The 122,561-nt window shown below is 45.2% G+C and overlaps 7 protein-coding genes and 4 non-coding genes across 15 annotated transcripts; 6 read left to right on the top strand and 5 right to left on the bottom strand.

Annotated features, from left to right (window-relative positions):
- Window positions 1-1,580: 1,580 nt before the first annotated feature.
- On the bottom strand, window positions 1,581-44,508 carry phf21b (PHD finger protein 21B). The gene is made up of 13 exons (XM_076159703.1): window positions 44,337-44,508; window positions 16,809-17,063; window positions 10,594-10,686; window positions 9,571-9,936; window positions 9,220-9,357; window positions 8,405-8,456; window positions 8,132-8,208; window positions 7,883-7,937; window positions 7,302-7,324; window positions 6,128-6,286; window positions 5,813-5,879; window positions 5,624-5,727; window positions 1,581-5,374 (listed from the first exon to the last, which is right to left on the bottom strand). The coding sequence occupies exons 1-13, from the start codon at window positions 44,388-44,390 to the stop codon at window positions 5,153-5,155; spliced, it is 1,665 nt and encodes a 554-aa protein (XP_076015818.1). The 5' UTR covers window positions 44,391-44,508; the 3' UTR covers window positions 1,581-5,152.
- On the top strand, window positions 28,457-28,528 carry trnam-cau (transfer RNA methionine (anticodon CAU)). The gene has a single exon. It is a non-coding gene; the product is annotated as a tRNA-Met (tRNA).
- Window positions 44,509-52,261: 7,753 nt separating the features above from the next.
- nup50 (nucleoporin 50) lies at window positions 52,262-58,192 on the top strand. Of its 2 annotated transcripts, none has more exons than XM_076159912.1 (8): window positions 52,262-52,397; window positions 53,306-53,379; window positions 53,457-53,537; window positions 53,636-53,819; window positions 55,267-55,896; window positions 56,415-56,499; window positions 56,616-56,734; window positions 57,132-58,192. In XM_076159912.1, exons 2-8 carry the CDS (start codon window positions 53,311-53,313, stop codon window positions 57,329-57,331), a joined length of 1,368 nt encoding a protein of 455 aa, XP_076016027.1. In that variant the 5' UTR covers window positions 52,262-52,397; window positions 53,306-53,310; the 3' UTR covers window positions 57,332-58,192. The 2 variants fall into 2 exon arrangements, with proteins under 2 accessions (XP_076016027.1, XP_076016026.1); XM_076159911.1 differs by having other exon boundaries at window positions 53,303-53,379.
- A 1-nt stretch (window position 58,193) lies between these two features.
- Window positions 58,194-68,755, bottom strand: kiaa0930. The gene is made up of 11 exons (XM_076159913.1): window positions 68,412-68,755; window positions 67,050-67,427; window positions 64,095-64,243; window positions 62,801-62,905; window positions 62,529-62,606; window positions 62,334-62,435; window positions 61,857-61,997; window positions 61,589-61,777; window positions 61,108-61,267; window positions 60,777-60,932; window positions 58,194-60,659 (listed from the first exon to the last, which is right to left on the bottom strand). Exons 2-11 carry the CDS (start codon window positions 67,192-67,194, stop codon window positions 60,619-60,621), a joined length of 1,266 nt encoding a protein of 421 aa, XP_076016028.1. The 5' UTR covers window positions 67,195-67,427; window positions 68,412-68,755; the 3' UTR covers window positions 58,194-60,618.
- Window positions 68,756-68,861: 106 nt separating this feature from the next.
- Window positions 68,862-73,388, bottom strand: fbxo7 (F-box protein 7). Of its 2 annotated transcripts, none has more exons than XM_076159910.1 (10): window positions 73,297-73,388; window positions 72,485-72,607; window positions 72,063-72,282; window positions 71,472-71,696; window positions 71,239-71,383; window positions 71,041-71,124; window positions 70,854-70,949; window positions 70,601-70,777; window positions 70,055-70,095; window positions 68,862-69,623 (listed from the first exon to the last, which is right to left on the bottom strand). In XM_076159910.1, the coding sequence occupies exons 2-10, from the start codon at window positions 72,604-72,606 to the stop codon at window positions 69,315-69,317; spliced, it is 1,419 nt and encodes a 472-aa protein (XP_076016025.1). In that variant the 5' UTR covers window position 72,607; window positions 73,297-73,388; the 3' UTR covers window positions 68,862-69,314. The 2 variants fall into 2 exon arrangements, with proteins under 2 accessions (XP_076016025.1, XP_076016024.1); XM_076159909.1 differs by having other exon boundaries at window positions 73,060-73,387.
- Window positions 73,389-73,917: 529 nt separating this feature from the next.
- Window positions 73,918-78,966, top strand: rtcb (RNA 2',3'-cyclic phosphate and 5'-OH ligase). 2 transcript variants are annotated; one of them, XR_012964551.1, is made up of 13 exons: window positions 73,918-74,232; window positions 74,541-74,619; window positions 74,749-74,816; window positions 75,047-75,146; window positions 75,319-75,475; window positions 75,762-75,918; window positions 76,030-76,189; window positions 76,743-76,918; window positions 76,999-77,187; window positions 77,259-77,369; window positions 77,449-77,568; window positions 78,560-78,726; window positions 78,827-78,966. XR_012964551.1 is itself a non-coding variant. In XM_076159711.1 (12 exons), the coding sequence occupies exons 1-12, from the start codon at window positions 74,140-74,142 to the stop codon at window positions 78,665-78,667; spliced, it is 1,518 nt and encodes a 505-aa protein (XP_076015826.1). In that variant the 5' UTR covers window positions 73,918-74,139; the 3' UTR covers window positions 78,668-78,966. The 2 variants fall into 2 exon arrangements, 1 of the variants encoding a protein (XP_076015826.1); XM_076159711.1 differs by having other exon boundaries at window positions 78,560-78,966.
- A 354-nt stretch (window positions 78,967-79,320) lies between these two features.
- Window positions 79,321-89,546, bottom strand: xpot (exportin, tRNA (nuclear export receptor for tRNAs)). Of its 2 annotated transcripts, none has more exons than XM_076159709.1 (25): window positions 89,376-89,546; window positions 87,369-87,522; window positions 86,959-87,041; window positions 86,810-86,866; window positions 86,654-86,723; window positions 86,329-86,547; window positions 86,012-86,217; window positions 85,706-85,874; window positions 85,206-85,442; window positions 85,044-85,082; window positions 84,892-84,954; window positions 84,688-84,812; window positions 84,457-84,601; window positions 84,227-84,346; window positions 84,046-84,140; window positions 83,876-83,945; window positions 83,494-83,732; window positions 83,095-83,380; window positions 82,795-82,984; window positions 82,590-82,706; window positions 82,363-82,478; window positions 82,230-82,277; window positions 82,068-82,139; window positions 81,861-81,917; window positions 79,321-81,772 (listed from the first exon to the last, which is right to left on the bottom strand). In XM_076159709.1, exons 2-25 carry the CDS (start codon window positions 87,453-87,455, stop codon window positions 81,746-81,748), a joined length of 2,937 nt encoding a protein of 978 aa, XP_076015824.1. In that variant the 5' UTR covers window positions 87,456-87,522; window positions 89,376-89,546; the 3' UTR covers window positions 79,321-81,745. The 2 variants fall into 2 exon arrangements, with proteins under 2 accessions (XP_076015824.1, XP_076015825.1); XM_076159710.1 differs by having other exon boundaries at window positions 86,012-86,196; window positions 89,376-89,545.
- Window positions 89,547-90,497: 951 nt separating this feature from the next.
- rpl18a (ribosomal protein L18a) lies at window positions 90,498-93,428 on the top strand. Its single transcript, XM_076159875.1, has 5 exons — window positions 90,498-90,577; window positions 91,737-91,916; window positions 92,454-92,583; window positions 92,679-92,788; window positions 93,280-93,428. Exons 1-5 carry the CDS (start codon window positions 90,560-90,562, stop codon window positions 93,370-93,372), a joined length of 531 nt encoding a protein of 176 aa, XP_076015990.1. The 5' UTR covers window positions 90,498-90,559; the 3' UTR covers window positions 93,373-93,428.
- On the top strand, window positions 91,541-91,668 carry LOC143008246 (small nucleolar RNA SNORA68). Its single transcript, XR_012964572.1, has one exon. It is a non-coding gene; the product is annotated as a small nucleolar RNA SNORA68 (small nucleolar RNA).
- On the top strand, window positions 92,218-92,345 carry LOC143008247 (small nucleolar RNA SNORA68). Its single transcript, XR_012964573.1, has one exon. It is a non-coding gene; the product is annotated as a small nucleolar RNA SNORA68 (small nucleolar RNA).
- Window positions 93,429-94,542: 1,114 nt separating the features above from the next.
- Window positions 94,543-94,661, bottom strand: LOC143008245 (5S ribosomal RNA). The gene has a single exon (XR_012964571.1). It is a non-coding gene; the product is annotated as a 5S ribosomal RNA (ribosomal RNA).
- Window positions 94,662-122,561: the final 27,900 nt, after the last annotated feature.

Below are 122,561 nucleotides of genomic sequence, written 5' to 3'. Positions count from 1 at the left end.
GATGAGATGTTCCGTGCTGGAGCTAATCCATTTACCACCACATAATCCACATGTGGCTCTGACTAATCATACACGTTTACAATTAAAAAAATCTATAATTGTGATCAAAGTAAAATCAGGTTTATTTGTTTGCAGCACTCACGCTGCCATGGAGACCAGCAGGAAACACTCGGTCGATTGATAGAATTTAACGTCATTAAAATGAATTAACTCTACATATGTATCTAATGCAGTTTAATTCCAAAGACTGAAAGGATGGAGATCAGTCACGGAGCAGGATCCAGTGTGTCCAACAGAGGGCGGTGTTTCCTCATAAATCTGATGTGTTCAACATGCTGAACACAAACTGAAGGTCTGAAGAAGTGACGTCATAAAAAAGAAAGAAAAGTAAGCAACAGGCTTTGATTTGATATTATATCTTATTTATGATATTTGATTGAATTTGCTTCTTTCTCTCTTTTTCTCGCTCTCTCTCTCCCTCTGTGTCTCTCTCACTCTCTCTGTGTGTGTCTCTGTCTCTCTCTCTGTCTCTCTCTCTCTCTCTCTCTCTCTTTCTGTCTCTCTCTCTCTCTCTCTTTCTTTCTCTCTCTCTCTGTCTCTCTCTCTCTCTCTCTGTGTCTCTCTCTCTCTCTCTTTCTTTCTCTCTCTCTCTGTCTCTCCGTGCTCCCTCCTTTGCAGGAGTATTGCTTTACAGATTGAGACATTCACTGGAACGCTGCTCAGAAAGTGAGATATTCCTTGCGTCTCTTCTGTTTTCCTAATCTTCTTGATGTCATGTTTCTTCTCTTAATGTCATGAGTGTTATGTTTGTTAACAAAATACACTGTGATGTAACTGAACTGATTCAAGATGTTCCTTTTATTTCGATCAAATCCTTGTATAGCGAAAATGTTGCATTAAGTCGCTGATAAATGGAGAAATACAACACAGCCCTAATTTCAAAGTGCAACTCCAACAACGAAGAGTAAAAATCCCTGAGAGTCTATCTGTTTGTGCTCTAATGTGTCAGTGAAGGGCCGCCAGTTCGAGTATGAACACAGATTGTCATGACTCGTGAAGGTTATCAGTTCAATCCTTTTCATACCTCTTGGAGTCAGAGTGGCACTGTCCTGTCTACTTCCTGAACAGAGCTGTAGCACCATTAGCACACACACACAAACAACTTGGAGCAGCTGAGTCGTGGTCTGGCCCCACAAGCTGCACCCAGAGTTAGGCACAGATCTGGGCTGAGCCTGGAGCCCAACCAGGAACATTAGGCACTCTGCACCCCTCTCTTAGCCCAATGGACTTACACTCTTTGCTTCTGAAAGTACAATGGGGAGAGTCCCGGTTTGAGAGACGCTGTAGTGGGACAGGGGACCTGCACTGTGATCCAGGTCTACTCCTACTCTGGAGGGCTGAGGGACTGAGAGGTCAGTGTGATGACTTTAACCAAACCAGCTCACATTCCCTCATCTGCTACCAACAAGTCCATGTAACTCCAGTTTTGTCAGTCTGGTAAAGAAACTAGAAAATGAAAACACAAAGTTTCTGTTGTTGATTTTTGTTTATTAATGATTCAGTTTTTCATAAGAACTTGGTACAAAAAGTGAGACTACTTTACTCTTCACCGTTTACCGACTTCCATCGATCCACTTTTATAATGCATCATAAAGAAGAAAAAACTACGTTGGCATATTTAAGACGAACACTTTCCTATACACGCTATCCACTGGACAGTCCCCTTAGCAATGACAAACAGAAACTCTACCAACACACACGTTCACTTCCATCTAAACTCCTCCTCTTCCTCACGGCCAAAAGAAGAACATTGAACATTGCAGGCTAGAAGTAAGAATGCAGAACTGGCAAACAATAGAAAACTTCCAATGTTCTTTTTTGTTTTTTTTGCTCCTTGATAAAAGAATATAAAATGTTTTCATCATTTCGTCGTGTCGTGTATTAAAATAGATTTGTGTTTCAGCACTGCACAGTTTCTCCCGGAGAAGAGTTTTCTAGAAACGGATGAAGAGAGGTTCTGGACAGACGGATGGACGGACGGGATTCCTATCTGGATATGAAGTAGCGAGTGACATTGATGCCTGTTTCCGCCTCGTCGCGGTCGATATGGTCACGAAAGGTGAGACATTCCCACGATACCGTCATCCTTTATCTCACTGATATGCTGAAGAAACTTTGATCATGTTACTTCATCGCAGCTTTTCTTACCCCAATTCCCAACTTTGTCTTAACCAAATTTGTTTCCAGTAATCAATTTGTCCCTTTACTTTTTATTTGCTTACTAAATGAGTTTTGTTGTTTCGTGGCACCAGAACGCCACCAAACACTACATTTGTAATGTAACGGGACGATTTATCCAAATTTGATCTCCTCAAGCCTTTTGGATGTTTGCAGCGATAAAGCGCAAAGTTAGTGCACAAAGTGTTTGTTGCTTTGTCTGGGGGTATTTTATATGTATTTAAGTTTTCACACGTTTCTTATTCCTGCTGGCGGAGCTCCAAACAGTGCCACCTGCTGGGGGAAGGGGCGGAGCCTCAATTTACTGTCACCTTTAAATCCCACATCAGGGCGCGAATATGATTTTACCAGTAAGTGCAACTTGGAATAAAACACGTCATCGCTCACAGCTGCAACAAAAACAAACCTGATGCTCCGAAAAACATTTTGCAGCTTCAGAGTCGGTTTGATCGTCGCTGCGTCTCTTTGTGCTGCAGACGAAGCAGCTCAGATACTTTGGACACCAAACAGGTGATATGACGTTGCGTCGTGTCGGATCAGTTTAAAGGCTTTTGAATCAGGATCATTTTGTTGGTGTTTGTGCATGAACAGGTTTCATCCTGCGACTCGTCCACGTTAAAGGTGAGGAAAGTAAAAACACGTTTAAAAAACCTCTCTGGACCAGCAGGAAGACTCGTGAGACAGATGGACGGAGGACGAGGCCGTGCCCACACATGGAAGACGAGATCCCGCCCAAGCCTTGAGGACGAGGCCGCGCCCAAAACTGGAGGACGAGGCCACGCCTAAGCCCAGAGGACGAGACTGCGCCCACACCTGGAGGGCGGGGCCACGCCCAAGCCCGGAGGACAAGACCGTGCCCAAGCCAGGAGGATGAGGCCACGCCCACACCCGGACAATGCAGTCACACCCACACTCGGAGGACGAGGCCACGCCCAAACCTGGAGGACGCCGCGTCCGTCCCGCCCCCCACCGACAGTCACAACTGTTGTTGCAGATGATGACGTTTTTTTGTTTTTTCAATATAAAATGATGCAACAAAGAACAAAACCCTGGATAAATGTTTGTACTTGAGGCAGTGTTTAACGTTAAATTAACGTTGAGTCATAAAACAAACGTAAAAACACCAAGAATAAAAAAATATAAAACAGGCAGCAAGAAAAAAAGCGCTAAGACGTCATTAATGAATGTTCAGTAAAAATACAAATAAAGTTTTTGGCATATTTTCTATTCTGTTTAAGGGGAATCGCACATCCGCTTGGACACCCCTTCAAAGTAAAAGTCCTTTCATATAAATGAATACCTTCACTTGATGTATTTAACTGTTTCCTGCTTTAAAATAAACAAAAAGACCCAAAATGTGTTTAAGTAAATAATTAAAATGTCAGAAGTGAGATGAGGTTTGGATATTTCTCTTTCAAAATAAAAGTGCAAAAGTTTAGAATTGCTTGTATGTATGTATTAAGTATGACATCATCACCTTGTCGATTGAAGTGGCTGCAGTCTGACACTGTGCTGAGCAACGCGGGAAGAGACGGAACGTTTGACTTTGTAACGACACATTTAAAGCAAAGTTTCCTCAGGTCGTCATAGATACAGATGCACCCAGCGGCACAGACAGACCGAAGTGCTTTGAAGTAAAGAAGTGGAACGTTGTGGCCCTGCTGACCAGCGACATCCTGTTGGACGTCCTGTCTGAAAGGCGTTTTTCACTAAATGATAAAGAACCATTTGTAAATATTTGTGCTTGTATATTGAAGCAGCGGAGTAAAACTTAATTTAAAGTGCATAATAGTAAATCATATGTTAAATTTACAGAAATGATAAATGTTGCTATTATTCAAAATATCATGTTTTTGTGTCTACAAATGGAAGTGGAGTTTTTATGCTTTCAAATGTTTGTTGAAACGTTTGCACTTTTATTTTCTTTCAACCACATCAGTTAGATTTTGGTTATGAGGTCATTTGATTTGATTTGTTGTGTTGCTGCTGTTCTAATGCAGGAAACGGTTAAAGACACACACAGCGCCTCCCTCAGTTCAATGTGTGAATCCAGTAAAGGTTGAAGAAAGAAAAACCTGTGATAATCAATAATAATATAACATATGTACATTGATCGGCTTGAATACTTCAAACTTACATTTATCAACAGGCATCAGCATGAAAATACTAAAATCTGCACTAGAAACGCTAATTTCTGTAGTTTAATCTTAAATACTTTTTTCTTTGACTCTATTAATACTGAAAAAGTTCTTTATTCTCTGTTTTTGTTTGAAGGCTCGTATGTTTTTAACGTACATACACGATGAAAACGTCGGTTCACCTGAATTCTTATGGCAAAACTTTGTTCTTAAGAACGAGAACAAACACGTACAGTCTGTTTAGTTTCTACGTCTACGCTAACGTTCTCTCTCACTATACGCAGAACAATAATTACTCCTGTTCTTTAAAAAAATGAAGTTTAACATTTGGACCGCACAGACAAACTCCCCCTGCTGCAGCAATCTAACGCTTTGTCATAAATACATTAAGGCCAAGAACATTAATAAATAACAAAGTAAATCTGGTTAAGCACTGGAGGTGTCGCCTTGGAAAATACTTAAATGGACTGAAGGATATTTTCATTATTCGGCTTTTTTGTTGCTTGTTTTTCCCACAAACGGCTGTTTGGAAAAGTTGTTTCTTAATGGAAGCACACTAGACATAAAAAAGAAAAGATGAAAAGTCAAACGGGATAAAAATTAAATTCCTGAAAGTCACAAACTTCACTCCAGTTTCTTCCCACAGACCTCAGGCTGCTGTTAGTCACCTGGGATCATTTTCACTTAGAGAGGAATTTGACTTTTATCGTTTGTACGTTTCCATCTGTTGGCGTTTCTGTGCTTCCTCAGAATGAAAAGTCGAGTCGTCTGGTCGACTAGTCGTGGGTTTGGTTGTGGCTCGGGGGCGGGGCGGGGAGGGCGCTGGTGGGTTTGATCCACGGCTGGGACAGCAGGGAGACGGAGCCCGCGGTGGTTGTCACGGTGACCTGGGTGCCGCGGTCCCGCTGAATGAGCTTGATGAGCGTTTTCAGGCGGTCGAGCGACGTCTGTGTGTCCCTCTGCTCGCCCAGCAGCCGCTCCCTCACGTCCATACATTGCTGAGGGACAAGAGGACAAGTCAGTGTTTGAGTGAGGCTTCCTGTCACTGGAGGATGGGTCTCAAACTACTGCTGCATATAAATGAAGCACAGCTACTGCCATCTGGTGGTCACAAAGTCAAATTACAATTTTGATTTGATTGTTAAAGCGTGTGAAACATATTGATCATCAACAATCCATACAGTAACAGGTCTTAAACATTTTCATCTTATATTACAATAAATTGTTGATCAGTACTGATTGATTACTTTGAGGGTCTTGCTGAGCTTCTCGTCCTCTTCCTCCAGGTGAGCGCACTCCTTCTTTAGCTCGTTGTTTCGCCTCAGCAGCCGCCGCTTCTCTTCCTGTCTCACTGCTCGACCAGAGAAAAACAAACTTCAGGTCATCAGAACAAAGTGGCCGAACACAGGACGACCTTCCAGCGCGACTGTCCTCACCTGTTTTGTGTGTGACGTAGGACTGAACAAAGTTCTGCGGCCACATCATGTTCTCCTTGTTCAGAACCTGCAGACGAGGTGAGAAAACAAAGTGACTCATCTGCATGTCACTCTTTTCATGTTTCTCAAGACTTTGGTGTTTAAACAGCGCCCTCTAGTGGACATGTCAGGATGTGCTTACCCTCACACAAGGAGCAAAAAGGCTGCCAACAATTGATCAGTCACCTTTGACCACATTGTCTCAAGCTACAGAGTAAGATGTTTAATAACTGAGCTGTACTGATTTCCTTGTAGAACCTTGTGCTGAGTCAGTACCTTTTTCTGGCACTTGGGGCAGTACCACGCCCCTCTGGGAGGGGTTTTGAGTGGGGGGTGGAGGCAGTTGGGGTGGTAGGCTCGAGGGCAGTTGTGGCAGGGCTGCAGCTCTCCGTCCTCCTTGCAGACGGCACAGTGCTCATCATGCTCCAAGTCCTCCTAAACCACAAAACCTCCTGGTTAAATCTCCTCAAGTCACATTTGGGTTGAGTGTTTGCAGCTGTGTGGCCTTCGCAGTAACAGCAGGGAGCCAGAAATGAACCATCGCTACTAAATGTGTACATTTATTTACAGATTATGGCAACTCAGTTTGGTACCTTTATTATTTGTTGACCACTTGGTGGTTAGAAACAATAATTACTAAATCAATTTTGAGCGGAACAATCTAATGTAGCAGGAGAGTAAGGTATTTTGACCTCTGTGACCTTTACTCATTCCACATTAATTTCTGATGTGAGACAGTAACTTAACAAATTACTCTGATTTATTAATGTGGTTTAATTTAGCAAGTAGGATTAAAGTAGAATTAAAAGTAAGAATAAGTTGTGATTCCCTGCTTTTAAGGTGAAGGAATAAATGTTGCGTCAGATCCAAATAATTAATGCACCTGTTCAAATGATCACACATGAAATAACAAACCTCTTGGGCAAATAACAAACCTCCACACCAACTAAATGTTTTTGAAGTGACGGTGTAAGTGTAGGTTTGAATCCCAGGTGCCCTGACTTGCTGTGCAGCTGTGAGGTGAGGTGGCTGTGAGTGTGCTGCTGCAGGTGTGTTACTGTGTGTGATGCAAAAGACCAGGAGATTGTGTTTCATATGGACTCAAATCATCCAGCTGCTGCTCCATCCTGGACTTGGTTCAATCAAATAAGCTGTTGAATCATCACAGGACTCCATGATGCAAGTTGGTGGGACTAACACACCTCCAATTAAAACTTACACTGACATCTTCAAATGAACAACATATCATTTGTGTGGTTTGTTATTTAATGCGTGGTCATTTGGCGAATGAGCAACCATAGTTTGGGTCTGGCATATACATACAACATATACGACATAAAGGTGAGATGTTGATGACACAAAGAAGACACGTTGGAGCTGTGACATTATGTTTGCATTGACTGTTGTTACAGGTGGGACACAGCAGGGGGCGACAGCAGCAGAAACGTACCTTCCAACAGAAACCATCACAGTCTGAGAGCAGGAGGACGGAAGCAGAGGACATGTTAGTGAGACACAGTGTCTGTCTTTCTGTCTGTCTGTCTATCTGTCTGTCCCCATGTCTGTCTGTCTGTCTGCCTGTCTGTCTCCTTGTCTGTCTGTCTGCCTGTCTGTCCCCATGTCTGTCTGTCGGTCATGGTGAGATGAACACACACACACACACACTCCAGGTTAACGTCACATAAAACTTGTTACTTGTAAATTCTTCTTCTACATGTTTCATAATCCATAAATCATTAGACTCAATGGCTGTGATTTATTTATTAAGCATTTAATTCCACTCTGGAATTCCACTGTGTTTGTAAAGTCTTCATCAAATGACGATCAGGTCATTGATTTTAGAATTTTACAAACACCACACATAAGTTAACTGTGCAATTTTAAAAGATATTATTCAACCTGTTGTATTGTTATATGTAAAGATAAAATGTTTGGACTATTTTACAACATGTGTTGTATTAATGTACTATGCATAAACATGAGTAAAGTTTTAGTATGTTCCCTGCTGAATCAGTGTTTTTGTGGTCTTACCTCGTGCTGACAGATAGAGGGCGCTGTTCAGGTAATGTGACGCAAACCGTTTTCGCTGTGAGGAAGAAACAATAACATTGAACAGGGATCCAGTCATATTTCAATTATTGCCTGGATAGTGAATCTAAATACATGAGTGACTCTGTACTTCAGTCACACACCATTATTCACAGTTTGTACTTATGACTTTACAGATCAGCTATGGAATATGAATAAAGGACACATGAGTGATTGATCTGCTGATCTGACCTCAGGTTCAAACAGGCCGCTGTACGCTGGGTTGGCTGTGCTTCTCCTCTTCCTCTCCTGCCTCTTCGTCTGGATCTCTGTTCAAAATAAAAACACATTAAAACTGTGTAGAAGAAGCTACATGGCCACATTCAGTGTGTGTGCAGTGTAACTCAAAATGTCTCCATGAATATGAAGATGAATATGAACATCCAGCAAATAAAGAAATCACACTAACTCTGCATGTTAGAGACATCAAATAACAGATTGATAGATTGGTTCTCACAAACTCACCTTCCAGATGTTCTGTAGTGACGAGACCCAAAGCCACCATGAAGGCGATTTTCTGTTGGAGACAGAGAGACGTAACCATGGAGACCTCTTGCAGGTGGCGCTACAGCAGCATTATCACTGTAAAGTTCATCGCTCAGTGGACATTTTTCGTCCAAATATTGAAATGTTCAGTATTCTGTATTATAGCAAATTAGGATTGTGATCTTTAAGAGAGAAACTGATGTATAAACTTTATTTATTTTTGTACCATAATGCAGTTAAAGCAACATTCATTAAAGCCAAATTTTCCTAAATAATTTCTACATTCCTGGACTCAGTCTAAGTCCCCATGATCATTTTTATCATTTGACTTCTCACTGAAAATGTCTCTGCTGGCACTTAGAACTCAGCTGCTCACACTCAAAACGTTTCAGTCAGAGACATTTTGAGCGTCTGAGATGTTTTGAGTGCGAGCAGCTGGTAGATAAATTAATTCTACTCTTGGGTTAAAACGGGAATCTCTCCCCGTAAAAAAGATGCACTGTAAACTTTTTTGCACATTTGTGGTTTTCTGCTTGATTTTTGGAAAAAATCAAGTGATTATGAAATGATTATCAAATATTACAGATTCTGCAAAATAAAACATAAACCATTTACTCCATAAATAATAGATCAGAAGCCTTATTGGTGCTTACAGGTTTGTCCCAAATGTTAACACGACCAAAGTCATGAGTCATCTTCTACAGTGCAGATGTAGGTGGTAAAATGTTCCAATATAAAAAAAGCAGCAGGTTGATGAAGTTTCTGTGTGTTGTTTCCTGTGTGGAATGTCTCACCTCTGGGTCCTCGTCCTTCTTCTGGGACGGGGAGGACGGGGCAGGCGGGGCCTCCTGGGCCTCCTGGGACGGGACGTCAGCCTGGGACCCTGGGGACCCCTCGGTGCTGCTGGGGGCCTGAGGCTGGATTATTATCACCTGGCAACACATACAACAAACTCATTAATCAACTAGATGTGACATTTGTTCAGTGTTTCATTATTCTTTTGTAATTGCTGTTTGTTGACACAGCAGCTTTAGCAGGATTAAAATTCAGTATTTTATTTTGAAAATCAAGTTCACTCCATTGACAGCAGCTTGTTGTTGCAGTGAAGTTTGCTAAATAGGTCTGATTTTGTTGTGTTTGTATGCGCTGTTGACAGTGTGAAGCAGTGGCTGCACCTTAACAGCCTCGCCGACTGCAGACACCCCGTTAGTGGCGGCGGGCGAGGCAGCGATGATGGCGTAGGCCACACCGGCCCCCGCTGAGGCATGCTGGGCGCTGGACTCCGCCCCCGTGGACGAGCATTGTGGGGGTGGCGGCAAAGGGTCGGGCTGGCCGTTGGGCAGGTGGTCGGGGCTGAAGGTGCTGTTGGCGGCTGGCAGGGCGGGACCCTGCAGGACGAGGCCTTGGCTCTTAGGACTGACCACAGCCGTGGCCCTCTGCAGGCTGAGCGGCTGGGGGTCCTGGCAGGGGCTGTGGGGGAGGCTGTCTGGGATCTGGGTCTTTGGCCTGACCTGAAACACACAAATGCCAACAAAGTTCAGGAGTGTCCTGGAAAGAAAAAAAACAATCATTGTTCTGGAGAGTGTGTGTGTTTTAGTTTGGTGTGGGGATCAAAAGACAGTGGTTTCAAAGTTTGGTTACAGTGATTCTCTCCTGCATTCCAGTCAGTTTCATTCAGAGAGAGAGAGAGAGGGAGAGGGAGAGGGGGAGGGAGGGAGAGAGGGAGGGCAGAGGCAGAGCGAGCAGAGCTAGAGGTGCTGATGCGTGTCAGGACGTGCTCAGGCTCTTAACTCGTTGTGTCGTCCAATAGGAGCACAGAAAGACAGACAGACAGACGGACGGACAGACGTGTGTGATGTGTGATCTGACTCATTACACGGATGTTTGTCTTCATGTATCAGGAATCACTGACACATGTAGAAAGCCCAGAAACATGTGACACGTTTCATCATATCTGCTGCATCCTTCACATTGAGGTATCAGACACCACTCGGTGGTCAGCTGATGGTACTGTAGCCAAACTTTCAAATACTGACAAATAGTGAGCATTAATATTTCAACGATTTAATCGAAAACAATAGTTTGATTTGGTTTGGAAGGAGCCATGTTTCCTGTGTGTGTGTGTGTGTGTGTGTGTGTGTGTGTGTGTGTGTGTGTGTGTGTGTTACCTGAGGTAGCACAGTCGCTGCTTGTCCTGCCAGGCGGTGCAGTGAGCTGACTTGAGGCACCTTGATGGGCACTGCAGTGAGCGTTCCCAACATCTGAAACACACAACGACACACACAGCCATTACAACACAATACACACACACACACACACACACAAAGCAGATCAACTCCAGAGATTCATGATGTTATTTTGGATATATTGTGGAATTTCTGTGACGCTTTAATGTGCAAAAAAGTACAAATCTGGCAGCAAAGGTCAGTTTTTCTCAATTTTCTAGATACATTTTTTTAAATTATCTAGAACATATTTTTAATTATTATATTGTTATCAATCATTGACTCATTCAATCAATCAAAAAGCAGAAACTCATCAGGTTTAAAGTTATTCAATATATATCGTGAAAAGTAAAGCATATCTAAATTCAGACGTCAGAACATTAAAACTTAGATGTAAGTCAAACTGTTTACTGTAGTTAAATGTCTGGCATCTGCAGATCTGATCATTAATGTAATTATCCACTCTTGTGGATTGATGCAAGCAGCAGTAATAAGGACGACGTCTCTGTTCTATGACTCCACTCGTGAAGTCCAGAGCTGCTGCTTCATTAACCCTTTGGTGGAATGAGTCGTGAGACGCTGTGGGCCCTCTGCTCCTTCATAAGCTCGTTAGCTGCAGCACAATATTCCTCTACACAATAGTGTGTTTCTAAAACTTTTCCTTGTCTACATTCAAACAACAGGAAAGGCAGGAGTAGTGTCAGGTGGAGGTGAAGGTTTATCATGACGATCCCGAGTGCAAACAATGAGGAAACACTCCACACTTTGATTGAATTATTTTGAAAACTTTATGAACTCTTTTGGTGGTTTATGATTTGTGATACATGTCAATTAATTTTAATGTCAGCAGCTTCCAATCACTTGGTTTGATATTTGGTGGTGGGCGGGGCTATGCAGCTCACAGATTGTAGTCAAATGTAACTACAAGGCTTTGACCTGTCGATTTCCATTGTGATATTCCTTTTTGGGACTTTTGTGAACCTTTTTGCATAATATCAGGATAAATAAAGAAGGTGAACATTGTATTTTGCCTGATTGGTCAGAATGACCCTCAGGTATCGATGCAAACTAGTCGATATGCAGCGTTTCTCACAGCTTAGTGTTCACAGGATTAAAACACGCCGATGGCCGTTCCGCTGCTCCAGTTTGAGCCGTAAATCAACCTCTGGCCAAGGTCAGAGCATCGACGCTGGGATATTAACAGCACCGTACACAGGATAATCCAGGAGCGTCAAACTGCAAGACAGCAGCAGCGGACAAAACACCAATCACCAAAACCATTATCATTATTTTGTATTTATTGACATTTTGTGACTTAACTTAAAATGCCAGTCAGTAAATGAGTCATTAATAAACAAGCCAAACTGATGGTGGATGTCAAGGAGACAAATCTGCTAAAGTTACATAAAATAAATGCACCCTGAAAATACTAAATCATAATCTGAAATGGATGAATTCATTCTTTCACACTAACAGCTTCAAATAACACGCCTACCACTTCAGGACCCTAGCAACCACCTTGCACAACACCATAGCAACAACCAAGTGACATTGTATCATAAATAGCCCTACCTGTAAGACTAAACTGAGTCACAGTGCTGCACACAAACCTCTCAGAACCCAACAGCTGCCGTAGAAGATGCTAAACATCTGGAGACACCCCAGGGTCCATCTGAACAATGACATACATACTTAACAACCACCTAGTAAAATACACTATTACAAACACACCAAACAATACCAACTGTTTATGAACTACCTTGTGTGTCCAGTGTGAACAGTAGTGATGATGCCAAACTACATGCAAACCACCCACATAAATCATCAACCACAAAAAACACTTCGACCTCGGGACACCCAGCTACCTTCATTCAGTATGGTTCATTTTCTGTCCAGTTTCTGACCTATCTATTTTAGTTTTATTCTTGAGTGAGTTTTTCTTTTATTCTGTTTTGTTTGTTTATTCTGAAAACAATAAACCTTCATGAAAACACTGAAGCCTGAAACCATAAACATGCATGCATGCATGCAACGTCTAACTCCTGACCCGTCATTCAAAATATGTTTTTGTAAAGTGAAAGACATCATATCTCTTCAGAGAACAGGCTGAGGGCCTCAAACAGGCTGAGTGCAGCCCTGTTGGCTCTCACACTCAGCTCCTCTCACACAGAAAAGTGAAGCGAGAAAAGGAGAAGAAAGGCGTAAAGTTTTATCCTCTTCCTCCTTTGGAAACATGAAAATCTCCCCCTCCCCTCTCCTTCTTCTCCTCTGTGAAAATACCTCCGTTCCATTATTTGTACTGCAGAAGAGGAGGAGGAGGGGGGAGGTGGCCGAGGCCTGTTCCCATGGCAACTGCCGAGATGAAAATTCTTGCAGTGCAAGGGCTTTCATTTTCGTAATTGCTGCCTCTTTTCTCCAAAGCTAAGCGCCTTCGCTTTAGGGGCCTCCTCCTCCTCCTCCTCCTCCTCCTCCTCTGGAGTGTGAGCGCCGCATGCAACCTTGGACAAACTGTTTCCTCTTTTTTCCCTCTTTCAAATGAATTTTCTTCTTTTTTTTACTAAACTCAGTGCTGACCATGAAGACGGATGAAAGCGCTGCAGCACACAATGAGAGCCCTCCTCTTCCTCCCCCCGCAGATCTGAAACCTGCTGTGATGCATCTAAAAGGGTTAGGGGTCACACTTACGACATGGTGTCAAATGCTTCACAGTAAATGGAGATGTGCTCACTCCTTTATAGCCAAAAACATCCCAGAACATGATTTTGCCTGCAGATCTTTGGAAGGACAACAAACAAGCCTGTCTTCACTCACACTGCACAATGTGTTCAGCTCTGTGTCACTGGTTGATAACAACGTACAAAGTCATTTACATGGAAGTGAAATAACCTTTCAGAATACAGGAAGAGAGGAATTTCATTCATATGAGGTGAATATTGATTTTGAGTAGATGAAGCACACGCTGCAGTAAGAATGTAGTTTTCTCTGGGACTGTTGGGGCTCAGGGCAGACGTGAAAATGAATCCGTCTGGCTCAGATTAGGTTCAGAATGAAAATGATTATGATTGTAACATGCAAATCAATGGTATCAAAGGTATGATAACTTCTATAGTTTTCATGCTTGAAATATGTGTGTCACCTGCATTATGGACTGTACTTATATGCGCCCTAACTGTACATTCACCACTGTCACTGTGGTAGAAGGTACCAGCTAAGTCTGAACGCTTGTTGAAAATACTAATGAAAATTGTGAAAATATGTCTCGAAAGTTATAAAATATGGAGCTGAGTTGGTGAAGAGAGAGAATAAGAGTGGACAGACTCCACAGTGGATGGACTCATCATTTGTTCTGCCATCAACTGCTTCTCACAGCAGGAAGAAAGATGCAAACGCTGCAAGAGAGAGACGCAGAGAGCAGAGAGAGAGAGAGACACACACACACACACACACACAGAGAGACAGAGAGAGAGAGAGAGAGAGAGAGAGAGAGAGAGAGAGAGAAAGACAGACAGAGAGAGAGAGGGATAGAAAAAGAGACAGAGAGAAAGAGATACATGAAGGACTCCTTGGTGGAAAGTGCAACAAAGCACCTGTAGAGCTGCTGAGGAAATTTTGGACTCTCCACAGAACGTGAAACCTCCTCCAGGACGTCCAGATGCTCTTCAAGACTTAATGAACTGTTTCAACGAGCGATGGAATCATATCAAGGACGTTTTACAAAACCATCAGTGCCGTACAAGCGTCCTTAAACACCACTGAGACAAAACCAGGGACTAATGGAATCTCCTCAAAACTGCCAGAACCTCCTATACTCCACTAAACTCACTCTCTCTTACACACACACACACATGTCCCACAGCCCACACTTGTTTAATGTGACTGTTTTTCATTCAGAACAGGAAGAGGAGCAGCCGGCGGCCTTCCTGCGCTGTGATTGGATGGTGAGGGTGATGTCAGGAGTGACCTTGGCTGTTGTTTAAGGATAAAGACGTTCGGAGCTGCAGAGCCATAGAGGAGAGGCAGGACCCCAAAGCTTCACCTCCTGCACCTCTATCTGCTCCTTCACACTCACATTCCTTCATTTCTTCTATTCTATTTCTTCCCTCAATGATTTACTTTGAGACTTTCTTTTTTCGGAAAGATTTTGGTGAATAATTAGAAAATCTGGACCTGCCTGACACGTTTGAAGCCTCATTTGTGCTTCACTGAAAGTGACATGAACATACACACAAATAAGAATCTAATTTGGGGGGAAATAATGTGTGTGTGAGTGTGTGTTTGAGAGAGAGAGAGAGAGAGAGAGAGAGAGATAATGTGAGCACTCATCCAAAGCCACAATCCAATTAAACCTCATTATTGATCTCCAAATTAGTGCCCAGGTGGTCTGGGGGACCTGTTACCCCCCCTCCCCACTACCACCCATCTCCTCTGTCCATACAGGAAGGAAGGTGGCCTGTGATTGGTCCGTCCTTATAACTGTGGTGGTGGAATGATGGCAGAAAGGGAAGTGTTGAACGAGGCAGGCAGGCAGGCAGGCAGCTGGTTGAGGAGCACCCACTCCCACATCACAATACAGCCACCATGACCCCTCACCCCCACAGTCTGACAGCCACAGCAGTGGGTGAGAAAAGAGCCAGTCAGTCCAGATGACGATGGAGGAGGAGGAGGAGGAGGAGTCTGGCACATTGATGGAACATGATGGTTTTATCTTCATCAAACCTGCTCTGTATCCCAGACACCAAACACCACGTCTCACTTTGGACTAAACACATCCACATCCTGGCCAATCACAGGGCAGGGTGAGGCAATTACATAACCATACACTCAAACTCTCCTTTCACTTAATGTCACTGTCAATCCTTTAATGCTTCCTATTGGTCCAACAGGGAAGATCGTTCAGTCCGTCTTGATTAATCAGCAGAAACTAAAGTATCCAAACGTGTATTTGTGTGCTAACTTCAGCTCAGGTGTGTGTGTGTGTCTGTGGTTACAGGAAGATTCCTTTAGGTGTTAAGTTCTTTCATGTCAGTGTTTGTGTACATGTGACCTTTCCTGGGAAAGTTCTGCTGGGTTCTAGCAGCCTGGTCCAGAGGAGAGCTGACCTGCAGCTCTGTTTCCGCTCTGCCTCTCTGTCAAGCTCTATTTCTAGGTACAAGGAGCTTGATGCTCTGCTGGAGGCTCTACAGAGCTCCTCCACCAGGGCGCAGCATTCATGCCCAGGGCCAGGGACTCTCTGCATCCTGATGATTTGTTGAGCTATCAAAACCTTGGATGAAAAACCCTGAGTGTCTGCTTAGGCTTAAGTTACTTACTGTATGTTTTATGCCAATAAAGCAGGAGGAATAAAATAGTGAAAGGCAGATTTGAAGTTGTATTATTTTGAATATTAAGCTGTCATTGATCATCCTTTGAGTCAGTCTGTCGTGCTTTCAGTATTTTACAGATTGGAAAGAGAATCTCTCTCCTGGTCAATAAGAAGTGTTGTATTTGTATCCTTCCTTCTCCACTTCAATGTAACGTGTGTGTGTGTGTGTGTGTGTGTGTGTGTGTGTGTGTGTGTGTGTGTGTGTGTGTGTGTGTGTGTGTGTGTGTGTTTGTGTGTGTGTGTGTGTGTGTGTGTGTGTATGGTGTGTGTGTGTGTGTGTGTGTGTGTGTGTGTGTGTGTGTGTGTGTGTGTGTGTGTGTGTGTGTGGAGGCCCTGAGGCTCTGCCCACCTCTCTGCGAGGGGCCAAGCAATTAGAGCAAGTGTGTGAGGGAGGGAACACACATACATCACATCTCACACACACAGTGGGGAGCTAACATGGTCACTTACCTGGCTGCAGGAAAAAAGATAGTTAGTTAACTAGTTACTAGTTGGGATAACTTGTTACAGAGTTTAGGCTGGTTAGCTGACTGAATAATTTACAGCTTTGTTCTTAAGATGGTTATAAATGTGTCAGTAGACTGAAAGATTTACTGGCTAGTAACCTAGTTGCAGTGGTTAAGATGGTTAGTTTACTGGTTAGCCGTTGAGCATAGTTAGCTGGATAGTTAACCGATTGTTGGAGCCCCAAAGAGTTAATAACCAATTGTCCCCATGCTGCATGTTAGGCAGCTTGGCTAACTAGTCGCTGTGAGGAGTTAACAGTCTGGTTAGCTGGTGAGGAGGAGTGTGGTACCTGGGAGGAAGGCAGCTCTCTCCTGCTGTTGAAGGAGTGGACTCCTGCGGTCGCCACCCTGCCGGCAGTCTGGAGGTTGATGGGGGACGTCTGCAGGGGCTCCGAGCTCGCCGCCTTTTGTCCATTAATGTGTGCGGTCACCATGGAAACGGGAGCCTTGGCCGGCACCACAGAGATGGCGATGCCCTGACTGGGAGGCTTGATGATGGACAGAGGCTTCGTGGTCCCCACAGGACAACTTCTGACCGCCAGCTTCTGACAGAGACGCAGAGACACAGAGCACACAGAGGACACACGGTTACTACAGCTCCAATAAAGTACTGTGGACTACAGGAGACATGTTGTATCTCCTGTAGTACTAGAACAGATGTTACTCGCTATATTAATAACTACTGTCAATGGTAATGTCCCCACCTCTAGGACTGTGTTACTGTTAATACAAACACTATATGTTACTGCAGTTCCTAACACTATTACTACTACAATAGTTAATACAGTTACAATACTACAGTTATTACTCCAACTCTGTTATTACTAATATTACATCTACATTTATGTTCTACCACTGCTACTTGTATTACTACTTCAAACTGTAAGTACTGCATATTGTGCTATTATTTTGCTACTAGTACAGCTACCACCAGCGCCCCTGGTTACTACTCTTAGTACTGCTGTTCCTCTTGTTGCTATAAATACAACTATTACTGTTACTGCTACTTTGGTGGGTATAACTTCACTTCCAATGAGGCTTCAGATGATGTGGAGTACAAACACAATGTGGCAGTAGTTCAGTATGGAAGTGGGCTACATCCACACAGTGTGTCTGACATACTGAGGCTGTCCTACACACACCAGACTGTCCTCAACACACACACACACACACACACACACACACACACACAAACACACATACCCCTCCCCCCTCTGCTCAGAGAAGAAAAATACATCTTCTAAGTACATCACAGCGCTGAAAGAGGCTCTCTAAATATTTTATATTCAGTTTCTTACTCCACCGCTGACGGTTTATCCTTTACTGTGTAACACATGGAGGGATGAAGGACGAGGAGGAGGAGGAGGAGGATGAGGAGGGGGAATAAGGTTTGTGTGTTGGTTGGTCTCCAGTCCGAGAGCTTGTGTCCTCACTCCGTCTGCTTAATTACACAGCAGATACATCACAGAGTAGAAGCTTTAGCTGCCTTCGCTTGTCACAAACTCTCAGAAACACTGTGGCACTTAAATACTGTGAATGTGCAGCTCTGCTGTGTTTCCTTCAAACATCGTTCTTTACTCTAATGAACAGTTACACAGCAAAAACAACTTTTTTTTTATCATCAGTCGATTGCTTTCACCTCGGGAGACGCCACACATTTGGTGACAGGAAATGTTGCAACTATACGCCGTGACTGCAATTAAGAGTAAACAACAGCAGGAAACTCTCCCATCCATCCATCTGAGCCTGAACATGAAACCTCCCCGACAGGCTCAGTGATGATGATGAAGTGATGAAGACGCAGGGAGGAGGAGGAGGGTGGGAGGTGTACTGGTTAATGTGGGGCCTGCTGCTTCAGACGCTGCCTGTGACATCACAGAGCACAAACATTTGAAGGACCAAACGTTAGGAAGGAGGTGTGGACGGTTTGGTGGTCTGTGGAGGCTGTTGGGGGGTTGTAGTGGGCGGAGCTACAAGATGCATTCTTACTGCTTCTGTGTGAGTGTGTGTGTGTGTGTGTGTGTGTGTGTCCATCCTCACTTACAGTTTCTGTGCATGCATTTCTGTCCAATCACAAGAAGCCCAGCCTCATGCTGCATTCAAGTGCCATTGGAAATTGTAAAATAACAATTTTACAACTTGGAAAATGGAATATTCAGTGTATTACGTTACAAGTTATACCACCTGCTGTAAAATGTACAAGTGAAAAAGACTACCCCTTTTTTGAGTACTGTCAGTATGTATGTGTATGTGACTGAAGCTGTATAGATAAAGAAATAGAATCAGGAATGAGAAAAATAGATCCAATAGCGACACTATAGTTTGATACTCATTATCACGATCATTGGTGTGTAACACTAGGGGGAGCTGTTGCTGTCAGGCTTTTTATTCTGTTGTTACTTCATTAAAGCGTACAGCGTGTAACTCCTCCACACGGCACATTTACTCACATGTTGTTATTTATTAATCCTGTAAACAATGAGCGACAGGGGGCCTATTGTTTCAGGGGATCAATGTGAGCCACAGGCAGCCTGCAGCAGGACCTAGGGGCCGCGGCGCTCCATTCAGACCGGGGCCCCTCTGATTGTCTGAAAGGTCACTCATTTGAAGCGTGTGGCGTTGGAGAACAGAGGCCGGGGCCTCCTACAGGGGCGGGAGCAGTGAATGAAGGGGAAACACAGAGCCTGATGACAGCAGGGGCCACAGAAACACATTCAAGAGCCACTCGGAGCTTTAATGTCACCTGGAGGGACACCAGCACCCGTCACATGGCCCAGCTACCCCCTCACTGCAACTACAACTACTACTACGACAGCAAATACATACTCTGAAACAACTTCTACTGCTGAAACTGTTACTACTAGTAGCACTGCTATTAACGTGACTGCACTGACAACTGTCAAGGCAACTACTACAATTACTGCAACAACGACCACTGCTTCTACGACTACTTTCAATGTTACTACAACAGTTTCTACTACTGTTACTACAATGACTTTTTAGGCAACAACAACTTCTACTACTAATATTACAGCTACTATGACAATTACTAAAACTGGTATACAATCAATTATCCAGACGCCGGCAGTATTTGTGCCTTCCCCTGCCAGTCTGAGACGATTCCCAATGCTCCTTGGTCTACTTTCCCAGTGTTTAGTAACAGGGGGTCGGTGTCGGCGGCTCACTGACGAGCGTTAACGCGACGACTTAAGTACACAAATCACACCGTGGCAGGGCGTCAGTATGGATTTCCAGACAGGAGCAGGCTTTGCTAATGCACCCGGGGTGCCAGAGAGAACACCGCAGAGGGCACACGGCGGCTCAAACGGCCCCATTGTTACACTGGTTTATCTTGTCCTACAACAAATCGGTTAAAAGCCACTTCTCCGCGCGTCACAAATATCAAACTATTAAATAAATAAGACTCCTCTGAGAGCGCCAGATGCTTTTAGAAGAAATCACTCAAAAAACATTCTGCCTGTGCTACAATGTCTACAGTCAAAGTCTCCACAGGTACTGCAGTAAAACTACTAACACCAAAGAGGAACATAATTTTTTAGAATACAGGTTGTTATTTAGGTTTTGAGTGTAACTAAGTAGCAAGGTAACAAAGTGGTTGCCATGGTATATCTGGGGAGGTAACTCCATTACTTCCTATAGTGAGGAAACAGATCAATTCCACAATCAATAATGAATATGAAAATGAAGCTGACATCTGTGTGATATGTGAGTGAATCAGTGGACCGTTAGGCTGGTTTGGTTCAAACTGAGGGTTTTCAGATTCCTCCTGATACTGTGCTGATCAGTTTTGTGTCCCAATATAAAATTATTGACCACTGTTACTTCTGCTCCTTGGGTCCTGTCTAATAACTGATAGCAATCACATGAAAAGTTCATTTCCCAGCCTGCACTGGAAACAAATGCACAAAGGCATCGGGCCAAACTTTGATCTGACGGTAATAAACACACGGAGCTGAATTAAATCCCAGCTCCACATTTCCTCCCAGAGAGAAAGAAGTAATTTGATCATGTGGTCAGACTCCAACCGTCATACCGACAGCGGACAATAAATCCATTTAAATGCAAATCAAACACACCCAGAGTGCAATTGACTTCATCTGAAACAGGGCTCATTGGAATGTGACGCACGACTCATCAGCTTGATTCAGCTTCACTGAAACAACAGGACAAGATGAACCCGTCAGCCCATCGACCAATCAGCTGAATGATGACAAATTTGATTTAAAAACTAATCATTTAGCTCGCAGCCAAACGAACCAAAGCATTGCTATTTAAAGCTTCACAAAAGTGGAGATGTGTCGGATTTTGGCTATGAGATTGTTTATGACTTATTCCCATTTCCATTATGTTGAGAAATAACTAGAGATGATGGTTTTAAAACTTTCAGGAGTCAAGAAGAAGTACGTACAACTATTACTGTAGACTGTGTAGTACTATGGACTATGAATTACAAAATTTATTACCGCTCCACCACCAGGCTGAGCAGAACCAGAACCTACTGGCCCACCAAGCTTCACTTCTTTCTTCTTCCTCTCCACATTATTACATGAAGTCCTCACAGCAAACAAACCAGCAGGCTGAAGTGAAGCATCAGGAGGCTTCCAGCTCTGAATTTTGCTTCTGCGACATCAGCAGCAGAGAGGAGACGTTGCTATAGAGACATGTGACAGTCAGACAGCAGCGGCTCTCCCCCAACAGGAGCAGAAAACACACACTGACTCTGACAACAAACAAACAAACAACAGACACACACTTCATTTGTGGTTCAGCTCTGCTTTCATAAACACACCCTCAAAGTACACTGGAATATGTACTAATATTTGACATAGTACACAAGTTAAAGTGTCAGCACAGGACTGTGATTGTAACTGAGTTCTTCTCTGCTGTGGGATTCATACTTGATCAGTACTAATGTGGAGAGAAGTTGGAGGTTTTCCAGTGAACCACAACGCAACCTGCTCTCTCTCGGGCCTGGTGGCCATGAAAGGAACTGCAGCTTCAAACATTTCAGATTTGGCTTCATCACTGGTGTTTGGATTTCTGTGTGTGTGTGTGTGTGTGTGTGTGTGTGTGTGTGCTCTTTGTGGCTGCATCTGTCTGCCACTATTGTTTGCTGGAGTCCATCTGCTGGCCTGTAGCTCCACCCCTCCCCCCGACACTGTCCCCTCAACAGCCAAAAATCTCTCTCGCTCTCTCTCTCTCTACCCCCTCCGCCCCCTCCCCCATGGCTCAGTTCTGAAGTCTCGTTGGCTGTAAAAGAGGAAAATACAGCTGATTATGGCCTCAAACGAGTTTTACCAAAAGGGTAAAACTAACTGACACTAACTGTGACACCTCAGTGACTGTACAAACTTCATGAGGTCGCCGTTAAACACTCCTTTTCAACCTCACGTCTCACCAGATGTCTGTAATCCCTGATAATCCAACATGTTAAACGCTCGCCGGCCCTGCAGTCACAGTGAGCAGGGACCCTCACGCCAGTTGGACTCCTCAGACCCCCTCAGGTCCTGGACTTACTTGGATATCTCAGACCCCCTCAGGTCCTGGTCAAAGTGCTCTCAGGCACCCTCAGGTAATAGTCTCAGTGCTCCCAGACCCCCTCAGGTCCTGGACTTAGTTGTACTTCTCAGACCGCTCAGGTCCTGGTCTTACTGCTCTCAGACGCCCTCAGGTCCTGGTGTCAGTTAGACTCCTCAGACCCCCTCAGGTCCTGGTCTCAATTGGACTCCTCAGACTACCCCCCCCCCCCCCCCCCCCCCCCCCACCCCAGGTCCTGGTCTAAGTGCTCTCAGACCCCTGCAGAGTAATGGCAGCTTCTCGTTCCCTGCCCTCTTACTTTTCCTTCTTTCAGTCTGATTTTGGAACTTCAGCCTGGAATGTGAACGTAACTTCAAGGAATAATCGATTGACTGAACTGACTAAATTAATGGTTGGCTGTCTTCCTAAATATGTTCTTGCTCACACACAGAGAGGCTTTTCTTGCCGTGTTTCACTCCTCATTATGGTCGATTAGGTGATGAGATGATCCGTGGAGGCAGCGGCCGCTCCGATGTTCCTCGGCTTAATAAAGACTTTGACCTTTGTGCGGTTTGTGACTGTTAGCACGCTTGGTCAATAATCTCTGCGTGAGACACTTGGCTCAGCAAATAAATGTCTTCATCACGGCAGAGAACCACGTTTTTCCTGCACAGAGGTTCTCATCACTTGTGCTGCAGCTTTGATTTGGTTAAGCTTCAGATACATACTGACAGATATTTCGACCACGGCCAAAAGATTAAAGGTCTCCTACAAATCACCAAACACGGGAGGAAAGAGGAAATAGGGTGAAATTCATACAGATAGTTGCAAAGCTCAGGACATTAGTGACTGATCCCTTCCTGTTTACATCTGAAAACAAACGTGAAAATTTTGATGGGCCCTCTTCATCAACACAAAACCTTCCAGGGTACTTTGGCAAGTTCCACAGTGATCCTACAATCCTACAACTCTAGAATCCCAATCAAGAACAACGGCCAGGATCTTTTCAACATGAAGACACCAGAGGCCGACGTTCATGTCCACATTCACGTTACGGAAACAAACATTAAATATTTATGATCTATAACTTCTTCAAGTGACCCTAGAAGCTCCCCGAAGACCTATAAAAGCTGTTTAGTAATCATTAGAAGCTATTAAAGACCATCACAACCTTTTACGTGACCCTTTGAACCTCCTCTAGGATCCGACGAGCACAGACCTGAAAGATGCTCCAACTTATAAACAAACAACCTAAATTTTCCTGAAAATCATAACATTTGGTGAAATGCTGGCATATCACTAAAACCAAGACATGTGATTTGTGTGTCTGCATGTAAACAAAGAGGTCTGATGGACGATCAGTCGGGGAGAAGCAGTGGAACATCTGCTGTCTCTCTGCAGACATTTGAGAACTTCCTGTAGTCGCCCAGGGGGCTTTAGAGGGACAAAGGGAGGTTCTAAACCACCCCACCCCCCCTTGCCACCGCTCCGGGCAAACACATGAAGGACACACACGCGCAAGTGTCATCAGGAGAACCGTAACGTCCAGGTCACGCCTGCATGCATTAGAGGAACTCTTCAGTCTTTACATCTCTTCCCTCATTCTGTCTCATCTCCTTTGTTACCTTCTTTCTTTCTACCTCATACCTTCTTATCAGCATTCTCAACTTTCCTCTTTCTAGTTCATCCTGTTGTCTCTCTTGATTTCTTTCCATCTCTCTGTTTTCTTGAGTAATTCCTGTTTTTCATTTGGCTTTAAATGAACTTTTCTCCTCTTGCATCCTTCTTTCATCTCTTATTCACCCTTTCCTCCTCCCTTGCTTTCTTCCATGATGAGAATGTGAAAACATTTGAGTCTAGTACTTTAACTCTAAATACTTAACTTTCACTTTCACTTTTAGAGGTACTTTTCCACTCAGGTACTTGACTTAGATGTAATGAAAGTACTGTGTGTACCGCTAACCTAGTTTGTCGTGATTGGTCCACTTTAATCACCGCGGCCTTAACGAGAGGCCTTAACGAGCCCGTTATAACGAGCTCGGCTCTTCTCTCCGCTCCATTATTGCTCCAGCAATCACTTCAAATTAGATCCACCAGTCGATATGATGAGTCGATATTTAATTTGCTCATAGCAGGTGGTGATTCAGTCCGAGACGTGTTGGGTCCACACATCACGCCGAGGCCTTCACACACACACACACACACACGCCCACCGGCACGTGCACACACCAACACACACACCCAAACACAGAGTCAGTTTGATCCATTTACTCTTCACTCAATGTGACAAAACTAAACAGCTGCATCATCTTTCTGGGTTTTGATTCCCTATTTGATTCTTGCCTTCTGCAAAATTGAGTGGATTGGGTGGATTTTTAAACATGAATCCAATCTTAATTTTGATCCATTGTGTCTAAGTGAAGGTGTGGCCTCATGTTGGAGTTAAAAGAAAGATCAGGAGGTCAGCGGGTCATGAAGGGCCAGTGTAAATATTACTTATTAAATCTGCCTTTCAAGTGACAGGTGAATCTATGAGTTTAAAGTTTATATTTCATAATTTTCAAAACTTTTTTATAATTTGGGCAGTTTTGTTCTGTGTATTATGAAAATAACTTGTTTTGGTCTTTGCAGACTTCTTGTTCCAGTCATTTCCAGGCCCTGGTGGATGCTGGGACGGGCTGTGAGACAGATATGGGCGGGGGAGGGATAAGCGACGAGGGGCAGCAAGCTGGTTAACAGTCACTTTTTTGGGTATTAGGACACTCGCTGGGAAAATCCTCCTGAGGATCATTTAACAGCTTGGCTCTGCGTGTTAGGATGTTCCGGATTGATCTGGCTCTTTGGTGGAGTCTAATCACGCCTCAGGGAGGAACAGAGACGCCTCCTCTTCATCACTCGCTCAGAGGAAGACCTCAGCAACAGCTCAGAGACGTCTACTCCAACACACAGAGAAGAGGTCTGCTGCCGACAGGCAACGACGATGTCAATAACTCAAACTCTGATACTGACACGGGCACAAATACTCAATATGTACTGAACAAACACGGAGCATTATAACTTTATACAGGACACAGCAGGACAAAGTCTCCTATCTTTGTTGTTACCTCTCGGGTTCCAACTTTCTTCCTTCTGGAAGGTGACTGGACACCGTTCAAAGTGTCCGAATCACTGCCGTGCCAATGAAACTCAACTGTGTCCATTTACAAGTTCAACCGACATCAGCCTGGATTACTCGACACAATCACACACCATCATAGCACCCAGAGGTCATTTGAGTTTCTGCTGGGGGGAAACGTCTGCAAAAAGAAGACCGACTTCCTGTGTGTCAATAACTTGCAGCTCAGAACATAAAGAGGAGAAGTTAGCAGTTAGCTAGTCTTTAGCCTCTTCCTGTTGTCACTAACACTTCCTTTCACCACGGCATGAATGAGTCTATAAAACACCAGCATTGTGTGTGTGTGTTGGTTTTATACATTAGTCCATGTCTTTATTGGGACAAACATGCCCATAATTCTAATATCTAACAGCACAGAGAGAGCTACATCAACTTTAACTTCACACAACTTCAAGAGTTCCCAAAAGCGTCCCAGAGTTCCTGCAACATTCCCAGAGTTCCTGTGGAGCTGAGCTGAACTGAATCTGAGGCCTCAGCATCAGCAGCTGATTCTCATGGTTTCAGATCCACGTCACGCTGCAGTAAATCCGTCGTCTTCATCCAGCCGAAGCTTTAACAAATGCTAACAAACAACAGGAAGCCTCGGGGGGAGCAACGCTGGCGTGCTATCACAGCTGGACTCATCCCAGCCGGCACGGGAATATCGCCGTCTATTTGTCATCTGTAATCTAATGGATACGAGCAGGAACGTCTCGGGAAACTCAAGCATCCAGGTGGTTGTGTGTGTGTGTGCGTGCATGTGTGTGCATGTGTGTGTGTGTGTGTGTGTGTGTGCTTCATTCTGTATGCATTGCTTTTCACACTGGGGAAATGTCTAAGCAGAGTGCTGTTAGTTTCAGAGAAACAGATTACTTCACTGCAGTATTCACTGTCAACTCATTCAAAAATACTTTTACACCAACACTGACTGTTTAGTTTCTAAATCGTCATGGTAACAGATGTATTTACAGGTGAAGAATATGCTCTCCAACTCAAGCAGAAAAGCTGTTTAATTTGACTGTTTTTCCTCACTGCCATAAAATTAAAACATACACTGAAGCTCATATTTGTCTTCATTATTAACTTAGTTAATTTAGTTAGTTTCCTTCACTTTGTGAGTTTGTGAAACTTTTTGACCAAACCCCCCCCCAGGTTGCAGGTGAGGCTGAACTCTGATTGGTCGTCTCTGATTTGTTGAGTTGGAATTTTCCTGTTAACGTAATTTTCTTAAATTTCCAGGATCTTGGGAGTAAAATGTGGAACTACACTGTGGACAGTCACAAGTAAACTATGACATCACCTCCACAGACCAACCTGATTGGCTAGTGCAGCCTCGCGGCCTTCAGGTTACAGAGATAGGCAGAATAATCTACGCAGATCTGTTCTGTGGAGAGTTCCTCTATCTATTGGCGCCTGTGTGTTGGACCGTGAGTTTGTGAGTGTGAGTGAGTGTGTGTGTGTGTGTGTGTGTGTGTCTGCTGGGTTTATTTGTGTATTCCTGCTGCTCGCCGCCGGCTGTTGTTCTCACTGACAAATGCCTAAAATGCAAATATTAGTCTTTTGAGTCCCCAGGATAGAGATCAGCTCGCTCACAGCAATTCTGACGGCATGTGAATGAGTGTTTTCGCTTCCCACCTCCTGAAAGCAGCTAAATGAAAACAAATGGAGTCTGTGTCCTTATTTACAGCCCCAGCATCTGTTCACCACACACACAAGCGCCTGTCTGCCGCTCCCTTGTTAGCCTTCGGACCAAGCTTTCCTTCAAGAGCTGCGTTTGTTTGGAAAACTGCTGGAATTAGATCTGCCAGAGGCTCACGGGAGCCACAGCGCCACCTGGCTGCCATCCTGCTGCTCTGACCTGAACCCTCAACACCAACTCACACTGACACAAACAAGCCATACAGGACCCACCAGATATGTTTATCTTTCATTGTAGATAGAAAATATGACTTCATCATTGTGTCACTATGAAGCACTACAGCTCTCTGGGAGATGTAACACTCTGTATCTACGCTCTGTATGTTCCTCCATTCATCAGGCTGAAGAAGTACAGATAAAAACTACAACATGGCAGCTGTGTTCCTGCTGGAAAGGAGTCCAACACGACAAATCTCAAAATGACAGACAATCTGCCTCACACATTCACTTGACATCCTGCAGCTCCAGGGAAGCCCTGGACGCTCACGTGCAATGACTACTTGCACTTTCACTTTCGCTGTGTGTGTGTGGTACAAACATGTGGCCCAGGAGAGAGGCGTTTTGTTGTGAGTAATGACTGAGTTTGTGTGTGCTTGCGTCGTTTCCAGACACATGGATTTGGACGCTCATTCTGCCCTCCAGGACCTGCAGACTCTGCCCGCCTGGAATGAAACGCATCCAATCCCCACCCTCGAACTCCGAACCAGATGACTCAGCTCATCGCCAACCTAACAGCCATTTCATTAGACGCAGGTAATTGAAATTTGGTTTGTGCTGCAGCACGTGCAGCAGATACGTTGGTGTGTAAACAGAATCTATCACAGGCCGATTGTCTCAGCAGGAAAAGCAAAGACACACGCCTGAATGCTACGACATGCCAACACCTCGTTTCTCCTGCGCTGTTAGCTTTGTGACTACGTGTTGTAAATTACTGCTCTAAGCCAAACTGTTTGGATCTAAATAAACCATGTGTGTATTCAGAGCAGCGCCCCCCTTTGGCTGGAATGGAAATGTCCAGTCTGTCCCTCAGGTTGGTGTTTGTGTATCTAGAGTTCGTCTTCCAGGTCTGTGGACCCTTGAAATCATAATGATGCTAAGGCCTTCTCACATCTATGTTCTTCTTCTTCTTCACGACGGATAGAGATCCATGACAACCTACAGAGGGTTCAGGGTCAAAGGTCATAGTTACTATAGGATAGAGATCCATGACAAACTACAGCGGGTTCAGGGTCAAAGGTCATAGTTACTATAGGATAGAGATCCATGACAACCTGCAGAGGGTTTAGGGTCAAAGGTCATAGTTACTATAGGATAGAGATCCATGACAACCTGCAGAGGGTTCAGGGTCAAAGGTCATAGTTACTATAGGATAGAGATCCATGACAAACTACAGCGGGTTCAGGGTCAAAGGTCATAGTTACTATAGGATAGAGATCCATGACAACCTACAGAGGGTTCAGGGTCAAAGGTCATAGTTACTATAGGATAGAGATCCATGACAACCTACAGAGCGTAGACCGTCAAAAATCATGGGGCCCTCCGCAATCAGGTGTGGTGGCCAAGTGGTAAGGCATCGGTCTCATAAACCGAAGATCACGGGTTCAAGCCCTGTCCGTGCCTCACAGGTGCATGCTTTTTCGGGCCTGTTTATGTTAACAACAGAGTGAGGAACTACATTTCCCCTCGGGATTAATCAAGTATTTCATCTTCGATAAGGATCCAGGACGACATACAGAGGGATAGGGGTCAGAGGTCATCATATTAGTATCTAACTAAACTTATGGCTTCATGTAGAGGAGCTTTTGGAGGATTTAAAATGTGATCCATAAGGGTCCATTTAAAGACCTACAGACCTGAAGAGAAGCACAAACATCTACACCATGACACAACTTACAGAGGAACACACAGAGAGTTCAGAGGTGAATTATTTCCCCTCGTAAAATTGTAAGTATAAGGTGGAAAGTGTGGTGTGATTAAATGCTTCATGGAGCAGATGAAACCTGGGTGTCCTGAACGAAGACGAGGGAGAGGAGGAGAGTAAATGTTGAGCCGTGACGGTTTGAGTCCAGCAGTGGCACCGTGTGAGGAAAAGTGACTGAGTGAAAACAGCATTTTCACTGCATTACATCACGCTCTGTTAGAGCTCCTGTCAGCCTCTCTGCCTCCATCAACACCTATAATATCACCATTTATAACAGCATTCAGCTCCTCCATGCTGTCTTGCTTTTCCTTACTCTGTACATTCGTCTATACGCTCCGCTGGAAGGTTTTGGACGGGAATAAAGGAGCTGCAGCCTTTTGTGCTGGTTCAGTTTTCTAATAAGAGTAATTCCTTCAGGCTTTGATCGTTTTCCGTGTAATGTTCCAGGACGAAATGTTCCACAGGCTTCCAATTTTCACACTCATTTCTACCGAAAAACCAATTTTCTCAGCCAGTCGCACTCTTACATTAAATATCCTTCAAACTGAACTCCTTGTTTGTCGGGTTCCAAACAAAGAAATCAGAAAATGTTGATGACGCAGATAAAATTGTTTTTCTCAAAAGAGCCATTTGTTTTGTTTGCAGGACAGATCTGTGCTCATCCAGAGCAGCACAGAGACATTCTGACTGTCACTGGGACTGCTGAGGTTCATGATGCCGAGGCCTCACGCACTTCCTGTTCCTGCTTTTGATGAAAATCTCTGTGTGAACACAGTAAAGTAGCTCATCCTTCACAATGACTGAACTCATCTGTTAGAACCTGACATCTAATAATGCAGATACTGGTGGAAGCTGCTTTGTAAATGTGACTCTGTTTGATGTCACGCACCACCAATGTGTCCACAAATGCTCCAACATACAGGAAAACAGCATGAGTGAGCCCATCACAGCATCAATGAGCTCTGGCTGCTGCTCTGGCTGCTGCTCTGGTCTCTCTGCAACTTTGAGTTACAATCACTCAGCTCAGAAATCAAATTATTACACAAACACGTTGCACATGTGAAGTAGGATCACAACTTATGAATCAACACCATGACTGAGCAGCTCATTCTTGCCCTCAACGCTTGTTGGCCTCTAAAACACACACGCACACGCACGCACACACACGCACACACACACACGCTCTGTGTCACAGTGACTAATGCTGCAGGCTGCCTCCCCTCCCCCACCATCAGCCCTGATGAATGTGTGCACCTTCATTTGGACATGATTACATGAATATGAAATGCAGATTGTGTCCCAAACCCCCCACAGTCTCACACAGACACACACACTCTCTGCTTGATGTGGAAGTTGTCCTGTACTGTAGTAACAAACTGTTTAAATTCCAACAGGGTGGGCATTTTTCTATGCCAACTAAGTATTGAACATTTTATGTAGACTTTTTTCTAAATTTCTAAGATTCTGATCCATTCCAGAAGAGATACAATGAAACCACTACAACAGGGATCAAACTTTACCACACACACACACACACACACACACACACACACACACACCCAGCCCCCGCGTGGCAGCTGGAACGTCACCATTATGACCCCAGTCCCCTTCCTGTTACACCTCTAAATCATGTGCACTTTTATCTGCAGCCTTCCACAGAACGTTCCTCCAGCTGCATCCTTGTCTGTCCATCATTACTGTAACCGGGGTCAAAGGTCAAACAAGGAGCAGGAAGACGCACCTTCACTTTTCAATACACATTCTATTAGAATTTTACATTATTTAGTTTGACATTTTATATCATTTCATAAGAGAAAAAAGTCACTCTGATAAAGATCGACTCTGTAAAGGTCACACACACACACACACACACACACACACACACACACACACAGAGTGATAATGTCAAATACATTTTTAGCTGAAGTCACAGTGTTGATATGATCAGTTCTTCCTGAAATGGAGTTATCTAATCTAAATGAATAGCGAATGTTCCTCTGCTCTCACACACTTTGAACAATCAAACTCAATGAGGAGCTCAAGCATCAATCAGGGAAAACTCCTGATATTAAAAAAGACTTCTCAAATGAATAAATTACAAATAAACAACCCAATAAAACTCAATTATCTGTTATCTCTTAATAAAATAAATGTAATTAAATCAAAGGCCATGATGTGTTTACAATTTCACTTCTAGGCAATAGGTGTGAAAACATAAACTACAATAGAAACAAAGTACAAAATAGTAATGACACAATTTCAGGGTCACTACATATTATGTTAATTCACTTCAGGCCTTCAGTGTTAACGTGCTTAACGTGTCACATACGTGCAGAGAGAGGAATCACAGCAGGACTCACTAACATGTGTGTGTGCAGGACCTCGTGCTGCGTTTGCTGCCGTCATTTTTCATTTGAAAACGTAAACCTTTCAAATGAATTCCCCATTATTGCTCTCACTTATCAGCCGCCACAGAGACTGAAACAAAGATGTGGACAAATGCTGAAAAGTAATTAAAAATAAATGAGTTTGGACAGAAGCGCTCCAGAGAAGGAGATAAACTGGACACGGGCCGTTAGCTACTTCCTGTTTACGCTTTACAGGCGTCGTCACACTGAACGAACACATCAACCCCAAATATTCAACCTGCTGCTGTGATTAATAACCACCATGTGTCCAGGCGAAGTAAGCACCTACTCTACACTGCTCTATATCTGCTCTACGTATATCCAACTGAGGGCTGAGATCTTTCCTTCTTTCTGTCTTCTTCTCTTTCTTCTCCTCCTTTTTGTTCCTTTCTTTCTTCCTTTCTCCATTTCTGAATATGTGAAAATCCCCAAAATTAGAGACATGAGCTTCTTCCTACCTGACAGCAAACACACTCCTTTACTTTGTGTGTGTGTGTGTGTGTGTGTGTGTGTGTGTGTGTGTGTGTGTGTGTGTGTGTGTGTGTGCGCGTGTGTCTGTGTGCGCGCGTTTAATGAAAAATAACGAGTTCACTCGGAGCTTGTTAGCTTCAGCTTCCAGTGCAGCTCGAGCTCACAGGGGGAGAGAGGAAAGCAAACGAGCAAAGAAACCTGCACAGTTTGTTCCACTTCTTAAAGCCAGGCCGGTTTCCGTAGCAACCTGCCAAATATAACAGACTGCATAAAAATAAAGACACGCAGACGCTGAGCTGACACAAAGGAGCAGAGCACCGAGCCAAAGTTTGCTGCTCCACAACAATACAGACCACGCCCCTCTAACTGGAGCTCATACCTCCACCAAGGACAAACTCTGCTCTCATGTCTGACCGTTCTGCCATCACACGCTGATTAGGCACAACCATCACACGGCCGTATTGATGACATTGTTGACATTGATCAATATCCACAACTTTGTTAAATATGTGCCCTAACTCTTACTGTTACTTCCTCTTCCTTATCATCATCTGTCCTTCTTTCCTCTCATCTTCCCTCCCTCTCTTTCCCTGCTCTCTCCCCTCCCTCTCTTCCTGCTGCTGTGGTGCATTCATGTGCAGCCATATAAGTTGGAACAATGGCTTCTCTAATCTAAAGATGCTTCACCGTCTGGTTCCAGAGTTTTCGCAGTGATAAAGCACATTCACCCTTTTATCTCTCCTCTCCTCCATCACCACGCACTCCTCCTCCTCCTCCCTCTCTTCCCCTCTCTCTCTCTCTTCCTCTTCATCCTGTCTCTGCCTTTCACACATCACTCAAAGCGACCTTGCCGACAAAAAAACAAATTAAAGTCCCGTTTATTATGCGCGGCTCTTTGTTAGTGCCTGAGCGGCTGACTGGCAGCACCCCCCCCCCCCCCCCTCCACCCGCCCCACCCCCACCCAACACACAACAACTACATTTAACCCTGTAAAGTCCCACACGCTGCTGTCATAAATAAAAGTGGGTTTGTAGAACAAGTGGAGGAAATATGAAAAAGTTCAATTTATAAGTCTGTCTGTCTGTCTGTCTGTCTGTCTGTCTGTCTGTCTCTCTCCGCCTGTCTCTCTCTCTCTCTCCCACATCATCACTTACACATACAGAAGCGTTGACTTACGGGTCAACATATCCCAGCAGAAAGAGCAGGAGGACGATGGGTAATATTTTTAGGTGCGTGAGTCACAGACATCTGACAGACATCTCTCTCTCTCTCTCTCTCTCTCTCTCTCTCTCTCTCTCTCTCTCTCTCTCTCTCTCTCTCTCTCTCTCTCTCTCTCTCTCTCTCTCTCTCTCTCTCTCTCTCTCTCTCTCTCTCTCTCTCTCTCTCTCTCTCTCTCTCTCTCTCTCTCTCTCTCTCTCTCTCTCCGTCTCTCTCATTTGCTCTCTCTGTTTGTCTTCTTGCTGTTTTGTGCTCTGAGCATTAATTACAGATGTGAGGAGCAGTGGCTGTTTTCCTCTGTGACTGAGCTCCAGCTGCACTTCAAAGCTCCCACTTCCCACTTTTCCTCTCCTGTATGGAGGCAGAAACGTCCAAAACTTTGAAGCTGATGAGGAAGGAGGCCATGCTGGCAGGAGGAGGAGTCAAAATGAAGGCTGAGAGCATCTCTGGAGAAAAACTTCCAGCTCATCAAAGCACAGAGACTCGTCTCACTGAATCTGCTGGTAGAGACGCCAGGATACCACAGCTTCAGCCAGAGCGTCATCCAGAGCTTCAGACCGAGCTTCAACCAAAGATTCAAATTGAGTTTTAATCAACACTCTAGCCAACGGTTGGACTAGCACTTCATCTAGAGCTTCAACCAGAGCTTCAGCCAACAGCATGATGCTGAACTAAATTCTGATCCCATTTCTTCTACAGGTGTTGGGTTTCATTGGTTTCAGTGTTCTGAAGCTTGAGCAGCAGCAGCAGCAGCGGTAAACACAGCTGAAGAAGAGAGAGCAAACTGTGTGCTCAGTGCTTCCAGAGCCAATGTTTGTGTCAGCGCCGCTTTGATTAAAGGGATTTCCAAAGATTATTTTCCCCACAAACTAGAGCAGCATTATCAGCGTTGGAGCAGCCACGCCTGGAGCCGCACCGCAGATCTGTGGCCCGCATCAGATCTTGGAGGAGAGGAGGGATTAGACGTGCAGAGGCGTCGACCTGACAGCTCAGCGCGGCTTAGCAGCTGAGAGATCCGAGACGCCACCGTTATCCTGCCCAATATCTGGACCTGGGATCCGGGAAAGTGGGGAGGGGGGGTTATGCTGCACTTTAGGCTTCAGCTTCTAGGCCTTGGTCCGGCAACAGTATGAAGAATTATGTGTAAGAAAATACACACAACGCAACTTTCTTCAGCAGTCTTCCTCTTATCATCATCACAAGAGTTGCACCATTTTGTATTTTTCAACTTCCTGTTACGCAGCAGCAGATTTTGTTTGAAGTTTTTACAGTGATGTAAGAGTGGGAAACAGTCTCAGTTTTCTCCATGGAAACAGGTTTGCACCACCCGGATGTGACATAACGGAGAACTCGCGCAGTCCTGGATCTTCCTCTCCTGTTCCGCTCTCCATCCTCTCCTCTGAGTCCTGGTAAAAGGAGGACGAGGAGGAGGAGAAGACGTTCTGTAAACCAGGACAGCAAGTCCCAGGCCGCAGCACAAACAAGGCCATGGGTGTGCTCCATCTGAAGCCTCCCTAAAGGTCAGACTGACCACAAACGCACCTAACAAACTAGATCCAACTTACTTCATATCAGCCTGTTCTTCCTGTTTACAAACGTACAAAATACCTCAAAGAAGTGAAAATGTTCCTAGTTCAGCTGTAAATGTAATCCCTGATATTCCCAGACAGCATCAGTCAGAATGTGAAGCTGCTCATGTGTCACTATGTGGATCTGCTGGAGATTGAACATGTGATAGTCCAATAACAGACTAAGGGACGTGTTTGGAATCCAGGATGGAAAGAGAAGCACTTCCTGTTACGTGGTGGCTCGACCTTGGAAACACAGTGTTTCCATTGGCACCAGCGTGGCACCCATCTCACTCCTGTTTCCTCCTCCAGTATGGGACTTCCTGAAGGATCCACAGTGACAGTAAGGTGGTTGTATACACTTCAGTTTAAGGATGTCGTGTTCTTTCTTCATCACATAAAAGCTCAAGCAATTGGAATTCAAGGTTCTGGACGAGGAGTCAAGACACGTATAGGGCCTGATGCTGACCGCAGGAGAGCGATTACTGCTCGCCAAGTACAAGATGCCTCCATAACAAAGACTAATCAGACTGACGTGAGACTTTCCTCTTTGTTTGTGCCTTCACATAATTGACCTCCTTCTCTGCTCAGGTCTGTTTAGCTCGGAGAGGCCATTGTTTGTTCCCGGAACGGAAGAAAGACACACACACACACACACACACACACACACACACAGAGGCAACAAAAAGCCAATCAGTGAGTATGAAAAGAGGCCTGAGCAGCAGCTGCTGCGCAGAGACACAAACATTCCTCCTGTTCGCACAAAGAACAAACGGGACAAAAGCTCCTTTTCCTACATTCTAACCAGCAAATCAAAAGAATTCCTCTTCACACATTCAGCACATTTACACTAATATCACTAACACTAATTACCGGGAATCTTTTTCTCTGCTCGTGCTAACATACACTTACTGACGTATAAGTAGAAGTACCACAACAGCTTCATAGTCCATTAACACTCCTACAGTCTAATGTTTACTGGAGTAACCACCAATATACTCCGATACAATGGACTGATAAATGTGATTAGAGATTTGACTTCTCTCTCTTGAAGTGTGTGTGTGTGTGTGAACTGAAGACATTCTGGATGTTGCTGTCATGGTAACCGTCACCATAGTCTCCCATTAAAGCGAGCTGAGCTGTGGTGGTCGGAGTGTTTGATGATAAAGTGAGTCCCTCTGTCAGCCTGATGCTGCTGACCGAAGCCTCGGCCATCAGGAAGGTTCTCCCATCTTCTACTGACGGACCAAACATCGCTCTGATCCACATCAGCAAATACAACTTCATCTGCCTCAATTCATCTTCAGCCATGTTTACATTTTACACACCTGCCTTTATAACATACACACAAAAATCCTCATTAGTTGCAACCCGACCAGAGTATAAGTAACTAATTATTTAAGCTGCTGTTAGCTGATTTTCTCAATCCTGTAATTGATTGGAACTGAATCAATCACCCTAAAGACTAAAACTAATCCTGATTAAAGTCCTAAATCCAAATCCTAAACATTAAACACACCCGTAAAGACCTACAACAGAGAGCAATGATAATCTGAGAACACACACAATGACTGCTGCTCACACACACACACACAGGTGAGTGCACTGTGATCAAATGTGTTGCTATGATACCGGCATGAGAGACAGTGAGGAAGTTCATTAAAGCCGAGGCTTGAATGAAGAAGAGAGAAGAACAGCACACACACACACGTCCATTACATTGGTGCCCGCCTCGTATTACGGTTAAGTACAGTGTGACTGACTAACGTGTACCCGTGTTTCACCCGTGCTGTACCTCTACTTCACTGGAACCAAAGCCAAAGTCCACAGCAAACTAACTGTAATGTTCTATATTGTTTAATGCTGTAACCTAGGAGACCAACATTGCGCACATATTCTACATTTTTGAAGCTGAAACCTAAAATAAGAAGGCAAATTTTAGTATTATGAACGAACAAGCAGCTTGTTACGCTCTGATCAGGACCTGGAGACAGGATGTGACTCTTTCCTGAGAAGAACAGAGCCGAACGCCTTGAGACAGGAAGTATAAGACGATGAATAAGTCAGGAGACTCCACCAGCTGAGATGACGGGAAGAACAGGCCCAAACTTCAGTCAGTAAAGGTGAGGTGAAGACTGTTTGAGACAATCATTTGTGGAGCTGAAGGAGGCAGCATGGGAAGCATCTTTGCTGGTTCCCAATGTGGCCCCAGCAGCAGCAGCATGAGTGAAAACATGGCGTCTTTGTGATTTAGGTTCATTTCACTGCTGCTGGTGTGAGTCCAGAGAAGCAAACACCCCCATAAATATCATCTTATATAATCCATGATAATCAGAAATACTCCCACAGAGGAGCATCAGGCTGAACTTTGTAAATACCAAACCAATACCATCGACTGGGACGAGGCACCGCACCGACGGTATTTGAGAGGAAACGTATCGATGTGCGTGAAAGCGTGACAATTAACAGCAGCTCTGCGTGAAATCGAGCGGCGATGTGGAGCGAGAGCCACAAAGGCTGAGACGCTACACGGCTCCTCACTTATTACAGCCAGTTAACGGCTTCTTCTTCTGCTGCTGCTGCTGCACCAGGGGCTCTCACACTCAGCTCAGCCTTTACAGGATTCTTCTTCTGTTGCTTACAGACTGAGCATGGGGGATTTGCTACCCGAGTTTTTCTAGTTTGGTGTTTGTGTTGTTAGTTGTTCATTTTCCAGAAGGTATCTACAATGAATCTATGTACATTTTTTGAAATTTATGCAGAACATTTTAAATATATTTTTCTACTCGGGTGGGAAAAATAAAGTGGGGAAAAAAATAAAGAAACACTCTAATGCTCTAGAGATGAGAATGACACATAAGAGTGATCGACGACATGCTAGATTGGATGAAGACAGAAGGAAAGAATAATACAACTTAAATATTAAAGCTTTTGACAAACCAGTAAGTTATGATGTCAGCAGTTTATGTAGCAGGTGAATTATGAGCTTTAGAGAAAAGTGCCGATTTATAGCTCCTCCTTTTCCTCCTCCTGCTCCTCCTCTTCCCCCTTCCCCTCCTCCTGCTCCTCTGCCCCCCCCCCCCTCCTCCTCCAGATGAAGGAGTGCTGTGGGTAGCATGGTGCTGTAGCAGTCAACACAGGTTAATTCATGGTCGTCTCTTCTCTCGCTTCACCTGCCAGCACGGCTACATCAGCACTTTCCACTGCGTGCTGGAATCCACCGTTTGCTGCTCGGTAATGAGGAGCCTTCATCCTTGATGATCCAAGGCCCGCAGACTGGAGCCTGCAGCAGGTGCTCTCATACCTGTTCACCAGCATGCACCGCCCCCTCAACCCCCCACTATTGGTTATAAATCGATATGCAGGTGCAACTCTGTATTGGAGCTTCTCAGGCTCTCAGCTGAAGAACTACATCCAGCATCATCTGCACACACAAACAACAACATTACAACCCTGTCACTTCCTCATGCGTCAGGCGCAGGGCCTATCAATCATCCTGTACTGATTTTACATAACAAATGATGATCTCAATCAACGGCCAAGAACATCTCTCACGTACACAGACACACACACACACACACGGGGTGGCCAAAAGAAGCCCTAAGAATAATCATCAATATTTTAATACAAAAACACAAATGTTCACATCTGCGTCACAGATTGTTTTGTTTCCAGATTTCTTCTATGGTTTCTGAACGTTGCGGTTTGCTAAATAGGACATCGCCCCCCAGTGGACACGTGAATGTCTGCTCGAGTACCGAGGAACGCCCTGGAGAACGTCTCCCATGTATGCCTGTGTGGAGAAGCTTAACAGCAGGAGTCTCACTTCCTGTGGAGGGATGTGACCCAAAACATCCTCCACATCTGATGTCACGTCTTCATCTACAGACAGACTCTTCTTCCTCGTTGAAAAGAGTCAGGAGGCTGAGAGGTCAAATAAGCAGCTGAACCGTAGGAGGAAACGCTGTGAGCATGTCTTCTTTTATGTGATTCCCTCACAGAACAAAATCTCCCTCCATGGGAGCAGCGTCGTCCCTCAGGAGGATCCAGCACAGGTTTGCTGCCATGTTGCTCTTAATTAAACCCTACAAGCCTTCCAGGAATCATTAGAAAGTCTGAGGACAGAAGAAGACGACAGGACTCACTGAGGCCTGAGCCGCAGCAGGATCAGGACCAGAGCCAGCAGAGTTTAAGCAGAAGATCTCTGATTTTCATGCATGAGAGGTGATTGATTGATAAGTTCTGAGCTGGGTTTATTCGTCCCAGGAAGAAATACTCCAAAATACCAATATTACCAGCAGGTAGATGAACAGCGTGCTGGACTCACAACTTATCAATCAACCATGCATCAGCATTATATCCAAACTTTTAAAAAATGTTGTTGAGGTCAGACAGACCTTAAGTTTAGTTTCTCAGACCAAATAAGCAATCTACAGATATTGATTTCTGATGCTCTGCAGCCTCAATGATCAATAACCAAAAAATGATTGAACTGACATCGGTTTCTATTGATCGGGCTTTAGAATCTAGAGTAAATATCAGCAGCTTGGTCTGGTGGAGGCTCCAGCAGGCCGTGGAGGTGATGGAGGAACTGGTTTAGATGTAGAGTTCGTCCTCAGGAGCAGGAGAGCTATGAGCGACTCCACAGGGATCGCTGCCCCACCGCTACAACTTGCTTCGAAAAAGCCGGAATTAGACCAGCAGAAATCTCTTGGCTGTGATCTGCCCTGCAGGGGGCTGTAACGGGCCGCGGTGGGATTAATGGGCCTTTGGTCGGAGATGCCGAGAAAGTTCAGCTGCTCTGTCCTGTGGGTGGAGCCGTAGCAGCCATGACATGGAACGCTGCTACCTTTCCCCACTCAGATCACAATGAGTGATCTGACAGATGAATGGATAAATGTCTTAAACCTTCATTGTGGTCGAGTGATCCGCTAGCAACTTTACAAAATGTAGCAATGTTCAGGAAGACACGTTCTTCTTCTACTATCTGTCCTTACAACACCCTGCATGTATATCTGCACTACATTCTCTCAACTTCACGTTATGAAGCGACATCACACAAGCTGCAGACTGATGAGAGAAGGCACTCGGAAGTTAGATTTTTGTCTATAATCCCTCAGTCTTGTTTAATTTTTCACAGCCAATGTGAGGCCTGAAAGCTTCAAATCCCTTTTCTTTCCCTCCTCTTCCCTCTCTTCTCTTCGTCTGCCCTCCTTTTCTTTCTTTGCCTCCTCTAATCTGGAGATAGGAGGCTTCCTGGACACTGACTGTGACACTTTGCTCCTTAATGGTTCCACTCGTTACCTCTGAGCTCTTCTTCTGCATCTAAAAAATAAAAGCCCTTAATGAGGGAGGCATATACACAGAGAGAGAGGAAGCAGTAGGCGTATCCATGGTTACACATGCTGCCTTTGAACACATTTTACTACTGACACTAGGAATCTTTCTCGTAAACTCAACACGGCTGAAGCACTGTGAACATCTGGACAAGCACATGAAAATATTTGGAGACTTTGACACTGAAAGAAGCGTTTCAGTCTCTATTGATGGACCGTAGAGCTCGATAAAGAGCCCTGCAAAACACTAAACGTAGCAGGAGCATGGAGCCCAATGAGAGGAAGAGGAACTGCTTCTCTCTGCTGTGCCAGCGTGACGCAACACCCAGCAAGTGGAGCAGAATGAAACGCACTCAATCAACCTGTGATTTCAGAAGGTGAGGACGCCAACTCATGCTCATCATCTTCAGACTCCCTGCTGTTTAGCTTCGTCTTTATTTACTTCAAGAACTCTGGTGTGTAATTAGCAGCACAATTGCTTTTTTCTCCATTTCCTTTCAGGAAAAACATTCTGGCCACACACACAGACACTTTATTCACTGTGAGCTACAGTGACTTAAAGAGCCAAACCTCTGAGGGAAGCCATTCCTGTGAGAAATAAAGATGAATCAGTATCTAAAGATGTTTGGCAAAGTTGGGCTTTTATTTTGGCGGGCCACCTTACAGTTACCACATGTGTAAGCAGCATCACACACTTGTAAGATCAGGTTGTTCTCTGTCCTTCACTGTTTGGATGATTCAGATTATCTAGCTATTCTGCCTTATTAAAACTAAATCCTCTGCATTCATGTTTGTTAAATCACAAATTGCGAACAGGAACTCACAAAACGTCTCCTAGCAACTGTCACTCTGGTTTCCTGAGATGACACAACAGGAAATAAAATCATATTCATTCTTTTCACTTTTGAGACTAATTTATCTAACAACACGGTGGACTTCAGCGTCGTCTCACACTAATCTGACTCCAGTCATCCTCAGGTCATTTATCAGCTTTATACTGTATAAACTGGACATTTGAATCCATATGTCTCTGAAGTGAACAAAGGGCCTCTAAGGTTCCTTAGCCTGTGACCATGAAATGACCTCCACATTATCACTGCAATAAACAAACATGCAATTATCTGATTTACTGCTGAAATGATTTGGCAAATCATTGATTTGTTGAGCTGCACAAAATCAATCAATGCCTATTTACGTGTTTGATTTATGATTTTTTTTTGGTGATGTATCCAGTAAAAATCCCCAAACGTTGCTTGTTCCAGAGGGTCACACATGAGGATTTTCTACTTTTCACAGTTTGTGTTGTTAATGTTGGTCTGATGACATAAAGTTTAAGGGATCGTCATGGTGAAATTTATATTTCATTTGTCGGTAGACTAAAGAACTCAATCAGTTTGAAACTTTTAAAGTAATTCTGGAGCCAAAAACCACTGAGATGTTGCAGCTTGTGAAAAAGTCAGATTAGCTGCTTTTGGGATGAAACCTCTTTGTGTGACTTGTGACACATATGTAGACCAGGTTACACACTGATGAATGAAACTAAGACTGACTGGTGAAACAACCATCAGTTTGAGCTTTAATCAGGTTTAATCTAACAACAACAAAAACACCTGTGATTCAATCCTTTACTTCCACCTAAACTAAATGACACTTACAACAGTTACAACAATTACTTTGGGACTTGTTAAAATCATGTTTCGTTTGTTTATTGTGTAATAAACAAATGCAGCTGAGGTGAACTGTTGGTTTTATCTGTAATAGTTAAATCATTAATGTGTGTCCCAATCTCATTTAATGCAACAAAAGCAGTTTATACATGAATGATTAGTTCTTTATCTTTAGTCCTGTTTAGATCTCAAGCTTCCCTTTGTCCATTATGACACAAACTGCTATGCACCTAAATCACAACCACAGTCTGTGATAACTGTCCTTCAATCCTCACTAAAACAACAATAAAAATATACAGTATGTTCCTATCTTTCCTGACACACATCATACACACACTCTTTCCTCCACAGTTAACATCAGTAAATATGTTTCCATACACATCTTAAGCTTCATATAAAGTTTAACAAAAGGTCCCATAGTGTGGCTTTTTGCAATAAGACAAAATGCTCTCAATCTACATCTGCATCTCAGCTATCAGACAGACTTAGTCGACATGCACTCAGTACTAACAGAGTCCAAACTAGACCCTTTGCTTCTACCAAAGCTTCATTCTTAGTGTATTGTTAGGCCCTGTTTCCTACATAAACCTCCACCTCAGGGCCTCTGGTCTCCGTCACACTGTGACCATGAAATGACCTCCATCTCATTCTGACAAGCAGACCTGAGCACACGTTCAATAACCTGCTCCTCTCTGCTTCCAGGTGATGACAGTGTTCACTCTGCACCTCTTTAAAGTTCAAGTTGATTTTCATGAAAGTAAATAATGACTTAAAGTGGACTTGGTCTAAGCTTATCACCCAATCCTTCCTGTAGAGCAGAAGTGATGCCTGATTCAGGCCCAAAACGTCTTCAGGAGGTAAACACACCACCAGTAGTTCATCTCTGCGCTGTGAGAGTAAAGGTCACATTTTCTGCTAAAAACAGAGGAAATCAGGATGTGTGTAGTGATTAAAAGCATCTCAGTGCAGTGCTGACTGGGCTCTCTGTCTCCTCCCTGCCTCCCCTCCCCCCTCTGACCAAAAACAGCATCAAAGCAATCAAAATGGTAATGTTAGGCATGAATGGGGCCCATCCCCCCCTCTCCATCCTCCTCCTGCTCTAAACTCTGCAGACTTTTCTCCGTCTCTCCATGTTGGAGGGGAGGAAACCACCCCCTCGCCTCTCAAAATGGAAGCTTCCACTACCAAAGTGAGGAGCTGTGCAAGGAAAGAAAACACCACAACACCAAACAGCAAAAGCAGCAGGTTACAGGGCAAAACGGAATCAAACTACCAACACAGAGAATAAATGGGAAAGAATGCTTGTGTGTGTGTGCGTGTGTGTGGTGTGTGAGTTTGCTAGCTTTAACAATCAAGGCTTGGTCAGCTGCATTCCTCTAGAATTGGAAACGGCAGTGTGGAGCAGAGGAAAACAGGCCTCCCACAAGGGAAGAGAGCAGAAATAAAGTAGAGAAATGGGAAATATGGCTAAATTCCCCGGATGTGTGGAAGTTGTTTGCTGGGACCGAGCAGCGGGGCAGCCGGAGGAGCTGGCCGCGGTGCTGAACGCCTCCTCCGGCTGCTGCTGCTCGCTTCCCCCGCTGACAAGCACCTGCTCCGGCTCAGACTCACCCGGGCCGAGCCGCGCTAAAGGGCCCGAGTGAATGTAGGACTCAGTTTGGGTCTTAGAAGAGAAGATAGTCAAAAAGTGAAAGCGTAATGGTGGACCAATCAGAATGCGCCGTAGAGGTCACGTGATCTGGAAGAAATAACACCACCGGACTAAGTGTAAAGTAACAAAACGAGGCGATTTGAGGGCGTAAAGGGGCGATAATAGCGACTAAACCCCGCTATGGAAGCTGGGGGTAGCCGGTGAAACTTCCACCGCGATGGTGCCAAAAAGTGCGAGGCAGCGAGTTAATGCGAGCCGTCGCTTTCACAGCCCCAACCCCACTCTCCAGAAACATGTCGACCTACTCAAAATGGACGCTCAAATTTTTTTTCCAACATTTCACCAGACACAAGTTTGAGTGTCGAAACGAGCTCGCGGAAGCTCCTCGCGATCCGCCCGGCGCCCCTCTGCATCGGCACGGCTCGGTTCGGCCCAAAAAACAGCCACTCGGAGCCTGAACGCCTCACAAAGCACACATGATGGAGCTACTTGTATCTCGCTCCGGGCTGTTATTCTTGTTTGCCTATCGAGTGTCTAAGCTTCCATCCTACAGTCACACACACATAAACACAACTCTGTCACAATCTGACATTTATCAAACTTAACGATGGAACACGATAGGCTTTTATTCCAGCAAAGTCACCGTGATGTTCGAGCCCAAAGAAGAGATTGATGCTGATAAAGTTTCACACACACTCCCAGCACACACACACACACACCGAATCCAGCCTCACCGTGAGGAAAACACGACGTTTACCTGCAGCTCCTGCTTCATCCGTGCAACTAGTTTGCGAGGCCGAACGGCTAAATTAGAAAAGTGTCTCAAGTTTGGTGTGAGAGGGGGAACAAAGCGGCGAGCATCTGCGGCCACTCTGCTCAGTTTCTCCCCTCATAAATATGCAGGTCGCGTCCTGATCGCCACACAGCAGCAGCAGCTCCGCATTATCGCTCCGGCTTCTTGTTGCTAAGAAAAGAGCCACGAACGCCCCAATAAAGCTTTCAAAGTGCCGAGCAAAGTGACCACTCGAGCACTTGGAAGTGGCCGTTGTGTCGCCACGCAGAACCGCTAGCAGACTCGCTCCATGTCGCATAGTTCTCTCACACCATCATCATCATCTCCTCCTCTGCTGCTCCTCACTTGCTCCCGACAGCGAGAAGGCAAGAAAATAACACGATGTTTCACTTACCTGATGACATTGGATTTCTACTTTCAGCGCCTCTTGTAGGCCTTGTAGTTCCATGTTCCGGCTCGAAAATCACTTTTCTCGCACTTTCGACGCGGCCGAGACGAAGTTTGAGTGAATTAAATGTTTTTTTAAGCGACAACAACAATTGAAAGAAGAACTACTCAGGCTGCAAAGCAAGTTCTCGCTTCTTTTACAGCCCAGGACTCATCACCCACTTTCCGCCCGCATGAAAAGTGCTCCAAACCCGGCTGAGAGAACTCAACCCCCGGTCAGGTCCTCGCCAAAAAGCGGCTAAACGTCGAGGCGTCGCACCGATACGCGGCCTCCCGTTTATTTTGCTAATTTTAAGTTAAAAAGGGAGGACTATATTTTGTCCGAATCCGCGGCTTGATTTCACTTTGCCTGTGGAAAAGTTGCGCTTCGGCTGTCAATGGTAATTCTGAAGTTCCCGGATGGAGCAGAGAGAGCAGACCCCCATTCTGACATGCGCAGTGAGACCCTGTGTGTGAGAGAGGGGGGTGGCACTATAACACACTGTCAACTATTTCTAGTAAACCTATAATATATGTATAATGATAATACCATACTAAATACATCAACTAAAACATGAATTATACACTAGGTTTCTTGTAACACAATAGTGCTTTGTACTAACACAATATATATTTTTATAAAATAATCCATAACAAATTATCACAATTACTACTAATAATATATATTACTAAATGACACAATGAACGTTTGAGTGTAACATACCGGGATTGTGATAGTACAAAGATTAATGTGGTATATGTATGGTTTAATAACACAAAAGTGTGTTTTTTGATAATAGTGAAGTTGTTAACTAACTGTTAAATAACTTTTGTTGTTTTACGTTTCAATTAAAATGTAACAGTTGCTTTTACACGTCTGTTGTTGAATGCCATTTTAACTGCCTTCTTATGTTTGAAAAAGCATAACTGCAATCCATTTTCAAAGACATTTGACATGTAAATAGCAGCAGCTTCAGTTTGAAGCTTTAACATAAACTAGTGTTAAACTAGTGTTAAAAATAGTTCACCAACTATGAATTAGTTGGTGAATGTGGCAGCAGCTAAAAGGAATTAGTGAGACAGAATGAAGAATAAAGCATAAAATATTGATAAATACATGTACTGAGATCAAGTTTTGGATAAAGGAATCAAGAGGTGTAAATACAGCCTGTTCACCATTTCTGACCCTACTCCCCCCCCTTCCTCCTCCTCCTCCTCCTCCTATTCCTTTTCCTCCTAGACTCACCAGCTGAGTCCCTATTGGCCAAAGGTCTGCAGACGGGAGGGTTTGAACCAATCAGGAGTTGGCATCAGGGCCGAGGGACAGGTGTGGGGGCGGGGCTACTTCTGTGCGCAGCAGAGACGCAGTGACCGGCTTTACGTTAAAACACGCTGCGGTAACTCTGCTCACTTCGCGGCGCCATCACAACAAGTTTAACACAAGCTGCAGTCAGCTGAACGGCTGAGACAGGAAGTAGCACCATGGACAGAGACGAGGAATCAGAGAGTCCAGGGGCACAGAAATGTTCGTTACATCTGTACATCTGCCACCAAGGAAGTTACTGATTCATACATAAAACCTGACAGACGTGTATTACACATTTTACACCTATAAAAAGGTTTCAATTTGAGTTTTGTTTGTTGGCAGGAAATCCCCAAAATCTACTTCATGAATTTAAGAACGTCGGTGAAGATAAGATCTGCTTTACCTTAGTGTTGACAGCGCCACCACGCGGTCAGTTGTTGATGACTTGACAGTTTGGTTAGTAGCTCCTGAAGTTTCGTCCTGATGTCATGGGTCAAGATGAAGGGAAAACACCTCCTCTTTCAAGTTCTTGGTTCCGACTTGATTCTATAAATCCAGGGAAATAAAGGGATGTCACAAATCTGGACACACGTTTTTGAACCTTCCAATGTTTTTTAAGTTCCAGAAAGTTTAAGAAAATATAATACAAATCTAGTCTTTACACGGCTTCCACAGTTGGTTGTGACTGGAAACAATGAATGAAACAAAACAAACAAGAAATTATTCTATAAATTGTCAGAGGAAAATGAAATTATTATGATTTAAAATATCATTAATCTTTCATTGAGTTCTTCATACTCGCTGTGTGAACAAGAAACCCAATATCAGCTTTTTAGCTGCTAAATAACAGGAAGGTTCAGTGGGGGTAAGATAACACAGATCAGTTAGACACAAAGAAGGAGGAGGTCCACTGTCCGCAAACGTGCCCACCATTTCCCTCAGCTGACATGAAACTGATCTGGTTCCAGTGTGTGTTCAGACTGAGCAGAAAGTTGAGGCTGAGGCTGACAGGAAGCAGAGCAAGCGAGCCCCTCCCCCACCCCACCACTCTGCTGCTACATCAGCTGCTACTTTTCATTTCACGGCTCAGCGGTGAAAATCTTCTCGTCTCTGCAAAGCCTACAGCTTGCACACACACACACACACACACACACACAGAGCGAGAGGGAGAGACTTGCTGCTGTTTGTGGGTTCGGTTATTGTTGTTTGGTTAACAGTATAAAAACATTTTATTTTCCAACCGCCAGTCTGGATTCTTGTGAGGTTTGCCATACTGGCTCTGCTCCTGGACTCAACCAGCATACATCTTGTTATACTGAGCTCATTGTGTCACTGTAAATGTATCTTCCACTCTGGTGCATTTTCAGCCACAACTGTTATACAAGAAAGCCAATATTCATGCTTTTCTTTCATATTCTACCAGATATTTATAATTTGTGTATAAGTTCCACATGGGTATTTTGATCTTCCATGTCCATTATTGAGTCATTGGAGTCTTTGTATGTCTATAATGTATTTGCAGCAATGGTGCTCTCCTCAGCATGAAACAAACCCAGAGGCATGAAGCCCCTCCCCCATAACGAGTGAGTCAAATCTCCGACCTGGAAAAGTGCATGAAAGTAGATGAAACTAATCCATTATAGCTGTGGAACAATGCAGAGGCGTGTTCAACACTATGGAATGCTGCCTCCTTGTGGCAGTGCTGCTTAAAGCAGCTACAGGAAGCAGTTTCTGGCCATCATAGCACATGATGCTAATCATCACATATCCTGAATGTCAATCAAAGAAACAGAAACACTGCTAACCTTTAAAGCACAAAGAGGAAGTGGAATAAGAAATGTTTGCTTTTGGAGGCTCTGCAGGGTAAAGGCTGAATGATGAGCCTGACTGATGAGCGACTGTAAGCCGCTGGGGAAACAGTTGAAGCTGCTTCATTATTTGTCCTTAAAGTCTTCACGTTCCACTGCAGGGTCATTAAGAAAAGCACACAGAGATAAATGATTATGAGGAGGAAAAGTCAGTGTGGCGTTTGTTTAATTCAGCCATTAACCTTGTGATTCTTCAGCACAGAGCTTCATTGAGCTTCACTGTGAGGCTGTTAGTGTTTGGACTAGGAACAGCACAAGACTGTCAAGACGAAGCTAAACGGCCTTAAATTGTAGAAGTTTATCGATATTTCTAAGCCTTTATTGCCCCTTAGTCGTCATAATTTCACCCTCATTTTGATTGATCCCATTTCCACTTCATCCCATTGGCCGATACTTTGACCGTGAACCATTGTCTTTGTATTTCATCAGTGTTTTGGCTCTGCAGAGGATCTCCTCACCACTGAGAGCAGCTCTGACATTTGATTTGGAGGAATAAATCCTTCACTCTGATGAAAAGATGTGTGACATTTGTGAAGATTCTGCAGACGTACAAGGGGCAGAAATGTCACCAGGAGCAGCAGCAGAGCTCAGAGAAGCACAACGAACACTGGAACAACCACAACACAAGTAATACAGAAAAAAACAATTATAGGCCATGAAAACCATAGTTGTTGTTTACATGTTTGTCAAAATGTTCACACACGTTTTAGCTTCAATCTCAGTTTTCAAACCAGACGGTACAAAAGTCTGTCGTCACTTCCAGGAGCCGGTAACGTGGAGATGGAGCCAGAACTTACAGCCACACGGCCATGTTGGTGCACATCTGCTCAGACTTCATTTATCTCTCAACTCCACAGACTGAGAGGTTCAAGCACAATAGTAATTAGAGAAATCATTTTTCCCTTTGATTGCAGATTTATTCAACTGGGTTTAAGCAGGATTTCAGCTCTTCTTGCAGACTGCATGCTGGGAGGAAAATGACTGGATAAATATGTCTTTTAAAGCAGTATTTCAGAGAGAGCAGGCAGCAGTTACTCCTCAGCCATGCATCATGTCAACTCAACATGCTGCTGCTGTATGAGCTGTGTGTGGAGCTTCACAGCTGGATCCAGGACTAACAGCAGGATTTGGTTGTTTTTAAAACTTCTGGATCAGATAAATGAATTGAGCTGCTTGATTACAAAGTGCCTGTTTGGTTGAAAAGGAAGCATCCTGACAAACACTGAAGGGAGCTGAGAATAATCAGGCCCACATGATTGAATTATCCTGATTAATTATTCATTCGTAACAAACCTTCAGAGTTGGACAGAGCGAGCAGCTGCAGCCACAGAGCGTCTGTGGTGATCACAGCAGAGTTTAGGGGATGTGAGAGGAAACGTGAGATCATCAGTGCTCATTACATCATCACTAACGCCACACAAACATACAAAAAAATACCTGACAGGACCTACACTGAATGTTGTACTGGCACACAGGCGTCAAACATGAAGATGGTCCAAAATGTCTCTGCTGTCCATAAAAAGGCAAACTTTGATCAAAGTTGATTTTCATTTATACAGACATGAAAATTCATCCATTCATCTATCATTCATTATGAAAATAACCGTCCACAATGTTTCAGAAGCTCGGCTGAAGCTTTGCCGTGTTGATCTTGGCCTGTGTGTGTGTGTGTGTTGTTTCTCATTGTTTCTAACAGTTTTTATTGTGTTTCTTCATGAGCAACGTTACATCTCGTTATTTTTCGATCTTGATGTCGAAATCAGAAGAAACATGACAAAATGTCTTTTTTTAGCTTTAAATGATTTGTCACACCTTTTTAATCATGTTGGTATTTTGCATCGTTAGGATCACCATTCACACCTTCCTTTAATTTGTCACTGTGCTAATTGCTGTCCACATATCCAGTCAATTAATTGAAGCTAATGAGAGGCCATTTGCAAAAGCCTAATTGACACACAGATATGTCTGCAGAACGCCCAATTAGGAAGGAGATGCATGAAATAATGCACACATGAAACAAATGATTGCAAGATCCTCTTGATTTAATCAAATGAAACGAGTCATTAGATGGCAAAGGCAGTGAGTCTTCATGGAAACAGCTTTGTTCACTATAATTCAAAGAAAATGCACAGAACACAAATAATGATGAAATTTCAGCCACATTGTAATACAAAAAGGATAAATGATAAATATAAAACATAATCAAATGAATGTATGGATGTATGGATGTATGGATGTATGGATGGATGGATGGATGGCTGGGTGGATGGATGGATGGATGGATGGATGGATGGATGGATGGATGGTAGGTAGGTAGGTAGGTAGAGACATCTTTGACTGAAAGACTGAGTGAATTCTCTGGTGAGTAACCTGTCTTGTGATTGGCTGTGTGAGTGAGTACTTTGGCTGTGGGCCTCTGTGCTGTGTGAGGATTCTGATTGGCTCTCTGTATGCAGTCGTAGCTGGTGTTCAACATCTCCCCGTGGTGTTCAATCCATGGCTGAAGTGCTGTCACTGGGGAGATGCCAGCTTTGATTCTGCTCACAGCTCTGAGGTTCTGGTTCCACACAGGCCAGGACCTGGACCGGCTTCACACTTCACAGGCCTCCTGCTGAGCTGAGGGGCCCCTCCATCTTATCGGCCCGCTGTGATTCACTCAGCACAGCAGGCAGGAGCTCCTTTTGTGAGCTGCTGAACAAACAGGCTGTGAGGGTGATGCTGCACTTTAAAGAGACATATATGACCCAAATATCTGTCAGAGTCACACACGTTAGAGTTTAGGCTCTCAAAGGCTGATAAGCTTTGTTTGAGGCCCCAATCAGCAAATCCACCGCAGGAATTATGTAGCTATTGTCTTCCTTTCCTTATTATGTCAGGCTCAGAATTGATCAGTCAAACCCTTTTTATAGATGGATCCTCACAGATATTAAAGGATCATTTATGCTGTATGATGAGAGATATTTGCCTTGTGTTGTTTTCATATCACTGTCCTCTGTATGAGGACATTCATATTACATGAATTTGCACATTTGAACATTATTTGTCAGGAATGTCCTTTTTTTTTATAAGCTGGTCCTGGCCAAGAAAGCTTTTTTTTAGGTGGTAAATGAAAGACCAAAGTAAAAGTGCACACACGCCTTCAGACAGCAGATGCCTCACATGGAGCCATTCTGGATGGCCTGCTCCTTCCACATTATCCAGGTTTTCTCTTTTTTCTACTGCCAACTCTTTCCATTTTCTCCTCGCCAGCTGGTCAAGGGTCTCCTGCTGCCGCTCGGGCCCACAGCTCACTTCCTACTTTCTCCAGCACCTGTTCCTATTTGGCAGCACAGACCAGGATCCTGAGATGTTGGAGACAAGCCATCTGCTGCCCGGCGCTGCACCGTTTTACCCTCAATCCCTTGAGTCCCTGCATGCATCCGCAGTTTTCTTTTCTAAAGCTCTGAAACACAGAGCAGCCTGGAAATCACAAAGTCTCCGTACATGTGAGTGGAAGATTCCTTTGGATGTTTGTACTCAGGTGAAAACAATGTGTCACATGTGCGTCACTAAACAGAGACTGTAAGCTCTCATCTAAAACCTTCAATGTTACTGTGACTTTGACAATAACACTTTCAGCTTGATTTTGTCATTAATCCCAAGAATTATGTATGTAAATCTAAGTTAAAGCCACAATTCAGAATTTGTGATTATGTAGATTTGATCTAAATGCATAGACAAACAACAGTTTGTTTGAAATCAGCATTCAAAGCTCTCAGCTGGTCCAAATATGAAATATCAGCTGGGATTCAAAATATTTGGCTTAGTGAATGCTTTTAAAAACAAACAGAAATACTCACATTTCTGGTGAACAAGTAAACAATAAAATGATCTTGAATCATATCTTTGTATATTTATATACATTTACCGCTATAATTGGACGTGTGTGTCTGAATGTACGTCAATGCAACAAGCTCCTTTCCTCCAATCGCCTCCAAACCTGCCATAAACATGAGTCAGGGGTCAGGGGTCGGGGTTTGTATGGGGTGGTTTTCAGTTCATTTAAATACAATTAGCAGTTTTATTTTTTATTTGCATCATAGGTTTTGTGCAAAAAGTGAAGGGGACCATGGGCTCCATAATGACATCATGAATGACGTCAAAGTTGTTGATGACGTCAGGATGGAAGGGTATTTGAGTGCCACAGTGGTGAGGAACAAACCGGTCACAGGCTCTGCAGGAGACCATGAGCCTCCCTTCACTTGTGCCAGGCAGCAGCTCCCTGTCAGACCGACTCTAACAAAGGTCAGAGGTCAAGACAAAGACCCAGTGGGCATCTACCTTTCTCTGCCTGATTGTACGTGATGAGGACATAAACCAGTGTCCCATACACACATTCTCTCACTGTATTTACCTGCACACTATATAAGAATCACATGCCCGGATTGTGATCAATGCAATGCTGCACTACTCACACATCCAAAGATGCAGAACCCTTCAAATCTGTTTTTGTAATAATTCATATTAACATATTTTAATTAAATAGTAAGGATTAACACTGTACATGTATGATGTATGTCATGCACACTGAGTGTAAACAGCAGTTTAGGGTGCTTCAGACGCTCAGCTATCATGTGTTACTCCTGTTCACTTCAGTAAAGTCTGAGGTCAACGCGTCAAAGACTACAACTCCCAAGAAAGACACAGTGGTGCGCATGCGTGAAAGCAGGGCTACGCGCGAACCCATGCGGATGTGCCGCTATGTAAAATGGCGGCGTGAGAGAGTCTGTGCTAATGTGACAACAGGTTGGTTAGCAGCGATCGAACACGGAAAAAACGCTCACGGCGGGATTTTCAATCGGGAAAAAGGTCAAAGGTGAGAGTGAAAGCGTAATGTAGACACAGACAGACCCGTGATAGCCTATAGACCGCTCTTTATGATGCGGTTAGCTCCTTTAGCGTTAGCTGCTAAGATTCGGGCCCATTGAGCTGTAATGGGACTGAGCTCTTGTTAGCTAGTTAGCTGCTAACACCAATGTGACTGCAACAACGACGCTGAAAACGCCGGTGAACTAACCGAGTAACTCCGCCGAGTGTTAATGGGACGGTGACATGACTCTTCATCACCCTCCTCCTCTTCACTCTGGTTCACGTCCATCCTTCCTGTTCTCCGCTCAGTGAGGCAGTTAGCTCAGGTCTCCATGACAACTTAGACAAATCACTGTATCATTATCAAAAACTAAACGTGTGAATGTTTGAAGAGCTTCACAACATTTCACTGTTACACACGCCAGACTGATTTAGTATGCTTGATTCTTATCACGCATACAACCACAAACTACACTTCAGAGCTTTGTGCTTCCCCTATTCTAGGCAAAACGACTCTTACAAGTTAATGTTTGCTTATTTGGTATTCTATTTCCTCTGAATGTTTTTATTTCACTTTTTTAAAGGCTTAAAAAACTTAATTTGTTATAAAGCGTCATAGTTTGAATGTTCTGCCTGTTTAATAACCAAATGAATTGATTCCAACTGGATGTTTTTGAATGATGTTCTGTCTCGTGTTGGATCATGTTTCCATCTTTATTTATGGATCAGAATGTCATCATATCAAATGTCATTACACACACACATAGCTTTTGGTCTGGTGTATTATGAGGAATAGGTGAAGTAATAATTGTAACCTAATAAATAATAAAGTGTGTCAGTGTTTCTCCAGCTGTTTTAGTTGCGGTGTTGTTGATGTGTTCCGCTTATCGAGGCTCTGTTCTTCTTCCTCAGCAGGTGTGATGGCGAAGAGGATCGCTGACAAAGAGCTGACGGACAGGAACTGGGATCAGGAGGATGAGGGAGAGGAGGTGAGTGGGATGAAGAGATCCACAGCTGATCTTTGCTTCTGACAGATGTGTAACACGTGGGTGTGCTTCATCATCAGGCAGGCACGTTTTCAGTGGCCAGTGAAGACATCCTGAAGAGCCGCGCCATAAAGAAAGCCAAACGCAGAAACATCGGAGAGGTAAAGGCGCCAGCATCCTGCCTCAGCTCATGAGCAAACACTTCACTCTCCATAAAGTCCTGCTATATTCAGACGTGTGTGTCCTCTGTGTGTCTCAGGGTGATAACAGCGGCTCCTTTAAAGGATTCAAAGGTTTCGCCCTGACGGCGTCACCAGGCAGCGGAGGAACGACCACGGCAGGATTCTCAGGGTTCAAAGGTCTCTCAGCTCTGACCAACGGGAACAGCGTCACCTCCACGTTTGGAGGCTTTGCTGCTCCTGCTGCTGCTGTGTCCACACCAGGTGAGGTCACACGCTCGTTACACCACCTGTGTCCACACCAGGTGAGGTCACACGCTCGTTACACCACCTGTGTCCACACCAGGTGAGGTCACACGCTCGTTACACCACCTGTGTCCACACCAGGTGAGGTCACACGCTCGTTAGATCACCTGTGTTCAGACTGGTGAAAAAAAACCTACAGTCCACAAGAAGACAAAGATTAGATGTTTGATGTTTCAGAGTCGTTGAGCTCCTGTTATGGGATGTGTGTGTGACATGTGAGCTCAGTAGCACACACACACACACACACACACACACACACACACACACACACACACACACACACACACACACACACACACACACACACACACACACACACACACACACACACACCACCACCATGTCTTGTCTTCAAGGTGACGATGGTGAAACTGTGACTTCATTGATGGAGACATGAGGCCTGTGGGGCCTTGGTGCTCTCTGGCGCCCTCTAGTCCTTCACTTGAGTTACTAGTTGTTGCAGCCCAGGCTTGGACATTAAACGAGTGCTTGTGTGTCCTTACTGTCCTCTGACATGCAGCAGCATAACGTGCCGGTCAGCCCAGAGTGCATTATGGGTTATTTCATTGAGATCTCTGCCGTCGTCTCATTCTTGCTTTATAAGACGACGGCCAACAAGCTGCTTCATGTCTCTGTTGACGTGTAATGGAGGTGAAAATGTCCATTGTGCTGAGCGATGGTTTGGTATGTGGGGCTAAAAGGGCTGAGTGAGTGTGTGTGTGTGTGTGAGTGTGTTTGACTCGGTGTAACGTTGCTGCAGGCACATGTGATGCGTGCTGGCTGGCGGTGGGGGAGGGGAGAGCCTCGCTCCACTCTGCCCACGGGGAGGAAAACACAAGCCAAATATCAGCAGATGTTCTTTTTCTCCTTGTTTGTACGTGGAGATGGAATTATAATCTGTAAAGTAAAGAGAGCAGAGGAAGCGGTCACAGCTCAGTGCACCGCCAAGGCTGCACAAACATCACATTATTATAATTCTGCGTGTTTACTCTGAATACAGCTCACTGTGGCTATGTTCACATGCATGTTCTAACTCATTATTCTTTGATTAAGGCTGTACGTTTCTCTCTCTCTTATCATTCTAACGCCATCATTAGAGTGAACTGAACGCCTGCTCTGCTATGTAAACACTGTAAACGTCTCACGCTTCATTCTGCCCGTTAATGGGGAACATGCGTGACTCCTGGAGCGTGTGGATCAGGCCCTCCTGTCATACATGTACAGTGTTAATCCTTACTATTTAATTAAAATATGTTAATCTGAATTATTACAAAAACAGATTTGAAGGGTTTTGCATCTTTGGATGTGTGATTAAACGGTGTGAATGAATGTAATGTGTCTTCGCGCTGAGATGAGTCAGGCTGTTAACACCTCTCCCCTCGTCTCCTCCTCCTCATCCTCTCAGGTCTAATGTTCAACGGCCCCGCCTCCTCCACCAAAGCCTCGGCTGACATCACCGCCACGCAGACCAATGGCTCCTCCACCCTCGGCAGCACACAGAGCTCCAGCAGCAGTGCCAGCAGTAAGGAGTACAGCCGGCAGCTCACGGCTCTCAACTGCTCAGTGAGGGACTGGATCACCAAGCACGTGAACGACAACCCCCTGTGTGACCTCAACCCCATCTTCAAGGACTACGAGCGGCACCTGGCCAGCATCGAGAAGAAGTATGGAGCTGGAGCTGCAGCGGCAGCAGCAGCAGCAGCTGCTGATGGAGACTCGGCGGAGGAGAAGAAGAAGCAGGCGGACCCTCCTCCTCCTCCTTCTTCCTTCACCATCTCCTCAGCAGAGAGATTGTTGTCATTTGGGAAGGATACAGACAAAAGTGGCGGCGGCGCTCCGGTCCCAGCTGGCATCACGTTTAACTTTGGCCAGAAGGTGGACAGCTCAGCGCTGGGCTCTTTAGGCTCCACCTCCACCTCCACCTCCACCTTCTCCTTCTCCTCCAGCACCTCCTCCAGCCAGAACTCCCTGTTCGGAGGCTCTGCTGCTCCTCTGTCCTTCAGCACAACCAAGGCAGAGGATGCTCAACCGGCAGGTAAGACACTGGGCACAGCACACCCATCACCTTCAACCACCGTACATTAGAGCAGATTACATTAGAGCCTTTAGTGTGTGTGTGTGTGTGTGTGTGTGTGTGTGTGTGTGTGTGTGTGTGTGTGTGTGTGTGTGTGTGTGTGTGTGTGTGTGTGTGTGTGTGTGTGTGTGTGTGTGTGTGTGTGTGTGTGTGTGTGTGTACATTTCAAAGATGCCATAGCAATCAATAACACAAATCTTAAGCGTCGGGTCTCTTTCATGCTCCCTGCATGAAATTATCAACAAATGTTTCCGTTTGGTCCAAAATAAATGAAAGCAGTCTATCAGCTGATGTTTGATGAGCTGCACATTTACTCGACAGTCACTTGACCACACTTAAGTTTAAAGCATGTTTCTGTTTTTATCATTGTTGTTCTTTAAAAAAACAAAATCGTCCAACATCCCAAGCAGAAGGTGCTGGATGGAGCACAGAGCTGAACACTGAGCTGGTGGTTGATGTCCATGTTTCCTTTTCTGCAGCTGAAAATGGAGACGATGAATCAGACGAGCCGCCCAAACCAGAGGTCAAAGAGGTCAAAGAGGAGGGCGCCTTCTACTCAAAGATGTACGTCTGATCACAGACAGTCTGTGCTGTTCATGACTGATATTGGCTGTGTGATGCCGTTAGCTGTTTAGTGCTTCTGACAGACGGGATGGTTTGTTAAATGTTGTTTGTTTCAGGTGTAAGCTGTTCTATCAGAAGGACTCTGGGTATAAGGAGAAAGGCGTGGGCACGCTGCACCTGAAGCCCACAGCCGAGGGCAAGACACAGATGGTGATCCGCGCCCACACAAACCTGGGTACGTTTATAACAACAAGGCCCACGCTGGGAAACTAACCAAGCCATGTGTAGCACTGGAGAAGATTCAACCTGTAGTTGTATTAAATGATGCGTTTGGTTTGCTGAGAGGTCAAAGGTATTTTAATGCTCCTGCATCCTAATGGATCAATGATTGAAACACAAGTGTAAACGCTGCATTTCTTCTTTGTGGAGCTCTGCAGTTAGCCTAAGATCCTCATCAGTTGTCCTGCTGCTCCCCCTGCTGGTCGCTTAGAGGAGCTGCTCCTGTCTGTCTGATAGAAAATACTTTAATCTGTTAATATCTTTAGGTGAAAGACACATAGATCCATGTAGACACCATGTCTGAGTGAGGCGTATGTGTGACCTCTGACCTCTGCTTTGTTTGGTCCCTTTAGGAAACATCTTACTGAACATCCTGTTGCAGTCATCCATGCCTTGCTCCAGGGTGGGGAAGAACAACGTGCTGGTGGTCTGCGTCCCAAATCCTGCCGTCGACGACAAAAACCCCATGAGCTCCGTGCCAATGCTGATCCGGATGAAGACGTCCGAGGAGGCCGACGAGCTCCTGAAGACTCTGGAGGAGAAGAAAATCTGAATGCCGCCGCGCCCGCTGCCTCCAGCTGTTCGTGGACTTCCTGTTTTCCTCCTGCTGTTAGACGCCACAGGTCCAGACTCGACCTGCATGGCAGCACCCCCTCCACCCTACACGCACGCACGCACACACACACACACACACACACATCGCTGTACTTAAATCATCCTCATAATACCCTGAAATTCCCAAGTTCATAACGACGTCACAGCGAATCGGTTCATCGCAACAAATTAGTCATTTAACTGTGAAAGTAGATTTTTTTGTAATCAGGCGGACGAGCTCTTTGACATTCCTTCTGGTTTAAACTCTGCTGCTGTTTTATTTTTGAAAGCACACAAAGCGGGACAGCGCTCCTGGCGTATCTCTGATGTTCATTTTAGCGTTTTAGTCAGACTGCGGCGTTAGCGCGGCTCAGTGAGGTGTTGGCAAGCAGTTTGGGCGAAGATGAAGCTCCAAACTGAAGGTCCAGGCGATTTGGTTTTACAAATGAAATCTCTGCAGTAACGGTTGTTTGTTTCCCCGCAGCGTGCCGAGGCGGCGGCGTGACGTTTGCTTCCTCTCCGTGCCGAACATTGGCAGATATTTATTGTGACGACAGGATTTGTACTTTCAGTGATTGTTGTAGAAGTAAACGTGTGTGTGTGCGCGAGAACCCTCGTTCCTTCTTCGTGAGAGGACGTCACACACACACACACACTCCGCCTCGTCTGTCCCACACCTGTAAACACATCTGTCCTCTTCCAAGTGTCCTTTGTGTGGCCTTGGGCTCGGCCTTTCCCATGAGGCAACGCTGTCACTGGCGTCTGACAAACCATTTGTAAAGACATTTACCGGGAATAAAAGGAAACAAATGGAAACTCGTTTGTTGCTTCTTGATTCTGGATTTAGCTTTTATTTGGACTCCAAGTGACGAGTGGACTTAGATAGACGCAATAACATCAGAGTGGATGTTTGATTCATTCATAAATACACCAACACATTCACCTCTGAACACTGATGTCTTATAGAATGATGTCTTATAGAATCCATTTATTTGTAGAAGACAACATAAGGGTCCATTAAAGACCTGCAGGCCTGAAGAGAAGCACAAACATCTACACAGCGACACAAGGAGAGAAACCCTGAAAGTGAATTTACATCCAAGCGTCAGCAATCAAAATTTAAACAAGTGTAAAAAAATTCAACGTTGGGGAAAAAAAAGAAGTACATTTTTCTGTTTTGTTTTTTTTTTAATAAATAATGAATCCAGGAAAATGGTTGACAGCGTTTGTGTAACAGAAATATGAACATGCACTTACTCGTGTCCGTGTACACAAGCAGCGATTCAAGCGTTTGGAGCACAACAAAAACCAGACAAGTCACAAGTCACACAGTGCAAACTCGCTTTAACAAACCTTGTTGATAAATGATCAATCAGCCCAAAAATACAAAAACGTGACTAACATGTTTAACACTGAAGAGACCCGAGCAACGCTGCCCTCTACTGGTGGCTGTGCCTAAGTGTTTGATCCATAATGGCTTTGTGAGCGCTAATCAATAACAAATGTCAGCTACTTTAATAACTGACAATCAATGGAGTTTTATTTCAACACAATGGGTTTGACTTGTCCAGTTTTCTCACTAAATAAATAAATAGTTAATACTAATAATAATATTAACCTTGTACCACTTCAACAAGTCGTAAATTAAGAACTTTGCAGAATGACTTGATATATCTGGGATTAACTTTTTTTTTTTTTTACTTAAATAATTCATGAAGTTGTTTATGTTCTTGTCGCCAAACGGCTTTGTTGATCGACTTAAAACACAGTCTCACTCTGGCGGCGAATACGTACAATCATTGTTCTCCCTTCATTATTCCCTTAAAGACTTTTGACCTCAGAGTTCAGACAAAGAGACTGTAAATGTACAAAATGTCCCGATAAACGTTGAGCAGACAGGTGGCGAAGGGTAAACAGCTGATCTGACCTCTGTGATGCAGACATGTGAGGTGAGACTGGACTCAAGAGTTTAAGGCTTCAGGAGGAAAAACAGGAAACGATGAAGCTGCGGTGGACAAACAAGGTTTCAGCTTAAAAGAGACAGAAGAAGAAGAAGAAATCCAGCGGAGAGTCTGAGCTTTGAATAGCAAAAGTAAAGATGGAAGTCTGACTTAAGTTTTACTACACAGTGCAGCCGACTGAAACCTTAGAGTTGAAACGTTTCTCAGTTTGGGGTCAGATTAGAGTTCCCTGTTAAAAGTGAAAATCCTTTCCTTTTCCATTTGTGCTCTTTCAAATAATAACAAAATCAGCACCTTTTCACTGAGGATCACTTAAAATCATCACCATAAAGTAAAAAAAAAAAACACATTTGCTGGTTTTCTTTTTTCCGTTCTTGTTAGATTTATAGCTGTTAAATACTTGTTTGTGTTTTGGCTGGAAGTTGAATTTGAAGCGGTGAACTTCAGACATATTTGACACTTTGTACAGTTAAAAAAATGGAAAAAGCTCTTAAATGTCTTAAGCATGTACGGATGCATTTAGGTTGACATTCGACTTCTCTTATAGAAATGCGTCCACTTCCTGCTTCCTCTCCCACAAAAACCCTCGGAGAGAGTCGGCCGTTATTATTCACACCCGTGGTCTCGCCACACACACACACGGCCAGGCAGCACGGAAGAACGCGGACCAGCAAAAGAGCCGGCGTGGAAGAGAAGGAAAACTATGAATACTGAGATGAGTACACAGCTCCATCATGACCCTGACCCCTGACCCTACAACGATACAGCTCTGAACTGAGACAGAAGCACAATGTTACAGAGTCACATGGTCGTTTGACCAATCACATCCTGCCTGGTTGCTGTTGGACCACGGGTTGGAAAAAAGTAACGAATCAGACATAAATCCCTTAAAGGTCACATGTGAGGTGTCTGTGTGTGTGTGTGTGAGTGAAAGCAGAACCTTTGTTCAAGGCGTCTCAGTGAGCAGCAAAGATATTTACAAGACGAACGCACATTCTTCAAATCCTGGTCAGAGTTCAGCCAATGCCTGTTCACGCTGAGGTCATGCACTCCAGACGACCTTTGACCTGCAGAAACCCTCCTCACAGCAGGAACTTAAAGAAAGAAGAAGAGGCACTTCTTGAATGGCTGGTTTATGTGGGAGTCTCTGGCTCCTCCTCTCCGTCTCCAGGTGGATCAGGTGTTTGGTTGTGTTTCTGGCTGTGGACAGCAGGGGGCGCTGTTGTCTGGTGGCCTGATGCTGGTAGGCACTTGGTAGCGTCGCTCTGAGGAGAGAGGAGCTCTGCTACGTCATCAGGATCGGCTTCTGCCTCACCTCCAGGATGTCTGAGCAGAGAGACGGGCAGGGAGACGGGCAGGGAGACAGTGAGAAGAATCCATGACAAAATCCATGACAAAATCCATCAACACAGAGAGGAACACTCAGGCCGTTTGACCTCTGACCTGTAGTGATGCGGTGCAGTGGCAGGGTGACGTAGGTGAGGTGAGAGTAGAGCAGGAAGAAGTCGTCGGTTCGGTTCAGTTTGAGCCACGATCCCACAAGAGATCGCCCAGTTCCCGACAGAGAGCGAGAGCGAAGGTTAGAGCTGGGATGAAGATCTGACATATGGACAGACAGACAGACAGACAGACAGACAGACAGACAGACAGACAGACAGGCAGACAGACAGACAGGCAGGCAGACAGACAGACAGACTTGTGTTTATTCAGGTCTGCAGGACAGATAAACATAAAGTTCTCTCTCTCTCTCTGAAACCAAAGTATCTGGTGTTACCCTCGTCTTCCTCCTCCCTGAAGAACTCCTCGCTGTCGTTGGCCGAGTGCGACTTCTTCATCTCTGCGTTTCGGTTGCGCGGCACTTTCCTCCGCAGGGACGGAGAGAAGAAGGACGGACGATTCCTCTCTGGAGTGGGAGGGGTGCTGAAGGACGTCACCTGAGGACCAACAGAAGCTTTACCAACGTCACAACCTCTTCAAACATCCCTAAATGTTTAGTGCTTTGGTCAGTGGGAACATCTCATTTCCTGTTTCAGCCTCTCACATCCTGTTTGAGGTGAGCTGAGGGGATTCAGGTGCGTCCATATGAACCGTTAATAGTTTGTAATTCCACTGGCTCGGATTAAATGAGGCGCAAGATCGAGGTGGATGCTGTCCCCATGGTAACGCAGCATTGAGCCCAACATGCAGGCAGTGTGTGTGTGAGTGTGTGTGTGTGTGTGTGTGTGTGTGTGTGTATGCGTGCTTGTTGTCCTCACCCTCTCGTGCAGCGGCGACACCTGGTCCTCCTCGGTGCCGCAGGGCGAGGTGTCTCCCGTCGGCACCCTGCTGACGGCCATCTCGGCGTGACCTTTGCCCTGAGGACCCTTCATCCTCACAAACTCCATGTTGTTGTACTTGTAGAAGCCGAACGACATCCTCTGAGCCATCTTGGCCGCCACGCTCACCTGCAGCCAGAGGGAGGCGTCACACTCTCACGCCGCTCTGGAGAGAAAGGCTGTGGCTCTGCGCGCTCGGCTGACTCACCCGGTTGTCGTAGACCTTTTTCAGGGCCTCGTAGCGGATGGAGCCCTGGAAGATGACGCCCTGGAAGGTGTTGCTCTTGTCACTGGCCACCAGCTCCACACACACCATCTCCCCCTCTCCCACTGTCATATCGCTGAAGACCTACACACACACACACATGCACACGCCTTGTAATGCTTCAATTAAATCATTCAATGATCTCTAACGACTTTGAGGCTTTGCCCACAGAGCTGCCGACCGCTCGGATGTCTTTAAGATTGTGTGTTTGTGAGGCAGAAGAACCACAGCCTGGCTCCTTTACTCACACTGGAGCAGAATACCTTCTTAAGTCTGTCTGTGGAGCGAAACAGGAAGCAGCGTCCGGTGGCTCGCTCCCTGCAGCCACAGAGCTCAGGTATCACTCTCACTCTCAGAGACATTGGAGCCTTTCTGAAGCTTTTTTTTAAGTAACAGTACCTGGAGCGTGAGTGTGTTTACCTCCTCAAAGTTGTCGATCATGAAGAAAATGTTGGGGTAGCTCATCTTAGACTCCTCCCCTTTACTGTCCATGGCGTGTTTACTGGGAGACGCAAACACCTCCTGAGAGAGGCAGAGGCAAACACACTCCGTCAATTAGCCATCACCATCAAGCACCAGTGTGTGTGTGTGTGTGTGTGTGTGTGTGTGTCTTACCTGACACTTCTTCTTATGGATGTGTATGTCTCCTGCATCTGAGCGCGTGCAGACCGCACACGTCACCACATAGTCCAGCTGAAAGACAAAATAGAACCCATCAGCACTGCAACTGAAGAGATGAACAGAGGAAGTAGAAATGTGTGTTTGACCAATCACAATACACAAATACTGGTACAGATATACGATGGGTACTCCGGTAATGTTTGATCTCTCTCTCTTTGACTCTCCATGTGGCCTGTGTGTGAGTGTGTGCGGGTAAGGGTCTTGACCTTCTGCAGGATCAGGTTCAGGTAGACGCTCTCCTCCCAGTCGATGTCGGGGTCGCCGAGGCCGGGGAGCTTTTTAGAGTCTCTCCTGTAAACCTCTACCTCCACCTAGCGCGCGCGCACACACACACACACACACACACACACACACACACACACACACACAACCTCAGTGATGTGTGACTGTGCAGGCATCTCACACACTCCTGTGATTCTTCCACTCCTTCAAACAAGCTGCACTAACACACTGAGACTGCTCTGTCACAGCGCCCCCACACTGTGGACCGGAGGCACTGCAGGGGAGAAGGGGAACTCTTAAACAGAACATTTACAAACGACTAACATTTTCCATTTATACATCATCACCATTCTGTCATTCATCATCATCATCATCATCATCCTGCCCTGGTCAGTCTATGTTCCAGGAGGGGGGAGGGGCACATGCCAGGCTTCATATCACTCACAGACCATGTAGAGCACATCAACAGTTGCCATGGTTACATACTCAAATGTATGTGTGTGTGTGTGTGTGTGTGTGTGTGTGTGTGTGTGTGTGTGTGTGTGTGTGTGTGTGTGTGTGTGTGTGTGTGTGTGTGTGTGTGTGTGTGTGTGTGTGTGTGTGTTATGGGGAAAACCCTGCAGACACGATGTCATCATACAGCAACACACTCACACAAAATTGCGCCTCGGTACAATGACAAGACGACAAAGAGCAGCGACATGTAACCATGGTAACCAGAGCAGGGGCGATGGAGGTGGAGCACCAAAGGTGAGAGAGGGAACATTTATTTACTAAATGAAATGATAAAGAAGAGACAAACAAAAGCTTCAGGCTGCAGGAAGAGATTTACATTTGAACAAATACTGAATATTTATAGATTTATTGGAAGAGTTCGACGTGTTTTCAGTTTTATACTTCTTCCTACTTCTACAGTTTGAAGAAGTAAAACAAAGGGTTGATTGCCTTTTTTCTTCCTGGTTTGATTTTTATTTGTGTCTTGTGTCATTACTTTTTTCATTAGCAATCTTCTCTCTTTATTGCTTCATTGATAAATCTCCACTTAGGTTTTGCTTTTCCACATCTTATCTTCTGATTGTATTGAAAGTTTGTGCTTTGAGTTTGCAGACGTGTAAATTTCATGCTGATCAATAAGTGATCAAACCTGCACCTGCAGAAGTAGAGAGAAATTAATTTGTTTGATATAAAATAAATAAAAAGGGATCCAAACAGAACACAGTGGGAATCAAACCCACAACCTCAGAGCAGAGACAAACGCATGCATGTGATTGCCTTCACCTTTTTGCCCTCTGTGTTGTCTGTGTTGACGTAGGACAGCTTCCTGCGGACGTAGAACAACATGTCGTCCTGCCGAGGAGCCCACTTCTCCATGAAGTAGGTGGAGAACATCCAGGTCCAGAAGACGATGCGGTCGTCCTTAAAGCAGCCTGAAACAAAGAGCAGGGTCCATCTGAAGCTGCACCTCAACCTCTACTTTTATATTCACCTTCAATTACTCTCAACATTTTGTAATTGTAAACATTTTCTAGAATCAGCAATACTAGACATGTTTTTGTGCATTCATTATATTTTAAAGACGTTTTCCTGAATAAAATCAGTGAAGATGTTTTTCCCCAAATATTTCCAGACAATTAACTTGGCGGCTCCGGTCCGGTGGAATCTGGCTCCAGCATTCTCAGCTGGAGCTGCACCAGAGGGAAGCAGCTGTGTAACAGGAAGTTTTACTTAATGCCATGTCATCCTTTGCCTTGTTGCCAGGCAACAGTTGCCGGGCGGCAGGTGGTCTGGCCTGTAAAAATGGCAGCACAGCACCCTGAGGTGCTGCAGTGCAAGAGGATGTCGCGTTTGCAGAGGACCGGCGGAAAGCACGAGCGACGACGGGAAAGGAGGAAGGAGGAACATCCATCCTCCTCATTTCAGCGGGTGGTGGTGCAGGTTTGGTGTCTGACCCAAGTCCATGTGAAGGCAGTGAGCCTGAGAGGATCCAGCACTGGGATCTTCACCCTGCTGGTCTGTTTGATCCGATCACATCACAGCTGGTAAAGCCGAAGTGGCACTTAAACCTTGTTTGTGTTGATTGTTTAGCTTTTATTGTGAAAACGCTAGAGCTTTCATTTTATTGTGAAAACCCTGGAGCTAATCTGAACCTCAAAGATTGAATGTACAATAAAAATTCATCAGCTGGCGTTCAGACAGATACAAATATTGATTATTAATTTCAGATAATAAAAGAACTGAAGAAGTGTTTTGTTTCATCTTTAAAAGTGTAATTGAAATCAGTTGAAGATAAATTATGGGATACACTTCAAAGGGTTAAAGGTGAATAAACATCTGTGTGTGTGCGCGTGTGTGTGTCAACCTGCCTCTGATGAAAGAGGTCGGAATTATCCAAAATGCATCTCTCTGGCACAGGGACACTTAACTCTTGTGTCTATAACATCAGAGACACAATGATGATGATGATGATGACGGAGAGATGAAGAGGAGGATGGAGGGATGAAGAGGAGGACAAAGGGATGAAGAGGACGGAGGGATGAGAAGGAGGACAGAGGGATGAGGAGGAGGGCCCCAGAGCTGTGGAGGGTCTGAGGTTTGTCTGGTTCAGTCCCAAATCAAAAGTCGATCCGAACCACACAAGCCTGAAGTCTGAGCTCAGCTTCCTGTGGTCATGTGATCAAACCATCCCAGCATGTCATCGCAGTCACACATGTGACACACACTTGTTACAAGCAGAGCCTGACACGTGATAAGACCACACACATGCAGAGGTCACAGGGGTCATGGGAGCTTCCTGCATCAGACAGAAAAGATCCGACTGACATGTTCCTCCATGAGACTAAATGAACTTGGACAAATGTCACACAGCAGCAGAAGAAAAGGAAGGTGTGGAGGAAACACGGTTCGGTTTCCTGGTTTGGTGAGAACGTTGAAGGAGAAGGAAAGAGGAAGGAGAAGAGACATCCGCTCATGAGAAACCTCACTGGTGCCCAAGTGTGAAGCCATGGAACGTTCTGGAGGACCTCTGAGGGTGAGGAAGTGTGACAGTCTTCATCATGTGGACAGTAGAAGCAGAAGCTCTGTGGATGTGTTCTCCTCTTCCTGTCCTGTCCTCATTGGTCCACTCTGTCAGTCAGGGCCCCAGGTGTGGTCGTTGTCCTTGGATATCCTCTGTATGCCACTCGGCTTCTCTATCCATCTTTAGTCGTCATGGTGACTCAGATGAAGACACTCAGACACTAAAAGGTGGAGTGAGACATCTTTGAAATGCCAAATACTTCATCTGTGTTGCAGATCAGTGGAAACTTCAAAAGCAAATTCACACATATGTAGTTGAACACGTCACACTGAGAGGAAGCCAGAGTGCAGTGATGAAGTCATGGAGGGAACAAAGCTCTATTGATTTAGACAGCAGAACAAATGGGCCACTCAGACAGACAGCACACACACACACACACACACACACACACACACACACACAACCAAGCCAGTCTTGTCTGTGTGACTGCAGAGGGCAAGGGGGGCACACACACATGAAGAATGTCACATGACTGCAACGGTTGGCTTCAAATCTAGTCAGAGAAAGAACTCAACAAACTATTTAAAGTGCTCGTGGAAACACAACGGTTGAGAGAAAAGTCCTGCACCTGACCCAGAGAGGACGTGAGGATGTGTGTGGTTTGAGCTCCTGGACTCAAAAAGCTTTTATTTTTACGTTACTTCTTAAATTTGTTTACTCATTGTATCATTTAATGTGTTCTGTGTTTGATCTTGAGTGTATTCTCTCTGTAACTGTGATCACATGAGTCACGAAGACAAACAAACACACACACACACACTTCACACTCAAGTCATCACCTCACACCCAGATGTGCTCCAGGTGTGTGTGTGTGTGTGTGTGTTATTACTGTGTGTCTTTGTGTCAATATTATCTAAATCTCTTTGTTTGTTCATCAGAGGCCCTGATACTCTGTCGTGATATAGACCAAGGTAGTGGAGTGAAGCTTAAATTGAATTCGGATTTGTAGTGTAAAGTGAAAGTAACGTTAATCCACACAGTACTTATAATTACTGTTATTTGTCTTGGTTCCGTTAAATTTCCACCAGTAAGTCGGATGTTTGGGCTAATATGTGATCATTAAGACTTAATGACAAAACGCGGCCGTTGTTTCCGCCGCAGTCGGACTCCGGTCCCACTCAGTCCCGGTTTAGCCCCTCATGAGCCCCTCATCTTACCCAGCCCGCTGACCTCCTGCCTCAGGCTCAGCCGCTGCCTCTCGTCGGCGATGTCCTTGAGCATGTGCTGCAGGGACTGGTCCAGGTCTCCGCTCTCCTCCTCCGCTGGCCCGACAGCCTTACACAAACCGGGGAAGGACGCCATCTCCAGACCGGGCTCATGACAGTCCGAGCTAACCGTGACCGACGGCTAACTCAACCTGCGCGGGGTTGACGGGGCGCGGACGTGTGGGAGCCGGGGGGGTCCCCCGCGCTTCTCCCGGTTAGTCCGTAATGAGGAACCCGGATGCGGCCCGGGCACTGCTGGGGGCCGGTGGCGGTCGCTGGGGCGCGCGGGTCGGCTGCTGGCTGGCAGAGTTCAGGCTGTTTGGAGCTCAGCTGGAAGAGGAAACACCCGACACACTTCCTGTCACAACACCACGCCTTTAAAGAGACAGTACACAATTTATACAGCGACGCGGAACACTTCTACAGGCTACATAAAGAGTCTAAATTAACGTAACCTCTCACACTTAACTTACATTGTGTGGTTGGAAAAAGTTCCTATGTGTTGAAAATTTGAATTGTACTGAGCCGATATTAGAACAATGCAAACAAAACGTAACGCTCACAGAACATAAATGACACACGCATTATACAGTAGTTAATAGTGTTTACAGTTTAATTGTTTTACTTCTTGTTTTCCGGTCACTGCTACAGTTCAATTTTTATTTCACCATCAACACCAGCGACATGGACTCTTTAAATTAGTAGTTCTTCATGTGAATATATTTCTCATTAGCATAAAAAATAAATAATATCATTCCAACGTTTCAAAACACCTTTGTACAAGGTATTAGTGAAGTGAAAGATCTGTTACTGGATACATTTAGATTCACATAAATATATGTGCCCTTTCATGATAACCATAAAACTAAAAATAAGGTAATTGATCAACATTGTAAACAAAACAACCCCGTTATTTCACGCCTTTGGATTCGGAAATCTTGAAGCAATAGGCCTTTTCAAAACTATCACAGTAAAATAGTGTTCACAGACAAGAGGTGGCAAGCTGTAAATCAAACGCACCCCGTGTGTTCGCTCTGAAGAGGAAAGAGTTTAATACTGCAAGAAAATGATATTCTGTTCATATTGATTGTCGAAGTTGTGTCTACTTTGGCGTACAAATTCACACTCCTAATATCTGTTACTGCGTATTTTAACTCCAGCTGAATGCTTTTAACGAATATATATTAAATGGCTTAAGCTAACGTCCACTAAACAGATAACTGAGAAGAGGCCAACACAACTTCATTGATAACGTTTCTTCTGAATATATTTGAATATTTGCCGTTTATTTGTGCCTCGTGTTTGCGCTGTTACCTGCTCATTTCCATCCTTCACCGTCCGGTGCCAAGCTAGCGTACAAACCCCGCCCGGCCAAACTGCACCGCGCTCACTAAGCGTGAAACGAGCACGCGCTGCTTAAGACAAAGGATTACGTCATTGTCATCGTCTGAGGGTACCACTAAAATTAAAAAATACATAAAACAAAAATGAACAGAACTGAAAAAATATACGACAAAATAAAAAAATTCAGGCATTAAATTAAACAATTGTTTGTCTTTACGTTAGAGAATATTTACATGTTTGCCATGTTGGATGTTTATGAGTGACATTAAATTCAAAATAATTTCTACGATTCCGAAAGAATTCTTTTGTCTGTAAGATATATTTCATAACTAATAACTTGATCAGGGATGTACAACCGGTGTATAAAAGAGTTTAAATATTTTAATGACATTCATGTGGTTTAATAAGATGAATGCCAAATGACATTTAAGCACTTGTTTTTATTAAAGCTGAATGAACACAAAATGAAGCAAACACAGCTTCTTTGCAAAAATGGATCCAAAGTAAAGAAAAACAGCTAAGTAAAGTTAAAGTTTCTAAATTAGGGAAATCTCTTGTAAATATATCTTTTGTGTGATGACATTTGTATCCTCTTTACCTTCAGCAGTGCTCCCACTGCTACAATCAAACTGGTTAAAGAATAGATGAGTCATTATAAAGGAGAAGTGTATTGCGGGAAAATGTTACCAGGAGAGGTTAAAGGACAAACGCTCCCTAAACTTCCTTGCTGTTGTTGTGGTTATTGTTCCTGTTTGATGCTTGTCTGAATCTACTGTGTGTGTGTTGTGTCCCCTCTCTGTGAACTCCCACCCCCCTCTCTCTCTTTCTCTCTCCCTCTCTCTCCTCTCAGTATTGACCGCCATCTTGGGAGCATCAGATGAAGCCTCGCCGCACGTTAGTGGGGCGATTGCACCCTGCGGGCCCGACCCCGCGCAGCCCAGCGAGGCGCCTGCCCGGCCCGTGGTCTGGGAGCGGGCCCATGGGGTCGAAACGAGGCCGAGGAAGGAGGCCGAGCGGAATGTTGGGTCTCTGGTCAAACTCTCCCCCGATGATCCCGGGCGGGAGCAGGGGGTTCGGCTCAGAGTTGAAGGGGCGGGAGGCTACGGGGATGATGTGACGATAGGGACATTGGCTGGAGAAACGCCGACTCTGGGTGCGGGACTTGAACTTAATTTTGTACAGCTTAAGAGGAGAAAAAGACAACGTTGGCACAAACACTGAATCCTTTATACTCCAAAGCTTTCCCACAGACTGACGGCTCAGTTCAGCCAAACTACAACAAAGAAACAATATAAATAAATATAAATGCACTTTAAGTTTACGTTGAATTAGTTTTGACTGTTTGCTGGTGTTTTGGTCTGTGTGTTCAGACTGAAGTCCATCTGGGTCCATGTGGGTCCTTGTAACCCTTTACCACCTACAGAGCCTTAAAACTTAAAGACAAAATACTGTCTTTGGCCTCGACCATATAAAAAGACACTTTCTATAATTGGATGAAATACACAACACTCTCTCTCTCTCTCTCTGTGATTTGGCTAAACCGTCCCATCACATTACTCTGCAGGTGCTGCTGACAATGCAGTGAAGAAATGATTTGATGTGTTTCTTCTTACCTGTTTCCAGTCTGTCTCTCTGGATATGATGGGATTGGGATCTGTAGGAAAGTACAGAGCTTTTAAAAACCACCACATCTGGATTGGAAACATTTGTCCATCTCCTTAATAAAAATGTGTTTTGAGGTGGATTGTGATCTACAGCTTTGAGGTCTGACACTGTCGCTGTTCGTTGGAATCGGGCTTAAATGAATCTCATCCTGTCACTCAGCATCAAACACGATACATGTGTTTTTATAGAACCTGCAGCTGCAGTCATGTGCAATATGTTATTATTGCAGACCTGGAGTCATGTTTAACACTGTGAAGTGCTGCTCCCTTGTGGCAAAGCTGTCTTATGCAGTCCTAAGCAGCTCTTTCTGGTCAGTTGTGTAGCTAATCTTCATGTGAGTCACGTTGACATTCAACACTGCTCTACACCGCCTCTACCATCGTCCTGTCGCTCTGTGATGGGACGTAAACACAAGTGAGCAATCCAGCTGCAGGTGCCTTTGACCCTTGGCGTTACTGAGCACCTCAAAGGGTTGACGTCATGGTGTGTCTTACCTCTGAAGTCACGGCGGTACAGGTGTCTCCACAGCGTGTAGTCTGCGGTGGCACTGTGGAAATGCTTACTGACTCCTGACAGCTTGAGCAAGGAGGGAATGTCCAGCAGCCGCATCACCCGGAGGAGGAGCTCAGGAGGAAGAGCAGCCAGGCCGAACGCCACGGGCAGACACATGGCTGCGGGGGAGCGAGAACATTTGAAAGATGCTGCGTGGACAACAAAACAGCCTAAAGAGGTGGGCCTGGTGCTTACCATCTCTGGCTGCAGATATCAGAGGGTAAACCAGCTGATCTTTGAAGACGCGAGACAGTCTGCTCAGATCTTTCAGAGCTGCTGCTGCACTTTCTCCTGGAAAAACAACAAACACAGATTTATCTCTCAAAGCCCACTGTCTGTTTTGGAGGAAGTCAAAACACATTGACTGTTTTCAGACGCTGACCTGGCCAATCATCTGTCACGTAGCTGCATGGATTCACACACAGTTTCCGCACCGTGTCCACTGTTTGATTCACCTTCAGGGTAGCTGGAAGAGAAAATCACGAAACAAACAAACATTAAACTTAGAACTACCAGGTAACACTACACAGTCACCAGGATTTCCATGTAATAATGAGCTAGTGCGCATGTTTGCACTGACCGTTGATGACCACCAGGGGTCCCATTGGCACGGCTAACACCATGGCGAGGGAGTTTTCGCACAGAGGATGCGTGTACTGCAGCCTGTAGAGCCCCCCGGCTGCTCTCCACCCGCTGGGCATCTCACCAGGCATCAGCTCACAGCCCTCAACACACACACAGGAACCAGAACTCAACCACTCCATCCTGTTCACAGGGTCTTAATGTGGCTGTGCACCGGGTATTTGGGTTTACCTGAGGGACAAATCCGGTTTCCAACATGAGGACGTGTGCAGCCAGCATGAGGGCGTCACTGGGACTTCTGCTCTGGTGGTAGAGGAGCTCCAGAGAGAGCGGAGCCTGACCGGACTCTGCCTCGCTGCACAGCATGGGCTCCCAGCTGCACACCCCCAGCCCATGAGCCTCCTCTTCCCCGCTACCTGCAGCCTGCACGCTCACACTCGGCTGTTCGTCATCATCCTGAAGGACAAAGGTTGAAGGTCACGCAGGTTTCTAGTCTTTCTTGTTCCTCGGGTGTGTGCAGGTGAACTTTGGGCCTCAGCAGTTCAGTCACTGTGAAGTTTGTTTTATTGCTTTTCATTTCACTTTGTTGCTGTGAATGAAACCTAATACACTGAAATATTGTATCAAATATTTTCTCTTTCTCTTCCTCAGCGTGACGAAGACAAACAGATGCTGTTCAGACGCTGTTCATATTTCATCCACACATACATTTGTACACTAGTGTAGTATGTATATACTTAACTACTTTAGTCTCCAATAAAGGAATGAACATATGTCACTTTGTTACATTTCTGTTTACAGTATTTTGAATGCAACTCCCACCTGATTGGACGTCATGCTGGCTGCGGGCCTAGTCCGGTTCTGGTCTCTCTGGACCGCTGAGCAGCTGGCTCCTTGCTGAGCAGACGCGATGGCAGAGGGCGACCCAGGCAGCATCACGCAGATCAGATCCCCCAAGACGATGCCACAGGACAACAGAGTCTGACCCGAGTCTGACAGAGGCGTTGAGCCATTCAGAGACAAGATGAACTCTGCATCAGAGCTGAAACACACACACACACACACACACACACACACACACACACACACACACACACACACACAGAGACACACACAGACACAGACACACTCACACACACACACACACACACACACACACAAACACACACACACACACACATTAGGAAGGAGGAACATCCATCCTCCTCATTTCAGTGGGTGCTGGTGCAGGTTTGGTGTCTTACCGGAGTCCATGTGAGGGCAGCACCGTGTGCCTGATATGATCCAGCAGCTCTGTCACACTGGGTTCTTCACCCTGGAGCTCCACCAAGCTGGTCTGTCTGTTGATCCGAACTCGAAGCTTCATGCTGTCAGCGAACAAAGGAGGACAGCAACAGAATATCAGATTTTTACAAGTATTCACACTTAATTAGTCATGAAAATCAAACATGTTATCATATCTTAAGTCAAACTATGGCACTAAAGAACGATCAATGTTGTGTGATCTGTTCTGGATGGGCACTCAGCTATGCCTGAATACATAGCGCTCCTTTCTGAAGATGACTTTCTGACCACCAGATCCAGATCCTACTGATCCTGATCCAGATCCAACTGACCCAGATCCAGATCATGCTATTCCAGATCCTGCTTATCCAGATCATACTAATCGATAACTGCATTGAACGTGACGGTTTCACACATAAACAAATCCCCGCTATGCCCGCTAGGCGGCTCCATACATTAAATTATTTGCAACTTTAAAGCGTTTAAATGTCATCATAACGTGCAACAAATTATTGAACATAAACATGTTTCTTACGTTGTAGTTGTTCAAGAGGTCTCGCTTTACTGGTGGAAGTAAATCGTTCATGTAACTGTTTCGTTTTCGTTTCTTGTTGACTTGCTCACATTAACATTAGTAGCCTGACAGCGAACCCGGCGAAAGTTAGCTCGTGTTAGCTGCTTTTACTCGCGAAGGTCGCGAAGGTTCGTGGTAATTAAAGCAAAATCCGTCATATAATCATACTCCTTCCCGTCGTGCCTATTATAAGCTTACATGAATCTATGGCGCCATAGCGTTCGTGTTGATTTGCGTCATTCTCCCCTGGAAGAGTGCAGTGTAAACAGACAGAAGTGACCGAAAAGCGGCGTTTAACTTAATATAGTCAAGCAAATGATTTCCTGTTTGCACTTCAAAACAAATGCACAAGTCGCCACCTCTATTTATTACATCGATAAAAGGAAACTGGAAGCGTATTCTGAAATACCTCTAAACGCCACTGATGTAACAAGCGAAGTTATATTGTTTGTATTGTAACTTTGATGGATGTAAGAAAAATATATTCAGAGCGTTTTGGTGTTTCTAATATGTCATGCTTTTATTTGGATGAAATCATTTTGACGTTTGTTTGACAAATAAAAATTGCTTGACTGCAGTTACGGTGCGCGAGCGGCGTCAGTTTAAGTTTACCTCTTTTATATTTACAGTGCAATAAGTAAAGAAATATAGTTATTTAACGTTAATTTTACAGCTCGTCCTTCATTTGTTTCTTTGTTCAATTATAAAAAGCTTCGTATTGGACATTTTTCTTTGTCGTTAATTTTTGATGCGTCATTCTGACAAGCTCTTTATTTTTATGCTATATATTACTGTAAACTAAATGATTTATTTTTCTCTTAAAATCTATATTCATATTCTCTTAATATATTTATTGTCTCAAACACCAAAGCAAATTACCTGTAAGTGAAAACCGATAAAAACGATTCGAGTTACTAAACGCGTTTTCCCTCAGTGCTTCCTCTTAGGCGTCCGTAGTTCAGTGATCGCTGGCACTTGGCAGGAACAGCCGGCGTGAAGCACAAACACACAGATATTAAGTTAAGTTTCTGCGTCTTCATAATGAGCCGCAGCTACAATGATGAGCTGCAGTATCTGGATAAGCTCACTAGTAACAGCTGGAGGATCAAAAAGGGTTTTGTTCCCAACATGCAGGTGAGAGAGCGACGTGGCTAACGTTAGCTACGTCCGTGTGTCACTGTTAGCACATGTTAAATTTGTCCCTTATAAGGAGAAGCTCAGGTAGAGGCAACATCATATTTTAAACAAACCACATTACTATTGTGAGTGAGGTTATTATGACGTCATAAGACTTTCTGCAGGAAAGAATGATTGAACACATGAAGAAGACGAATGGTGGATCAGCTGTAGTTCCTCATCAGTTCATCAGTATTTAGACACTTCAAGTCCACGTGTCTCAATGTCATGACAACCAAAGCTGATGGTTTCCATCTCCGTTTTAGGTTGAAGGAGTGTTTTATGTCAATGACTCCCTGGAGAAGCTGATGTTTGAGGAGCTCCGTAACGCCTGCAGAGGAGGAGGTGTGTGTCTGTGGAACCATAATGTCACTGATCACACACACACACACCCAGCAGACACGCACACAGACGCAACTGAAACATGCCAGCCTTCTTCCTGATTGATCTGCTTCACATTATTTATCTTCTCAGGAGTGGGTGGCTTCCTTCCAGCCATGAAACAGATCGGGAATGTTGCAGCGCTGCCCGGGATCATACACGTGAGTCAACACACAGACACACACACACACACACACACACACACACACACACACACCCACCCACCCACCCACCCACCCACCCACCCACCTACCTACCTACCTACCTACCTACCTACCTACCTACCTACCTACCTACCTACCTACCTACCTACCTACCTACCTACCTACCTACCTACCTACCTACCTGCAGGGGCGTTTGCAAGAGTAAATGTGCTCTAACTCTCCCACAGAAATCCATCGGCCTGCCTGATGTTCACTCTGGATACGGATTCGCCATCGGAAACATGGCTGCCTTTGACATGAGCGACCCCACTGCTGTGGTGTCTCCAGGTCTGACACGCACACACACACACACACACACACACACACACACACACACTGCTTGTTGGTGTGTGTCCTGCACTTGAAACCTCGCCGTATCTTTAGTGTTTTCAGCTGGAGAACAGATAAATAAGAGTAAATGAGTTAGTTTAGACTTTGAGATTCCTTCTTTGTATTTCAGGCGGCGTTGGTTTTGACATTAACTGCGGCGTCCGTCTGCTGAGGACAAACCTGGACGAGCGAGATGTCCAGCCGGTGAAGGAGCAGCTGGCCCAGGCTCTGTTTGATCACATCCCTGTGGGAGTCGGATCCAAGGGCGTCATTCCCATGAGTGCCAAGTGAGACCAACAGGGGGCGCTGCAACACACGCTACAGACCATAATGAGCCGTGTACTCTACAGAGAGAAGCAGATTAGCTGTGACTGACTGCTGGATGTCAAAGCATGTGGACTGCTGAACTTTGTGGCCCATTAAGTCAGATTCATGTGTTAAAGTGCTTGTTATGTATTCTGAGCTGTGATTGTGAGGTTCGCTCTGTGTGATTTGTCTAATTTTAAGCTCTAATCTCCATGGTTACAAAGGAGGCAGCACTGAGCAGGTTAATGAACCATGTGTGGTTTGCAGGGACCTGGAGGAGGCGTTAGAGATGGGCGTGGACTGGTCCTTGAGGGAAGGTTACGCCTGGGCCGAGGACAAGGAGCACTGTGAGGAGTACGGCAGGATGCTGCAGGCCGACCCCAACAAGGTCTCCTCCAAGGCCAAGAAGAGGGGCCTGCCACAGGTACGCTCGTCGTCACGCACTCGTCCTCACGCTCGCCACACGCTGTGGTGTCGCCGCGACGTTACCGTGACATTGCCGTGAAGTTGCTGCGTTTGCTCTGTGTGGTTGCAGCTCGGCACGTTGGGAGCAGGGAATCACTACGCTGAGATCCAGGTTGTGGATGAGATCTACAATGACTATGCAGCCAAGAAGATGGGCATCGACCACAAAGGTCAGGTGTGCGTGATGATCCACAGCGGCAGCAGAGGCCTGGGACACCAGGTGGCCACAGGTAGGAGCTGTTTGACTCCGCTCCTTAAACCGTCACTTGGTTTCTTTTCTTCCTTTGTTTTTGTCCACTGCTGTTGCTATTTTGTTTTTATTGAAGCAAACATTTTACATGACATTGGCTGTAAAACTTTATACATAGACCCTGAAGTAGAGTACAAGTAGATTGAAATTGCAATGATCTCATAGGGTAAATACAGTGTTTACAGGATGATGTCAAACAGCAATGTAGGCTAGTATAAATTGCATCATAGGCTGTGGTAAAGAGAAGGAGAGAAGTGAGACAGAAACAAAACAAAAAAACAAAAACAAAGAGAGGACATCCCACCCAGAGACCCATCCCAACCCTGCAGTTACACAACCCTGCAGATACACAACCCCGAAGTTACACAACCCCGTATCCATACAACCCGGTCCTGGCCCGCCTGGGATGGAAAATAAAATGAGACAGTAAAAAGGAACTGTTCGGTGTTCTGATAATCAGTCACTAGTCTGGCATAGCCTGTAGCTCTGGTCACTTGGTTTCAGCTCTGAAATGTGCTGACTTCTCTACACAGACGCTCTGGTTGCCATGGAGAAGGCGATGAAAAGGGACAAGATCACAGTGAACGACCGTCAGCTGGCATGCGCTCGCATCAGCTCTCAGGAGGGGCAGGACTACCTGAAGGGCATGGCTGCAGCCGGGAACTACGCCTGGGTCAACCGCTCCTCCATGACCTTCCTCACCAGACAGGTGGACCTTCATCACCTCACAGCCCAACGCTCAGCCGTCATACTGATCTCTGACCGCATGGCATTGTGGGTGTTTTCCAGGCCTTCTCCAAAGTGTTTGCGACGACGCCGGACGACCTGGACATGCACGTCATCTACGACGTCTCCCACAACATCGCCAAGGTGGAGGAGCACATGGTGGACGGCAAGCAGAAGACGCTACTGCTTCACCGCAAAGGCTCCACGCGTGCCTTCCCCCCCCACCACCCCCTCATCCCCGTCGACTACCAGGTAACTAACAGGACGCACACATCTCTGCTCAGTGTGCACAGTAGAACCCTCACCGCGTCCTCTCCCCTCAGCTTACAGGTCAGCCTGTGCTGATCGGAGGAACCATGGGAACCTGCAGCTACGTCCTGACAGGAACCGAGCAGGGAATGACGGAGACCTTCGGCACCACCTGCCACGGAGCGGTACGACCTTAGAGCTACGGCACATCCCTCTGAAATAAGATGTGTTGAGGCACGCAGACCAATTGTGTGTGTCCTTCAGGGTCGTGCTCTGTCCCGAGCCAAGTCCCGAAGGAACCTGGACTTCCAGGATGTCCTGGACAAGCTGGCAGACAAGGGCATCGCCATCCGTGTGGCCTCACCTAAGCTGGTCATGGAGGAGGTACAGACACTCAAACGCTGAGCTGGCTTTGTTGTTGTGCATTTTTATTGAAGAAAGCATTTGACATGACAGTGAGAATACACTTATGGGACATTTTGGAGAGCGTTTGTTGATACAGAAAGAGGGGGGAGAAAGATCCCACTTTATCCCACTGCTGCTAGTCTGGTCCGTGTGTAACGCGTTTCCATATACAGGTTATGTATTTCTTATTATTTTACCTTTGTTCTTTATAAACATACAGGAGGAAAAAGTTAGAAAGAGATGGGAGATGGTAATGTTCAAATAAATGAAAACAGTAAGGTGACAGACAGGGCGACAGCAGAAAGCCACGGCCGCCAAAGGTTGTGTAAACGTGACACAGTAGTCTGGATGCAGATGGGGTCCTGGATGACATCAGTGTTGTTGATTCAATGATCTCGTAGGTACAGTTTGTACAGGATGATGTCAAACAGCAGTGTAGCTACAGATGGCATCACAGGCTGTGGTGGGAGAAAAAGAGAGAAAAAAGGGGGGCACACGAGGAGAGAGAGAGGAGGAACATAACATAAAGAACATAAAGGGAAGATATCCCACCCAAAGACCCTGCGCCCCACTTTGGGAACCCCTGCTTTAGACTGTTAAGAACCCCCCTGGTTTTTGGTGAACATTGAGATCTTGGTTGGGAGGGAGGAGAATATAAAGGCACCAGGCGAGATCAGGGTAGTGAACCCAGTAGTGTAATTTATCAATATGAATTGCCCAGTAATAGGATTGGAGGTTTGGTAAGGCGAGACCTCTCCTGAACTTCACTTCATCACTTATAAAAGTGATTTGTGGGTCCTTGGAGGCTTCGCCCACCAAATGAAGGCGCAGATCATTTTGTCTAAAGAGCCAAAGAAATGTTTAGGTTAGAATAGAGGAAGAGATTGAAACACGTAAAGAAATCTCTGCAAAACATTCATTTTGATTACACCAGGTGTGATTTCTAACATTTGCTGGTTTTGGTTTTCAGGCTCCTGAATCGTACAAAAACGTGACAGACGTGGTGAACACATGTCACGACGCCGGAATCAGCAAGAAGGCGATTAAACTGAGGCCCATCGCAGTGATCAAAGGCTGAGGACACACACACACAAGCACACACACATTAAGGACACATGAACCATCTGGACAAACCAGGTTTGTTTGTTTGGAGTTGATATTCTTTTAAAAAGAGAAGGAATGAATTTCTAACAGGAATTATTATTTTATGTTATTGATGAGATTGTGATATTTTCAGTTTAGCTGCAAACGAACTACAACCAGGCGTGAAGGTAAAGTGGGATGGCCTGCTTCCTGTCGCGTTTATGTCACACCTCCGCCTGTGTACGTTTCCTTGACCGATTGATTTTCCTTTCATAGTAAAATCACCTGATCAAACTCTTCTGCATTCATCTGTTATTTCATCTAAACAGATCAAATGAAACTCCTATGATCCATTATGACCTTAGTTTCAGCCTCATGACCTGGTGTGAGGATGAAGCTCAAGTGACTGTTGAACCTCTGGCAGATAAACCAGATGTTTGTCACTCATTTTATGTTTCCCAGTGATCATCACCATGGAGATGCTGTTTGTCTACAGATTGAACTGAAATAGTCCTTTACTATAAATGAATCATATCTGCAAAATCACAAACATGAAGTCACGTGAAGCTGCAGGTCTTGATGCCTGATTGAAGTTCAGGTCAGCAGGTGTGTGAGCATGAATGTGAGACCAGGGGACTGCAGGCTGTGGTGGTTAGTAAACACTTTATTGGTACTAACTGATGTTCTAACTGGTTCATCAACATATCAAAAAATAAATCCACACCTCAACACATTACACCATCAAACTCATTCATGAGGCATGAACATGTCACACCGACGGGCATTAACAGCCTGTGTGTATGTGGCCATACGAGGGGACAGAAGGAGTCGGAACCTTCTGAGCTCGGCAGCTTTCACACTGGGACTCAAACTGCTGATTGTAGTTTAGTGAGTTTATCAGGTCGAGTCTCAGTGTGAACAGTGAAACAGATCTGACAATGTGTGTGTGGTTCAGGGGCTGGCCCGGTGAGGAACAGCTGAGTTCAGTCAGACGCTGATGACATCACTGCGTGTGTGTGCATGCATTAGTGTTAAGAGCAGAGCCTGACTGATAAACACTGGCTGATATTTGCTGATCACAGATATCGATGTTTCCCAGGCGACGACCTGGCGAACAGAGACAAAATGTGTGTTACCGCATGTTCTTCTCCATAATTACTTTAGAGTTTGGTGTAAACAGCATTATCAGCGTCTCATTATGGATAAGGCTCCGTGTGCAGACACTTTAAAGGAAGGAGCCATAAAACCACTTTTCCACTGTTGGATCAGCTGATCTGCTCTGATCTGGCCTTCCTGGATGTACTGATCATTTAACAAGCTTTTCAGGTTTGTCACTTTTAAAAATGGTTTTCATTCAGGAGTACTTTGAAAAGAAAAAAAGAAAGAAAAAGATCTTAAATACAGTCCCAAAAGTTCTACATTTTTCTATTTTGATACTTAAAAATAAAATTTAAAACCTAGAAAATATTTCTAAACCCAATGTCTGATCACCAAAACTAAGAAGGAGAAAAAAAACCCAAACAAGTGGTGACATAAAATCTGCAAAAACAGAAAAACACTTTTGGAACTTTAGACTCTTGATTGTCATGTGACCCATCAAATCCTTCACATGCTCCGTAAAAACATGAGGCCACGAACACAAGACGATTCGGTCTGATCGACATTTACATCCACAAGCATGACGTCAAACTGAAGGTAACAAGCGTGTGGATCATCTGAACAAAGCACCGGAGCGGGAGCCAAACAGGAAGTCTCAACCAAATGCTACATCAAAACTAAATACATCCAAGAAGTTTAGACTGAATGAACAGTGGAAACGTTTTGCCTTTAAAAAGGACAAAGAGCAAGAAAAGCACAATGTGGAAGAAAAGTATTTTGACAAGTTCGGAAGTGGGTCTGACTCGTGGACGTAACTTTTCCAGTCACTCCAGTCTCGTGATGGGTCTGAACAGCTGATTCACAGTATTGATCGTTTGCATTAACCATCTCTTCCTCTTCAGTCTCTGATATAAAAGCAGGAGGCCGTATGTGTCCGTCGCGAAGATTCTTTTAAAAAATGTTGAACCTTGGAACCTTTATTTACATTTTAACATCTTATTCTCTTATTTACACTTTGTTCCTCGTATGTTCATTTCCATCTGAAATCATAAGAGCTGATCAGGCAACAAATATTCCAGTTTGTGGAATATCAAATCAGGAAAATACCTGTGGATCGCTAAAATAAAGGGGGAGGAGCCTCTACATCCAATCAGGTAACAGAATCTTCCTAATACGTATCAATTTGCATCTCCAGAACTGAGCAGGAAGTTAAAACTGAAATAATCTTCAGGTTCCCACTTCAAAATAAAAGCACCCATAGAGAACGAGGCCACGATTTAAATCAAGTTAATTTCAGCCCTTTTCTTCTTCTTTAGTGAACTCAATCTGTGGCAGCAACAAAGACAAAGCAAAACCAATCAATCAGTCAATCAATCTAAAATGTTCTTAGTGTAACACTTTGACTCAAAAATTGAAAACCGAGGCCAAAATTAAACTAAATCATTCAACCAAACTGATATTTGCTGAATGTGTGCAAATAAAATGAAGTTATTTAACCCTTAACAGGCTACAAATCTAAACTGACGAGTCATTGTTAACTGAGAACATTGTGTTTACAACTGAAAATCTCCTTTTGAGTTTTCATTCCTTCAGACCCAATTTGACCACACAGAGCAAATGAAAGCATCCGTGTCGCTCCTGTGATGAGGTCGATGAATCAAACAGGTAGTGATGAAGTCAGGCTGCAGTCTTCCCCGCTTTGTGATCAGCAGCCTCGCCGACCACTGGCTCGCTCGCTCGCTCGCTCCCTCCCTCTCTCTCCATTGTGAATCTGAGTCCTGGTGGATTGACGCTGGGCTCACTCGTGGACGGCTGGTCGCTCCGGTCCATCCGCTGGCTTCAGTTTATCCAAACTTAGACTCTTCGGGCTTTGTTATGCTTTTTCTGTATTAAGTGCAAAAGCAGCTCCTATGCTAAGTTCTGTTTGGGTTGGTTAAGTGGCACCTTCTCCCACTTCCTGTGAAGGGCCTGATGGCTACAGGCGCGCTCGCTGAAAGAACGCCTGAGGAACAAACACAAGCTGGTCAGGTCTTCATCATATGACATGAAAGGAGGTAAAGAGTGAGGGTGAAGGAGACAACGCCCGGTACCTTGATGTAGCTCTTCAGCACTTTGACGTCCGGCTGCTGAAGCACCTGACAAAGCTCCTGATCACAACACATTATTGATCATTAGGGACCACTTTGATATAATATAATGATGATATAATGATGATATAATTGAGGCTTCATCAAGAGTTGAATGTGAGAATTCCATAACTTGGAGCTAAACGTTCTGCTTCTCAAAGATTCTCTGACCTGTGTGATTTCTGGAGACACCTGAAGTGAAGGAAGATACTCCTGCTGCAGGAACTGGATGAACTCCGGCCCCTGAGGTCACAAAGGTCATTCAGACATTAACACATCAGTGAGCCGTGATGTCGCGAGTGCGCGTGTGTGTGTGTTTGAGATGAGTCGTACCCGTTTGAGATGAATCATTTTCAGTGTCAGAGCACATTCGGACAGCGTCTGGAAAACACACCCAAGGGATTGAGCTGAATGTTTTGGGAACAAACTGGTTGAAGTGGTTTCACACTGAAGAACACAAACTCACCAAAACCGTCTGGGCATCTGTGAGGTCAAAGGTCGGTTTGAGAGGAGCCAGGAAGCAGGCAGGGACGATGTGTTTGTAGATGAAGTCAGGGAAGCCCACCATGCCGTCTTTCCCTCCTGACACACACACACAGACACACACACATGAGACAGTGGTGCAAACACACATGTGTACGCACATGCCGCTCGTCTCTGAGCTCACTAATGCACCATGAAGCCTTTGCTCACCCCACAGCTCCACCAGTCTGGACAGGATGAGGAAACAGGTCTTCTGAGCCACTGGGTCGGGGAAGTCCACAGCGCCCTGGATGATGGTGAAGACGACTCGCTCGATGTTCTCTGCTCCTGCCAACGACAACATCAAACCACCTGTAAACCTACAGAAACTCATCTCGTGTCTGTAGGAGCGGAGTGCGAGGAGGTGCCGCCTCACCCTGATTGGCCATCACTTCGTTCATGCCGCTGCTGGCGATGGTCTGGATGAAGCAGAAGTAACTCCTCCTCAGCATCTGCTTCTCCAGAGCAGCCGCCTGGTCGTTCTCCTCGGCCGGCCGCGACAGCACCTCAAAGATGGCCAATACCAGCGGCATGAAGACCTGCTGCAAGAACGGAGACACATGCCGCTGCCAAGGCAACACAGAGAGAACAGCCGTTATCCCACTGTGACTTAGAGGTTTGACAAAAAGAAAACCCTGAGCCTGGCTGGAGGAACTCTGTAGTCCTGCTGTAGTACCTTGAACTTGGCAGTGATCTGGCTGATGAGAGGGATGAACTCCTGCAGGTCTTTGGCCTCACAGTCCTTCAGCATGTGCTCAGAGGCAGCAGGGATGAAGGGCAGCACCTCCTCTTCCATGCAGATGATCATCCTGTGCAGGAAGGAGCGCACAGAGCTCCTCAGCAACCCCCGCTGGACGGGGCAGCTCAGTGCAGGCAGGAAGGTCTGCATGCAGTCTCTGTAGACCTCCGTGCAGCCACACTGCTTCACCGTCTGCTTGTTGCTGAAGGCCTTGCTCGTCCGACTGTAACACAGCAGGGACACTAGTTAGACGGGCAGAACATGAACCATCTGGACCAGAACATCAACCATCTGGTTCAGTGCATGAACCATCTGGACCATAAGGTCTCTGGTTACCTGGCGAAGCCGACGGCGTGACTCAGGCAATCGGCGAGGACGACCTGCCGCTCCTCCTCCGTCTCCTGCGGCAGCTTGGCCAGCAGCAGGGTGAAGGCCTCCATCAGGGGGCTCAGCAGGCTCCTCATCATGGCCTGCTTCCTCTCTACGGGGCTCTCGCCGTTCACAATCAGCACGCCGGCCGTCTCAAACATGAACAGCTGGTCATCGCTGGTCAGCAACGCCGAAAAGCCATTTTCCTGGAGAGCAGAGTGGAGAGATCGATCAGTAAATAAGAACAACTGGTGTGAGTGTGAGGAGGGTTCATGCAGCTGTGAGGTCTAGTTGACCAATGAGGTGCGAGGAGTAATGGTGGCGGTGGCGCGTGAGGGGTGTGACTCACAGGAGGAGCGAGCTTCAGCAGGTCCTGGATCCTGCTCAGGATGCCCTCAATGAAGCCATTCATGTGTTTACTGTCAACAAACACACACACACACACACATCAATCTCCAGCATCTCCAAGCAAACACGTCAGATCCTGGTGTCTCGGTGAGCTCGTTGTTCCAGACTTACTGCAGCGTCTTGACGAATCTGGAGAAGAGGTAGGCCACTCTGCTCCTCACCTTGGGGCTGCTGTGCCTCAGGCCTCTCTGGTCCAGGAAGGCCATCTGAAGGCAAAGAGAGGAGCGGTGAGCGGCACACCGAGCTGCTACACACACACACACACACACTAGCATGTCAAAGCTTCACTCACCAGAACGTTTGGAATGTGCTGCGGCTCCACGATGAAGAACTTCTCATATCGAGCGACGGTCTCAAAGAACTCCAGCGACACAGAGGAGTGCTGGTACTCACTGACGCCACACGACACCAGCTACAGCGCACAGAACACACAGGTGAGACCCTGACTCACACTTTCAGAAACATGCCTTACTTCTGACCTTCATTAATGCCCCAGAATGCGTGTGTGACACTCCGACTGACCGTCCGCATCATGTCCTGCAGGGCGCTGGTCTTGGCCGTGTCTCCAGAGAAGTGAGCGCCGTGAGACACCGGCAGAGCCTCGCCCAGCATGTAGAGCAGCCTGATGGCCACCTCCACCTCCATGAACCGAGCCGTCTGCCAGCTCCTGAAGCACGCGCACACACACACACACACAGTTTGGTTATTCACCCCTCAGTGTTGGCGCTTTAAGGTGCAGCGTCAGCGTCTTACTGCATGGTGCTGGTGAAGACTCGGCGCACGGCCTCCAGCAGCAGCTCAGGAGACACCTGAGCCAGACGGTCCAGCAGCATCTTCAGCTGCTTCCTGTACTCCACAAACATGGCCTCGTCCTCCCCCTGACAACCACACAGCAGCGGTTACTCACTCACGCACTCACTACGCTCCAGCGTCTGCGGCCTGTGGAGAGACACTCACCTCGTTTTCAAAGTTGTACTCGTCGTCGAATGTGAGTTTCTTCATCACGGCGAGCATGATGGCCTGTAGAGGAAATGTGCTGCGTTAGCTTCTCTTATAGTCGATGACCACATGAGCGTGAAACGGGTACGACACTGACACTCTAGTCTCACCTCTATATTTGCTTTCTGTTGCTCTGTCAGCTGAGGAAGCTGCAAAGACAGAATGAGAGGAAGAAGATGAGAGAAGTGTAAGTAGTATGAGCAAGGTGTAAACAGCTGCCATGAGGTGAAAGTTTCTGCCCCCTGATGCTGAGGAGCAGGCCTGAGTCGGACCTGTTTGAGAACGTGCAAGTACTCGTAGCAGAAGCCCACGATGTTGGCAGATATGTCGTCGTCCTCGTGCACCAGCAGCTGCAGCAGCAGCGGCACTTTGGCCTCCACCGCCTGCAGCGTCTCTGCCGTGTCTTTGGGGTTTCCTCCTTTGGCCAGCTTGGTCCAGCTCAGTACCAGACTCTGGCCCATCCCGTTCACCAGCCGCGAGAACTTGGCCAGGAAGTCCACGTCCTCCTCCTGACAGGAAGAGACACAAACGACCACATTTTACCATCCAGGAAGCGTGACAACGTGTGGCCTCTGTGATAACACAAACACACGGCTCTAAAGTAAACCAGACCTCTTATCTGCACCAACTACCCATACAGATTATGGCAAAGCCAACGAGCCAAAGTCTGTACGGCAACGTCACACACACATTTACTCCAGCACAAAGACACTCATGATGACTGCACATCCACACTTCTACGGTCTGATGCCCCTCAGGCTCAGGCTCGTACCTGCTCCACATTGAAGAACCCAGCCGACTGCAGCACTTGGCACAGAGACTCCACCAGCTTGGTCTTGTCCATGGGGTCCATTCCTTTGTTCACAATTTCAAACAGGCAGTCGCAGGCCTCCTCCCTCAGCTCCTCCACAGACATCTGACTCAGCAGCAGGTTCACAAACCTAGAGACACACACAGTAAAAGAATCAGGTCTGAAGGAGGTGTGTGTGTGTGTGTGTGTGTGTGTGTGTGTGTGTGTGTGTGTGTGTGTGTGTGTGTGTGTGTGTGTGTGTGTGTGTGAGAGAGATCGATCACTGACCGGTCGTTGGCGATGAGGTTGAGGTCGATCCAGGACACGTAGGCCCCCACCACCTCCAGACATTGGCAGGTGAGCTCCGGGTGGCTCTGCTGGTACGCCTGCAGGATCTGGAACCAGGACTCCACCAGGCTGGGGATGCACTGCTCCCTCATGGTGTCTTTGATCAGCGTGTTCCTGCGGGTCTCCTGCGCGAACACAAAGACAAGCTGACAACAAGTGAGACACAAAGACAACACATCTACAGCGGGTCTACAAAGTCCAGCACAAATGTGAATCCACTACAGGCCTGATGGTGCGCGTGTTTGTCTGTGTGTTACCTCGGGGGTGTGCAGGATGTCTCGGTCCACCACCTCAGCGTCTATGGCCATGAGCGTCCTCAGGTAGACGTCCACGCCGTGAGGGTTCAGACCCACCAGGGACAGGATGTCGTAGAAGAACTTAGGCCAGTGGGTCAAATATTCCATGATGAAGGTCAAAGCGAAAACCTGAGCCGCCTTGTTCCTGATGAAGGGCTTCTCAGGGTGAGTGTTCATCAGCTGAGAACACAGAGAGGACACGGCATGACGACAGATCCGCACACACTAACAGCGCGAGCCAAAGGTCAGATTGTTGGTGTGTGAGTACATGTAAAGTCACAGCTACCTGACACTGCAGCCACTTCATCAGCGTCTCTCTGATGAGCTGCTGCTGCATGGCGCTCAGGCCAGCATGTCTGCAAAACGAACACACATGTCACTGCAGTCACACACTCAGACACACACCTGTAGTCACTCATCACACACACACACTGAAACTTACCTGAACTTAATCTGATGCTCCAAAACCTGGAAGCAGAAGAACTTGACGTGGTCGTCACTGAAACATGAGACAGATGTTGGCGTTACAAATACTTGTCATGTTCCTTCACCTGTTGAATGTGCTTTGGTTTGTTTGGATGTGAAGCTCACTTGTAAATGCCTTTAGCCAGAGCCTCTGCACAAACCTCCCAGGCATCCTGAGACTCCTTCAGCTGCTCAAAGTATACCATGGCCTGCTCCACACACCCACACACACACACACACACACAAGCACAAGCACACATTTAGATTGTTTAGGTGACCTGTATAGCTGATGATGTCATGAGGCAGTGAGATTAACGGGATGTGGTTTGTTTGTAGTATTGACTGATAAGAGCCTGAGCACACACACAGCAGGTGACTGAACCAACACACCACAGCTGTTTGAAGGCTCCATGATTTGTTTTTCAAAAAGCCTAACATTATTACAAGTTGAAATGAATCACAGCTTCTTATGATTTGGTGATCGCATGTGGAACACGCTGCCATGTTTAAGGCAGCGTGTCTCTTTCAGGCCTCACCCTCTGTCTGTAGCAGGCGTCGGCATTGGGGTTGAGCCCCAGCAGGGCCTGCTCGTCCATGACTGCAGCGACAGACTGGCAGGCCATTCGTGGGTTAGCTTTCCTTCACAGCAGGTCCACTTCTCTCTGCTAGCATGCAGCACGGTCCATTCATCTGCAACACAGAGGGAGGAGGCAGGAGACATCAGCTCACTCTCACCTCCATCAGGGCCCAATAACCTGGCATGTAGCATCATTGACAATAACTCTTACACTCTGCGCCAAGTGCTGACCTCATACAGGAGCACCTTCAGTACAAGACTCATTCCTACCAGATGCACCGCAGGTAATTCTTCCTTCCTGTGGCCATCAGACTTTACAGTTCATCTACCTCGGGTTGGGGGATGAGCAGTAGGGACATACCTGAGCTCCTCCCCTTTTCTTTCTTTGGACTATTAAAAGCACAACACGTTGATCTTATATACCATATGTGTACGTTTTATAAGTTGTAGTTACTTATGATCATGTCAATCAGTATAATTATTTATCATGTTACCATACTTGTACTGCAACTGTTGCACAACAATTTCCCTTGGGATAAATAAAGTATTCCCTTATCTCTTATTTAACAATGTGTAAATTGTCACACTATAGCAGTGATGACATCACTTTGTTAGTTGGATGAAATCACTTTGTTAGCTGAAAACATCACTTTTGTTTATTTAAGCAGCTTTAGGGTCTGACACTTTTGTAATTACGGGTGACAATTTAGAGGCTTAGAAACTACGACATTTTTACTCAGTGTTGACACCTGCTGGCAGGAGGTGAAACTGCAGCAGTCGCCGCCTTTTGAAAGAGTCACGTGATATTTGCAGTGAATCTCTGCCACCAGAAGATTCCATACGGATGTTTGAACGAGAGGCGACACAACAACGTCTGACTGGCATTTTGAGTTTCGTTATTAAACATTTATATAAGTAACTTCGACTTAGGTTTACCAAAGCCGTGACACATCTGTGAATCTAATTTATATCCATTTTTCTAAATGTATGTCAAGTACATTTACTGTCATTCTCACAATTGACCCCATAGTCCAATACAATTACATTGTTTCAAACACTATATATAAAGTACATTTAGTTAATAGATTGTTTGTGAGCTCTTCTGTGTTGACAGCTGACTGACGCATCCTCATCAATAATAGCCACAAAATGTGAGATTCAATGATCAAAACTTCGTTATTTGTATTTAGAGTACCTGTCATATTAGCACTCAGCCTCAGCCTTCACAACTCTCCTCCAAAAATGTTTGTATCTAAGACGTTACTAGTCAATAAATCATTGTTGGGCTTTTCTTAATTTCACGTGTCATTAATGTTCATTCATGTTCTGACATATTCTAACATGTACAGCCAATGTAACATAACAGATCCAGATGAGCATTTACAGAATAATCATAAACATATGAAGTCATAAACGTTCAGAGCTTCTTTAAACTGTGACACAGTCCACATGATGCAACGCAGCGTCAACTACCTGAGCCATAGTGACATCACTCCACGTACACACCGACATAGGGCTGAATACCGGCTCAATGTAAACATGTCCAGAGTCAAAAACGTCTTACAGGGTTAAACCTGACGCTGGTTTGTGTCGGTGCGGAGCCGTGACGAGTTTAAACCGGATCCCTGCTGGAAAAGTTGACAGTCAAGAGCTGACTGCTGCTAACTGTCTGCCAAGTTAGCTTAGCCACCTAGCCGCGGTCACATCACACACACATACACAGGCGCGCGCACACAGACATACTTATACTCAATCCCGGGTTCATATTCAATCTTGACAAAAGACACTCGGAAGGTGTTTAGGGAGCGCAGAGCAGCTTTGTTGCCGTTTTACGGGCTGCTGCTGCTGCTCGTTTCGCCGCATCCTCGCTCGCTCCGCTCACTCACATCAGCGTGGAGAAAACACCCAGCGGGGATGAGCCGAGGCTCCGCCGCCGGGGCAGCGCGGCGCTGGGGGGGACACTCACCTTAGTGAGGGGCAACAGTCCGGGTGTTCGGCTCCGTCACAGCATCGTGGAGCCGCAGGAAGCCTCTAGAAATGTGCTCGTAGCCGCACAGCGTCTTCTCGTTCACCGCGGCGGCGTGTCCACTCAGCGGAAGCACCCGGGCCTCCTTCTTCTTCTTTGCATTGAAATACGAACCGGGCATACTGCCACCCACTGTCAGAGAGTGTGTACTGCGGAATTACATGGCAGACAAAGTGGACTGGACTGTGTGGAAAACTGGCCAAGTAGTCAAGGACATTAAGATTTCTCCCCTCACGCCTTTACACCTGGTTAACCCCAGTGTGGAAAACTTCAATGTCTTCAATATGTGTATTGCATGTGAACGCATATACATAATTAAGGGGGGCAGTAGCTCAGTGGGTAGAGCTTCCGCTTGGGAACCGGAGGGTCACCGGTTTGAGCCCCTGCTGAGGTGCCCCTGAGCAAGGCACGGAACCCTCAATTGCTCCCCCCTCTGCGAAGGGTGGTAATGTAATGTAATGTAAGTCGCTTTGGATAAAAAGCGTCTGCCAAATGCTCGTAATGTAATGTAATGTAATAATTAAGGGCCAGTAGCTGTAATGTGGCGTTTAATCTTACGTGTCTTTGATCAAATCAACCGTGGAACATGTCGGAATGAGACACCTGATGATGTGTTTGTGGAATCCAGGCGAGCCATGTCCTAAGATTTGGACAATTATGTAAATCTTTTTGCCTCATACCACATAAATCAGACAATATGGCTTTAATAATAACATGCATGTCAAACATGTCAGGCCACGACCACAGGTATGTTTGACAGGAGGGTTGGTCTCATTAACAGATGTTTAACAGATAACATAAATGAAGGCTATTTTATTTCTGAGATGTTGGATTAATATTTACTTGGGACTGTGTATTTTCGATTAGTAATTTTGAAATTATGTTGCGTTAATAAAGTTTTGAAAAATAACAAAGCATGAAATTCATTCTAAATATGATGGATCAATTTCAATTTATATTGTTTATAATTACAATTATGATATCCAAACTAAACAATGTAATGTATGTTATGTATATGTGTTTAAATCGTTACGGTACTGTGGCCCCGCCTCCTCGTGCCGGAGGTGACGTAAGCACGCTCCGCCTTTCTACTTCCTCTTTTACTGTGGCATCGGAGAGACACCATGAAGGCGTCTGGCACTGTACGTAAATGTCTTTATTTATGCTTTTCTGCTTATAGAACACGGTCTGTTTGGGCTCATACTTCAAGATAACGTTAACATGTATCGACCGAGTCCCTCACGGTGGTTTTACGAGTAGCATGTAGTGTTGATTTTAGTCTTTATCGGCGCTATGTTTCTGCGGCTACAACATGGCGTCCGCTGCACCATGTGGCTCAAAATGGGACTCGGTGTAATTCCGCCTGGCTCCACATAAATACTTATTCACACCAACAGCCGCGCCCGAAGTAAAGTATTCCGTTTTGAATGATGTAAACGTGTCCCAAACTTGCTTCGCTACCGCTCAGCCGTGTGCGTCGTCAGCCGCCGGTGTGCTGGCGAAATGTGTGCCCGTGGCCGTGAGTGCCCAAGCTCGAAACGGACTCGAATCCCGACCGGGCTCTGGCGGGTCCATGTGCTTTCCCCTTTAAAACTTCTAAACTACGTTTGTAATGAATCAAAATGATCATGAAGTAGCCTGCTTTATCAGGACCCGGAGCAGCTGTGGACGCGTGAAACGTGTTGCTAATAACGAGCTAGGATGAGCATCGGTTTGTCCACAAAGTCCCGAACTGATCAATCTTAATCAGGTCGTCGCAGTTTAGTACGATCCCCAAGTAGCACTGACGCTGTCAGTGAAGTGATGGTAAAGATGACACGTGACAAGCTCAGTGATCAAAATGTTGAAACGTAATCCACATGAGGCGTTTCCTGCTTTTCCAGCTCAAATCTCTGTTAATATAATCTGAAAGCAGGAAAATGGAGCAAATTATTGTCAACACTATTGATGAAACTACTTTGATTTACAGATTGATCATTTGCATATTGATTTTAGTGCACAATCAACACTGAAACAATGTAACAAATCCTCCTAAATTGAGAAAGCTTAATCAGTTTGTGTGACTGCAGAGAAATGAAAGTCCAGCTTGTCCTTCTTCCTGTAATGTTGCACCCAAACCCAATGGTCACGTCGCTCTGTGTCGTGACCTAGTCCGGCGTGCAGACAGCCACTGAACCTTGTCGCCTTTCTGATGCTCATGTGCCTCAGAAAGTGAATCCAAGGTTCCACATGTGATTGTATCAACGCTCCCAAATGCTCCTCCGTGCTGAACGCAACCTAACAGTCTCTCTCTGCCCCCAGCTTAGGGAGTACAAAGTCATCGGGCGCCTGCTGCCCTCTGCCAAGAACCCAGCACCCCCCCTGTACCGCATGAGGATCTTCGCCCCCAACCATGTGGTGGCCAAGTCCCGCTTCTGGTACTTCGTCTCCCAGCTGAGGAAGATGAAGAAGGCCAACGGAGAGACGGTCTATTGTGGTCTGGTACGTAAAGTGGAACCATGTTCAAGTGTCAAGTCAGTACGTCTGCACACACTCTGATGTACTCTGACTGGATTACAGGAATAGAAAGTAGTTACATGTAGCTGATGTGATGTATTCAGTCTGAGCTCTGCACCTTCATGAAGTGCACTGGAAACACCAAAAAAATCACATTTTAGTGAGATTTCTTAAACTATTGCACTCATCATTTAATCCTAGAGTATCTAAGTAACTGCAGCTCTGGTATGAGGTTCACTCCAGATGATTCCATGACCTCCTGAGATGTACACCCACCTCCACACCTCATGCACCCTAACCCAATGGTCACGTCGCTCCGTGTCGTGACCTAGTCCGGCGTGCAGACAGTCACTGAACCTTGTCGCCTTTCTCATGCTGATGTGCCTCAGAAAGTGAATCCAAGGTTCCACACACATTAGGACTGATACACACAGCACACACACTGTGCTGAACGTGTTGTAATTGTCTGTGTTGAGTCTTTGATGATCTGTTCTTACCTGATGGCGCTTTCCATGTCTCCAGGTCCATGAGAAGTCCCCCCTGAAGGTGAAGAACTTTGGTATCTGGCTGCGTTACGACTCCCGCAGTGGCACCCACAACATGTACAGGGAGTACAGGGACCTGACCACGTCTGGAGCTGTCACCCAGTGCTGTAAGTGTCTCTCTTCTCCCCCCCCCCCCGCCTGGCACCTTCTCTCTCGTGTCCCTGAACTCACCGTGTCTCTGTGCTCTCGTTCCCCCTGTCAGATCGTGATATGGGAGCTCGTCACCGTGCTCGTGCTCACTCCATCCAGATCATGAAGGTGCAAGTGATCGCTGCCAACAAGTGTCGCAGACCTGCCATCAAGCAGTTCCACGTAAGTGTGTGTTTGTGCGTGTTTCTCTCTGAGAGCACTTTGGTTGTTAATGTTTATGGAGGTCAAGTCACAGAATGTAAAGTTGTTTTCCAATACGTGGAAACATGGAGGTTTACTGTTTTTATTCAGATGAGCTTTAAAGAATTTGAGTTAATGTTAATAATTGGAGTAAAATCAACCCTCATGGTCCTGAAGTTGCAGCACGTCTCCATAGTAATGCCATCGGGCATTGACCAAAATTAGTGACTTGACCCAGACTCCTGCAGTCTAGACGGTCTGACTGTGACTCGGCGGCTCTCTCTCTGGACTGTCTCTCTGTCAGTTCCAGCATCAAAAGCCGCCCAGATTAAAGGCCAGATTCCTCTTCCAGGTCTGAAGCTTCCATCTTCACTCCTGGCGGTTTAGAACCTGGCCACAGATCCCAAAGAGAGCGGATGGACTCAAACATTGTGATTTGTTTTGTCTGATCTTCCTCTTGTTTGACTCTGCAGGACTCCAAGATCAAGTTCCCACTGCCCCACAGGGTGCTGCGCCGCCAGCACAAGCCCCGCTTCACCACCAAGAGACCAAACACCTTCTTCTAAATCTGCTTTTTCATTTTGTGCGGGACAAAATAAAACGACTGTTGTCGAAAACAGAAGCATGTCTTTGTTTTTATAAGTGGCATTTATTTTTGAAGGATGATGAACCAAGCCTTTGTTTGTATTGAGGTCATTTGAACAGTATCCATAGTGACGCACAGGGGAGAGGAAAAACAAAGGCAGAAAAAGATTGAAGTTTATTATACAAGTCAAGTTCCAAACTATCTGACACAAATTGGAAGCTTTTATAGTTTGTGATTTATTACTTGATACATTTTATAGTAAGATGAGAATATAAATGGACTCGTTAAACAAAGATGACTCTACTTCAGTCATTGCTCTGGGAGTTGCTGAAATCATTCCTTAGAGGTCAAATGATTTCCTATTTGACTCCAATAACAAATGCAACACCAAGGTTATCAAACTCACCCACCATCAACCTCAACAAGAGTGCGCATCCGGCCCCTACCCAGAACTTCTTAAGAAACGCCTTAACTATTAACTATGATCTCGTCCCCACCAATGACTTTCAGCATTTACCCATACAAACCCGAGCCACTTACTCCGAACACGGCGATAAAGCCAGCCGTATATTAGCACACCAGTTAAAATGACAAACCACCTCCAGTCTGACACCCAAAGTCAGTACTCAAACTAACATCACCAGTACTGACCCCATGGAAATAAACTTTTTTCTTCTTAAACCTTAATCCCAGCTTTCAATGTATACATTTCAGCCACAGATTTTGTGTGATTTATTTTCTCCACTATACAGCTGGAGTCTTTCAATTAAATTGGGAGTCCATTCCTAAAGCACCTTGTGTTTGAACGGTGGCACACAATTACACACTCCTGTCTTGTTTAGTAGAAATACTAGTAATGAACAGAATCCATGACTAGTAGTAATAACAGCTGACCTCTGGCCATGTGCGATACTAATTTTCTGAATATATGCTTTCATATATCTTTCCAAATTTAACAATAATGTTAATTTGGCAATTGCAGAAGTTTACAGTCATGTTCCATTTTAAAGCTTCTTAAATGTTATTGTACGTTTGTATAGCTGTGCAGCATTGAGTGAAATGTAAAAAGTGGCACCGAGTTACAGCGGCAATAATTCCTGAAATTGCATTGAAGGAGAAACAGCGCCCCCTTCTGCTCAGAGGGCACAAAAGCTTACGGCACCGGGTATTCCCAGGCGGTCTCCCATCCAAGTACTAACCCGGCCCGAACCTGCTTAGCTTCCGAGATCGGACGAGATCGGGCGTGTTCAGGTTGGTATGGCCGTAAACGAGGACTGTTGCTACACAGAGGCACTTTATAGGTGAAATACACATTTAAATAATTCTACTCCCTTTACAAGTCCGAATTTCCCACCACACACGACACCAGAGATGAATCGGTTCCTTGCCAATCTTAAATTCCCAAACATCAAAGCCGACAGTGCGACGGCTCTGGATTGTCCACTTTCTCTTGCAGAGTTACACTCCTCAATCAGAGCGATGCAATCTAACAAAGCCCCAGGCCGCGATGGAGTTCTTCAAGAAATTCAGTACTAAACTTGCACCCCTACTTCTTTTGATGTTTAATGAATCCCTATAGAGAAGGGCTCACTTCCTCCCACGTTGTGTCGAGCTTCAATAGCTCTTCTCCTTAGAAAAGACAAAGACCCCACCACCTGTGTCTCATATAGACCTCTATCCCTATTAAAAGCAGATATTGAAGTCTTGGCCAACTAAATGGCTTCATTAAAGGTCGAAAACTATTTTTTTAACACTTGTACCCTCTGAAATATTTTTCACTCCTCTCACCCTATCATTTCACCAGAGATGTAATCTCCCTGCACGCTGAAAAAGCCTTCGACAGTTTAGAATGAGGATGTTTATTTGCAATAGTGAAGCAATTTGGCTTCTGAATCAATTTCAGCAGCTGGATTAGATTATTGTACTCATCGCCACAGGCCAGTGTCCATACAAATAACATTCTTTCAGAATATTTCACACTACAACAGGGGACCTGCCAGGCATGCCCCTTATCCCATCCAGCCTACATTGCTATTTGACATCGTCCTGTAAAAACTGTACCTACGAGATCATTGAACCAACAACACTGATGTCACCCTGGACTCTGCGTCCACAGGGGCAACAGGGTTTCAGTTCTCCCTTCTCATCTGTAGATATGTTTAATGTGTAAGCTGTAGTTTGGTGGAGGCAGACTGATTAATTCCATTAAGCCAACTGTAGATGGCAGTGTTACCTCAGCAATGAAGCCATAAAAGGACCAATAAAGAAGTTTTCACTGGTGGATGGATGTATGACTGTGTGCAGACAGACAGATGGATACAGGGATGGACAGACAGACGGACAGTTAAACTGACTACGCTGGTCTGAATGAAGCTGGTTAGAATGTGAAGTTTGTCTCATTGCTTGGCAGCCTGCTGGTAAATCATATTTATACAGTGTAAGTGGTGCTGTGTACAGTTGGGTGGGCAGCAGCCTCATGGGCGTGTGTGTGTGTGTGTGTGTGTGTGTGTGTGTGTGTGTGTGTGTGTGTGTGTGTGTGTGTGTGGCTGCAGAAAGACCTCACTCAGTGATGGAAAACATTCTTTAGAATGAGTCACAGTCATAAACATGTAAAATCATTACAGATACCCTCCAAAGAACACGCTGAGCTCAGCCTGAGCTCTGTCCCACTCTGTCCAAACACAACACAGCACAAATGAGACTCAAACTGTCCATTCTGACGCTTAATTAAATTCTAATATACAGGCAAATGTTTATGAGCCGGATCCTGAGTCGGAACATTTTCTGTTATTTGTGAGCAGCACATTTCGGACAGGAAACAGGTTATAGGTTCAGAAATCATTTCCATACAAAGAAACTCAGTATATATTGCTGCGTTTATTGTTGGAATTAAAAGAGTGTTTGGAATATATTGAAATGTTCTCCAGTTTCCCTGTGGAACTCATTGTGAAGACGGTAAATCAAAGAATTTAGAGGCCATTAAATGTAACAGGCTGAGCTTTGGAGCAGACGTAAGTGTGTGAAATCGACTCTCCTACACAGATGAAATAGTTTTCATGAAGCGGCGGGGCGCTGACGGCCCGCACACACACACACACACACACACACACACACGCACACACACGCACACGCACACACACACACACACACACACACACACACACACACACACACACACACACACACACGCCTGCACAAAGTAAACTACACAGTTATGTTTGTGGAGGTCACACACAGGTGGTGTGTGTGTGTTGGTGCAGCACTAACCACCTCTGAGTGTGAAAGTAAAGATTCCATCCGTTTCAGTCTATAATGAAGTAAAAGTAGCAGAACTAGAAGTGGGAAAAATACTCAGTTACAAGTAAAAAGTCCTGCATTCACATTTTATTAGTGTGAAAGAAGGAAAGGAAATATGGAAGGAAAGATATAAAGAATGAAGGGAGGAGGAGAGAAATAACAACTATATTATTGATGTGTTTAATCTTGAAAGTATCGAGTATATTATATGTTTTGGTATGAACAGGACTTTGTCGTCCTCTAGTGGCAGAGACAAAATACACTGTAGCTTCATGTTTCATCACCAGGAAAACTTTGACATCACAACTTTATTTTTCCACATTTTTATTCGTAATTAAAAAGTGAATCAGACAAATAAATGACACAAATATTTTCCCAGTAGGCTGCATATTTCACTGCAGTATTTTCTCTTGATAAATGTTGTTACAGGACAAATACTGTGGCTGATTGTGAAACGTCTGTTAATTATTTTCCATAATTTTGATAAATGCAGTAGTGAATCACTGTACATTTAATAATATGTGTTCTGTATTTGTCTTCACATTACTTAATTACAGTACATTTACTCAGTGAAAATACACAAACCTGACTTGTCCCCTTTAGAATAACTATGGGTATTTCAAAGATATACTGTATTTGAATAATATATGTTTATCTCATAGATCTACTCACCTTCCTGTTAAAGCACCTGTCTGTCCATCAGGCTCCAGAGCACCAGCCTGTGTGTGTGTGTGTGTGTGTGTGTGTGTGTGTGTGTGTGTGTGCAGACACAGAAGGGACCCTCACAGGCTCAGAGGGCAGGAGGTTTAGACCCGACCACAGTCTGGTCTCTGCCTCTGCCAGGTTTACTGTTGTGCGGCCTGGAAGAGGCCGGGGGAGGCTGGGGGGCTTTGTGGATCCTCAGGCCTTCCAAGAGCTGAGCACAGAGTGGCAAAGTCTCAAACCACACAGGGCACCAAGGCTGAGAGGGTCCAGCTGGCAGGTGGAGGCGAGCAGAGGGCGCGCTGGGTTCACCCTGCTGAGGAGCTGAGGACAGGATCGGTCCAAGGATGACAATTTCATAAAGTGCCTGCTCCAAACACAAAGGACCTACAGGGGACCTATGGTGGACCCACAGAAGACCTACAGAGGACCTACAGGGGACACACAGAGGACCTACAGAGGACCTATGGGGGACCCACAGAAGACCTACAGGGGACCTACAGGGGACACACAGAGGACCTCCAGAGGGCCTTCAGGGGACAGTCAGAGGACCTACAGAGGACCTATGGGGGACACACAGAGGACCTCCACAGGACCCATAGAGAAAATACAGAGGACCTACAGAGGACCTATGGGGCACCTACAGGGGACCTGCCGAGAATGCCTTCCCTTTTTTTCTCATTTCCTTCATTACTTCATTCTGTCCATCACTTCCCTTTTATCCCGTCTTGTCTCCTTCCTTCTTTGCTTTTCCATTTCTTCCGTTCTCCTTAAGTTCCACCTTCCCTCTGCCGCCTCTGATCCTCTGACAGTGAGACTAAACTACTGGACTCGTCTCCCCCTCTTCTGTCATTTTTTCTCCTTCTGTCTGTTTCATGCTTTCCTTCTTCCACTGACCTGAGAACATGTGCAGGATTTCACTCCATTCTTCATCACAATGACGTTTACTTTCGTTGACTTTTACGTGCAATCAAGTATTTCTTTCCAGAGTTGTACTGTTACTTTTACTTACTCTCAATATGGGAGTACTTTCTCCCACCGCTGGTCTTCTCTTCCATCACCCTGAAGACCCTCTACTGTCCTTGCCCTCCTCTTCCTGATTCCCAAGCATCCTGGCGCCATGAATGCAGACTCGTTTTTTTCTTCTTCTTCTTCACTGCCAAACCCCTGTGAGTGAGTGGAGTGTTGTAACAGATACCAATGGGCACTAAGTTCAAAGCCCTCCCAGCTTTTTTCTGTCTTTAATGAGTATTTAGTGCCCCCTCCCTGGGAATAAAGCTCCCTCTGTGTGTCCAGTTTGCAGCTTCATTGTGGCCTCTATAGGAGCTGACAGCCTGTTTCATCAGAATGAGATTTTAGATGAAAGCTTCCTGGACTAGGATCAGGACTGAGGAGGGGTCCAGTTATCATCAATCCAAGAGGCGAAGCTGTATCGAGCTTTTCTGGGGCCTCAGAACCAATGAATCTGGACGGACTTCAAACGGGACGCCTTACGTAACAGCCCACGTCCTCTGCGACAAACTGGGTGTGTCTTTAGGAACGTTAACGTGACCCAAGATGAGCTCATGTGTCATAACCCGTTTCAAAAACACGGGAAAATACAACACTCACGTACAGCTACTGTGGGCTGGAGGAAGTATTTAAGTCATCTAGTTGTACTCGAGCAAGGACATTGGGACTTATTAGGTTGAAAGAAGAAGAGAAGGAGGGACAAAACAAATGATGTAAGAGAAAGAAAGAGAGAATAATTAGACAAGAAATTAGAAAAGACAGAATAAAGGAAGAAACCATCCAATTTAGATAAAATACTATTGAAATCATCCTAGAAATTGACTTTGTATAAGCTGAGGTTTTTCTTTTAACAAAAACATTTATCAAAAAATTCTAATTCATACAATTGATTGCAGAAAATGCTGTGTCAATATATTCATATGGAATTTATGATGCCACTTTTTGGGGTTAATCCCATTTTGAAAATGTGAATCTACACACAACTGAAGCTCCTGCCTCCTGATGGTACATTTGGAGTAACACACAGTAAATGTGAATGTAAATGTGCTGGGCTGTTTCTGTTTGTGTGTGTGACTCAGCCTCCATTTGTCTGAATTCCTCTGAGTCACTGGACAACAAGCGGCTGAATGAGTCCGGGAGCTTTCCCTGCAAGATAACGAAAGCCGTGTGTTTCCTCAGACGTCCTCCATCATCTCGCTGTAAATGGGTTCTTTTAGAGAAAATGTTGGGTGTCGGCGGGGAATCGGAGGTACGGCGGGTCCAGGCGGCCTGGCAGCTTCCTGCAGCCAAACTCTGCCTGAAATATATTGACTGTTCCACTGCCACAGACAAGGAAGGCAGGAAAAACTAACCGGAGGAGAAAGAAACGATGGGGGAATAAATGAAGCCTTTATTTTAGTCTGCTTTGTAAAAAAAAAGAGAGTTTTGGTGGTCCGTGCTGAAGGGCTGCTGAGCCACACACACTCCCGCCAGTGTCAGCGTGCTCTGATAGCCTTCATGCTTCTTTATGACACGCTGTGAGGCCGAGCTGAGTTCAAGCGCTCATTGTAAACTGGAAAATGAACACGTGCACTTGAACGCCTCGTCCCTCTGCCAGGTGTTGTTCATGTGGACTCCACCAGGTGAGATTTCCTGTTAGGCTTCCTGTCATGTCTAAAGTCAACATAAGTCCATCAAAGTGAAGCTGTAGATTTGCAGTATGAGCTCCAAAAGGGAAACGTGTGGTTTTGTTGTGGCTTTAAGGTTTAATTGGTTTGGTTGGGTTTGGTTTCACCTGAGAGGTCCTGATCACTGCTTCACTCAGTCTCTCCAGATTCCTCGTCTCCAGATCTCTCCCAGCTTATCGGCACCACATGGACCCACAGGGGACCAGATGGAATCAGGTCTGCTAGACTGCACCCTGATCAAGTAATGTGAACATGTATGATCAGCAGCCATGTGTGTCATTTTATGTGTGAACTTAAGGAGTTCTCGTATCACTTCTACATCCTAAGTGGAGACGTGTGGAGAGAACGCAGCCCCGGGTCGCCTGAACATGGCAGTGTTGGATTTGGGGAAGTTCAGCCTGGAATGTGAACGTGTGAATGCAGCGTTAGTCGTCTCTACATTGTTACCCTGCAGGGAAATCTACACACGCACACACGCACACACACACATTCCATGCAGTAGTCTGCCTTTTGTCTCTGCAGTGGTCCACAGACCAGAATCATTAGCAGTGAAATCAGGGGAATTGGGCGCTGCCAAGCTGAACATGTGTTTTCTCCTTAGAGCAGCGAGAGACGAGTCTCTGTGCATCCTGGGACTCTGGGAAAACCTGGAGCTGATCTGGATGCTCACAGAGGAACACGGCTCCAGGATCCATCTCATAAGCAGCTCTTTGATCTCCTTGCTGTTGATGGGTAAGATGCAGAAATTGTGTGTGAACAGGAAGTCTTATGCCGACTCCGAGCGGCGTCACACGGCGAGGCCAAGCCGAAGCTGTATGATGTCAAATCTGCACTTTTCACTTCTTGCATGTTATAATTTAGTTTTTGGCTTCCCGCTGGTCTCCACGGAGATTTATTATTGGAAACAAGTGCAGAAAAAAACAGCTCAGTTTGATCCAGTTTCTAAATGGAGCGGGTGAGACATCACATCAGACGACCAAGAGCTTCAGATCATGTTATTGTCCTTACCATTACCTCCATTACCTCCACCAAGGAGATGAGGTTCTCACCTCGGTGTGTGTGTGCATGAGTGTGTGTGTGTGTGTGTGTGTGTGTGTGGGTGTGTGTGTGTGTGTGTGTGTGGGTGGGTGGCTGTGTGTGTGGGTGTTCCTGAGGTCAGAGAGGTCAGCGGTCACTACTGCTTGTTGTCACCTGCAGTAAACAGCAGATTTTCCTCTGGAATGCAGTAGAGGAGAAGAACACTGAGTGAGTAAAAGTACTTAGTTCCTCTCTAATATTTGGTCGTCTCTGGTGGTCCAGTTCAGGTCTCCTCACACTTCAAAGGCCTCAGTGCTGTTTTTGGACCCGACTGGACTGGGCCGCTCCTGGTGAGTTCGGGGAGTCGGCGTGCTGTTGAGCGTTTAGGAAGGACGTTGGTTTGAAGACAGAAAGCTAAACGTCCTCAGAAAACATCAGCAGACAGTTAAGTGCAGCTCGTTAATCCTATTAACATGCGTGGAAGTGTGTGTTTGTTCAGCTAATTGTGTCAAATTATTCAATTTGTCCATTTTGAAAACGATGTTTGGGAAGCTAATTTGTCCAAGACTTTTTCCACAAAGAGAAGAAAGACAGAGTGGCTGTCTGACTGTGGAACTCTGGGAAAAATAAACCAGATCACAGAGCGAGAAAATTAATCTGAATGCAGTTTGTCTGAAAGGTGAGCAGGTGAGCTGGTGGGCAGGTGAGCGTGGAGCAGCTCTTCTGCTGCATGTGTTTGATGCAAACAGAGTTTCAGTTTCAGTGTCTGAGGCCAGAAATATTTCAACATTTCCTGATTAGTGAGGAAGCAGCAAACAAACAGGATCAAGCTGCAGCACAGACACACACACACACACAGGTGTGTGTTACATCATGTGAGCTTCAATAATGTGAAGCCAAACCACAAATACCGTGAGTTCATCATTGAATCTGTCTGAAATTTCATTTATTCATTTAATTCTTTGATGGAAGCTAGAAGTGACACGAAGCCTCTGACTGCATCATCACACAGCGATGAAGGAACCATGATGATGATGATGATGATGGCTTTAACAGCTAGAGGACACAAGTGTGGGGACAAGGATTCCAAACAGTCAACTAGGGTGTCTCTCTCTCTCTCTCTCTCTCTCTCTCTCTCCCTAAAGTAAAGACTGAAGAGGTTCTACTACAGATCACAGCAGGAGGTTTTAATAGCAGACGAGCTGGAGAACCAGAGCCTGAAATCCGATCGTCACCACAGTGTGTAATTATCCGTGCATCCAGTGCCGGGTCTTCATGTTTACTTTGAGACTGTGCGCAGCCAGAATCTAAATCCACAAAGAAGCTGTGTGTGGACGCCTTCCATGTATTCATGTTTGGTGTTTCTAACCAAACACTTTACCTGAGATGCTGCTGGATGGTGGCCCCGTGTCAGGCTGGGTGTCGAGTTCTGGGCCCCCGGCTGGAGGTGTTGCTGTGAGACACCAGGAGGGCCACGGCAGGAGCCAAACCCACTAATCCACAGCCTGGCACCCGGCGACCTGACCTTCTCCTTGCATGTGGCTCTCAAAGTGATGGCGAGGAACCGAGGAAAGTTTGGTTCCAAAGCAACCGATCACTTCCAAAATACGGCTGAGCAAAGACTCCCCGCACGCAGACAGTCTGAGGGCCAGGGGGTCTCCAGAGGGACAGTGAGGACAATGTGAGGGGTGTGAAGGACACATATGGGCCCAGTGGAGCAGTGGTTCTCAGCCCTGGTGTCTCTTGAATTAGGAAACACAACTTTTAGAAATCCTGGAAAACCATTAAGTTTTTTGTGAAATTGTAAAAAGCATAAAGGAGTTGTTGTGATATGTTGTGATACGGGACCCTGGTGCTGAGAGCCTGATTGATGGTAGAGATGAAGCTTCAGATTCTGTCCTCATGAAGCACAATGAGGATTGATGGCGTCTGATCCTGGATGAGAGCCGTGCCCGGTCTCCTCTGCTCCCCGTTCCTCCCTTGGGAACGTTCAGTCAGGCTGAACGATGAAGGGCCACGCGGAAACGAGCCATTCATTGTGCTCTCAGGAAGCTTCAGGGACGGGAAGTGGGAGCTTTGTCTGTCTGAGGGCGAGGAGTCGTTCTTTCCCCCGCATGGGAGCAGATACTATAGATCGATCACAGCCATGACCTTTGACCCGCAGTCACTGTTAACTCATAAGATAGCTCATTAAAAAGATGACCTTATCACAAGTCAAATTTGCCCATAAATGTACCTCATGTTAATTTTTCTGAAGTACCAAAAGTATTTATTTGATAATTATTGTACTTAAGTATTGAAAGTAAAAAATAAATGAAACACAAATCTATGAATGAACTTCACTCTACTTGTGGAATCTTTGGGAAAGTGGAGCACTTCCCCTTGTGCTGCTCTTACAGCAAATGTTACATCTGTACATAAATATCAATATCAAATTTAAGGTTTATCGTGAGTATCAGAAATATTTTACTAGAGGAAAAATAAGAACTTTTTCAAAATTATTAATTTGAACTGTAATTTAATACAACTGGTAAGAAAAATCTGTTTAATCCTCCAAATATATATCTGTTTAAAACTAAAAATAATGAATCGCAGAAACACATTTACTTTCCATGTACATATTGTCATTAGTACTCTGCACTTGTAGTACTTTGTTGGCTTTAAAGCAGTTTTTCTGTGTGTTTATTGAATAACGTTTGGCACAACTGCTTCCCTCAGGATAAATGAGCTTTTAACAATGGTGGTATTGTGTGTGTGTGTCTGCTGGCTTCATGCAGCGTCTCCGTGCCACACGTCCCATGATGACATGTAGTTTTAGCGTCCTGGAGCCTGCATTGGGCCTCACCCTGCACAATCAAAACAAGGAAGAGGAGCTTTCAGCGGCGCGGCCCACGCCCGGCCGCCGTAACCCGAGCTGGGCTGGATCAGCGCGGGCGTCCTGGAGCCCTGGAGGATGGGCGGACGAGCCGGCCCCGAGTTTCCTCAGAGCGCAGCACCAAAAACATGCAGATAAGAGAGTAAATCCACTGATTTCCTGACATTAAAGCTCAGCTGCAGAAACAAGAACAAAGCCTCAGGTCAGCGTTACACGATGTTAAGCCCATAAACCAAAACAAATCAAATTAAGGTTGGATTTAAGACCCTTAAGTCTTCCAAACAAAGCTTAAGGTAGAAGCAGCATATGTTAACCTACTTAAATAATTTCACACAGTATATATATATCCATTATAAATCAATTTATTACTAATTACAAGCTTCCGCTGAGAAAAGGTGTCGTTGTTGTTACTCTCCCTCGTCTGTTTTCTAAACTTAACAGCCTAGTTAGAGTTAAACTTAATTAGCACATTTACATTAATTGTGAATGTGAGATTCTGGTGATGTTAACGCTGACATCTTGGTCCTTTCAGCTCTTAACGTATAGACATGAAGGAGCTTGGCCACATCAAACAGCAGCAAACCTATGTATTGCCTGATGATCCAGGTCAGAGGTCAGTATAAAAAACATAACTGACTGAGAGTGCAGTGAATGACCAATCAGATCTGTGCATGACTCTTAATGTTGGTCCCCGTCTTCATCCTTCTTCTCCTCCTCCTCCTCCCTGCAGCCCTGGTGGCACAAAGCCCCCTCTGTGTTGCTATCTGAGGATTAGAATGATTACAACTCCAATTTGGACATGATGACTGATGATCAAGATCACAGAGGCTAAAGGGGGGACAGGTCACTGTGGACAGAACGTGTGGTGTCTCTGCTGGACAGACGGCACTCTGTGACTTTGCTGCTGCACCCACACACAAGTATACACGTCACAATACATATTAGAAGCTTTATAGGCTCTCCTATAGTAATGACATGGACTCAATGAAATTAAACTAATTACAGCACAGATTTGTGAAGGTGGTAAACTTCACCGATAAGACGAAGATTTACATAAGAACTGACACGACCAGACAATCTGAGACACCAAATACATGTTTGTTTAACTTCAGTTAAGCTTTCAGTCTCCATTTTTGCTGCTCTATCAGCAGGTTCTGGACCTTCTTCACTGTTTATCTTCCAGGTTTATTGCAGCAGCGCTCTTGAAAAAAAAACATGTATTATAGGTGATGCTGACTGCCAGAATGAGCTCAGTAGAGCAGGAAACATGCAAAGAGTATATAAGTCGTCTTTTTCCCCCGGGGGTTAAGTGGTGAGGACATGAGAACTCTGTTGATGTAATGGTGCTTGTATTGTTCTGAGGGGAACCAGGACAGCATGATTCCATATGAAAGATTACTCTATGTGAATCCACTGCCAGAAGCCCAGGAGAACTTCCTGTCAGCGCTCCGCACCATGTCGTGAAACACTCCGGCATCAAACTTTAAAGAGCTGTCTGAATACTTCCTGCTCGTATCTGCTGCTCAGAGGTATTTCAACTCCGTATTTGTGGCTCCAGCCCAGTTTGAGCCAAATGGGCCGAGCGTGTGAGGAGAAGCCTGCACAGCGTGAAGCAAAACAGCAACCCTCTGCTTCCTGTCGCGCTCACAACCTGCGTGGTTACATTCACCTTTCGCGGCTGCTGGAGGAAGTGATGTCAGCGCGGCCCAGAGCAGAGGAGGCGGGGGGGAGGGGGAGAGAGCGAGCCAGCAGGCTGAAGAGCGCCCATTACATGACACGTGGAATATGTTACATAAGACTGTCATTAGGTAGGTGAGTGTGATATAGATTCATACTGAAACACTGTTGCTCTGCCAGAGCAGGAAGCTGACAGAGAGACAGACTTTATTAATACCCCACTCCAAACCCATGACATCATGCCAAACAATCAGCTGTGTTTTGTTTTGACTGGTTGATTAGGGGTCAGTTTGGCTTTTCCTACCGACGGCACGGCGGGATAGGAGCTATATAATATATATAACATATATAACACTGTATATAAGCTCTGTCTCAGTGTTAAGTATAAGTATCTGTCTAAATAAAGAAGATGATTGCTGCTGTGTAAAGTATGTTTTATCAACAAATATACTTCCACTTACAGATGCAGACCTACTGACACATAAAGGCGACTTTACATCCTTACAGATCAAAGGATCTCGAGCTGTAACAAAGTGCTTGAAAGTATTGTTGATTACATGACGTGTGGTACAAATCCAAATTGTCCCAGTTCAAATGGGACTGTTTGGTTTATTATTATCCCAAGTCCAGTCTATCAGTATGACATCATGTAAACAATCAGCTTTGTTTTGATTGGACGGGTTGATTGGAGCTGGATGTAGACGCTGCCTCTTATCAGCACATTCATTGCCACGAGTGCGATGACAGTTTGGATCACACACCCAGACGACGGGTGATGGAGCAGCACGTACAGCCGCTCTACACCCACAGAGGTCAAAGGTCGTTACAGCAACGGCGACATTTCAGCTCAGTAGAATCATTGTTGTAGCCTGTATCATGTTGGCAAATGAGTCCCATTGTGCCCTTTTTCTGGAAATGGAATGGAAAAGTGTTATCTTATCTGAAAGAAATGGAGCTTTGTCCTGTTAATGTTGCTTAAAAGGAAAGGTCAAGGAGTCACCAATAGTTAAGGTGAATCCTCTGAGGATCACATATATCCGCAAGAAATTTAATGGTAAAGTTGGCAGCAGTTCTTTCTTTACAGTCTCTTTCTGTTCATCTCTCTCCAGCTTCTCCTGTGTCAGAGGACGCAGAGGGTCGGCGAGGACCTGCCTGACCGCCAGCGTGGACCTGCCTGACCGCCGGCATGGACCTGGAGGGCGTGGCTGGGGACGGAGCGATGTAAGTGCAGCACACGACCACAGCACAGTGTTTGGTGGCGTGACGTGTGCAGAGGATCCCCTGCACCTCCTCACCTGGACCTTATGAATGAACGAGTGTTTCATGTGGAAATTGTTATTCTAACCACATACATAAGTGTTTCAGGGCTGTTATGGAAAAGTAATTGGCGCAATTACAGAGGAGGGGGACATCTGTCAGAGGGTCGGGGGCTTTCCCACAACACAAACTTTCCCCGTGCACGGCGCAGAAACATGGAAACACAGAGCGACACACATTCTCTCTCCATTTAACCAAACACAGAGAATGAAACCGTGGAAAACAAAGACGCATGAGTGACTCTCATCATGTATGTGTGTGTGTGTGTGTGTGTGTGTGCAACTGGCATGGAAGGCCTGAGACTCATTTTTACATCAAAAGCCTGATTTAATTACAGCTAAAAGTGCAGAAAACTTACTGACAGGACTGTGAGTCAACTTGGTCTCTGTCTCTCTCTGTCTCTCTCTCTCTTTCTCTTTCTCTCTCTGTCTCTGTCTTTCTCGCTCTCTCTCTGTCTCTCCCTCTCTCAGTCTCTCAGTTCTCTCTCTCTTTTTTCTCTCTCTCTCTGTCTGTTTGTCTCTCTATCCCTCTCTCTCAGTCTTTCTCTCACTCTCACTCTCTCTCTTTGCCCCTCTCTCTCTCTCTCTTGCATGCAATGTCCCTACCTTTACTCAACTACTGTTTCGAGTTACTTCATCGTCCAACACTTGAGTAAAAGTACTTGTTTGGCTCCCTCATGAGTTTTCTTGGAACACGTCCTGCAGGTCCTGACTCAGTGGATCCAAACATCATTAACAGAGTCCATTATCTCACTGCAGCCTGGATGGATTTGGACCCCTGATTGGTTTTCCATGCACTCGCTGCTTAACCTCGCCCGGCCAGCATATGTGTGGGTATAAGCCTCATAAACTGACCTTTGACCCCACCACGGTCTAAAAATAAACCTGACAAACTAAAATAAACATCTGCGCTGCAGGTCCGGATTTGGCACGTTTTACTGCGTGTGTGCCACTCGTGGGAACGTGCAGGACCAACAGGCACGAAGGTGTTTTTCTCCAGAGGCCAGAGCTCTGTGCCAGGCATGGAGCAGATGGAAGTCAGACATTCAGGCGGGCAAAGTGTCCCAGATCCTGATGGTTACGCTCCATTATCTGGAAGAGAGACGACTCATTAGTAATATTGGTGGATGGATGAATGTCTAATTTGAAAAGAGGTTAGTAAAGATTATACAGCACTAAATAACCTCCATGGTGGAGGTTGAGATGTTTTCCTGCCACATTTAACCTCACTGCTTCCACTTTTGTTCTTTGTTATGGCCGTCCTCTTCCAGCCTTCTGTGCCCTGCACACACAGGACTATAGTGTTGTTTCCTGCTCTGATAATGATGGTGTGCTTCTTTCTGCCCTGTAAGTGACATGGTAATTGAATTTTCCTAATTGCTCCATCCGGATGATTCTAATTATCACCTATTAATCTAACTGCCCTGTAGGCTTGTACAGTAAGTGTGTGATGGCTAATGATTTCCACAGGCCACACTTATCATCCTGCTGTACATCTGGAGACTGAATCTGCCCTCAGATAATCCAGGAAAATCACTCTTGATTTTGTATGTTTTATCTGGATTCCCATCCATGCACTGTCCCAGCGGTGCATCCAGGTGCCAGGTGAAGCTCTCCTGAACCAAACAGAAGGTATTTATATATAACACACTATCCAAGTCCACTATCAATGTTTTCATTCATATTCACATTTATAGTGAACAAACCATTTATGAAAGTTTTCATTTGTTGTTATGTTTGTGTCATTGTGTAGATTTTAGTAGTTTATGCTTCTCTTCAGGTCTGTAGGTCTTTGGATGGACCCTTATGAATCCATGAACACATGATCAAGTCATGTGTTCCTCTTCCTTATAGCTCCTCTTCCTGAAGCTATAAGTTTAGTTAGATACTAATATATACAGTGTGTCCAAACTGTGTGACGGTAAAGTTTGTGAAACAAGTGAAAATCTTATTTTATGCTTGTAAATCGGAGTGTGATTTCCGACTTTGTACGGTCAGAATATCCAGGTTTGTGGTTTTACCTACATGGGGGGGAAATGAACTCCTCTGCAGCGTAAATATCGCTTTAAACAAGGAGTTATTCTCCTGTGGAAAAAAGACTCCATAGATTGTTTTACACCTTAACTACCACATGTGGGGACTCTCTCTGTATCCACATATTGGCTTTGATTACTGTAATTGGCACTGGGGCCCGGCAGAAAGCAGCAGGTCTCAGGACCCATGAGGACCTGTAAAAAGTACCCACTCACTAAAGCCATTAACCCTGTCATAACTAAAGGTTGGGTGAGGGGGGGGGGGGGGGCTAAAGTGCTTCACTTAGAGACAAACCTCCCAATTAGCTGGATGAGAGGCGGCAGAAGAAAAGCGAGCGGCGAGCGGTGAGTGGCCTCTTAGCGTCCATGTTAAAGGAAATAAAAGTGGAGAGGACAAGGCTGGAGCTTTTTCACTGCACAAAAGAGCGTCTGTGACAGGAAACTGAGCGGCCTCGGCTTCCAACCAAAACACTTTGCCTCACGGCCAAATCAGAAACACATGCAGGTGGAAAGAAAACAAGAGGAGCTGTAATAATCAGGAGGTTCTACTTCCTGTCTGCTGATTGGGGGGCGGCCATGGGGAATTGACGCAACTAAAGGTTGGGCAGCCAATAAGGACGCTATTAGAGTTGCACTAATGAGCCAATCAAATTAAGTTATGTGATGGAATCTTGATGCCAGGAACCAAGGGTGACCATTCCGCTGCATGAAATGGTGAATTTTGAAGTATTTGTTTATTGAATAAATGAATATTTATTCATTCGTAAAAAACAAAAATGAAAGAGCTTACTATACGACTGATAATGGATATGAACTCTATCTATGGTTCATGAGCTTTAATGGACCAGATGAAGCAACATGCTGGACCTGGTTCACACATTGTGATCTCCCAGACCTCACACGTATGTGATCTGAAGCCAGAACTCACGCATGAGATAGAATCTTACACAAAATACACTTATATCATTGTAAATGTACAGTACAATTATCTCATATTTGTCTTGCTATGGATTATTTTTCTACGATGGCATTGTTACTTTTACTTAAGTAAATATTTGAGTATTTCTTCCCTCTGTGGTCCTGCTGTCAGACTGGAGGTCATGTCTCATGTCAGGCTAAATTTAGCTCTTTGTTGATTAATGAGCTTCATATGGGGACTTCTCCTCTAAAAATACCCCTCCAGGTGTGTTTTGCGAGAAACCACATGGGAGGGAAGATCTGCCCATTGTTGGTGGTGGATTCATCTTGAAGACGGGTCAGGGTCACAAAGTTGAGGTCGACCCCCCTCACAGCTGTTTTTTGTGTTGAGAGGACTAACCCGCCGAGCCTTCCGCTCTCAGGAACACTGGAACGCGTTTAAGACAAATAACCAGCTCAGAGACGGCATGTGCCCACACACAGACGGCCGGCCAAAGAGGGAGCGTCTGGTCCTCCACCAGCAGCTTGTCTGACCTTCCCAGACCGGCTGTAGCTCATCAGTCTGTGCACAAGCTGGACGACATGGAGGGAAAAACAATCTATCCTTGCACACTTTCATCCTGCTGCCTCACAGCTGGCCACACACACAGACAAAGGCTGCGAGGACGGAGCGAAGAAAACTCCAAAATGTGGCTGACATGCTTTGGACATGAATTATGTGCTGGTCTGTTTCTCAACCACACCAAGGGAAAGATATGTGACAATAACATAAACTGAATGTGCTATTTTGACCTATTTGTCACATGAAAAGGTTAACAAAAGGTCCAATAAAACAATGTTGTTAAGGTTAAGGATAAAATTAGCCATGTGAGGATTTATTGTTGGAGGTGGTGAAGGGATCCTGCCAAGAAGAAGGGAAAACTCAGCAGGAGCAAGATTTTAAAAACAAAATACTGGAATGAAATACACAGAAGGAAAACAGATCCAGACATTTTACTCTAAGAAGAAACTGTTTGTTTGTTAAAGGTTGTACTGATTACATTATGCGTCATGTATATGTATTATAGTATGGATATATATTATTATCCCTATTACTCCATCATCTACCATTATTGATGTATTTCACTATTATGTTATGTACCGTTTTGTATTTCATTTCTTTTTTTAATGCCATATTTTATATTGTTGTAAACCCCGTATATATGTCTTGTAAACGGAAGGAAGCGCCCTCTTGTGGCGTCTCTGCAGGCTTACCAGTCAGCCGATGAAGTTCACCTGTAACAGGTACTTCCTTTTGGTAAATATGTACACATTTATAGATTGTTGGCAGTCAAGTAACATATAATCTTAAATAGAATAATAATGTAGGGTAATAATGTAACAAAATATTTAGGTAAGTCTTTTTTTTTGCTAACTAGTAGTTGCTTATGTCACCCTGTGTACTGTAATGGAGGCTGAAGCTAACACAGCTAGCAATCTGTTCGCTAGCTTGTTGAGTAGCGTGCTGTTCAGTAGGCTAGCCCGACATGTAGCATGACTTAGGAAATAACACGTACAAACGTCTGTTATGCTAACTAGAATTTAACTGAATTGTTTCTCTTTTTCTAGTGTTACAGTAGAGTTGGATGCTAATAAAGCTAGTTGAGAGAGGCTTCATGCTGTTCCTGCTGTTACCGGGTTTGTGTAACATTTCGAACTAAGAATATATGTACATACAACATACACATAATTTAACAGATACACACAATTAAAACAATAGTAGTTATTCATTGGCCTTAGGTTATTGTTGAATCAAAGTAACTTGAACATCTCCTGACTCACATGCTGCCTAAACTCTCTGTGGTTCAGTTTGTTGATTAGTTTATAGTTTATTAGTCTAAATCACCACTGATATCATATTTTTATGTACTGCTTTCTAGATTATATTTGACCAACACAGGTGTTTTAACTCTCTTATAATGTAAAGGAGTTGTTAAGTGTTCTGTAATTGAGCTTCATTCATTTGTTGTAGCCCTAGTCTTATTGTGTTAGTGTCTTGTTGTGTCACCTGTTCCTCAGGCTGACGCTGCTCCCGTGCTGCTCCTGCTGCGTCCCGTGTGGATGAACAGAAAGAGGAATCTGCATGGAGCCAAGGCGAGCAGATTTCTTGCCTCATTGATCGCACAAGGCAACGGATGAGTTGACCGAAGCTACACTGAGCACTTGACACCGAAAAGGTAAATAATCCCAGAATGCCCTGAGATCCAGAGCAGAGTTTATGGTCCATGGCTGACGCTTCAGCAGACCAAACTATTACAAACCTGTGGAATTAAACTAAGGCAGGAGAGAGCGGAAGATGAAGGACCTGCAGCACAGATGGACCTCTCTGTAGCAGCAGGTGATCAACTACCTGACAGCTGATAATCATAACTCATGTAGCGCAAAAATGCAAAGCTTTATCAAGTTGGATGGAGTCCTGGAGACCTCAAACTTTATTACTTTTAAAAACTCTGTTCATACTGTTACATCTTAAATCTTAGTAATATTACAACTAGCTCAAAAAAAAAGCTCCAACCACAAGCAAATTATCAATCAGGTTTGATACTGTGAAAGGCCAACATTTCATACAGTTAGTACAAGTGTCTTAGTGTGTAAGTACAAGCATCAACATTTATGGCTCATTGAATCAGTTTCGGGAAATTGTGTTTTTTTGGGGGGAATTTTGACGGTCAGACATATTATATAAAGTCCAATGTGGAGCAGTGAAAGTTACTGAGGATCCATGGCCTGGAAGAACAAATTGAAAAGAAAATCACCCTGAGTTCTTTTGAGGCTAATCTGACCCCAGATGGGCTTCACACTTGTGAGATCCACCTCTTGGTTCATAGTAACCGCCAGAAAAGAGAGAAATGTTCACTATTTATGTTCTGCAGTGATACATACAGCAGAGTCTGTCTCACATTGTGGGATTGTCTGTATTCAGAGGAGAAGAAGATGAGGAGCCTGATGGGAAAAGCAGCTCTGTGGGTGGATTTACAGTAGACGGCTCGGACTCGCCCAGGGCCAGAATTAAAGAGGTACCACAGTTCATCAGCAGATCCTGGGGAGTGTCAACTCACACTTACTTATTGGCTCCAGTGACAGCAAAGACACTGCATCTCCCTGATCTGGCTACCTGTCCGAGTCCACATTCCACATATTCACCATATGAAGTCACGGAGGACAGGAAGGAGCAGACCAGGCCAGGATGGCTCCGAGCCGTCTGCCTGGGCTCTAGATGAGGTATTTAGAAACGCTGCGGATTAAGAAGCAGACAATTGATAAGCCGCCGGGGAATCTTCTCAGGATGTCCAACAGTCGATCGTCTTACGCGAGCCTGAGCAGATGAAGAGGCCTGGGGAAGGTTCGGAAGAACAGTCGGGCATACTGAGAGTTTTGTTTGTGGTTCTCCTCTGAGTGAGATTATGGACATCTGGACGAGTTGGGATGTACCCAGTGTGTGGAGTCGTGCCGAGACCATTGTTCTGGTAAAGCCAAAGAAAAAGTTACAGGAGAGGTAATTGGAAGTCCTGCCTGGGAGGAGCTAGAGGGTGTGACCAGGCAGATGGACATCTGAGCCTAAATCCTAGCCAAACAACATCTGGGAGACACCAACTCCTAATCAAGGGAACACACCTGGTTTAGCTGCTCAGGTGTGGGTGGAGTGGGGAGAGTTGGGAAATATGCAGGATTGAGACAAATACCTGGAAAAGAGACTTAGAGACGGATGGTGAAATGAGCAGCAGCCTCACGGTCCCAAAGTGTCGTCCCCTCCTCCATGTCTCTGTCCCATCATTCAGCAGCCCTCGCAGTCTCTCTGAAACAGTAGAATCTCAGAAGCAAAATCAGGCCTGGAATAAGAACTTTAGCGTGTACCGTCATGAAATCTGAGCTGTTAATTTCAGCAGTACAAAGCAATGAAGTGGAACATTAATACAGCCCTCAGCCCTCACACATGAGCCCGCCCCAACAAATCTGTCTTTGCTCCTTCTCTGGCCTGGATCAGACACTGCAAAAACAATTGCCATTATAGCACACATAACATATCAGTGAATCCAGAAGATGGGTTTAGCTTTTATTGCGGAGGTCAGAACTTCTATCTTTGTGCTGTAGAATAAATACCATGGATCCATAAGGGTCCACTCAAAGACCTACAGACCTGGAAGAGAAGCACAAACATCTACACAATGACTTATAACTTTCAGAGGAACATCAGGGACCTGCTTTGGATGTAATCATCAAACTTTACACGCTGCTTGTCCCTCCAGAATAAAAATCTCTTGGCATGGGAGATATTTCACTCAACACATTTCTGCAGATAACTCTACAAACCTGCTTCCTGGATTAGCCCCTGACACAAACGCTCAAATTCATACGGCCATAAATTAAGGATTTGTGACTTTAAAAGGAGACTGTTGAATTTTCACAGTGTCTCAAATTGTTTTTCCAGTGTTAAACTGAGGCCAGAAGCAGCTTTGATGTTGCTCATCTGCGCGTGTCTCAAACTTTTCCCCCGCAGACGTCCAGCTTCAGACCTTCAATGAGGTGAGGAGTCCTCCAGCATTGGTCTGTAATGCTTTTATCAGCTGCTAACTGTGATTCCACGTGGGGCCAAATGATCTAACGTATCCTGAGCTGTTTCTCTACAGCAGTAATACATCAGAGTGCTTCTGTTTACTACACCACTTGTGACTGTTCTCAGTTAAGATGAAAAACACCATGTGAACATTTATTGCTCCTAGTGGAGAAATGATCTTTTCCACTGCCGTCTCAACCTCCCCCCCGCCCCCCCACACTCAACCACTCTGCAACCGTTAAAGCACAATGTTAAGGCACTTCAGCATCGTTATTTATGCAGTGGAGTTTACAGCTTTGCTTAACATTTCACAGGGAAATAACTGTACTTTCAGGGTCTCTGCAGTCATGAAAACACTGGAAAAGTTTGAAAATGTGTTGGAAAATGGTGTAATATCCCCAAAGTTATGGAACATTCATTGAAGTCTTGTTCTTCATCCTGATTACCTGAGTTTGGCTGTGCTCAGCGACATCGTCAGTTGTAAAACTGAACGTCCCTGGTAGCAGTTTGTGCTGGGTTTAGTAAATGTGCATATTTTATTGAAACTTCTTCAGGGTGAATGACCCTGTGACCCTCCGCACTCTCATACCTCATTATTTAGCTCCACCGCAGGTAAGACTGATTTCAGTTCAGATGTCATCCTGTAGGGGGCGCTAGCATGGCTTCAATCGTTTAGTCTTGTTTTGCACATGACCTCTGTACTCATCTTGTCATACACAACATCCTCTTAAGCCTTAAAAGTTTTCCAATATAGTGTTGAATGGAACAAAGTGGTGGAGTTGACAGTGGCTTCATTGTGTGAATGAAAGCATTAAGCTGCTGCTGGCAGGATTATATCCTTTATCTCACAGAAAAAGTAAATATTGCCCAATGAAGGATCAAACCAGTTTCATGGTTCCCTTTTTTCCAGCATTCCCTGTCTTTTCCACTCACTTCCAAATGTCATTTGGCTATTAGCTGCAGGAGTGGGAGTCAGCCTGGCATGGCAGCAGGACTGAAGGGCTCTGTGTGAGTAACGCTTCTAAAATACTCAACGCTCACATGTTGGCCGTCCTGGGCCGCGCAAACCCTCTTGAAATGCAGCTGGGGTTCATTTTCTGTCTCTTCAAAATAGAAAATGTCACAAGAATTTTTTTCTTAATATAATCTATCACAGAGCCCGGTGACCTCAGAGCCAGAATGTGCTCAAGAATTACAAAGTGGCAAACCAGTAGGATGTAGAAATGCAGCGATGCTGCTGATAGTCTGAACATATCTTTGTTATTTACGTACCACTGACTTTGTCCTTTATTTGTCAATGAAACGCTCCAGTGCTCGGGGCCGACTGGGACACAAACACAGACTGGTTGAACTAACGTGTACAGGTGGAGACAGGCTTGTGCAGCAATCTTGGGTTAGGGGTCAGGGGTTAAGGTTGGGGTTCAGAAGGTCTGGCCCAGGGCACAAATCTTTGACCCTTGAAGACCTCTAATGCCAGCATGTCTCTGAAATGAAGGACACAGACATAGCTTAAGAAAGAATATGTCAGATGTGCTGTGGTGATGCTGAGTCTGAGCATTAGTCATTTTGTGGAGGCTGAGTCCTCCAAGGACATCAGGGAAATGGGCCATAATTAACTTCAACCATAACTGGGGCATATCTCCAGCACAAACAGATTTACAGAGAAGCTTACAAGTGAAGATACATTGATTTGAGTTAACAATTAAAATAAGAAGGAATCTGAACCTGATATTGTATCAGAGTAGAAAATCCTCTGAAGCTACACTGCCTCTTATGGGGTTAAGTTACACAATGTTTAGGACTCCTACATGCACTTCTTGCTCCAGGCCAAGTTACTTAGTCTACAAAAAAGTAACTGTGCCTTTGAGTCATGGTAACAAACAGAGTGTCCAGCCCCAGGTTTAGGGTTAGGAATCATGTTCCATTTTAGCTTTGTGTTGTTGAAGAGGCAAAGCTGGTGGCATTTCAGTTTCCTGCCCTTAGACTGCAGTAATGTGTCATCTGGATTGTATATGTATAGAGTCTATCTGATCAGATCTCCAGCGTCTCATTTCCTGATGGATCAGGTCTCCACACAGACGGCAGCGTTGATGCTTTCACCTTCTACCAATCAGAGGTGACGGCGGGTTCGTTTCTCAGCTGCTAACGGCGGCCCGCCATGAAAAGGCCAGTGTTTACTTCCTCCACCGAGCCCCCCTGCTGTCAAACAGTCATGACATTTACTGACAGAGATGAAGTCTGGACACCAACAAACCATTTGGGTTTAATTTAGGCTCAGCAGCAGCAAAGGAGATCAGGTGAAATCTGTCACAGAGGAAACGTGAAGGGCCGAGGTCTCCAGGTCACTGATGAATAGCTATATTTTTCTGACCTGCCAGCACTTTCTCCTATAAATGACCACCAGGAAAGTCACAATCCACTGATTTGCTGTTCCTACAAAGGTAGTTGGTTGTATTCCCTTTTTGTTTTGGTGGCCTAGGGTTCACTTATTTGGTGCTCACCTGGGTGAACGTCAGTCTTTATACCTGCCGAGACCCAACTGTGAACAGCGTTAGCTCACATCAAACAAGGTGGATTTGAAAACAGCGAGTCCCTGCTGTTTGACATCACATCAAAATATTCAGACTTGATTAACTGTTTGAGGATGATGGATCAGCGGTTGACAGCTCGTTAAATTCAGCCTCAGCAGCTTCCAGGAAGTCAAACTGTGACTTATCAGCCGGCCACAAGGCATTTAGACTGATCATGGGAGGCTCGCCCTACTGAGTGCTAATTTGTCCCCGCGGGGACGTTCGAAGCCTTGATGGAAATGTGCTATGAAAAGCCGTTTACATGAGAGTGGATAACAGAGGCGGCTGTGCCCAGGAGGAGGCACAAGACCAATGATGCCTGATGGCTTTTATGTAAACATTGTCAGTGCCAGAAACCGTCTAGTTGACCTGGTCTGCAGAATCTACAGCTCATTACAAAGCTGCATTCACATCCTAGGCCTTAAAGTGAGACGCTGGCAACTGGACAAGAGTTACCATCGTCAAATCGTCTTTTTCAATTCATGTTAACACCTTAAATAACCTTGATTATGCAATTGTAAATGGATTTATTCAGGCGTGTAAGTATCCTAATTGGAGTTTGTTGCCTCTATGTGGATTTCCTCCATGTGCAGACTCGCCTCATACTGCGATTATGCAATACGTCATGTAGACTGGGGGGATGGCGGAATCCTGTCGGGTCCATGGACATATATGGCTGACTTGCAATTACCGCCTTTAATTGCAATAAGGAGAAATGCTTATTGGCTGCATGTAAACATACTGATTGGTAGCCGCCTGTGTGCGAAAACAACCAGGTTCGTTCACAGTGATCAGAAGAAACTGTGCCATGTGGAGGACAATAATCAGGCCACTTCAGTCAGTAAGGTGAACGTAGCGCAAGACTTTTGAAGGACGTGCGGATGCTGGGAATTGACTCTGAGCGATCAGGTGCAACCTGATCCCCCTTTTCCTTTGGTCCGAGTGTTATCTGGCTGTTTGTTGTTGGAGGCCCGGCGCAGGACTCTCTGCACCTGTGGCCACTCAGCCCGCAGCCTGTTATTATTCCGAAGACCCGTGGGAGACTGGCAGCGGCCGTACCAGTCCCACCCAGCCGGCCCTTCTACCGGACTGCGCTGATCCAGATGTCAGCGCATACCAGGACAACAAGAAAGAAACCAGGATTTGATTGAATCCTCTGACCTGTTGACAGTAGCTGCCAGTGCTACTGTGGGAACCTGCTTTGTAATGCTGTGACCCTCCATCAACCTCTGGAGCCCCCATCATGTTCAATTTCTCTGCGTTCCTCTCTCTAGTTTGATCGGTAAGTTCTGTGCCTGACATTGAACTTGTATTCCTAGTCGGAGTAATCGACTTCTCTGTGGACGTGTCACAGTGAAGAGTAACCCATTTCACTTCACAGTTGCATTTTGTAGCAGATGAAAGTTGCTTTAACTGAATATGTAGCTTAGTTCTTTAGTAGGCGTTGTAGTTTATATTTGACCCGTAATTCAGTTGAGATGAGCCGAACAGGTGATGCCTTTTTAGCGACAATGTCTCTTTCTTGAGACATGCAATGAGTAAAGAGTTTACAGTATCACTACTGAAGTCTACAGAGAAGCTTTGCAGTTGCTTGATTGGGCATGGGACAGGTAGCCTCCACTTGGGTGGGGTGGGGAGGGGAGGGGTGGGGGGTTGATGAGTGCCTGTAGACTCCACGATATGAAAGATTCTGCTTACTGTAGGTTTATTTCCCTATGTGTGCAGATGCATGTGTGTCCCTGCAGGTGTACGGTGGATGAGGGTGAGGGAGGTGTGTGTGTTTATGTTCAGGGCTCGGGCTGGCATGGGAAGGTTTGCAGGAGTTGATCCGTCCAATCTGTGATACACTGACTCACTGTCCTGGGAAGGGAACTCCAGGCAGTGATCAGTGAGCTTTAGGGCTTAGATCCTCTAATGCGCTCCAGACCACCACGACCCCGCCCTTCTCTTCCTACGGGAGGGAGGGAGGCCGAGAGGCTCCCAGAAAATGCCCCATCAGCACATCCACCGGCTGGCTGCTGTCCAGCTCCGGCATACACTCCAGCTCCGGTTATTTTCACAAGAGTGGAATCATACACAGCAGTGTCCTGGCCGCTCACAGGAGGGCTGCACCAATATAAGACTCCACCTGTCATTTAAATCAGGACACTGGCTCATCGTCACATGCTTCATCCCATGACGTTTGTCTGATCGGGTGGAAAATTGTATAATGGATAAATATTCAAGTTTCTGAGAGGCCCTCAACTGTAAAGCTGTTAACACCAGGCAACCACAAACACAAACTTAATAATGTTTTCTGAGGTTGTTAAATCTCCGGGTTTAGCGATGTTGGACCTTATTCAGTCAGCGGATGATCTCTGCACGTACTGAAGAGTTTAAGTCTTTGTTTTTCATTGATGGACCCAGTAGACTTAAATAACACATAACTATATTGATAAGTAATGTCAGGTGAAAGCACTCATAGTCCTGGACTTTCATCTGCTGTCCCTGGAGCTTCCACAGGTGTAAAATTGGCAACCATGTCTTTTTCATTGTTTTCCTTTACAATATTAAGTCCATGATTAAATACTTCCATGACATTTCTAAATCCTTTTGGATATTTGAACACTTTCAGGTTTGCAAAAGACATTTTCAAATTGGACAACTGTCCCAGGATTATAAGGGCCATAGAGACTCTGAACTTCTTGATGTAGGAGTGTGTGTGTGTGTCTGTCTGAGAGAGAGAGAGAAAGAGTGTTGCTGTGTCATGGGGTCAGTGGTGTGTTTTGAAGCATACTGAGTGGATTTCCTGCCCCTCAGGGGAAGCGATGAACCAACTCTTGACGTCTGGATGTGTTACACTCACTGCTCGGAAGTTGCTCGCTATTTTAAGAAGTGATAAAACACGCAGAGAGGACACAAGGCTGTTATCCCTCATTGAGTTAAGTTTTGATGGTTAAGACTGTTGTCAGATTCTCCTGCGCTGTTCAGTTTGTTCAGAGTGTATTTTACTTCCTCTGCTCTGCTCTGAAGCTTGCACATTTTATTAACCAAGCTCTATAATTATGAACCCAATGAGGAAATGGTTCAGTAATGTAACCTTGACAAGGCATCAGTGCCCTTTTCAAGCGTCTCCACACTGTTAAAGTCTATCAGCAGGGGGTCTGGGGTGACATTTCATTCACCCAGCAGACTAAAGTGAATGATGGTGGGTGGTCTCGTCTCACACAGCCAAACAAATGCAGGGATGAGTCACCGTTCAGTCACCCTGCTCATAGACATTCATCTCTTCCCAAACACGTAAAAAAAGTTTGAGCTGGAAGCCGGTCATCCTCAGACGATGATGTCATATCAGCTTTGCATTAAACTTAAGGTTGTGTTACTATATCATGCAACATGTGAAACACTCATTAGCAGTGTTCAAGATGATCCAAGTTCTGTTCATTAAAATCACTCAGAGGTTATGAATTATAATTAGAAAGACAAAATAGGATAAAGTGTGTGTGTGTGTATGTGTGTGAGAGAGTGTGTGAAGCGTCAGAGCTCAGATCCACTCCACTCCCACTTGTTTGTAACTCAGCATCTGTATTGAAGCCATCTGTTCTTCAGCCAGAAATGATGATGAGGAGCTTTGTGCTGCTGCCAGTCAGCTGGCTGCTCGCTTATGCAAATCTGAGAAGCTGACAGGCGTTCCTGAGCATCAAGAAATAACCCCAAACATTAATCCCTGGAGCTGGATGCCCGCTCAGAGAGCGACGAGGCCGCTCTGCACTCAGGATAATAACTCGGCTGCATTTTTACAGCGTGAGGGGAGAGTCTGGGAGATGGACTCGCTCAGACACACGGCGGTTTGGGGTAGAAAATGATTTTACATTGCTGGTTAACCACAGCATGAATTCTGCACATGTATAATTTACTCAGGGCAAACACAACTGAGTTTTACAACATGTACTCCTGACGGGAAAGTAACCGCCAGCTGAATTACTGGAGGCGGCACGACCAAACGTGACAGATGATGACAACCCCGGGTGCTGACACCCGACGAGACGGAGGGCAGCGACACGCGGATAGACGGGATCAGTGATTAATGTGAACGTCACTCCGACCTGTCAGAGCCCAAAACAATGACGTGCACACTGATTGTTGTTAGAACCTGAGGGACAAAATTGCCGGTGTCGGTTTCAGGGTGAAAAAGTGAACAAAATGCAAGAGTCCACTTACATTAAGAGTAGAGATGGATTAAGATTAATTCAGCAGCTCGAAGGACATTTACCGTTCCAAATGTTTCTCTATTCCAACTGCTGAGAGAATTGAAACCACAGAACCTCTTCACACGGCGAAAACTCCCTGCCTCGTGTCGTGGACGCCACAAGTAAACGTGAGATCTCATTTAACTGCTTTATGCTCATGTTCCAAAATGTCCTCACGGGCTCAAACCTTCACTCCTCCTTTTCCTCGCTCCTATTCCAGCTGCTCTCGCCTGAAATCACTGTTTTGGAGGAATGCTCAACTTTACTGGTCACAACTTTCCCAGACTTAATTGCCTCTTGGCCAAGGATGCAAAGGACGTATGGATGCGTGTTCTACTGTTGAGATACAGAAGAGCAAGCTGTGTTGGATGCTGAATGCACACACACACACGTTAATCACCTGCTGAAACTCAAGCATGTGTGTGTAGATGGGTCCCTGTGCCCTGATCTCTAGCAGAGGTCCTGAGTCGGAAGATTTATTATAAAGAGTTTATCAAAGTTTCCGTCATTCAGGTTTCCAAAGCGTGTATGGGGGGATATGAGCGTGATGTCAGCCTGTGGTGCCTCACTGCCATGACTAATTTGGATAATGTGCTGAGAGTCTGAACTCCACAGGAAGGTGTGTGGGCGTGTGCAGTGATGATCTGTGTGTGGATCACAGGCCTCAGTGTCCTGGACCTATCAGACTGATGAAGGCTTGGCCTCCACACCTCAGCCCTGCGCTGTTTATTGGCTTTGGAGATCTTCCCTCCAGTCCTTGAAGCCGCTCTGTGTACTTCGATCCACTCGGACTGAGAACCGGAGAGCTGCAGGCTGAGAAACTGATGACACAGCTGAGGCTCTGCCGAGACTTCAAGGAGGAGCGATGTTCAGCAGAGAGTGACATGTGTTGAAAATACGCCTTTCTGATTGGCTGGCAGGAACTGTATAAATCATCAACCAGGACAACTACTATATGTTGCTATGTTCTGCTCAGTTTAGCCAACCACATCTGTCATAAGTTTATATTTCAGTAAACTTGTCTCACTGTGTAGATGTTTGTGCTTGATCTGTGGTATTTGCATTAATTTAGTGTGTAAGCTGCTACACAGATGTGTTCTTTGTGATGAAGTCGTCTCTGAACTGAGGGTGGTGGATGTTGGGAGCATCGCCCCCCCGGCTGTGTTTAAATGGTTAATTATGAGCAGCACAAAAGGCTGAACTCCCTCAGCCTGATGGGTTGAGTTACTCCATCAATACCTCTTTGATTCAGACAGTGGCTCT

The sequence above is a fragment of the Genypterus blacodes genome, unplaced genomic scaffold, assembly GCF_046128005.1.
Source record: "Genypterus blacodes isolate CSIRO-AG114 ecotype Tasmania unplaced genomic scaffold, CSIRO-AGI_Gbla_v1 ptg000099l_1, whole genome shotgun sequence".
NCBI classification, from domain to species: Eukaryota; Metazoa; Chordata; class Actinopteri; order Ophidiiformes; family Ophidiidae; genus Genypterus; species Genypterus blacodes.
Note: the sequence above shows the minus strand (reverse complement) of the source record. Positions and strands in the feature narration are given on the sequence as shown.

Coding starts and splice junctions, on each gene's coding strand:
- rtcb (XM_076159711.1), top strand. CDS start 74,140: ATGAGCCGCAGCTACAATGATGAGCTGCAGTATCTGGATAAGCTCACT. Junction 74,233..74,540: donor GTTTTGTTCCCAACATGCAG/GTGAGAGAGCGA, acceptor TCTCCGTTTTAG/GTTGAAGGAGTGTTTTATGT. Junction 75,476..75,761: donor GTCATTCCCATGAGTGCCAA/GTGAGACCAACA, acceptor TGTGGTTTGCAG/GGACCTGGAGGAGGCGTTAG.
- kiaa0930 (XM_076159913.1), bottom strand. CDS start 67,194: ATGGCGTCCTTCCCCGGTTTGTGTAAGGCTGTCGGGCCAGCGGAGGAG. Junction 64,244..67,049: donor GCAGGAGGTCAGCGGGCTGG/GTAAGATGAGGG, acceptor TCTTTGTTTCAG/GCTGCTTTAAGGACGACCGC. Junction 61,998..62,333: donor TGATCGACAACTTTGAGGAG/GTAAACACACTC, acceptor GTGTGTGTGTAG/GTCTTCAGCGATATGACAGT.
- fbxo7 (XM_076159910.1), bottom strand. CDS start 72,606: ATGAAGCTTCGAGTTCGGATCAACAGACAGACCAGCTTGGTGGAGCTC. Junction 71,384..71,471: donor AAACCGGATTTGTCCCTCAG/GTAAACCCAAAT, acceptor GTGTGTGTTGAG/GGCTGTGAGCTGATGCCTGG. Junction 70,096..70,600: donor GTACCGCCGTGACTTCAGAG/GTAAGACACACC, acceptor ACTTTCCTACAG/ATCCCAATCCCATCATATCC.
- nup50 (XM_076159912.1), top strand. CDS start 53,311: ATGGCGAAGAGGATCGCTGACAAAGAGCTGACGGACAGGAACTGGGAT. Junction 53,538..53,635: donor AACGCAGAAACATCGGAGAG/GTAAAGGCGCCA, acceptor TGTGTGTCTCAG/GGTGATAACAGCGGCTCCTT. Junction 56,500..56,615: donor GGCGCCTTCTACTCAAAGAT/GTACGTCTGATC, acceptor TGTTTGTTTCAG/GTGTAAGCTGTTCTATCAGA.
- rpl18a (XM_076159875.1), top strand. Junction 91,917..92,453: donor AGACGGTCTATTGTGGTCTG/GTACGTAAAGTG, acceptor CCATGTCTCCAG/GTCCATGAGAAGTCCCCCCT. Junction 92,789..93,279: donor CTGCCATCAAGCAGTTCCAC/GTAAGTGTGTGT, acceptor TTGACTCTGCAG/GACTCCAAGATCAAGTTCCC.
- xpot (XM_076159709.1), bottom strand. CDS start 87,455: ATGGCCTGCCAGTCTGTCGCTGCAGTCATGGACGAGCAGGCCCTGCTG. Junction 86,724..86,809: donor GAGCATCAGATTAAGTTCAG/GTAAGTTTCAGT, acceptor TTCGTTTTGCAG/ACATGCTGGCCTGAGCGCCA. Junction 82,707..82,794: donor CGAAGTGATGGCCAATCAGG/GTGAGGCGGCAC, acceptor TGTCGTTGGCAG/GAGCAGAGAACATCGAGCGA.
- phf21b (XM_076159703.1), bottom strand. CDS start 44,390: ATGGAACTACAAGGCCTACAAGAGGCGCTGAAAGTAGAAATCCAATGT. Junction 17,064..44,336: donor TAGAAATCCAATGTCATCAG/GTAAGTGAAACA, acceptor CGTCTCTGTCAG/AAGCTGGCGGTCAGAAGTTG. Junction 9,358..9,570: donor TGCTTCACACTGTCAACAGC/GCATACAAACAC, acceptor ATGTGTTGCCAG/GTGATAATAATCCAGCCTCA.